The sequence below is a fragment of the Excalfactoria chinensis genome, chromosome 3 (assembly GCF_039878825.1).
Source record: "Excalfactoria chinensis isolate bCotChi1 chromosome 3, bCotChi1.hap2, whole genome shotgun sequence".
In the NCBI taxonomy this organism is placed as follows: Eukaryota; Metazoa; Chordata; class Aves; order Galliformes; family Phasianidae; genus Excalfactoria; species Excalfactoria chinensis.
In genome coordinates, this window is record NC_092827.1 from 41,212,509 (window position 1) to 41,327,740 (window position 115,232).

Consider the following 115,232-nt stretch of genomic DNA (forward strand, 5'->3'; position numbering starts at 1 on the left):
TGCTAGGGCACTTAGATAAGGGATTCATTTTTCATGCATCTTTTCTGTACCATCTATTACTTTCATATATCTAATTCCAAGGAAAACATTCATTTGGTAGGAGGTATTCCTTTCTCAGAATTTTCTGGACTTAATATGCCTTCCTTTCTATCTCCTGCATCTTAGGATGCAGCTGATATTTTCAGGGACCACAGCAATATTACTGTGCTTTGCTTTTTTTTGCTGCGTATTCTGCGCAATCTGTTTTCACTGAATAGAGACATGAGATGACCTCTTCTGAGCCCACTACAGTCTCACCCCTCCCCATCTCTCCCACTGTACAGAGAAACAGGAGGTTCTACAGCATGTCCTATAGGCTGGGTCAGGGAGCTAGTGGATGTCAATTGAATTGGGACCCTCCTATCCCCTCCTAAGAGGTGGTCTAGGCCAACAACCCTTGGATACTCTCAGTACTAAATATCCTGGCTTTGCCATACGCATTATGAGGAGTCACGTCTCCTCATACGCACCAGTGCCTCTCCAAGGAAATTTATGGCATTGCCTCCAAACAGAGAAAAGCACGTCATTCATAAAGCCAGACAATGTACAAAAATTGCAATGCTGACAGCATAGGTGCTCGGATGCTGAGCTCAGAACCCACTGCCCTGATGATGACTGGTAGGAAGAGCTGAAAATCCCCATAGAACAGGAGAAAAGCACTCTTCCAACCTGTCCTAGGACAGTTCCGTATGCCCACGGAGAGCAGGAGAAAGCCCATGCTGATAGGAGTTGTGCTGAAAAACATAGGCAAGTGCTCAGGTCAAGTGCAAGCTCTTGGAGGCAGGACTTCTCACTCTCCTTTCTCTTCCCTTTTGCCCTACAACACAGTGTATAGTGAGCCAACACCAAGCGACTGTCTATAGCGCATAGTCTTATTTCCAGACACCTTCTCTAAAAGCTATGAGAAGGGCTAACAAATTTGGTGGGGGAAAATACCATGACAGGCATTTAAAGCAGCTTTTAAAATAACAGAAATTTACATATTTAAATTGTTTGTAAATCTATAAATTATACACTATGTTATATTGTACATCTATTGTATGACAGCTGATGCTTTTGGAAGATGCTTGGAGAGAACTGTTTGTTCTAGGAATAGCACAATGGGCCATTCCAGTTGATGCTAACACTCTACTGGCTGTATCTGGTAAGAATTGCACAATTTAATGACTTTGTTACAAAAATTACCATAAAAATACATTACTGAAAAAAGAACAACATGTAAAGAATAACAAATTCCTACTGAACAATAGAGCATACCTGTCATTTATAAATCTATATTTAAATGCAAATAATGTTGTTTTGTTGTATTCATGACTGCTTGCATTGTCATTTAAATGCAAATTACTGTGTTTGTTATCATCCAAGAGAAGATTTTATATTAACTTTCATACAATATAGTCAGTTTACATGGAACCAGATAGACAAGTGTGACAATAGAATGGATATTGATACGCAGGATTTTGTCAGAAATCAATATAAATTAAAGCAAATGCATTTAATATTATTGATTTCATCTTTTTTTCTTTCTGTTTCAGGCATGAACGGCGACAACACAGATTCTCAGAAGCTGAATAAAATTATATCAGAAATACAGGCTTTACAGGAGGTTGTGGCTAGATTTAGACAACTCCGGCTAGATGCTACTGAATTTGCCTGTCTCAAATGCATCGTCACTTTCAAAGCTGGTAAGCAGAAGTCAGCTCACACCTACCTGGCCCGATAGCTTTGAAGCTGCCACGTAAAAGTGCAAATGATGTTTTAAACCACACGTAGCACCGCACCACCCAATTGTTTCCTGGTATGGAATTCCAATGATCAGTGCTGTGCTCTGAAAGGCTGGCTGTGGATCGCTGGGGTACTAATGAGACCGCTTCATGTCCGCGGGTAGCGTCAGCTGGTCTGTCCCGACCCCACTGAGCTGTAACTGTCTGCTTTCCAGTGCCGACACACAGCGGGTCTGAGCTGAGGAGCTTTCGGAATGCAGCTGCCATCGCCGCCCTCCAGGACGAGGCCCAGCTCACCCTGAACAGCTACATCCATACCAGGTCAGCTCCGTCTTGTCCCTGCCGCTGTGGCAGAGAGGACGTTACCACCCAGGTTTTTACAGCAGCTGGCCTCCTGGAATTAGGCATTTCCCAAGGAAATGAGGGGAATGGTGTTTATTCAGACAAGTGGAAAATGGTAAAAGGAGAGAATTTCCTCTGGGAAGAGATACTGCTGTGGGGCATTTTGCATTCTCAGAGGCCAGATTTCTTCCACCTTTTATTCTAATAAGTAATGCTAACAGGGACACTTAACATCATGCAGCCTCCTGTCATGGAACTGTACAGAGAGGAGGGGCAGAGGAGAAGCCAAAGGAGTACACCCAGCATCCTCTGCATCAGCCTCCCTGGCTGGGTCAGGATGCCCCGGGGAAAGCTGCAGCAGGTCCTGTGAAGTCCATATCGTAGCCCATACAGTAGAAATCCATGAGAGTGGGAGATGAAGCGGGAGAAGAGGCTCGTATATGCTGTTTTTGTTTCTGAAACCTTTATCTGCTTTAACAGCAGTTCTGCCTAGCAGAAGTCAACCCCATGTTAGAGAATAGTTGGCAGCAGCCTTTGAAGCACTTCTGTTTAGCCCGAAGGCAATGTCCTGCCCTGCAGATTGGAGCAAAAACACAAATTCTGTCCAGTTCTGGCTAGTTCAGTGCAAAAAGAATCACCCCTGCGGCAGCAACCTGTTCATGTCCTCACAGGAGGCTTTTCCCATGGCAGGTGCTCCCTGGAGACTCTGAGTGAGCCAGGGCTTGTTGGAGAGAAAAGTCAGGGAAAGATATTGTCACATGCCATGTTTTCCATTCCAGGCATGGTGACATCTCCATTCCATTTTTGCACTGTAGGAAATAATAAGCTAAAGAGAATCCTTTGTAAAATATTACTTTTCTCAAAGAAACGAATGCTACAAACAATGCAGTGAAAGGCTGCCTGTATTCTGAGTAATGCCTACTTGTGTAAATGACCGAAGCTCAACAACCTCATCCCCTTATATCAGGAAATCAAAGCTTCTGCAGCTTTTCTAGAAAGGGAAGAATCTTGGCTCTGCTATCAGAGCTGTCACACTGACTCCAATGGCTTTCACCTCACGCTTTACCCTCAGGCTTGAGTGTACCTTCCTGTCAGCGTTAGAGCATTGCTGCCCTTTGATCGCAGCGGGGTCTGCTGCACTCAGCGGGGTGCAAAGGAGGGCAATCTGGAGAAGTGGAATGTTTCTTCATGGATCTATTCCTGCTTACAGGGAAACCACTGTTACGCAGAGACCTGAGAATCACACTAGTATAAAGTCAGTGTAAGCGCAAGTAGAATACATATCCTGTGTTACATTGGCTTCAGAAGCTGTGAGAAAGAATGGAGAATATCCTAATATGCAAATACATTACCTGGGGACAAAACACGGGTTCTTTAATAAAAATAAATAAATAATTCTTTCCAAATGTCAATTGTTATTGTGCAAGGCAATCAGAAGGAGGCAAAATGATTACCATGACAATCTGGCTAAGTTTAAATTGCACTTTAAATGACAGGGTATTTATTATAGGTCAAGCTCGTCCCTGAACTGCATCAAGAACATAGTTGTTGTCTGAGGGACAAGCCAGAGCAGATCCTGTATCTATATTGCTGCTGCTCTAAGGGAATAAACAAGGGAGCTAATCAAAACTCAGGGACCTTGGTCTATATTCTTCTGACCTCCATTAAGAGAGTCTTCCTTGGGGTCAACCTTCTTGCTCACGTGAGTACAAACCAGGGGCTTAGCACAGGTAGCACCCATCTGTACAATTCACTGCATACTGGTCTTCTCCATAACGTAAAGGATTCTCATTGGAGAAATATCTATAAACATGGCTAATGTTTTTTTTTCCCACTCTCCTTCCCAGGTACCCTACACAACCCTGTCGTTTCGGAAAACTTTTATTGCTCCTACCAGCTTTACGTTCCATTAGTCCATCCACAATAGAAGAAGTGTTTTTCAAAAAGACCATTGGGAATGTACCAATCACAAGACTGCTTTCAGATATGTACAAATCCAGCGACATATAGATTCCCTTCAAACAAATGACCAGGATGGACAGTCTGAGAAGAACTTTTATCTACGGAGAATAAGCCTCAACTAACAAAATCTACAGGAAGCATAAGCCTGGGAATGTTTAGCCTTTAAACCCATTGACAAAAAAATAAATACCCCAGTAGATATGATTCTGCTGCTCTGAACAGAGCGATTTAGATCATGGAGAGAATGCTTTGTTCTACAGAAAAAGTGAAAGTGGTTGGAATTTGGCTGCTTTTCCTGTTACTACAGGATGGAGGCAATTCAGATGCCAGTCATAGTTAACAAAGACTGTGCTATTCTCTCATTGAACTGGCAGATCTGAGACGAAATGTGAAAGAAGGTACTTTAGTTTTGTTCAGTATTTGGAACTGGGTGACCAAACTTGGCTTCTGTTGTAACGTGAGATGTGGTGGCCTTCAGAACTGTTTTAAAAGTAGCCTATGTTGGTAAAATGTTTTAATACGGTAGGCAACATTTAAGACCAGGTTACCAAAACATTGCTTCTGCAGTAACACATCATGAAGTGGCCTTCAGAACTGATTAAAAAGTAGCTTATGACAGCAGTTCCATTCTTCCTGCAAAACAAACTGGTGATCTGTGATGCAGATGTCACCAGAATTAACATCTCACGACAGAAGAGCTTTATACAACTCCCCGACCCTTCTCTCCTCCTTACACACACGCACCAACCCACACAGCCCCCGGCCAAGAGTACAAGTCAAGGAAGGAAGACAAAAACAGCAAAACCAAATCCAATGGAGATGACTGCTTCAGTGACCTGCTGGCTGTCCCGTTGGCACACTGCTGAAACCAAAGGCAACGGCGGCCAAACTCTTTGTCAGTGAGATGTGCAGAGAAGTGAAATGACTGTAAAGACACCAACGGAAATCATTTTATTTCAAGGAAATAAAGTTGGTTGACTGAAACGATGCTAACAACTTTCAAAAGTCTCCAATGCCTTTTTAGAAAACTCCAGGTTCTAATTTTGAAGCCTTGTTCACCTACACCCTCTTACACACAAAAACGTTATAAGCTGCTTACTTGATGTATGAAACACGTAGAAAAAAAAAAAAGAATTAAAGATAGCTGCTGTACTTTTCAAAATTTGATTTGTTATTAGAAACTAGCACTGAGAAAAATCAGCACTTGGACTATCATAGAATGAGTAAAACTTTTCCTGTACAAAGTGGATTAACTGATTTGTGAAGTTAAAAAGTTGTACTCATTGTATTTACAAAGAATAAAAATATATTGAATTTACTTTCCACTGCCCTTTCAACACTTCTTCTTTTGTTTCGCGATTAGTGTCTTCCTCTATACCCTACTTATCAGGGAATAGAAATAATCTCTACTAAAATGTATTGCCGTAGGCACTGTGGGGTCTCAGTCACCAGATGCTTTAAAGGACAGGCGAGACAACCATTAAGGGAATAACTCAGCTACAGGTGATGCTACCCTCAGTCAAAGAGACTTCGAAGTCTTGCACAGAGCTGCTTTCTATGTTCCATATATATGCTTACTGCGAGGTATCTAAATAATAAAACTTCACATGCATTTAACCCTTCTTTCCCCATATTCAAGAGTAACTCAGCCTTTAAGTGTAATTCAACGATAGGAGAGAATTTTATAACAGACCACTTTGCATTAACTAGAACTACTTGAAAAGCTAGACTAAAAAGTTTGACACTCAAATAACTGATCTTTGCCCCCTTCATACATACTAAAGACTGTGCTGATTTAATCCCACAGTCCTCCCCATGGAATCAAGCATCAAAACTTATACAGCCCACTCGCGACTCAGAGCTGTACCACTAGCACTGATTATGTTTCCTTCCATTCCAAAATCCAAAAATAAAGACTGCACTTGGTTGAAAGCAACCAGATAATCTTTGTCGATAAAGTAAGAAATGAATTCTTGTTTTATTGCAGCCACAAAATAGGATGCTTAAAGCCAAGCGTTCAGTGATACTACACATAACCCAGTCAGCCCACTAATGTTTTGTCAGCTCAAGCTTTCACATCCAGAATTCTATACAAATAACAGAGAAGTAGTTTAAAATGAGATTAACAGTCTTTTTTAAAGAAAATGACTAACTTTGCATGTTTGTAGTATATTTTCTACATAGTGATAGAACAGAGTATATTTTACATATAAGAAGGAAAAAGCAGCAAAACCAACTCTAAGCCAACATGCACTCAAATTGTTCGGAACATGCACTGTTAAGAACACAAAACACTGGGTCAGACTGCTTCTAGTGTCCTTGAATTGGTTTTCAAGAGCATCTAGATAGGTGACTTCCACATCATGCTTCAGAGCACTAAGAAGGCTTTTCTAACCATAGAACCACTTAGGGAGAAAGACTATCTCAACAACATTGCTTACAAACTCAAATTCAGGAGTTCATACTCTGCATTTCACCATTGGTCATACAAGCACAATGCTACAGCCTTTCCTTCTCTTAATGTTCAGGGAAGTAATCACATTGCATAGCAGGCTTGCATGACTCCATATCCTAATGGCAGTCGCAGATCAGAGCCACCTTCATTTTTAGCTATGGGACCTAAAAGCCCTATCATGGGTTACATCAACATTTCTTTCTCTGCAGAATGGTACAGTTTTCATGTAATAGCTGAATCTAGATTGAAGCTTCTCATACCAAGTGAAGATGCATTCTTCTTCCAAGTTTAATGAAGCAAGACATTTGTTGACTACCTACCACAAACAAGGCTGCAGCATTAGGTCCACAACACTGAAACAACCTTTAATACTTTCCATGTTTCATAATGTGACAAAAAAAGATAACATCACTCCCATCTATAAGGGAGTGAGGATCCAGGGGACTACAGGCCAGTAAGCTACAGCTTTGTGCCTGAGAAGATCATAGATTAGATTTTCCTGGAAGGCATGTTAAGGCACACACAGGGCAAGCAGATTATCTGAGACAGCCAGCACAGCTTCAGCAAGGGAAGGTTATCCCTGACTAGCCTAATAGCCTTCTATAAGGGAAGACATCAGTAGACAAAGGGAAGGCAATTGATATTATCTACCTGGGCTTTTGCAAGGCCTTTGACATAGTTCCTCACTACATCCTCATCTCTAAAACTGAGATACAGATTTTAAGAGTAGACTATTTGATGGATAAGGAACTAGTTAGAAGATAACAGACAGAGGGTTATAGTCAACAGCTCTATGGCCAGCTGAAGGCTGGTGATGAGTGATTTCTTCCAGTGGTCTGTCTTGGAACTCTTTAACAACTTTATCAATAACAATTTTTCATTAAGAGGGTGGTGAAGTGCTGGAATGGGTTGCTGAGACAGGTTGTGGATGCCCCACCTCTGATGATCCTTGAGGCCATTCTGTGATAGCACTAAATACCCTTAGATATGGGCACTGACCAAATCCAGTGGGCAAAGGACTACCTTGCAGAAGAATATTATCAGTTCACTTAGTATACCAAAGTCTTTGCTTCCCAGAAATGAGATAGTCCACACTCAAGGTCAAGAGTGACAAACATCTGAAGTGCATTTTCACTTTTATTTCAAAACTTTAGACAAGTTATTTTAGTATATAAATTTGATTTTTTTTTTCCTCTTACAGAATATAAAGATAATTCCCTCATTACTTCGGTATAAAGTGTTTTACAAGCTTGGAGACAATTGCATAAGTGTATCTCACACAGGTTATCAGAAAGAAAGCAGTCTCAAAGAAGTTCAGACAAACAACTACCTCAGAAAGCATAGCAGTTCAGTCAAATACAAGTGAACATGTGACACTACAACTGTGCAAGTTCAAGTAAGGCCAAGTCAGTAAACATTGTTAAGTCATTGCAAGTGAGTAGAAAGATTTGTGAGACATCGCAAGGGGTGGATGGTATCATAATATAGTACTCTTGAATCAGAGGGATTTAGCTAAAAGACAAGTGAGTTTTTTAATGCTATAAAGTATATGCAAAGACCAAGCAGTGTACTGGTGTTAGTGGAGACTTTGTGCCTGTTTATCCTCAGCATGCTAAGACAAACTACAGCCTCTTAAAAATCAAGCATAAGAACCACTAATGTTTGGAAAGGATTTCAGAATTCAAGTATGTCTTATTTTGGACGGTGTGTAGTTTTTGTCTATTACTTCATCTTGTAAGAACATATGAAGACAGCGCTCATTCTGTGCCAGTGGGTGGCCTGCAACCCTAGAGAAGAAAAAAAGAAGAGTTAGTACTTGCAAATACAGCCTACTTGCAGCAGTCCAGTAGCAAGCATTTTTAATACCAACAGCCTATGTTTACTCTTCAGCACAGATCCACTTCCAGTTTACAGCTGGTGTCTACAATGACATCTTGTAGCAAGACTTGCCATCCTCCCCAGCACAAAATTAGTCTTTAGAAACTCGGAGTCACCTCAGATCAGTACGAAGCATATTATGTCACCCATTACCTTCAGTTGAGTATGTACAATCAAAGCACCCATTCTAACATGAGAAAGTTAAGCCAAGTTAAACTGATTTTATTGGTCTTGATGCCTTTGATACAGGATACTTCTCTAAAATACAGCTTAATGCATCACTCCTCAGTCTGATTTCACTTTGTTAGCCCAGACAGAGTAACAGTTAGTCCACCAGGGGGTGTGAAGGTCTTCTGCAGGCCCTGACACAATTTAAAGCAACACCTTACCACAGTCATATTTTCAGTACGCACAAGTAGCACTGATACTCAACCAAAGGGTATTACATATGGACACTCTTGTTAACTGAACATGTCTTTAGATATGAAACACAGCAGAGGGAGTGAACTTGTCTGTTCTAGAAGAGAATAACATCTCTATAATAGATTTTTGTTTCAGATGTGAATTATACCAGGCAACTTTTTACTAACAAAGGAGTGGAAATAGAATTACGTGTTCCCATCTAACTCCAATCTAAACTTGGAAAAGAACCACATCTACCTAATAGCCTCCTGAGCAAGCAAGAAATCAGAATCCCTGAAATCTGATAACTTACTGAGTTTAAAAACCTAGAAGTGTTCCAGGAAAAACTGGATCCATCTCAACCAACACAGGCATCTCTCTTTAAAGGAGACAATCCCTCTCTATCTACCATCTAATTTAGCTGTACCTACAAGTGCAGCATGCACCAACCCTATGGCTCCCAGAGCAGAAGTTCTAACAGATATAAGTGGAAGATCATTCATACAACTAAAATCACAGTCAACTGCAGGGGTTCAGCATCAGTACTCACATGCACCTTCTCCACATGTATCCAGTAGTGTTAATCAGTCCTGTGGAGGAGTGAACTTGTCACCACTGGCTACTGAGGGTACTCCTTGTCAAGCAAAGCTCTCCTACTCAGTAATGATAGATTGCATTGAGAATATTCAAAGCCTGTCAACCTTAACAGGTGTAAATAAAGTAAGGTGCAGTCTACAGCAAAACACACAACAGCCTGGAGTAGCTAGTTTGGGTTTCTTACTCATATCTGACTAAACTTTTTATTCTGAAGTTCAAAGAAAAAAAGGCAGGAAAAGAAAACCAGTATATTCTTCTGCCCTCATCTAAAGGGTGCAAATTGGTGGTTGGATTGCTAGACTAGATCTGATTTCACATCCAGCTCTTGGTTTCACATGAATACCTTACTTTGTACTGTACCCCCCCTCCCCTCAGTATTCTTCACTAAGGTGACATACTTGCAAAGTTTTCATGCCTCCTTAAGTAAAGGCTTCTGCAGCATAGCTACACCTGCATCTACTACTGTAAATAGTATTGATGGCTTTGCAAACAAGCTGACCCACTAGGGCTAACTCAAACAAGCTCAGTGTTGTCTAAGACTTCTCAACAACAGTCACCTGAACATTCCTTGATTATCAAAAACTGGCACTGGTGCACTAAGACCTTCCCTAGATGCAACAGTACCATCTTAGGCACTGAATAAAAACAAGCTTTGAAAATGCAGTAATGTAACCACATTGTGTGAGATCCACTCTAGGCAAGTTCACTAGCACAGAATACTTTGTAGAATCTCAAAAGCTGCTACATCATTTAAAACTTTAATTCGCATAGGCAACTCAAGGAAACACAACCATTAGTATAGACTGATGAGCTTGAATAGCTGAGTTCTGCCTGAAGAGTCTTTTTCCAGATGTACTCAAGTCTGCCACTACATCAATAACTGCATTAACAGCCTGCTTCTATCTTTCAAGACCAAGAAGTTTCATACTGCCACAAGATCAGTGCATCACTGGCTGTAAGACTTATAGTGATATCAGCAAATTGATCACTCCATTTCTATCAGCTATACTGAAATGTTCTTCTCCAAGATGTTCTTCAGCTATTTGAGTGAAGCTGTTTCACTATCAGCTGCTCTAGAATGGCAGCCACCTTCTTCTTGTGCATGCTGATAAACTCAGTGCTAGTACATTTCCTCCAAACTGGACAGTCCCATGCCTGCTTGAATGGAGTTGTACTCCACAGTTAGAACTGTATCATACAGCCTTAGAAAACACATTTTATCTTAGCACAAGCACATCTGCCTTCATGTACCATAAAAACAAAACTGAACAGAACAGATGAGAAATTCATTCCACTTGTCTTCAAACAGGGGAAATGACAGTCAGAAGCTTTTTATTTGCTCAGAAACATTAGAAATACCTCCAAACTGACTAGCAAGCAACAATGTGAAGACTTAAAACCACACTTGTGCAAGTTCTAGTTTCTAGTAAACTAATCACTCATGACTCCCCACGCCACAGGCCTGAACACATCAACAAGAACTGACTATAATCAGCTACATATGAGCAGATCAAGATCTTGTTCAACTGAAGGGTATCTCCTACTCCCCATTAAGCTGCATTATTATTGAACAATATTAAAATATTAGTGGAACGGACAAGCTCAAGCCTTTTATGATGAAAAGGTCCAGAACCAGATGGTATGAACGATGCTGGCTTTAGAGATCAGACAAACTAGGTAATGACAATACTCCCTCCTATCCAGCTATAGCACCTCCTCTATGAAAAAAGGCTGAGGGAGCTGGCTTTGTTCAGCTTGGAGTAGAGAAGGCACTGGAGAAGCATCATGGTGGCCCTCCAGTATTTAAATTGAATTTATTTTAAAAACCCACCTTTTACATTGTAATAGTAATAGGACAAAAGGTAATAGCTTTAAACTAAAAGAGAAGATATTTAGGTTAGATGTTAGGTGGAAATTCTTAACTCAAATGGGGGAAGAGCTGCAAGAGGTTGCCCAGAGAAGCTATGGATCTCTGAAAGCATACAAAGCCAGGCTGGTTGAAACCCTGGGCAGTCCAATCCTGTGGGATGCATATCTGCCCAGAGCAAGGAGGTTGGAATAAGATGGTCTTTAAGGTCTTTTCCAACCCAAAACATCCTGTGATTTGAACCTACAATGTAAGAAGTAGCTCCTCAAATCACTATATGTTGAGTAGTTAGTAGTGTCAGGTGGTAGAGCAAGAAACAGGTCTTTATTACTGATATCTACTTGCTGTTAGCAAGTTAGTGACACAGTTCAAAGTGCCTGTTTGAAACTATACATAGACATACCTCAAACACTTTATTTTTTTACATCTTCAGAAAGATTCTTATAATATTACAGAAAATATGCATAGTTATACATGCTGATAATACCTCATAATACCTCCAAATACCATATTTGCAATTAAAGTAAGCCACTGTAAGACTATTGTAAGTTTCATTGTTCACATAGCGCAGGATACATTTTCAAAGTGAAAAAGTAGAACTATTTTGAACGCTATAATTAGTAGTAATTTGCATAAATTAGCTATACACTAGCATTCACTTTAGCTGTTCAGGTAAACATAAAGATATTCAAACCTAACACTGGATGATCAACGTTAATGTGTCCTATTGTGAGATTATGGCGAAGTTTTAATTACTGAACCTAGTGTAGCTACCATAACCGATTAGCAGCCATAATTCATTTTACACAGCTCAGTTCTGAGTTTGTCTCCACATATCTAGACCCAATACTTACTTGTTTATGAACTGCTCAAGTGCTTGCTTCCTTTCCTCTATAAAGGAATCATCAAATATGCCATCATCTCCTCGGAAGGGGAGCTGACGAAGAAGAGCTTTTCCTGGTAAAGGTGGTACCACAACCTGAAACATTTAGAAATGTGTCCTAAGTGCAGCCTGGAAGCAAGTTTATACAACTCCTGTTCCACATTTTTCTCTTAGAGGACCCAATTCATCAATCAAATCTCCAGTAATAGAAAACAGGACTAGAGAAGAACAGCAATTGCCTACACTGACAAACTGAATTTAAGTTGACCAGCTCTAATGTAGAGCCATTAAACAACCTAATTGCACTGTGTTAGTCTTTCAGCAAACCTCAAGTATACTTTTAGCTCTGACAGTTTCAAACTGAAACATCAGTTTTATGACATATCTGTATGCTTCATAAGATACAGGTAACATTTCAATATTAGTATCAGTTCTCCCTGTATGTACATGAAAACTTAATTCATCTTTAAGTTTACCCACCTTGCTTTCTCTTTCTAGTTCATTCCTTAGCCACTCAAAGTCACTGTATCTTCTTCTGACTGTAGATTCTTTCAATTTGAAGATAGGAAGATTTGTCTGGAAATGAAATACAGCCCATTAGATGAGTATGAAGCTTTGATACATAGAAGCAACAAAAACAATCTTAAAGGTTAATGTTGCTTCAGCAACAGCACAACAGTATTGAGAAACACTCCATACAGAAATGCTGATAAAGCTCTTTGCATGCTACATAACTAAGCTATGTCTCAAACTGCTCAACTGTGGGCCTTTCAGATGTACAGCATTCTGTAACTAGTATTTTGTCATATTGCCTAGGAGTAGGTTTGCTCATCACTCGCGATGTTTCTAAGGTTGCACAGGTATCTGCCAGCCTTACTTTCTCAAAAGCTAAATTCCTAATGTTAATATGTACACACTGGAGAGAGGTAGTCAGAATAAAAAAAAGCCTTCTTTATCCACTCAGGCTCTTCTTAACGTGCTCAAGGGAGTGTTTCAGGTGCCAGCAATACTGAACTAGCCAAGTTTCCTAAGCTTTTCTGATACCTGAGGCAACAAGGTCTCCAACATCTTTAAAAGCATAGCAAGCAAGCCCTACAGTCTTCATCAAATCCATTCAGGACAGGTGAAGCTGAAGATCTGTCAGCACAAGCTGTCTAGTTTGAGTAGCTCTAGGGAAGCCTACGAGATTGAGATGCGACACAATATCCAACATAGCAAAACCACCTGATCTCAAAGTTAAACCAAGCAGCATTTCACGAGGCAGAGCTCTTAAACAAGTCATCTCTCAACTCTAGTATCCTTGAGAAACATCAAATGCAAGTCAGGCTGTAATATGAGGTGGTGAGCAGCATTAATTTGTATACATTAATCCCGTTAATTCCTGGGATGCACATTTATCCCACTGTTATCTAGGACTACACCTAGAGAACAGACATTAAGAACCCTCTTCTAATGATTTTCCCAGAAAGGAAAGTTCCAATACCTTAACATTTACACTTCAAATAGTGATGACAAACAGTCAACAGTGCTACAGAAAAGTTAATGTAGAAGTAACAATCTGCTATAAGCAAGACCAAGGGTCCATAAATGCCATGCATAACCAACAGGAACAGTAAAGACTGCTGACAGATTGCATATTCTCCAGCTTTGCCTCATACATCTAGAAAGGAAGCTTTCTAGCAATACTCTGATTCTAGGATTTAACTATGATTATGCAAAGTTTTCTTCTGTTGGGAATAGCACAGGAGTTACCCTCGGCTAGTAACTTAAAGTGGGATGGCTCAAATATCTCACTCAGTTTCTGGTCCCAGTTTGAGTAGATATCCCTGAACAATATAATTTGTGGGCTGTTACACTTAGCTATCCAGTGACATTTTTGGCTATTCATGATAGGCTTAACTGCCAAACTACTTTCTTGCACCAGGCAGGCCTATAACTACAGGCCATTGTACTATGGCCTGTCAACAACAACCTTTTGGCTGTGACAGTTCAAAAGTAATTGAGAAGTGAGGTACTTTCATATGACGCTATTTAATCCACAATTCACAGATGAAGTACAAAACAGTACTTTGTTATGAAATCTCATACTGTTGAATGTTTAGAAGTATTTAGGATCTCATTCTCCCAGGCAACTACTGTTCATTGTACTGATGGCTAATAATAGCCCTAAGAGCAATTTTATTATGTCAGAAGTCAGGCTTTATAAACACTCATCCCGATAAGAATAGTCTACTTAAAAGTGAATAAATCTAGGTCCCCAAGGGTGCGTGAAGGAGATTCACAGAAGTGAAGTAGTGGATTATTTTTCTCCAATTTCAGCTATTGGCTTTTTAACCAAGTTCAGCTGTACATATTACAACATCAACTCTTTGTTAGTGTCTTGGACAGAAAGTCCTTTATAATATTTAATTTCCAGGTTCTCATCTGAAGAAAATATTCCATCTTCCTATCAAATTACTTACGAGAAGGATTACAACTGAATAATAGCAGATAAACACAAGTTCCCAGGTCTTCAGGAAATCTTTTCATGCTTATAGGCATAAGGTCTAAAAAAGTTAATCTCTGAACAACATACCAGGCTTGAAGGTATAATGAGGGAACAGAAGGGCCAGTTAAGCTTATTTTACCTCCTGCATTCCCTTCTCAACTTTTAACACTCTAGTCAAGCTAGCAGGTTGGAAAAAGAAACAGTTATAGGACTTACTTCCCCTCCAAGTGGAATAAGCTTCCCCAGTTTTGATCATCACTGAGAACATTCAAAGGTGTATGCTAAAAGGATAGCATTATACTAAGTGGCTTACAAGCCACAACTTGAAACTGCACGCTAAAGGAAAGAGCACATCCACTGTTTTTCAGCCTGGATATGAACTCAGAACTGCTGAGATAAGCTTCTAAATATCATGTTTCTTGAAGTCCAAACTGCAGCAATTCTCCTTCCACTAGAAATTCCACTGTTCTTCAGTTATGCAGCTGTTGGAAAGGATCCATGTAAAAAAAAAAAAAAAGCAATTTGAGAGTTCTCTTCTACACTGCTTAGCCTACTTACATCTTAAGCACCTACTTTAACTCAGGGTGTATTCACACCTGAAGTACATTCCTTTCCTATCGCAGGATTATAACCCCATAGGAACGAACCACCTCTTCCTTCAGTAAGAAGGGGTTTCTGCATGCCTCCACCCAGCACCGGAGCCATATAGTGTACTAAAAAGTTATGCTCAGCTCTATAGTTCTTTGTCTAGCCACCGATGACCAGTGACTATTCAGAACATTGTATTAGCTGTTTGCCTGCTAGAACAAGGATGAGAATAATGTACAGAACTTCAAGTCAGTCTAATTTCATTTTTATAAACACCTCCCTCTACTTTCTGGCCTCCTGATCTGCACAGTCAGTCATGAAGCTCGTGACTCAGTTTGGCACAGCATTTGGATCATAGCTCATCCAGCACAGTTACTGCAACAATTGTTTCTTCTGCAGCATAATTGCCTCATTTTTTATCAAAAACATTTTAAACAAATTTTCCAGTCTTTTTCGTAGTTTGAATGCAAATTATTAACTCAAAAGGATTGGGTGCTATTAAACACACTAGACAAGCAAGTCACTGAAGATAAATCGCTACTCCAGGACCAATAAACCAGCACTGCAGAGGTTCTGCACAGCTCCAAATTCCAAGTATAGGAAGATACTAAGCAAATAGACTCTGTCTAGTACCCTTTCTTTATCAGAATATACGCACACACCCATTAGACTTTCTCTAATAATATTAAATAATATTAAATGGATAATAAAATTATCCATTTTATTCTGCTGTGTGAACTAAAGGCCAAGTCAGTACATTAGAACAAGCATTGTCAGAACTGTTGCCAAGTTAAGCTACTTTGTTAAAAAAATCTAAAGATAACAACCAAATCCTAAGTCACTCCTGCACTCCTCCACTCAGAAGCCAAGCAAGTTCCCACAGTCAAGTCTGTTGGCTGGTGTTTAACAAACTGACTAATACATTTTAGAGCAAAATCCGCATTTGCAGAGAAACTGTTTCAGCTATGTTTATAACATCCAAACTAAACAGTCTAATTCCAAGCTCAGGAGAATCACTTCAGAAGCAAATGACAATTCTAAGACTGCAGCTCGGATGACCACAGAATGGTCTTATATAGTTGCTACTATGGTTAATTCCCATGATATGCCCAGTTAGAAGTTTATTAAATGGTGTTCAAATGCAGCTGAAGAATCTTGTGCACACAGAGTGCAAGTAAATGAGTACAAGCCAACACTATACTTCAACTTCATATGCAACAGTACTCCAGTGTAGCCATTCTGGTATAGAAATTAATTTAAACGAAGGAAAACAACTGAGGTACTTTAGTATTATCAACTACTCAAATCATTTCAGTGTTCTGTTATCTGGATTAAATTAACTCACCCAGTTCGTAAACAGCCTCTCAAATAGCCAGACTTATCCCTATGAATTTATTGCCAGACATAAATTCAACTAAATTAGCATTTGGGCTCCTTCAAAGAGCATACTGACACTCCACAAGACTGACTCAGCACATCACCACAGCCTAGCCCACCTCTATGACTGCTGGAACTCCACAATCACAGCTAACTAGGACAGCTTGAGGCAGATTTGATTCATTTTCTCATATGCCAATATTGCACTAATCAGCAGCACAGCATTGCTCATGTCTCCTACTCTTAACAAACTGAGAATAAAGCGACGCTGTTGCCATAGCAGCTACTTTGATGTTGTGTTTTCAAGTAGCTTGTAGTAGCCTTGATACTATACTATTTCCATTAAAACAGAATGAAAGAAAGCACTCAGCTCACTTGTGATAGAAGTTTGTGGCCTTGACTCTCGGAAGCTAAATTCTAGCTTTCTATCATCTTGCCACACTAACTGCAATCTTTGTCAAGAAGCTACACCGCCAACTACATTTGCACGCAGCCAATGAAAACTCCGGGGTACTATAGCAAGCAGCATCCAAGGTGGAAAAAAAGTATTACAGTTTTCTTAATGCAAGAGCACCCCATTCTTTATTACAAACAAACAAAAAAGAAAAACAAGCCAGCTCCAGCAGTCCACTGTTATTGTAGACACCTTGTCAGTGGTTTGTTTCCTTCCAGACTAAATATAAGCAGCAACCTGCCCAGTTCCTACAATTATGAGAAAAACCAGAACAAAAGCAAGCAGGCTCTAAGCTTCAGGTCACTACAGGCTTAAACTTTTTGCTATGTATTTCACCAAATGCAGCAGAAGTGAATATTTTAGGACGTACATTCTTTCTAAGAATCAGTCATTTGATCAAAGGCAAATTCTACAACTCTACCTTACACCCACTTGGCATCCAGGCCTACTGTAGGTATCTTACACACCAAAAAGTAAGTAAAACGCTGAAACAAATCTGACCATATCTATAAGTCTGGATTTAAACCATTTCTGACTTCAGCTATATCAAGATCTGCAGGCCTTTCCATTCTACAATACTAAGACACAAAGCTACAATATTGTTCATTCTGAAGACTAAAGCAGTAGTATCCTAACAGTGCAGTAACCATGAATACCATCAATCTCAATGACAGACAGAAGTTAACTTTTGGTAACTGTCTTGAGCCCGGAACTGCTTTATGATAATTAACATATACATCTTAGAAGTTTTTGTGGGTTTTCTGCCAAACAGGTTTTGTCATTCCCTGGCAAGGTTCACCAGTATCCTGAGCAACTAAACTAGGCACGTCACAGTCAGCAGGCTCAAAGCAGTATAAACCTTAGGATTAGACTAGAAAAAACAGATTGCTTCATGATGTTTCAGGTTGCACCCCTAGCAGCCAAAACTAAAAAACAGGGGCTCATTTTAAAGAGAACACATTCAGGCAAAGAATTAGTAAATGTAGGTAGTTATTCCCAAGTTTTCAAGCCAGAGCCTCCTTTGAAATGTCAAGCATTTCTTTTGATAGTTCCTCCTCTTTTGCTTCACACAGCTGCAAGGTAAAACCACCATATGCTCTGGCATAGTGTACTGTAAGGTCAAATTATTATTTTCTCCATAAGAATGACTGAAAGAGGCATGAAATTAAGTTGATGCTTTAGCATCATTAGTTCATATCTACCAGTTAGGGCCAAACAGGCACAACCTCCCCCCAAACCCCACCTACAATTAGTTGCTACTGATGGTTTTACTAGGCAAATTTTAATATGCTTTGTGAGCTATTGACTGTAATATCCCTACACTACTTAAGACATACCGTCCTTTCCATGAATTTTAGAGCAAAGCTGCTATACGCTAGCTAATAGGCAGAAGAAGTCGATTCCCACCTCACCACAACCTCTTTTCAGGGAGTTGTAGAGAGCAATAAGGTCTCCCCTGAGCCTCCTCTCCTCCAGACTAAACAATCTGAACTCCCTCAGCTGCTCCTCATAAGACTTGTGCTCCAGTTCATTTCCCTTCCCCAAACATACACTGTGGCCTCAATGTCTTTCCTTTAGTGAAGGACTGAAAACTGAACACAGTACTCGAGGTGCAGCCTCAGAGCTGATTACAGAGGGATGATCACCTCCCCACTCCTGCTGGAAACACTATTTCTGATACAAGCTAGGATGCCATTGGCCTTGTCAGCCACACTGCTGGCTCATGATTAGCCAGACATCAACCAACACTCCCAGACTCATTTCCTCCACACAGTCTTTCAGCTGCTCTGCCCCAAGCCTGCAGCATTGCCTGTGGTTTTTGTGACCAAAGCACAGGACCCAGCATTTGGACTTGTTGAACCTCATACCATTGGCCTCAGCCCAGTTATCCAGCCTGTCCAGATCCTTCCTACCCCGGGCAGATCAACACTTCGCTTTCCATCCTGGTGCCATCTGCAAACTTACTAAGGATGCACTCAATACTCTCATCCAGGTCATCAAGAAAGTATTGAACAGCATAGGCCTCAATACTGACCACTGGGGAATACCACTTGTGACTGGTTGCCAGCTAGATTTAGCTCCATCCACCATCACCCTCCAAGCCTGGCCATCCAGCCAATTCTTTACCCGAAGAATGTACCCCACCTAAGCCATGGGCTGCCAACTTCCTCAGAATACTATGGGAGACAGCGTCAAAGGTTTTGCTGAAGTCTAGATAGATTACTTCAACAGCCTTTTCCTCATACAGCAGGCAGGTCAACTGATCATAGAAGGAGATCAGGCTGGTCAAGCAAGCTGGGCCTGATCCGCCAGCTGTCCCACACATGCCATGTGATCACACTCAAAATGATCTGCTCCATAAACTCTCCTGGTACAGGCTGATAGGCCTGTAGCTCTCAATATCCTCCTTATGGCCATTTTTGTAGGTGAGAATCACACTGGCAAGCCTCCAGTCCTTTGGAACTCTGCAGTTGAACAGGAACACCGATAGATGGTGGATAGTAGCCTGAGTCATGGAGGGTTTATTCTGCTCCCCATCCCAGACTTCCAGGTCAGGGGGTAGAGTACCCTGAGGATAACTGGCCTGACTCCTAAAGACATATAAAAAAGAGTTTAGAATCTCAGCCTTTTTCTTATCTTCAGTAGTTGTGTTCATCACATCCAGTAAAGTACAAAGATTCTCCTTAGCCCTACTCTTACTGATAATACATTTGCAGAAAAGTCTTTTATTCTCTTTTACCCCAATAGTCAAGTTGAGTTCAAGCTGGGTTTTTGCCTTTCTAATTTTCTCCCTGTATGTCCTACCAACTTCTTTGTACTCTCCCTGAGTTGCCTGTCCCTTCTTCAACAGGAGGTAGATTCTCTTTCTCCCAGAGCCTCAGGAAAAGCTCCCTGTTAATCCATGCCAGCCTTCCTCCCCACTGGCTCATCTTGGGGCACTGGGGGATAACCTGCTCCTGCACCTTACTTCTCGAGGAACAACCAGCCTTCCTAGACCCTTTTACCCTTTAGGACTGAATCCCAAGAGACCCTCCATATCACTATCTCAAGCAGTTCAAAATCCATCCTCCAGAAGTCCAAGGTGACAGTTTTGCTGCCCCCCTCCTGACTTCACCAAGAAGATGAGGGCTTCTCCATCCTCACATCAAAAAGTTGCAACAGTAACCTAACATGGTGTTGTACTTACTGAAATGGTCTTCAGCAGAGCAATTGGTACTGCAATACCAAAGGGGGGGGAAAAACAAAAACAAAACAAGAACATATTTCCTTTACAGCTCAACGCCACAATTTATACCATGCTATTTATTTCACCAGATGAAAAACAGAAGACCACTTACTGTTCTGAAGTTGACTTTTGCAAGCCAGCTAAAAATAAAGATGTATTAAAAACAAAACAAAACTCTGGCATCACATGCCTACCTGGATCACAGCCATCTGTACTACAAAGATTAGACACTGTTCTGTTTGATTTGGTCTGTTCAGCACTGTATTAGAGTGCACTCAATACATGACAATCAAGGCCTTCATTGTATGAGCAGAAAGAAAAAGCGTGTAAGTCACTAGTCAAACTAATAACACTAATAAGTACTATTCAAAGACTTGGTTATTTTATTTACACAGTAACAGACATCAACATCAAGCTAGTCCAGTACCCTTGGACTAGGTTCCCGAGTTTAGTTTAAATTAAAAAGCCCACAGAAAAATCAGCCGCTCAGAGCTAATGCATGGAATAGATCTGCAAATCCACTTTCCCTGCTTCAGAAGTTTTCAACAAACATGCCCGTTCTTGGTGCCCTCAGTTAGTATCCTGGGAATTTCTTGCTTTTTCAGCTAATGCTCTGAATCACTGCTCAAGAGAACAGTTAATGTTTGTAAATGTGCAGTATCTGGGCTATAGAACAAAGTTACCTGAATCGCTGCATTTTTATTCTCTGAGGTATAAAAATGTTCACAATTAATATCAGTATCTGGAACAGTATATTAAAAGAGTAATTAGCTAGCATTAAAGGAGTCTTGCAACGTGATACAAAATGTGCAGTGGCATAGAGAATTCATGCTGACTATGCATCCCTAAACATATCTGCACTGAGTCAGGGTTTAGTCATTACCCCACCACAAGCTTCACAAGCCATAATGCTAAATGACACTAAAGTGAATTACGAGCACCAGCAGACTCTCTTCTTCCCTTGGCAGGAGAGGCTTACAACTCTAACCCCTGCTGAATTCAAGGACTGGAAATTTGCTACGGTTCAAGGACAAAACACATCAAAAACACATTCGCTAGCTCAAGAGTGCCACATATGAGACACATGCTTTCTGTTCATTAATCATTCTGAATTGATTTGAGAATATAACTGCTCAACTCAGACTATTACCAGTAATCTGGAATACAAATATAGCATCCAAACAAACAAACAAAAAAAAAACAACAACACATTGGTTTAAGATGACAAGAAAACTTCTAAAGAAACTGAAGCTTAGCAGTACTTGATTTACTTCCCCAATCCTGAGACCAATACTATTCTTAACACCACACACACTTCACAGCCTGTATTCATTTCCTTCCCCACATTTGGTCTACACAGTCAAGTATGTGTGATGTTCTGACAGTAAAGCTATGGAAACTACAACAGAAGAAGAGCACAATAATGCTGTTTGATAGAGCATGTGCTCAGCTACAAAGCATCATTTGTCAATCATCATTACCTATGTGTTTTCATGAGCAATGAACAAAGCCTGAATGCCACCCTCAAAATTCTGCACTTGTGGATGTGGCCCACTGTCTCACAGCTGGGTATAATGGCATAATTGCTAGAAAAATTTCTCTACGCAATCCATCTGTCATTGGCCTGAACACATGGAAGTCAGAAGGCACCAAATGTAGACTATACAGTGGGTGTGGTAGGTCACTCCAGCCAAGACCGAAATCTCTGGGGCACATTGCCAAACAGGTATGTCACCTGGCATTATTGCACTGCAAGAGAAGGATAGTCTTTTTCTCTGACCTTACTCCAGAAAGTTCAAGCCTTCCCCTTCGAAAGCATCACAACAACCATCACAGCCAACGTCAGGAAATTCAGAAAGATCACCCCTTTCCTAACCCAAAAGACAGTTCACATCACACAGCCACTGAAGGCTGTGTCTTCAACCATTTATTTGGTCAGACAATTTGCACATTGCCACTTCAAGGGCTGCTGTTTCAACTCCAGCTCACAGTGGTAACACCATGTCTTGTTTCTCACAATGATGCATTCCAGGGAACTGTCACCTTTGGCTTTGTATTAGTTCAGTAGATCCTAACAAACCTGTATACAGTGTTCTTTCTGTTCCTGTGTGAACAGTTGTGAGACACACCTGACAAACTTTTTGATATTCCAACATCACCACCATCTCTTCCAACACACTGAAGCCAGTATTCAGCTCCTTACACAGTTCCCTGGTTGCAATCTGCTGATTCACACAAACGTGCTGATCAAGACTCTTCATTTTATGGTGCAACAGCTTCACATAGTCACACTGGAATAGAGCTCATTCACACTGCTGCCATCTGCGCTGAAAAGCACCACTCATCCCCACACCAAGCTTACATTCACTGTTCAGTTTCCATCAATGTTCAGCAGTGTCAATGAATGTCAAGAGCACCAATTTTTCTGCACAGGGGAACTCAATGACACACCTTTGCTTCATACATGCTTCCACATCAGATGCTATTGTCAAATTGCCCCTCTGCTGCTGTCTCACAGCAACAAAACTTAATGGAACACTGGCAGGAATATTCAGCCTCTACTGCCATACCCTCAACATCCACCTCTGACACTGCGGGCCAACACAATAAAATGGAAGGCATTACCTTCAGAGCAGCCATCGTACCTCTGCAGGCCCACAGATGCCTTTGTGCAAAATACATAGAAAAGGTGATGACTGCCTTATGGAGCATTAGTTCCACTCAAGTAATGTATGTCACATCTGGAAGCAAAGCAGTCACACAATACCCTTCTACAAGGAATTGTGTTAATACGCATTTTTCCAATTATAATAAGTTCCTGTGTATTTGTATGCTTTGTTGTCCTCCTAACCTGTGTTCTCACCTCCTGTGGCACTGCATTTATCATGGGAGCGTGGTTCTGAAGTGTCACCAATTCGTGAGATCAAAGTCAGCTTGTAAAGCTTATATCTTGTCTCCTTAAAGGATTTAGCTCCTGAGTTTGTTGCACAGAACCCACTCGAGCACGGATGCTCCTGCTGACCCACTTACCAGGAATACCATTGCTCCCAATTGCAGTATAAGTCAGGTAATACCCGGAACTGGATTAGACCGAAGATACACCTCTAAGAGGGTAATATGTCATTTGTTCTAGATTTGTTTCCTGCAACTCAGAAAAAGTTCTAGTTTGCAATCCATAAGTAGTAACATATGCTTTTGCTGAAGCACGCTGACATGTATAAGCCTGAAAAGGTAAAATAAACAAAAAAAATATGCCTAAGGATAGCTTTTTCCCTTCTGAGAGAAGGCACTCTTCCCCACAAAAAAAGGACCTGATTGAAAAGCCAGTAAAGACTACTGAAGAAACTGCACATGGCATGCAAGTGTATTTTCACTCAGAACTAAATCACATTTCTCCTAAAGGGGCAAGGGCAATAAACTAGCTTGCTGTATTGGTTTAACAGGCAATCTTGTTGCTTTCACCAGTTTTAAGCATTGCACAAGGTCTAAGTCATCTAGACTCCTTCAGATGACTAATTTACCAAGCTGTACTTATGTAGAAAACATACTTGGAGCTTCATGCCCTAACCACATTATTCTCCTTTTAGCTTACCCTAAGCCTGCACACAAAGGATACCTCAGAATAGTATGAACTCACTGCCTAATTCTGCTGACAGAAAGCAAATTCTCAAGTACCCTGTCAAGAACATTACCCTCTCAAATTTGCTATTTCAGTAATGCACTTAAGTGACAAGATGCTGTTTTCCATCATTCACCAATACTGAACAAGATATCTGACTTCAGTGTCATGAGGCTGCTGCAGTAGTACAGTTCCATATTGCCAGGTTGTGTGCCTTACTGGTTGCTGCAGTGAAAAGCTTCCCATCATCACCTAATCCAGTTTGCTGAGAAAAGAATATCACGTATTGCAAGCACAGGGTTAAGAAGGCAATACATCGGCTGATCCCTCCCAGCAGCTTTTACTGAAAGTTTCCAATATTTATGTGAGCATATCTTTAAATGCTAAGACAACAAAAACTACACAGGTAACTGATCACTTGTTAAGTAAGCAGCCCCACTGGAACCACTATATAATGCTTCCACTTGCAGTACACACAGGAAAGCTTAACTACCTGTCCACATAGCACAGATTTACCACAACACTAACCTGCACAGAGAGGTAAGCTACAAAAACCTTTTCTAAATACTGAAATACAACCAACTTGCTTTTCCAGTAGTATTTTGCTAAGCAGCATAAACGCATTTGGGTTCCCTATTAAGCTTTCCAAGCCTGATGTCCACAAGAAGCTGAAGACTACAGCAAAATGAAAAAACACATTAAATATCAGTTCAAAAGTCCACTAGCAAGCTCAGTCTTCCTAAAAGAAGTTAAATTTTGAGAACCAGACAAAGCAATAACACAAACCTCAAACCAGGTTTGAAGGCACCATAACAATAGCACAAGTCTAATAGCTTCTACACCAAAATAACTCTCAGCATCTTCTGTGACAATGTTTCTGCCTTAATGCAGTGGTGCATGATAAAGCTGTCCAATGGCTTCTACCAGAATTCTCTAGGTGTTTAGTCATTCATTTCTGCATCACTTCACATGTTAGTGTTGGTGACAGTCTAAAACGAAACCTTCCAGATATAACACAGGTAAGTCAATCCACCTTCTCAGGTTTGTTCTGCTGACACAACTAGCACTGCTGGGGGAAGCTGGGAATATCAGCTGCTATTTGCTGTGACCACAAGATGCCAAACCACAGAGACTAGTTAGTGGCTCCTGTCTGTAACGCTCAACAAGCACATTATAGTACAAGATCTACCTTTCAGAAAAGCAATACTAGAGGAATTCAAGTTCAAACTACTTTCATGCTGAAATTTTCATATTAGAAATACAGTTTGCGTCCATCTGAAGAAAATAAATAGAATACTGATGGACACAAGTTTAAACAGCAATCATCATTCTGCATGACTTGCAGTACCTGCTCTGTAGCCTTTCAACATTCAGAAACATAAAACTCACTTTTAAGTTCATGATAGCTATCAGAGTACACATCAAGGACACAATGTGTACAATAACACAGAAATGGAAAGGAAATAATCATGTACTACAAGAAAGTTTTGTATACATATGCACACAGATGCATGTAAGGGAGGTGAAGGAAGAAGTGTTTACACAGTTAGCAGGAAAAATAGAAGGTCACTGTATCATTACAGAGTACATTTCTTAAGGTCACTTCCAGCTCTTCACTACAACAGCAATCCAGGATGTTCTACCCCAAATAGGCTACTTTAACCCATCTACAATCCTAAAATCTGACCTCCTGTTTTCCTTTAACCTGAAGGACTTTAGTTGAATTCTTTATTTTTTTTAATCCCAGGCAACTCCATGTAATTTTCAAGGACATGCCAAGACTATAACTATTCTTTTGCATTATGTTCCTTAGATCCAGTAGCTCCAGATGCTCAGACTCATGGAAAAAAAAGACATAAGAAACTTAAGACACTAGAGCACCTTACCCATCAGCAAGGCGGAAAGTTGCATCCTTCTTTCTGCTAAGAGGGTAGCTGAGGTCCTGATAATAACAGCATAATGTTACATAAGGCAGCTAGTTCCAATTTGTCCTCACACAGAGTCCAAACCTACGTTACATTTCAATTTATTCCTCCAGCCATATAGATGGCTCCTGAAATTTTATAATAGCTACTAGAGCATGACAATCTAGCAGCACTAAAATTAAAGTAGCATCCTCTCTAGTAGCTTTAGATCTCAGTTGATTTTGTATTCCCAAGCAAAATTACACTAGGCTGAAAACATGGGCCTTTAGTACCTGAAGATACAGGGTTTTAATTTCATCTGAAGACTTTCAGTGACCAAGAAGGCAGATGCCAGCTTAAGCCTCCTAAGCCAGGAAGGCACATACACGTTGTGACATTCACTAAAAGCAGAACTTACACTGCATGTGCAAGAGATCAGTGAGGTCTCTACTGCCAGCAGTTATTATTGAGCAGCTTCAACGATGACTGCTACAAGGCAGAAGACTCAATCGCAAACTACAGAGAAAGGTCAAATTGCAGGAGGTTGTCTTTCCCAACCCAGCTTGTCCCCAACAGTACAGGCTGCAAGAGCATCCTACCTCAGTTCCCTGCTAGCCACAGGCAATCAGCGTGCTGCATATACTGTGTTTTTCTGTCCACTCCTCCAATGTTTGTTTATAAAAACAAACACCAGGAATGTGGAACACAGCAATAACTTCACACAGGTTTTTCCTCCCTTCTCAAGGAGAAAGGTAGGTTTAACCCAGCCTGCCTGCTAGGCTTGTTTAAACACACTCTACTGCATGTTGAGAGCACTAGAATCCTGAACGTGAACTTCTTTCTCTAGGTAGATCCACCCACATTGCACCTCCTCAGCTGAAAGCTCATCCTCTTCTAGTGACATTAAAACAGCCACACAAAGGCAGGTCCTAGAGGAGTATTTCAGCCCAGCAGCAGCGCACCTCACAGCGCTCGTTCCCGGTTATCTCGAGAGAGCCGTACTGCGGGAGCAGCCACCGCTTTATCAGCCCCCAACCCAGCGGCGAGGCCTCCCGCCCCGCCGAGGGAGGAGCCCACCGCCCCTGGGCTCCCAACCCAGGCCCCGGCGGCCGCCAGCAGCCCGGCCGAGCCCAGAAAGCAGCCCGAGGCCGCAGGTCGCCCCGCTTCGGCCTCACGCTGCCGTGCGAGGCGCCAGAGCCCCGGGAGGGCTGGGCCGCGCCCTCACCTTGACGCGGATCTCGTAAGTGGTGAAGCGGCCGCGGCCCACTCCCACAGTCTGCGGGTTGCCCACGTCGATCTCTAGGAAGTTGCTGGGAGGCCCGTAGGCGTCGTTCAGGTTCTGCGGTTTGCTAATCAGCCGCCGGGTGTCCGCGATCGTCTCAGCCATAGCGGAGCGGACGCCTTCCTCCCCCCCGATGACCGGCAGGACGCGACCAAGCACCCTATGCGGCCGCCCTCCGCCGCCCGCCCTCTTATCGCCCCGCGGCCAGCTGACTGCCCGGCAACGCGCGCCCACGCCGCCGCCAGCGGATGCGCCCGCCGCCCGCGCGCAAGGCAGCCTGGGAGCTGTAGTTCGCAGCCGCAGCTCCGCTCGCCGCGCCCTGCGCGGCTGCCCGCCTTCCGAACTACAATTCCCGGCGTGCGCAGGGCATGCGTGGTGGGGCTGCTAAGAGAGCTTGGGTCCTCGGGCCCGCCGGTGGCTGTGGGGTTTTAAAACCAGAGGGAGGTTAGCGATTACGGCAAAAATTATACGTTACTCTGAGCTGAAACTTCTCAGCAGCCAATCTTAGCACTGTGCATAGGGATGGGGGATCCAAGGTAGGTTATGTTAGCCAGGAGCATAGCCGAGGTGAAGCATCATGCCTGGCCAGCAGTCCTGCCTTGCTGTGGGGGCTGTGAGGAAGTTCTGGAGATGTTTATAAACGTGTGGGTAGCATTAAGAAATGGGCAGTGGGCCTGTGGTTACAGGCTGGTTTGAATTAGCAGATGACACCTCAGTAATGTGTGCGCAGTTGTTTTGTTTATCAGGTGGCAAGTGGAGGAATATAGAGACACTTGACAAGACAGTTTTCATAATTGAAGTATGAGAATAAGAAAGAATCCTTGTGACAGTATTGCCAATAGGTGTGGACAAAGCTGTCTGTACTAAGATGAAGGAAAAGCATTTGGATGTTGCCATTCCACAAGGCTGAATGTCAGCAACCAGGCTGGGAGGCCTGGGTGGGCCTTACCATGTGCTAGACATAGGCCAGAGGGACCCCAGCAAAGGCTCTGCCTTGAAAATGGAACGTGGAGGATGGACAAGGCCATAAGGAAAGTGGCAATGTTGTCTGCAGCAGCCTTAAGGCTTTTAGCAATGGCAAAGCCTTCAGTTTTCTCAAATGATATGCACTTAATAGCAGTAGCCAACTAGCTCAGATTTGTTAGCTTGCAAAGCTAAGAGTTTGTTAACATTTCATTTATAAAGGATAAGAGGGGAAATTTGTGTTCCCAGGAAATAAGTAAATGGGAGGCTAGGACCTTGAAGAAAGGTAAACAGGGGAGAAAAGAATGAGGGAGAAGTGTGGCCTTCTCTGCAAAGACACAAGACTATTGCTGCTTCTGTACCTAATTCAAACACCCAACTCAACCATTGGCAAAAGAAGTGGAAAGTTTGCCTTCTGCTTCATTGAGGACTTCAGTGAATGGTAATTCTATCACCCCATTGCTAATATTTCTAAATGATTCTATCATCTTAGAGATCTTTATAGTCTTCCATATTTTTTTTTATTTAATACCTGCTAACAGCATCCCTGCAATAAGAAAATGCATATTTCATTTTCCTTCATTATGAAAGAGTTCTGGTAACACTCAGCTACTAGCTAGGTAGAATAAGACTGTAGAAGAACTAGTTATTATTTATTTTCTAAGAATTTGTGTCCAGGCAATAGGCAAAATGTCAGGTTGCCCACAAATCACATTTGAGAGACTCAAATTTCACATCCAGCGAGTCTGGATAACAGTTGTCTAGAATAAAAAGGTAATTAAGAAGCTGAACTGAACCCAAGTTACAAAAATAGCCCATCCACAGAACAAGAATGCTGTAGGTGTTTTTGCTTGGTAACTTTTCTCTGAATTTCCTGCTCATCACTCCTCCAGTATAATTCTTGTCCTTACTACTGCACCTTCCTTATTCTTACTGCTAATAGCTGCTAACTACTCACTTTATAATTATAAACGGAAATTAAGCTGACAGAATTTTACAGTGTAACAGTGAAAGAAAACCTTATTTGAATTACATGAGTTATTGAACTGGTCTTGCAACCAAGGTAAGAAAATCTGATGTGTTCTACTGAGATTACTTGTATACACTTCTGCATATGCTTTTGTTTCTTATGCAACTTACGCAACCACATCTGACTGCAAACGTGAAAATAAGACAGAGCACTGCTATTATCTTAAGTATATATTAAGTAATATATTGCCTGACTGGTTTTATTCAAGACAATAAAGAAGTGCCTAATATTGCACGTTTGGGAAGATGGGGAGCATATGATGAATGATGAGTAGAATTTGTTCTTATGCTGAGTAAATACTAGTAACAGTGATCCTTAAGTTGACTGTTTTTTCTCACAGCATACCATCCTAGCAACACTATTCTCTCTGCTTTTCCTAATAGAGATAACTGGTGCTGGAGAGCCATAGAGAGAGGCAAGTAAAAGAGAGTGAATGTTTTAGTGCCCATGTGTCAATAGTATTGGTGAGTATGGAGGCTATAGCCATTTGGTAATGTCTCCCATCTCTGCTGTTGCTGTTTTTTTCCATTATCTCAGCTGGGAATCAGATCCTCTGTACTGGAAGACAAAGGGGAAGATGCCCTGCTTCGAATCTAGACCCTCCTTGCTTGTGTGAAAGCACATATGCCACACTGGCTGGCTGATGCTTTAGAGAGAAGGGAATGAAGGTGGGGGAAAATGAGAGGCCTTTGAGTCTGCTTATTTCCTTCCAATCCTCAGAAAATGTGTTTATTCTGAGTTATGGATCATATTTTTTGTGAACCATGGGACTCTGGAGTTACACTGTCTGTAGTTACACTACCTGCTTGCTGCAGTGGTTCATCTGTCAGGATGAAAAAGGTGAACCATACAATCAAAGAGAATGTTTTAATTCTATTTCTGGTGTGAACTTTGGGCCAAATTTCAAATCTAGAGGGAGAGAGGTCAGCTGTGTTTGTAGGTCCAAAGACTATATGCAAGAAACCAAGCATTTAGACAAACAACCAAGAGATTAGGAATTCATGGATTTGTTGCCACACTTATTTATTCAGCTACAATTTTCTTGCATAAGTTCAAGTTGTGTTATGAATCCTAGATTTTCCTGGCATGTACCTACAGAAATAGGTATTAATGTATGATTAATTCTTAAGTTTAGTGTAGTGATACCTCTCAAGTAGTTATTTGTTTTTAAAAGAAGAAAAAAAATTACATTTAACTGCATAGGAAACCAAATATCACCATTACCCAGCTGGGGTTCCCCAGCCTTATGACAGGCTCCCAAGTTAATACATTTTAGTCACCACAGGCATATTTGTCGAAACTTCTGAAGAATGCTGACCCAGGATAAGCCAAAGGAGAAAGACCAACATGAGGCATAGAACAATTGTGCAATGCTTTATGTGGAAAAGTGACTTCCTGATGCCAGTGTTAGTAGGTGGTTCTTTCAAGCACAATGTTTAGAGATCTACATTTGCTTCTTCCAGATATAAATGTTTTGTATATAAATATAACTTGTTATATCCATGTATATAAACTATTGTATTCAGTGCCTCATCTCTGATATTTTTCAACACAGATGATCCTCACATATACTTTCTTATCATTTAAAATGTCATCCACCAGTTCACAGGTATTTACTTTGTGAACCCCTTGCTTTAGAGAAGCTGAGTAGTGCCCATGTAGCTGGAAAGTTGTGCAATGAGCTTCTAACATACGGAGCTGAGTGAGCAATGCAAGCTGCAAACAGACGGATGTGTAAAAATAGCTCTAAGTCCATAAGTTTGGGAACGTTTTTGCAGCTTTAAGAATCTTACATTTGATAAGCAACATAAACTATCTATTGCATATTTGATTATTTCTGAATAGATACAGCTAAAATCAAGTTTGCCTCAGAGGGTTCTGTCATAACTCTAGGAAAATGGCATTTTATGCAAACTTGTCAATAAAAACAAACCACAAAATCAATTTTCCTAGAGTTGGGTGAATGACCACTCTTATGTCAAAAGTGCATGTATGTAGTGGATCCAAAGATGTTTCCCATCATGGAAACATCCTGGAGCCCTGCAGGTAGGCAGGTAGACCCTGCCCTCCTTCTGAAGAAACTCGGAGGAGGTTTGGAAAAGGTCCAGAGATCTTTGGACACAAACATTCCTGTGGGTTTGACACACTTGATTTTCCAGAGGAGTGAATTTTGTAACTCCAGAGGCTAGTGGGGGACTTTAGAGGGGTTTTATTATGCCCCTGTTTGCATTCCTATTTAAGACCAGCTATTATTTCAGTTACCTTGCAAACTAATAATGCTGATAAGTTAAGCAAGCATCAATCTAATTCCATCATCTTTATAACCTTATTTTTCTGGAGGAAAGAAAAGAGATGAATACAGTGAATGAAGTGTACGGTTGCCCTATAGAATGGATCTGTATCTGTTACAAGACATTAACCATGACAATCTACAGATTATCCAATTCTTGTTATTTTAGGTTAATGACAAAATGTGACTGTACTGAATGCAGATTCCGGTCCTGGGGTGTTCACTACAGTGGCACATATCATGGCATTTCAGAGTTTGCTGTGTACAGAAGCACTGCAAAAAGTTTTTCTTCACTTAGGTAGAGAATAACAGAACAAACCCAAATGGGAAGTTTTTCTATACATGTCTTGGATAACGAGGTTAAGCAGAGAATCTGTTAAGACAAAAAACCAGTGACAATTTAAATAAATCAGATGTTTTTGCTGAAGATTATGCTGTCATTTTCTCCAATTATTCTTGACATTTCACCCAATCGCATTGTGATCTGAGTTAATAATGGAAGAGAAAGAGCGTCTCTCGTTGCCTTGTTTATTCTTTGTTCTCAAGGAGATAAGCTGTTTATAAGGATATTTGTTATTTAAATCACTTTTACTGAAGTTGTTTGTTTCCTTGTTTGAGATTCTAAAAATATTGCAACAATTGCGATGCGTCTTTGAAACGCCTATTCACTTCGCTATGATTTGTGCTGAAATTCTTTCCTAAATGGGCACAGGTGTTGATGGCTAGAATGAGTCAAAACCAATAAGTGCTCAATAAAGGGAAGATGAAAGAAAATGCACTGAGTGCAGCTCTTTTAAGATGTGATAAAGTGGCATTTTAGTTCACCGCTTAATTAGATATGTAGTATTGAAGATGTGCCTGGTGCAACTGCGTATTTTAAAACAGTTGAACATAGAATTATGGACTCATAGAACCATAAAGGTTGGGAAAGAGTAGTAAGATCATCTAATCCAACTGTCAGCCCATCCCCACCGTGTCCAGAAACCATATCTCTCTGTGCCACATGTTCCTTGGATGCCTGTAGGGACGGTGGCTCCAACGTGCTAGAAAATAACTTCAAGTATTATTAATATTTTCAAGATCATAAATGTAATTAAAAAAATAGTAATACTGTTCAGTAGAATCTACTTTGGTAGATGATGTTTGCAATCAGTTCTACAGTGCCTCGATGTGATGTTTTGCTCCCTTCTTACATAAGAAGCCCTGTTGGACCAGTGTTCCATGATCATAATTTGTTCACTTGCTCATGTTGCACAGAAATTTAACTCTAGAATTTAACTCTCTACAGGAATTCCGACATTGAATAGCCAAAAATCAGAGCATTTCCTTCATGCTTTTAGTGTGAGCAACATCGAGGCCACATCCTGACCCGTGGGCGCATTTGTGACAGGAGCAGAGAGGTAGGGTTACTGGCTCCTGACTGCCAGCGCCCTTACATTGAAATCTACGCTTGTGTGTTTGCTTACTGCATGGTGCCTTTCTGTCAGATAGCCTGGCAGACTGAAGCCGATGTGTGCAGCGGTGGCACTCCTCGCCCAGCTCCGGGCTCCCCTGAGGCACCCAGCCGACGGCAGCCCCAGCGCCCTCACCCCGGGACTCCATTTCCCAGCACGCCCCGCGCCCTCCGCCGTGGAGGTCGCGCCGGAAAGATGGCGGCGCCCGTGTCGCCCTTGGTTACTGCGCGCTGCCTGCTGCGGGCACCGGCGCGATGTGTTGCCCGTCTGCTGCCGGCACGGGCCCTGCCGAGAGGTCAGTGCCGCCGATCCCGCGCCGTGCCCAAAGAAGGGCGAGTCCGGGAGCGCGGTGCCCTGGAGGGGGGAGCCCGGCTTTTCTGGAGAGGGGGCACGCTAGTGCCGGACTTCGCCTCGGGGCTGCCGGCGGAGCTCCGTGCCGGTCCTGTGTGGGGAGAGAAGGCGGCCGCTGCGCCTGGCTGGCCATGCAGGGCTTCACCGCGTCCTCCGGTTCTCTGTGGCCTGCCGCCTCTGCCCGTCCCGGGGCCTGCGGCAGGCTCAGCCGGCTCTGTGACTTCCCGGCTAGCCTGGACTGCGACTCTGCCTAAATGCTCCCTTGTCTGTTAACTCTTCCCCAGAAAGGTCCTCTCATCTGTTACAGCAGCCGAGCTTTGTAGCCTGATAAAGTCAGCATAGTACATAAATTCTTAGGAAAGCGGGTTTTGTTAGCTTGAGACTTAGGGTAGAAGCTGAGGTCATTTGTCTTTAGTGAGAGCTCTACTATAGAGCAGTGAACACGGGCACAAGCTGCTGGAGTTTAGGGAGTATTGGAACAGTGCCCTCAGGCATAGGGTTTGGATTTTGGGTGGTCCTGTGGAGCCCAGGCCCGGACTCAGTGATCTCTGTGGGTTGTCTGGGACAAATAAGCATTCACATACAAGTGTTGTATTGTGACAGTACAATACTTACATCCTAAGGCAAATAGACTGAAAAGAGATGTGCTGATTAAATGAGTGTTACGGTTAGTACAATGGTTGTGTTTTTATTTAATTGTGACATTGCTTCAGGTTTCTACATTTGTGTCCTTCTTGAAGTCAGCAAATTCAGTGATTTTATCAGCATTTTGTTTTGGCTTCCATGTTGAAAGGTGGTTGCTCTGCTCATTGTTTGAGGACATCCGCAGGGATACACAATGATCAGTGAATTGATTTATAATCCAGTTCTTATAATCAGTGCTTTCTTTCTTGCACGATCTGCCTGCTGCACCTCTTGAAAGACTTCAGAATTAATGCCTGTGAACAATTTCCCTGACAAACTTTCCTCTCATTCCTACTTTCACCTCTAGCTGAGGTTGTTTAAATGGGCTGTGTGTGGAAATAGGACAAGAACTCTGATTTTCCCCCTAGCGTCCTGGGCACCTATGGAAAAATCAGCATTCTACTGTAGCACTTATATTCTCTAGAAGTTTACATACAGAATATATATTTATTATAGGAATATTCATATAATGAATGGATTGTAAGAAGGCTAGAAATATAGTTTAAGTGATTCATGTAAGTTTCTCCTCCTCCAAGGAGACAAAGATGAACAGACAATCTAAGAGCTTGTATCTTAGCTGCAATTTTTTCTGATCTGAACGGTTTGTAAAAGTTACTTTCTGTTACACCTTGCTGTCACCCCCCAAATTCTGGTGTTTGTGGAAAGCTTTTAAGACGGAATGAAGTTTGCAATGCAGCAGTGAAATGGATCTGCTTCCTGCGTTGGCACTGGCTTAGCCAATGCTATTCAGCTTCTTGATGACAGCTGTCTGCAGCGGTGGCAGCTGGATGATCTCTGGGTCGTGGACTTTGATGCTCTTGTAGCCCCCGTGGTGAGTTTGGCTTAGGTGCAGTTCTCAACTGCTGGGAGTATTTTCTGACTTGAAGGTAAAGAGCGATTAACCACTGGAGGAAGTTATTATAGGAAGTGTTTGGTTCCCCATCTCTTATATGTTTGCAATGCACTTTCCTCAGAATATGTAGTCAATCACAATTCACAGGCATAGTTCAGAGGTATTTAGGTGAATACTGGTGTTCCTAGTACTTAAAACATTTGTTGTTGTCTTTAATCTCTGTGCAGAAAAAGTATTAGTGAGCATTCCTATGGTGGAGCGATTTGATGCTCACATACAGAACAAAGGTTAAATGCCTTTTAAATCCCTTTGAGGATTTGTTTCCTCTTTGATTAATTGTGAAAATTAATAATACGCATTTACACAAGTACTGTATATAGTTGACAATCTATGAAGTGAATGCTGTTATCTGAAGCTTGATTTGCCTTCTGCAGTAAAAGGAGCTAGGTTCCATTTTTTTAACCTTTGCTTCTTTAGCCGGATATTATGTATCTTTTTTATGTTTTTCCTTTATTCTTTAGATTTTTTCCGTATTTCTTTCCATTGAAGGTTGACAGTTTTAATCAGATGTTTTAAAGATGCTTTGTTCTGTAGTAGGAAAGGATTCTGCAGATCAAATCTGAATTAATCTCTGGAAGTACAACACCTTCTCAGTAATGAATAATCATTTCAAACATGAGATCTTCTCCGCATAACTTTGAATTTATTAATCTATGAGTTTTCAAGGAGTTGGTTTCTTTTCCATAGAAATGTGGAAAAAAATGGTATTCATGGCAGGGAAACCCACGTTCAAATTACATGATTACATACAACTAAGAGGGGGAAAAGATGGTTGCCGGGGTGAGTGGTGTTTTTCTCAGTTACCCTTCTGACCTGTCAGCCTCCTGGCTTCTGTCAAGATCGGTTTATGACAGGCCACAATCCAGCTTCCATTCCAGATTGTCTTCTTATATAAATAACTCTAGTGCCTGCCTCAGCTGTGAGCTTTGCTCTCGGAAGCGGCGTCATTGAAGCTTGCTTGCCTTTTTCCAGTGTCACCTCAGGCATGAGTTCTAAGTGGCAGAAGGAAAGCCTGACAATGTACTGATCAAGTTTTCAGTTTGTTGCTCTTTTCCAGAGCAGAATGTCTTTAAAGTTAAGAATGCTTTTTATTTTTAGATTTTGATGTTAGCACTTATCTTTGCAGTGATTAACCAATGCTAGTTTACTGAAGGTGTCTTAAGTAACTCGTAGAAGGGAATCTTTATACTTTCAGATTAGCATTTACGTTACGTAATTTTACATTAAAAAGTTTTTGTTGTCTTTGAGGTTTTTTTCCCCTCTTATTTCCCCAAGATTTCCTTCTCTCTCTCTTCTGTTTTGTTTTGTGTGTGTATCACAGTAGGTTTTTGTTGCAACTAGGTCTGTGATGCTTGGATAGGCAGGCAGAAAGGCAAATGCAAGCACCTAATTTTGTGGCTTGAAAGTAAATGAGATTGCCCTGATGCTTATGTTTCTGGAACTGGAATTTAATAGGAAGTTGCAACCTACCAGCAGTTCTTAAATAATAGTCAATGTTAGGCAGGACTTCCAGTGCTGTCATGCACACTGGGAGTGAGAAAGATTATGGATTGTGTCTCTAGTTTTACACTGGTTTAAGTAAAACTGAGTAATGCATGGACATTGGGCTTTTGTATAGTCTTACCTGGATACACAAAGTTCTTTTTCTCTGTGACACTTGAATGTTTCAGAAGGAATCCAATACAAGCAACAATTTGTATAACAGGAAGATGTGAATCAGTAAGAGAGATATAAAACTATGTAAGGAAATTGTCTGGTATTCCTCTGCTATGTATTATGATTCTAAAAATCCCTTTTCTTTATCTGTTGAGGAATAGATTACTCTAGAAGCTGTAGCATTCTGAATGATTTTTACAGTCTGCTCCACAGTGCAGGTGAGAATGGAAATCTCGCTTGTTAGTCTCTCAGTAAAGTTTATCACTTGAGTAGTTGTCTTTTGTTGACTTCTCTTTAAAACTCATACATGCTTTACGTTCTTTTTAGAGTCTATGACTTTGCTTTATAGCAGCACATTTGTATTTATCACTTACCAGTTACTGTGTGCTTCCTGGTACCCCTCACCATATTTAAATCTTGGCATTCAGTATTATTTTAGGAGAACAGTGAGCAATTTGTCCCACAACACCCTCCGTCATCACTTGAGCAGTCTTCATCTCTGTCATCTGTTGATGACATAGTGTTTTATTCCCACTTTATTTCCACTTATGGTCAGCTGTGGGTACGTGTAATCTGACACACAAGGCATACATGTGAGCAGCCCTGCTGGTGTCCCTTGTCCATGGCCAGAAAGTTAATGAGCCACAAACTCATTCTTATCCCTAAACCAGCTTTTATTTATTTTTTTTTTCTCCTAATCTCATGGTAAGCAGTGGGAACTATGGACTTTGTAGGTATAGCAGAGTGAGGCTGGACCTTCAAATCAGACCTCTCAGAGCCACTGAGCTGTATGTGTTGTGAAGGCGGTCAGTAGATCAGAGATGCAAACCACAGGACTGAGGCAGAGTTTATGCAGGAATAAATATTTGGAGAAAGTAAGATGAAGGTGAACTTTGAGAGATCACCTATCTGTTTCTCTTCCCATTATCTCCTTCTGTTTGAATGCAGATCAGGTATTACTGACCCGTTATTGATTTCATCAAGATTGATTATTGATTTCATCAAGATTACTCTTACAATTCTCTTTTCATCAGTTAACCCATTTCACTGCCTTAAGTAGATTTATAGTCTTTTCCTTCTCTCCCGATAGGTAAAGGGTGCTGAGAAAGCTATGTGATTTTCTTTAGCCTTCTGTAAAGATTTTACTGAAATTTTTGCAATAATGGACATTGAACTCAGCTCTCTAAGTGATCTTTTTTGCTGGGGACAAGCTAATTACTTTTAATTCATGACAGTAACTCAGTTCCTTCAGGGCAGCAGAATTTGGTATAATTATTGGCTACAGGTGTAAATGCTGGCTGCCTTGTTTTGGAGGTATTTTTTGGAGGTACTGAGGTGTTTTCAGTTCTTGTATAACCATATCTGTTTTTTTATATAAAAATTTAAGTTTTTCTTCTGCCTCTCTGAGCCCCCTTACAACGTCTCTGTGGTTTGTGACCCATGGTGTAACAAATGCTAACTCACACATTTTTCAAGGCTCTGTTGTGTTCATACCTTCTCTGAAATATGATATGAAAATCAAAGTGTATTCTAGGGCAGAGCATATTGCTATTGAGTAGACCAGGGTTATTTCATGTGTGCTTATGTTTTTGGTACTTCTGCATGCACACATGCATATATACATTCTATGATTCTGTGATTCCATGGTTCTAAACCTCAGAGTACTTTCTTCTTTCCTTACTCTCTCCCCAGTAGTGTTACAATGATGTTTCACTGCCACTCTGTAATCCAGCATAGTCTTAGATTGTTTTCTGCAGAGTTGCTCTTTAGATGGTCAATGTCCATCTCTGAAGTTCAGTTAGTTATTCCCCCTAAGAACAATGCCTTGTTGCATTACATTCTACTTAGTGTACCCTGCCATGCCTTCCAGAGTGTTGGCAGCCCCCTCCTTGCGATCTTACCTGCAAGCTCATTCCATGAAGTTCACTTTGCCCTACACAGATCATGGCTGGAAATTCCGAACTACACCAAGCTGAGCTTCTGAGCTCTCTATGAAGCTCTACTGGAAACATGCATGTAGCTTAACTGTAGTAGTTATTCATTACCTACAGTTTTTTCTAATTTATTTTGTACTTGCTCAAAAGTTATGTCACTTGCAACTAGCTTTCCTGCTATATATGTATAGAACACTGTGTGACACAATGACAAAATGGTTGCTGCAATTAAGAACATTTTCTCTCTTTCTGCCAAATGTATTACATTCTCATTAACTTTTGTCATTGTTACATTTTGTGTTACTTGTGATTGTACTTGAACTTTGAAATGATAACATAAGCAAAGAAGGTATTGAAGATTTTTTCAGTGTATTCTTTTATTAGATTTCTGATCTTACTGATTTAACAAGCCTTCTTTGTAAGACTTTATGTTCTTTAATTCCTAATTATAGTAGTTATATCTCATTTTGTGCCTGTCAGTTCTGACCTTTTTTCTTTTTAATCTAAACAGAATTCCTTGGCGTAGTCCTGTCTCTAGGTAGAAGATAAAGCCAGCAAAGTGAACTGTGGTGTTGCAGGGTTTCACAGTTACTGTGTTGCTTACTGTGGTCCTTCACTCTTTAAACTTGCTTTCAAAACTCCTGTTTTGGTCTCCTGTTTGCTGTCCTTTAAATTCTTTCTTCCAGCTTGCCTGTTTCTAAATGATTCATCCGTTCAGAAAATAAATGTTCTCTGTCAGGGATTTTAAATGATTTTACCTCACTTTGCAACAGATATGTCAACACTTTTCTTCCAACAGCTCGTTCAATCTTGACAACTTCCCAGCTGAGCAATGTATGTATGTGTTTTCTATTAATAAAAGTGTTAAAACATACTACTAAATGTATTTTGTAGTTAGTAGTGGATTAATGAAAAATAAAGGCATAACATACTTGTACAGCTGCCTAGGTAAGCAATGTGTATCAGTCTTTGCATGAACTGTTAGCGATGTGCTGTGTTTATGATTTTAAGAGAACACTTTCAAAACTTCTCTATTTATAGTCTGTTTTCTATTTTACAGCATTTGCAAGTCAGGCAGCAGATGAAAAAGTGGTTCTTCGTACTCTTACAGATGCTAATTCTAGAGCCTTACTGGTTTGCAATGGACCTTTAGAACATTATGACTTTCTGATCAAAGAAGAAGAGCTGAGGAACGATGAACAGCAGAGAAAAGTTGTTCAGCACCTGCAAAAATTGCACGAGAGTCTTAAAGGCTACAGCATCAGCTCAAAAAATTTTCTCTCAAAGGTGAGATTGATGATGATAAATATATTTTTAGAAATTATATTTTCTCATAAGAATGTGCTTAAAAATATATTAATTTCTATCATTAACCTAGTCTTATTTTTGCATCTGAGTCTTTACAGCTAAATCTTTCTCCGTCTTTGGATCTGCACCCTGATTGCATTTTGGAGGTTTCTTTTCAAAGCATTAATTACAACTCAGGCTCACACCTGTTGTACAGTACATAGCACAACGTTACTGACTTCTAAGGGCCTGCTGTTGCAGTTCAGTAACTGTTCCCTGAAGTTTTTGGCACAGTATTTTCCAGAGCTACTATGGCAGTACTTTTCATATCTTGTTCTCATGTTGTTATTTTCATGCTCTTGTGGCCTTGCACCTGCAAATTCTGATAGTGTTGTTCTCATGGGAAGTGGACAGAACTGGTGTGAGAATCTTATCTTCACCTGCTTTCCATGTCACTTTTTGTAGACTTTAGTTTATATATCAGAAAACCAAACATAGTGCAAAGCAAGGTATGCAAGTTCTTAAATCATAGATAAATAGTAGTCAATAATATCTGTGATCAGAAGTGGAATGACCAGTGAATGTGCAACTTTTGCAGCAGACCAGTGTATTTCAGTCAGTGCGAAGTCATAACTGCAGATGGGGCACACAATTAGGAATTTAAGTGAGTCTGATTTGGAAAAAAGTATCATATTGGGAAAAAGCATAGAAAAATGCTCATTGCCATTATCATAATCTTAACTTTCCAGGCCTCTTGCACTGGGGAGACATCTCCTATGTCAACAGCTCTACTGTTCTTTTTTTCTCAGTTGGTCACTGAGAGCTTTCCCTTTTCTTTCTCCCTACTGTACTACTTTTGCTTTTTATTTTTTAACTAGGAATACACTGAGTGTAACAGCTAAAGTTATGTCATCAGCAATAGACCCTGCTAATAAATCTGTCAGCCCCCCTCAGCATCTATTATACAACCTCATCTCATCTCATCTCATGAGCATAGAACGATATGACTAACTATTGGACTGCATGTAGGTAGTAAACTGTAGACTTGCCATTGCAACCCCAAATTCTCCAATTACATGGCACAATACTGCATTTTGTTTGCATGATAACCCTACCTGAGGTAGCATGAAACCAGAAGAGACAAAACCTACGTGGCACAAGTACCTGTAAATGGCATGCTGTCCTCTACCCTTTAGGTACCAAACCACAAATTACTACTCCAAGGCTCTTGCAAATTGTGTTAGCTTCAAAGAATGATAAAAAAGCAGCAAACAGAATATTGCAGTGAGAGCAAGTGCTATGCAAATGAAAGTATGTGTTTCAAATAGCAAGGTACAGAGCCATGGGCCTCAATATTCACTTACCAGTCTGCCTTCAGTTTGCCTTGAATGTTTTAAATTCATACTTGTAGCTGTATGTCACGTATCTGCTAATCATGCTTGACTGGGAATTCTACAAATGTCTTCCTGCCTCCTGACAAAAGGCAGCAGACTAGCACCTTGGAAGGAGCTCTTTTTTTATTGTTGATATACAGTGGGAAGAAACCTGAATGAGAGAAACTCTGGAAAGAAAAACAGGTGAATAGTGAAGAATAGGGAGCAAAGTGCTGAGGCAAGATTGATCCTATAGATGGATGCCTTGTCTCTGGTGACATTCAAGGTGACATTCTGGTGACATCAAGCTCTGAGCAACCTGATCTGGCTGTAGATGTTCCTGTTCATTGAAGGTGAGTTGGACTAGATGACCTTTATTGGTTCCTTTCCAACTCAAATGATTCTATGATTCTTTGAAAGGAATGTTTTTGGAAGTTCTGTTTTGAAAAAAAGTTAAAACTTTGAGCAGGGAGTTTGACCATACCATCTCCTGACTTTCTTCCAACATAGATCATTCTATAATTTTAACTTAGATATGGCAATTGGAGCCCAGCAATTGTTCGGAGAATAGTTTTGCCTTCTCCAACCAGTAGATTAGTTATTCTCACTACCCACCTTTTTACTTAGCTAACTGGTCAAAAGAAGTGATTCCCTCATTATATTTAGCATTGGTGCAGTCTCACCTTGAATATCGTGTGCAGTTCAGGGCCCCTCAATGTAAAAAGGAGGTTAAGGTTGACATAGGCAAACTATTTCCATGATCATAATCTAACAGGCTAGGGATTGGCATTTGAAGGGTACTTAATGTATAAAGGCGCTCTTTACCAACACTGTACAGCATGAACTGTAAAAGAGGAAATTGCTTAAGAGAAAAGCAGTTATTTGGCTTGCTCCTATGTAATCTTATGGGAATAAAGCCAAACTTTTATTCATTTTCATTTTGTAGAAAAAATGTGATGAAGGTTTTGATCTTGTTTTCTAACCTGAGGATCAGTAGGCTAGCATTCTTTTCTGGTGAACTGCTTTGGACATCTGGATATTCCTTTCTGAAAGATCTGCCTTTGAGAATAACTTTGAGAGCTGAATTGTGTTAACTGGAGTGCCCTGAATCATAGTGTAACCACTATGATTTGATGAAGAGCAGATGTCTTATAATGACTTTGTAGATCAACTGCTATGTGGATTTGTTGTTTACCATTTTTCTGATTGGGAATCATGAATAGTGAAGAAAGTGTCAACTGCAGACAACAAAGTAATGCCAATCTTATTTTAATTAGGAGATTGTAATGCTACTTTATCTCTGTCTAGCAGAGCTAATCACAATAAAGCCACCTAGCCAACTCTCTCCTAAAGGGAAAAATTCAAATACCATTGTTCTGGAGTGTGAATGTGGGCTTCCTCTAATTCTGACAGAATCTTTTGTTTCAGTTCCACTCTTTAATTTTAAACTTCTAAAGTTTAAAGCTCTCTGATATTGGCAACTAATGTCATCTTCAGTGAGATGCAGATGTAGAATTACTTGTAGATGTGACAAGTGGTAGTGTAGAGGTTTCTCTTCTAGAGCCTGATACCTGTGTGGAACACTTCAGAAGCCTGAGAACCAGATTAAGCAATGCAGTGCTGTAAAGCAGAACCGTAGGAAAGGTGGAGAACATTGAATTGTGTGTAATTCTGTTAAAGGCTTCTATCTTGCGTAAATACATTAAATCATAATTTGTGATAGAGAAGTAGTAATGTCCTTGTTTCTCTTCCGGTATTTTTGAGGATGTTAGTTGTCAATTGGAGCAGTTCCTTTTAAAATAAAGTATGAAGCCAAATAATGTGGTTTAAATTCTAGTTCAGGACAGGTTTTGCTTCAGTAAAGTTGTAATCAACATCCTTGATAAAAGTTTTCCCCAGAGTGAGTTACAACAGAATAGTGGGCAAAATCACAGACGACAAGCACTGTATCCATTGTAGGCAGTGATACCATGTGCTTTTCATATGTCTACATTTGTTGAAGAGTTTAAGTAAGCATTGGCACTCTTCTCTTGTGAAGACCTCACACATTGTAGCTTTGCATGTGACAATACACTACCCTTGATCTTAGCCAGAAGGAAAGCCAAGGCACAGATGGAAGTGAACTTGATGAGATGTGAAAAATAACAAGAAAGGATTCTACAAGTACATAGGTCAGAAGAGACAGGCAAAGGATAGCGTACCCACTCTGATAAACGAGAAGGGAAAACTGGCTTCAACAGACATAGGGAAAGCTGAGGTACTCAATGTGTTCTTTGTCTTCACTGGCTATCAGGCTTCCCATGTCCTTGAACTTCAAGGAGAGGGTTGGGGGAGCAAAATCCCTCTGTGAGAGCAGAGCAAGGCAGAGATCAGATCATGAGAATGTATGTGTATGAGTCTACAGGGTCAGATGATGTGCATCCCGCAGTCCTGAAGGCACTGGCTGATGTGGTTGTTTAGCCACTCTCCATTATACTTGAAAAGTCATGGCTGTCAGGTCAAGTCTCCAGTGACTGGAAATAGGGAGACATCACTCCCGTTTTTAAGAAAGGGAGAAAGGAAGACCAGTGGAACTACAGGTTGGTGAGCCTCACCTCTGTGCCTGAGAAGATCATGGAGCAGATCCTCTTAGAAACTGTTAAGATATATGTGAGACAGACAGTGTGGCTTCACCAAGGGCAGATAATGCATAACCAATCTGGTGGCCTTCTCTGATGAAGTGCTGGTATTGGTGGACAAAGGAAGGGCAACTGATGTTGTTTACCTGGACTTGTACAAGGCCTCTTACATGGTCCCATATCACATCCTCATCTTTAATTGGAGAAATACAGATTTAAAGGCTGGACTATTAGATGAATAAAGAATTGGTTGGATGATCACAACCGGAGAGTTCTGCCCAACAGCTCTGTGTCCAGATGGACACCAGTGATGAGTGATTTCCCCCTGGGGTCAGTCCTGGAACTGGTACTCTTCAACTTCTTTAACAGTGGTCTAGACAGTGGGATGAGTGCTGCAGTTGATATGGCAGAAGGAAAGGATGCCATCCAGAGGGACCTGGGCAGTTGTGAGAAATCAGTCCGTGTGAACCAAATGAGATTCAACAAGTCCAAATGCAAGGTGCTACACTTGGGTTGGGGCAATCTCAGATATATGTACTGACTGGAAGAACTGTCACGGGTTAACTGAAAATCTACCTGCGCCTGTGATAGGGGGGCAGCTGGCTCACAGGGCCGCTGGCCCAAAAAGGAAAGGGAAAAAGGGAAAAAGGGAAAATAAAACAGCAGCAAAGATCTAAGGAGGCACACTTATTTACTAAATACTATATCGAAATACAGGATAACACAATATAATACAATATAATTGAAATTAAGACTAATGAATCAAGCAAAATAGGAGAGAGAGTGACATGACATGACAAGAACTCATTGAGAGAAGCCCTGTAGAGAAGGACTTGGGAGTCCTGGTGGATGAAAAGTTGGACATGAGCTGGCAATGTGTGCTTGCAGCCTGGAAGGCCAACAGCATCCTGAGGTGCATCACAAGAGGGGTGTCCAGCAGGGAGAGGGAGGTGACTGTCCCTCTCTGCTCTGTCCTTGTGAGGCCCCGTCTGGAGTACTGCATTCAGGCCTGTGGCTCCTGACATAAGAAGGACATGAAAATGTTAGAGTGGATCCAGGGAAGGGTCGTGAGAATTATCAGAGGATTCCTCCTGCAAAGATAGATGGACTTGTTTAGCTTGAAGTAGATAAGACTCTAGTGAGACCAAGTTGCAGCTTCCCATTACTTGAAGGGATCTTGTAAACAGGAGGGAGACCAACTTTTAGATGGGCCTTAGTGATAAGGGGGGATGGCTTTAAACTTTTTAAAAAGAGATAAGATTCAGGTTAGATGATGGGAGGAAATTCTTCTCTCAGAGGGTGGCGAGGCACTGGTGCAGGTCCAGAGAAGCTATGGATGCCCCCCATCTGTGGAGGCATTGAAAGCCAGGTTGGATGGGGCCCTGGGCAGTCTAATTCAGAGGGTGGCAAACCTCCCTATGGCAAGGGGGTTCAAACTTGACGATCTTTAAGGTTTCTTTCAACCTAAGCCATTCTGTGCTATAGATGTTCAGTTTTTTAATAATACAAGGACTGGCGTTGTTTTTACTTAGTATTCTAATTTAATAGATTAATATATATATATAGATGTATTTTAAGTTGAAAAATTCTTGCAAATGAAAAAAACTCTTTAATCAGTCGCATATAGTAGCTTGAGTTCTTGATTTTTTTTATGTTTCTTGAAAGTGACCAACCTACTTTTAGTATGAAAATTTTAGTTGAAAAAATTGTAGTGGCAGCCTTTTAAAAGTAAAAAAAAAAAAAAAAAAAAAAAAAAAAGTGATGCACAGCATCTCAATCATTTTTCTTGGTTTTGGCATTGAAGAGAATGTGGTTAAGTGATGAACTTGAAGAAAAGGGGGAAAAGAAAGAAAAAAGAGAGGAAAAAGAGCGATGGTAGGAAAATAGTTATTTCTCTTCTTTGGTCTGATACTACTTATCTTATTGCCTGTTACAGAAATGCAGAAGACTCTTCAGAAATGAGTTATTCCAGAACTTGGAGCTTACTACATGTATAAATGGTTAAAATAATATCTGCTTTGATTGTAATTTGTTGTCACCTTTTATTTACTGAAAGCACAGTAAAAATGGGATTAAGGAACAAATACTGACATACAATAAAAGCATATCATTATTTACCTGAGGGACTTGCATCATGTGGTAGGCAAAACCGTTCTAAAATAAGCAGTTTTGGCAAAGAAAAAAGCCAACAGCCACTTCCTTTATGATAATTAAACTATATATAAATTACTGTACATTTTTGGGCATCAGCTTGGAATGAATCTGAGGGGGAAAAGCAATTAATCTGTAGCTGCAAATCAAGTATGCTTCTGTTTTTCAGAATTATTACTCAAATTTGAACAATGACTTTGATCTTCAACTTGGTGAAAGCATGGCCTTGTATGCTGAGATATTTTGAGATCCTCTGAATTGAAGTTCAAGGCCATAAGAGTTTCCATAGATGTTTCAGATCTCTAGCTTTTCAAAATAATACCAATTGGGGCATCTTAAGAGTTGTTGAGTTGCTGTGCTAATGACTTGAAATAAGCTCAATTATATGTGAGGTCATCTTTTGAAAAGAGGTATGAACAATAGTAAATGCCATCCAAGACCTTGAAAATGTCTTCAGCTACAACAGCAACCAAAAAAGAGGTCTGAAGGAGTAGGAGAAAGAGGCAGTTACTGTTTTGTCTTTGTTTTTTGTTTTTAAAGAAAGTGCTGTCTGGATACTTCTCTCTTGAATTTTGTGTATTTTAATTAACCACCTTAATACATGGGTTTTCACCTAAAAGTTTCCTAAATTGGTGCATGAATATTCCCAGGAAATGAGTTGATTTCTTTCAGTGTTTGAGGCAGGCTGTATGGGAGAAGATAGGATGATGTTGCAGTCTGTTATTTGCACTGAAGAAAGAATAGAATCTTTAGGGAGTAGAAGATATTTTAATGAATATAATTCCTGAGATGAGATAGGATACCAAGCGATAAAAGTGAAGTTTGAATGAGGCTAAATGTGACATGATAGAATCAAGGCAAGGGATTTCATTTTGAAACAGAAACTTATAACACATTTTGAAAGCAAAGAAGGAATTCCATAAATCTGGGAATACTGTCCTCTTTTTCTTCTGTAGCTGTAGATATTCTAGAGTATGAGTAATTAAAAAAAGAAAAAAGAAAGTCAAAGGTAACTGATCCTCAAAAGCAAGAAAGGATCCTACTGTAAGCACGTTCTAATGGTAATGAAGCTCAGTGAAGCAATGAAGTTATGATTTCTTAGGTTATGGGAAAGATTGTTACAGGAATTAAGAAAGCTGGAGGATTTGAGAATATTGGGATGTTTGTGGGGTACACTTATTTAAAAGGATGTGGCAGAGCATTTGAAACATACGTTTAGAGATATATAAATTCTCCCCTTGAGAGTCAAATTGTCTGCATTCCTTAAAGTCTTCAGTTTTGTACATTTTAAATGTAAGCATTGGCATTCTGATATCTTTTCAATCCCGCAGAAGCAAATTTGATGGTTGAACATGATTATAGTAAGATCCTTACAATACCTCACTCAGGACAATAGGGAAGTCTGAGGGGTGAGAAGCACGTGGACTTGCTCTGTCTTCTACATTACCCATCTTCTTTCTTCTCTCTCTGAAGTAGACAAATCTACTCTTAATTTAGGAGATCTGAGATCTCCCTCCTATTTGTTCTTTAGCAGTGTGTGCTTTGATGGAGCCAAGATCAATCTACTGCTTTCTTCATTCACACACGTTGCTTGCTTTCTTACCTTCTTACTGTGGTCTCAAGTGAGCCAACACTGGACTTCTTATTTTCTGGATTTTATCAGAAATCCTAGTAGAAGTTACTTTTCTGTGCTTGGGGAGGTGCATGAGAATCATTAACTGGAGGAGTGGGGAAAAAAACAGTAAATGATATGATCATATGGGATAAATTGAAACCTGTGGAAGTTTTGGTTTCAATATTGAAAATCTTCATAACAAGTTCACAAATATATGTATTGTATTTTTTAATAAGAAAACATAAAGATGATCATAAGTCTGGAGGATAAATATTTTATATACTTTACTCATATATATAAGATATGTTTATATATATATTTACAGTTCATATATATATATATAGAAATCCATATACCTAAATATGGTATAAGAAAATACCCTAGGTGGCAATAGTGTCACTTCTATCAGAATTGAACAAAAGACATTTTGCTTGAAAACAAAATACTTCTTACAGATGTCTTTAATTTGCTTGAAGAGGATTTACTTGTAGAGTTCATCAGCTTCAGCAAATTTATTCAGATCTGCCACAGAACCTCTCCTTCCTTTTATACTTCATTTTTTTAAGGACTGATAAGACTGAGGCACAACTTAGCGTCCACCATCTTCTCAGAGAACTAGTTCTATTTTTCTAAATCAATCAGGAGTTGATTTAGACACTATTGAGCCCAAGCCATTTTATTTACTTCCCTTAGTGAAACAAAACAAACAAAAAACATTTTCTAGAAGCGGTAAATATTGGAGAAAGAAGAAAATATACTTAAAAGTACAAATTTTACGATCATTAAATATCATTAATGAACATATTACAGTGTGCAAAAGGGCACAGAAAGAGGCCTTATTACCTGTTGTACTTGTATAATCTTTACGGAGACAAGTAAAGCACTGATGTATTTTCCCAGTTTTGTCATTCTTTGTAAAACTGCAAACCACGTTAATACCATCTTTTTAATTGTTAAAACCCATGTTATTAATCTCAAGAAAATATTTAAGAAATTCTTACAAATGTCTCTGACACAGGTTTTTTTTTTCTGTTTCTCCTTTCTTTGTTATATGACTTTGAGAATTAGTTTCAGTGAGTGCAAGCTCTTAAAAAGTGTACAAAGAAATATGCATGTCAATTAAATTGTCTTGGAGAGCTTTAAAGGCATTAGCAAGTGATTGCAGCCGTGTGTATTAATGGAACTGATTCAGAACATCTGAAACCCTGTTCAGCCACAGACTGATGATACACATTTTTTTTTCTATAATAATGCAGCTCTAAATTAAATCTGTAAGTGGATCTTATGTAAGAGCTATGCTTGTTTGTTTCTGAATAAATACTGTAGATCTGAGACATTATCTTTCTACTTCGTTCATACATTTTCTTCCACATTTAATTAGTGTTTTGCTACTGACTTCCTCATTTCTTTAAGATGGCGTTGTATTTTGTAAGGCACTTTAGATTGAAGTTCTTCAGCAATTACTCAGTTCCAAATGAGACCACAGGGTTGTAATTTTAATTTCCTCAGTTTTGGCTCAGCTCATACAGCACAGAAAGTGAAATACCTTCAAGTAGGACTGCTTAATTTTACGTCATTTTTTCTTGTTCTTTTTGATCAAATGGCTTGATAAGAGTTTGTTTTAATCATGATGCATTGGGACACATGTAATAATTTTCTATGTGTTCTGGTTTAAAAAAAACGAGAAGAAAAACACATGTACTATGACTTAGGATGGAAGTATTTTCATAGTGATTAAAAAGAAAAACAAGTATGGCTATTTGCCTGCCTTATTTATTTATTATTTTAATTCCCTCAAATGCAACATTAGATAGCGTACTCATTCAGAGTTAAGAATTTATTTAAGGTTATACTTTGTACTTTGCTGGCTGTTCCTATTCAGGTAGTTACATGTAGCCACTTGATTAATTGATATATGCTTGCTTTTATTATTCTCTGTGTTTGTATTTATTATTCTCCTCTTGATTTGCAGCTCTTTGCAAAAAACAAACCTCCGAAAGGTCTTTATGTCTATGGAGATGTTGGTAAGTCTCAGCTGCATTGATTTCAGTGAAATTTTGTCTAAATACATGTTTATTCACATTGTAAAGCATCTAAATGCCTGAAATTTATGTAGCATGATTACTTTAATGAATATTATGGGTTTATATTTCTTTTGTATTATGATGTTAGTTCACAGAATTGAATCATAGAATGACTTGGGTGGGAAGGGACCATGAAGTCCTCCAAACTGCAACTGCCTGTAGTGGGTAGGGTTGCAGGTCTGGTGGGGACCAGATCAGGCTTCAGCAACCTGGCCTTGAATCCCTCCGGGGTTGCAGTTAGTTAACACAATTAGATTTAAAAGTTTAGAAGCTGTTGAATTGGACTGCTTTACCATATATTTTTTTTCCAATGTTGACCACCCTTTAATATTTAAGAATGGGGATCCAGGGAGGGAATTTATATGTTATAACTGCAATACAAAATAAAACAGTACTCACTTTTCAGCTGAGATAATAAGGATACAAATGGAGGCATTTCTGCAACCTTTCTGCTAACCCTATATAGATCAAAATTTTAAATGGAAAAATAACAGTACAGTTGTTCTGAGTGTTTGAACATAAAACAGAACTTTTCTTTCCAGTCTGGCCTTGTACTTATTCGGTGTACTTATTCAGTGGTTATTCAAAAGTTTCATTAGTTAAGAGCTAATGAACAGTCATTATCGTAATCAGTATGTAACTGTTCTTAAATTAACTACCTGTTGGTTTGTTTTTTGTTTGTTACTTTTTTTTTTGAAGGCACAGGGAAGACAATGGTGATGGACATGTTCTATTCTCACTTGGAAGTAGAAAGGAAAAAGAGAGTCCATTTTCATGGCTTCATGCTGGATGTGCACCAGAGTAAGTGAAGATACTGATATTTACAAGAGTTGCTTGAAAAACTATTAACTATGAAAAAGCCTGACTCATTCTCATAGGTATATTATACATCATACAGTGTAATTTTCTTTAAGTTTTTAAACAAATGAAAAAACAAAAAAAGGAGTAAATCAGAAGATTTGGGCACTGTTTGTCATACCAGATTAGGTGCTAATTGTATACTATTTCTCAAGTATCTTTTCAAATACTCTAATGTTCTGCATGCCTGATTGTGTAGAAGACTTGATGTATATTTAGGATTAAATCCTTATCTAAATATTCTCTAGTTAACTATTTTGCTGTAATTTAAAGTTTCTTTAAAGTTTCAGCACCTGCTGAAATAGAATAATATTGTACAAAGCAACATGATGATGTCAGAAACAAAGGACAGACAGTGTAAATGTAATATCATGGTTTTCTTCACTGGATCATGATTTGGAGACAATAAAGTTAGTGCTTCAGAGATATGAACTAATTCTTCCAAGATCTGTGCAGTACTTGTCAAGGTGTCACATTCATTCATTACTCCAATTGCACTGGCTCCATGTTTCTTTTCACCTCAGTATGGGAAGAGTTCAGTTTTTATGAAAAACAAAATAGCTGTTGCTATCTTATGCTTTGGGTTAAAATAGCACTTAGCGTTTGTTGATTTGTCGCTAAGGAATAGGTTGTGGTCCTTACACATCAAAAGAAAGTTCAGTTGAGTGAAGAGAGCATGTGTGCATGGGGAATAAGAAGATAACTTATAGATAATCCAAAATTAGCCTTCTCATTCTCTCACTGTTTGAGATATCCTTTTTGATGGGAAGGGTCAACTCACAGTGATAAACGTCCTTCTGAAACTGGATTGTATGAATGCAAGACAAATGGCGCAAAAAGAATAGGAAAAGGTGAAGAAGTACAAAATATGGGATAAAACATCTTCTCACATTTGGTGCTTTAATTAAGGAGAAAAAAAAAAGCATAAGCTAATCTGTGGGAATAGGTTAATAAAGATTGTATCTATTAGATTGTATCTAATAACAGAAAATGATCACAAAAATAAATGGTAATGGAACTCTCTCATGACAGAGGGAAGAGAAAAACTAATGAATTTGGATAATAGCAGTGGCTATAATAGTAGCATACCATATAACACGTAGTAGTTTGTTTCCTAAGGCACTGTTACAGACAAATCTGTATCAATGAAGTGATTGTGCAATTCCTAAAAAAGAGCATTGTGTAAACTCTTTCTTAACAGTTGTGTGTAAAAATAAATTTGATCTGTGTAATTTAAATAAGCCGTAAGTAAACGAGGTATAAATGCCAACAAGAATGAGAGATGTTCTGGGTTGGTAAACTCAGCAATTCTGGGAAAATAGAAGGAAGGTGATCCTAAGTTTCAGCTTTATTTTCTGACAGAATGAACAAGGTGCTTTGTGCTGCATGGAATATAGGTATTTTAAAAGCTGCTTCTGTTTCTAAAACGTATGACTTTGAAATTCTGTGAAATTGGTTTTGTGCAATGCTAGAATTTACAAATATTGTGACAGCAGCATTTTTCTTGGAAAGCTGTCACTGGCGTAGAGAAGCTCGGCCCTTTTGACTGCCCTTTTTCCTGTCGTCACTGGGTCACTGTTGAGATTTTATGTTTCCGTTTCTTGTTGTTGGTACTCCAGTATATTTTTAACAAAGCCAGCTTCTTGCTGTAGGACCTTGGTTTGCCAAATGTCTTTGCCTAGGCAGATGGAATGCAGCCCATGACATTTTAAAGTATGTATTTAATAACCTTATTTGATATCTCAGCGTTATCTTATTTACATTGTAAAATATGATTGTATTGCTTTGTCTGATTTCTTGTAACTAAGTGCATTCAAAGTATATCTCCAGACCAGGCAATGCACAGAGCCGTGCCATGGATTTGGAAACTGTGAGGGTTTTTCATATTCAGAAGATTAAGTCACAAAATGCCAAATCGTGAAGTGAAACTGCAGCTTAAGCTCATGAATTGGAGCAAGATAAAACTGTAATTTTATCAGCTTTTAAAACAAAATATAAGTGTTTGGTATGAGTGTTCAAGGGTTCATAGTTCTTTATTTTACTTATTTCTAAGCGAGAAAATATAAATCACGGAGTCTCTGTGGTTTTACTAGTTGCCTGGATGTGGTCGCAAACTTAGTAGTTCTGCCCTCTTGGATTTAGATGAAATTTGAAGTGCATTTGTTTGTTTTTCCTGATAGCTAAATCATTTTGTTTTCTGTATTTTAGAAAAAGACATAGGAAATACTTTATTCACTTACTTTTTATCTACTCAGGAATACATCGCCTTAAACAGAGCTTGCCTAAGAGAAAGCCAGGATTAATGGCCAAGTCATACGACCCAATTGCACCAGTAGCAGAGGAAATCAGTGAAGAAGCGTGTCTCTTGTGTTTTGATGAATTTCAGGTAAGAAATCAGAGATTACTCCTTGGTTTCAAGGGAAACTTCACAAAATTATTTTTAATCTGCAACTGTGATACTTGTTCTTCCTAAGATGTTATCTGAATTACTGGCTAGAATTGAACTGGGCAAGTTCAAAAGTAGAAGACATTTTTCACAATTTTGTAGGCGATTATTTTGTTGGTTTTTTTTTTCAGGAATCAGCTACTTAAGTGTCCCTTACAGTCCTTTCACTTTCCCATATAGTTACTGTTCATGCTAGGGGGTGATTCAGAGTGTGGAGAGAGGCTTGTGGATGCTTTAGGGCAGGAGCTGTCAGCTTAAAACAAGTCTGTGCAGCACCCAGACCAGCAGTGACATGATACAAGCTTTGTGTGCCTGTCTTTTCTGTGTCTCACAGAGTGGAACAAAATGGTTTCACTGTCCTTAAGCATATGGAAATAATATTTCAATTTTAATCTGCATTCCTTCCTAGAGTTACTGGAGCCTTTGGCATGTCAGTGTCAGGTTATGTTGGCATAATCTACTTCAGAGAAAATTGTATCGAATTAAATATGAAATGTAAAAAATGAAGTGATAAAGTGCATCTTTGCACAAACTACTTGGTTGTTTCATTTGTTTTATGTGCCTTGTGAATTCTGTTCTAAGGACATGTCACAAATTTAAGCATAGAGTTGCTTTACAATTTTTCTAGAGAAGAGGTATATTTAGCAGCTCAATTCTCTCAATTCAGAAATCTCAGCTTAAAGCTACAGGGGAAGAAGAGAATAGGCCCATGTTGCTCAAGTCACCACCAGTAAAAGAATAATCAATTAACTGTAAATTTTGTGTATTACACTCTTAATATGTGACTGAAATGGACAGAACAATTTTGATCTCCTGGGTAGAACATGCAGCTTGTGCACTAAGAAAGATTTATGATTGGTTCCCGTTATGGGGATTTTTGCAGCCATTCTGGTAGGTGTTTTTGTTTTGTTACTTCTGCATTTTGCAGGAAGGGATAACCCTGTGGTTTCAGCATGTGTGGAGTCACTGCAATCTCAGTTGAAAATGCTTGATAAAAAGTTGTTTTTGAGTTATATTTTTGCAGGGTTTCAGCATGTTAAAAGAACACTTCTCAGTTATTAGATGTATTTTGTTACAGTACCTTCTCTAAGATGTGCTATCTTTATCAGGAACTGATTCAAATCATTATGCCAAAGTTCATTGCCTGGCTTTCAGCTAAAGAGCAGCAGACAGTAGTTTTGTTTTGTTCTTTGCTTTTGACTTTGCAGTAAAACTTATAACAACCAAGTTTAAGAGGAAATGTAAATTCTAGCTGCAATTTTCATGGATTTCTCTTAAAAAAGAAAAGAAATAATGTGAATTCTGAACAGTTCATTGGCATACGTGCAGTTGGGCTTGTCTGCCTATACCCATCAATACGTGCGATATCTGGTGCTACCAGTTCAAGGAGGAAACAGGTGAGGAGAGATGTATAGTGAACACACCCTTCTTTCCTCTTGTCAGAGACTCACTCGTCTTTTCAAGTTGTGTGCTTGCACATGAGGACAACTTGTGAACTCATTCGTAGACTAAGTAGAGCATGGTTTCAGTTTGAATTTTGATGGTGTATGTTTTCATCTTCAGCTTTTTAATATAGTGTGTTTTTTCCTTATTTCAAATGCTGCTATTTGATCATTTAAGAATTTTATTTTATTTTATTTTATTTTATTTTATTTTATTTTATTTTATTTTATTTTATTTTATTTTATTTTATTTTATTTTATTTTATTTTATTTTATTTTATTTTATTTTTTAATCTAGTGGAGCTAGGACACTGGGCTTCCAAAGCTCACAAAATGAAATAAAATACAGAGACAGTTGTGTTTACACTATGCAGAAGTGGGAAGACTTGGAGTGGGGTAGGCAGAAGTGAGGTACCCTTGTGACGTATCATTTGGAAGGTTTCACAGAGGCATCTTTGCTAACAGTAGCACCACGTATTATGTTCAAATGTCTGCTTTTCTTTATAAATGCCCACTGCTTTCACATACTGTTATTCTGCATTTACATATTGTCTGTCATCTCACCCTATTTCAAGAAGAGACTGGTGATTTTGTTTTCAAATTGTTTGTCTGCTCCCCCTGCTGACTTGGTCGAGGTACAGCAGCCGCTTCAGCTGTGGATCGCAGTTGGGAAAACGATAAAGAAATATATTTCAAAGTATATCTCTTGGACTCTGCATTTTTATGTGATATTTTTAATGAAATTATTTGTTTTTGATGCACCAATGGTCAGAATCCAAAGATTTCTTGGCAGATCTTCTGTAGCATGAGATGCTACTCAGGCTCTGCCTACTGAAGAGGAGTCACAGCTTTCTGGAAGTGTGTAGAAGAATTGGAGTTAATTTAGAATGAGAAACCTTCTGCTTAAAAACTCCTCAAGTAGTGCAGTGGCTGGGAGAGCAGTTCATGTAGTGGCAGAATTAACATTGGTAGTCTAACTCAGGACTTCCTCTGCTGATTCCTCCAGTGAAATCTGTCCGTTATTTCCACAATAACTGAGTCATTCATATCTAAAGAATTGCTACATTAAAAAAAAGAACAAAACACTTCAAGTTTCTTTTCTGTGGGTTGGGTGGAAGGCAAATAAGCTGGGTTGATTTTATAAAACTAAGGCTGCAGGTTCCCCCTTAACGAGAGGATAAAGTAAACCGGAAGTACTCCTGAAGCACATCGTTGTTGCTTAGAGAAACCTCAAACAGTTGATTGACTAATTCACTTCAAAAGTATTTCAGTACTCCTTGAGGTTGATTTATGTCTTAAATCTTATATCTTTCAGTACTCCTTGAGGTTGATGTATGTCTGGTTCTTTTTTTCTTTTCTTTTTTGTTTTTTTAACGTTAATTTTTGCAAACTCACTGTGATAGAGCCAGGCCAGTAGAGATGGCATCAAGCTTCTGACCATTCTGAAGCTGGTGTAGCATCAGCATCCACCTGAGATACAGGCTCTCAGGTTGTTGAAATAGTGCTGCTACTTACTGATCTTTATCTGTGTGCTGGAAATGCTAGAGCCTTTTCTTTTAGCCATTCTAAAAACATGTCCTCACGTGAAAAACAACAACAGAAAATAAACCTCAGAGAATTAATCCATTTGTAGCCATAATTTTTATGTTTCAAAATGCAGACATTGCCCAGTATAACGAGGCTAGTCACTGTTTAGTGATCAGGCAACTGTACACCAGTAATCAGAAGCTCTGATTTTGCTGTGGGACTGTAACCTGTGGCATTTAGTATTGATAATAAAAACAGAATCCATTCTTCTTGTGCTGAGTGGTCACAGTGTTAGTATTTATATACTATCAGTACCACTTGGACTTAAACCAAGCTACAGTTTAGGGAGTTTGTACTAACATAACCTGCATGCTATTAAAAGCCTCTAATAAAAATTAGTCTCTTATTTTTGTGCTAATACTAATTACTGGTAATGCATGCTTATGTTTATCATTCATTACATGGAACTATACCAATCAGTGGATGACTGAGTCTTGAGCACTTACACATGTAAATTAACTCCTAGTGATGTGCTCTTTATATGTTTTTTAATTCATGTACGTGAGCCATAGTGGAAAGCAGCAATGGGTCATAACATTTATTTCTCCTAAATGTTAATGAAATGTCTTCATTCTCTCCATTACCGGGCACTTCTTAGTGATCATTTGTAGCCTTTGCTTCTGTTCCATGTTGTAAGGAATGATGGATAAGGGAAAAAAACGTGAGAAATTATAGTGCTTTAGTTATTGTCAGCTGGTTCCTTTGCCTGGTAGAATTCTTCCCTTAACAAAGCTCTATTAGTTCAAAAGAATTTAAATTTGCATTCCAGTTCTCAAAATGGCTCTGACTTTTTGACAGAGCTGAAGGAGTTTGGTTTTCTTTTGTAGTAAAGTGAGAACACTGGAATTTAGCATCAAACAACAGTTCTCATTAATAAGAGAATTGTAGTCACTGTTTTCTGTCATGCAAGCACTAACATCCTTCCAGTTTTGTTTCCTAAAGGTAGCATGCCTTGGAGTGTTTTTTGAACCCAAGTTTGTTAAAAAAAAAATTGATAACATGCATTTTTTAAACTTGCACCACAAAGCAAACCTAATAGCCAACAAATTCATTTACCCCTAAAATGCATTTGTTAATTTCTTACATGCATTCTTTTTAAAGTCAAAAATTTGTGTATTTAGGAAAAGTACAGTACTGATCAGTCTTTCTATATCTTGCATTACCACTGCAATGTTCATATCTAAACTGGCAAAAGCATCGCAGTGCATCGATCTGTAATGAGTACGTATGACTGCCACCTTCTTATTTCCCCTGAACTGGGGTCTGTGATAAGTCAAAATGCAACAAGTGTGTATATAATAGTGAAGGGGAAGGCGGAATTGACAAGAGCTTAACGATAGTCAAGGTGATTTACTTCCTAGGACCACTGATTTCAGCTGCTGAACACCTGCAAAATATAAATTGCTGTTGTAACAATGTTAGGTGTTTTTTTTTTTCTCTCATTTGTGCTGAGTGGTTGCTGTTTGGCATTCCTTGTATTTCTTGATACTGTAAAACAAGTTAGTTGAGCTAAACTTGGATATTTAAGGAAATTTTACTTTATTGCTTATCGTTTAGGCTTTTTTTATTTTTATTTTTTAATGATTTCAGTATATCCTGTCCCACCCCTTTTTATTTTTTGTTGGTATTTTCTGCCTGAAGGTTAGAAGAGGCTGACTGTGCTGGAAGTGACTGCCGTGCCTTTTGATTATTCATGGACAGTAATAGAAGGCACTTAAAAAGAACAATGAAATTGCTTATTTTTGTGATGGGCCATCTGTTGAATTGTTTTTTGCAACAATCACACAATAGTATCTATGTCATATCATTCTATTTTCAACAGCAGCTGATTATGTATAGTTGGCTACTTGTCTTTTATTTCTGAAGTCTCATGACCATTTAAATTCACCTCTGCAAACCTTTGCCTCAAAGGTAATAGAAATGTAAAACAGCCGGTGTGTATTGTCTTTGTTTTCTGGTTTTTCTTTTTTTCATGTTGTTTCCAATTGATTAGGCCTCTTAAATGTTTAGATCTGTTTTTCTGTGTTTCCCACCTGTAGTTTTATAATACAAGTTAACATGGAATCATTTAGCAATTGGTAAAGATGTGGTGGAGTTCTGTAATAAAAAGCAGGCAAGTTTTGAAAGGCTGTGGTACATTCACTGCTTATTAATTATCCCTTTTATTTTTTCTCACCAAGCAATAATTAGAATCTTTTTCCATGGCTTTCACTAACAAGCATTTTTCCTAGCTATAAAGCCACTTGCAATTCTATTGCGGCAGAAGCTGAAAGCAAGACAAAACAAATGTGTTGTCTTCCGCAGGTCACTGACATTGCTGATGCCATGATTCTGAAGCAGCTTTTTGAAAACTTGTTCCAAAATGGGGTTGTCGTTGTGGCAACATCTAACAGGCCGCCAGAAGGTAAAAACAAACATGCTACTACTGTTAACCAGGTACAATTAATCTCAGCATCTTGTAAACAATCTTGTAAGAATGATACAATGTTTACTACTGATGAACTCACTAACATTCAAAAATCTGAGATACTCCAATTTGTTTCATGTTTTTTGGGTTGTTTTGGTGTGTGTTCTTAAGAAAGGAAGGTTTTTCACTAAATCTTACTCCTTTCCTTTCTCATGCTGAACTTCTTACCTCCTCTTTCCCTTGTCCTTATGTTGTTTTTGATTTTCTATATTTTATCCAAACCAGTGGGGGGAGGGAGGGTATTTAGGAATGGAGATGGGTGAAATATTGTTTCTGTTTGGGAGTTTACAGGGCAGGAAACAATAATACCCAGTAGAAGAGGGATGAATTGAGACAGTTTCTCTACTAGTTTGTAGCTAGCAAACTGGGGACCTTCTACACCAGCTCAGGGTTTCCACAGCCTAGTGTGATGGTATTCCTTAGGAAGTACTTAGATGGACAGTTGTTTCCATTTCTAACAGTATTTTTAGAGTGTGACTAGATACATCCTTCTAAAAGCCCTCAAATCTGCATGGGTTTTAATAAGCAATAATTGTCTTTTTTTTTTTTTTTTTTTTTTTTTTTTACATCATAGTGTAGCATATATATAATATTTTGTTATAGCACAGCATTAGCAGATAGCATAATGCATGATTTCTTTGCAACTTTTATGACAGTAAACAATACAGATTAATAGCAAATATTTGCAAAGCATACTAAAAGGTTACAGCATTAACTAAGTGCCAGTTACTTTTTCTACCCAAATAAATTAGGTAAAAGAGAATCATTGCAATTTTTTTTTGTCTTTAAAAAGACAAGAAAACAATCAAATACTGAAAGGCAAAATAATTTATCAGGTTATCAGGTTATTTTCCTTTTTTTTTTTTTTTTTTTAAGCAAACAGAATAAAATCAGTACTAAGATAGCTAAGTGTACTACAGATTAACACAACAGTGGGCCTCGCTCACTTGGGATCCATCCTTGTGTTTGTTGAATCACTACTCTCTGAAGTACAGGAGAAATTCTTATAATTTAGGTATTCCACCTTGCATCTGGATTTATCAATCTGTGGCCATTATTGGCATGTGTCTGTTTTTTAGTACATATTTAGTGTACCGTGTCAACCTGAATAGCATCGATTTCTACTACCTACTCAGCAGAGAACATCATAGAATCATAGAATAGCTTTGGTTGGAAGGCACCTTAAGGATTACCCAGTTATGTTGTATCAAGGTTTAAGATTGAATTAAGAAATTCTCCTATTGTAGATAGAAAAGTAAAAGGTGGCTTTTTCATTGGCAAGCAGATGCACCCAGCAGCTGACCATTAGTGATGCGCTTAACCATGTTAGCATTCTGTCCCAATGGAATATGAGGGGAAATATTGAGGTATATAGTATATCACATAACAAATCCTGGTTTATTTTCACCACCAAAATTACTGTTTTTTTCCTAATCATCGCAAAACAGACATAATAATTCTTTTATGATTATGTTAAACAGCTGAATAGTTTCTCTAAGCACAGACCTTCATTCCATTGCACAAAAAGCATACTAATATTTTTTTGTATTCAGTTGTATTTTGAGCAACTATGCATAAGGGTGTTTTTTGTTTATTTGTTTTTGCCTTAGAGAGGACTGCTCTTGTCCCTTTGGAAAAAAGAGTGTACCTGGTAGAATTGCTAAAGGTTAAGTTTACCAAAGTACACTGAAAAAGAATTATGCTAACTTTTAAAATACAAATTGCTTATTTTTAGTTTAATCTGAACCTTTCTACCCAATAATTTATATTTAGCACTTGTGTAGTGACAGCTTTATAACAGTTTATTTTTAGCATTAAAAATAATTTTTGTATCTTTATTTTTAACAGATAGAGACCTTATTTCTTCTGCTAAAAACAGTTATCTCATTAGAGATGTCTCATCTTTTACTCTGTACCTTTTCCAGATTTCTAAGGATGTTCCTTTCTTACTTGAGAATGTCATGAATTTTCATTATAGTAAGAGAACAGAAATCAATTTCAGCTTTCCTTTTTCCACTTTTGTTCCTTATCGCTCTAGCAACACAGTTTTATTTGCAAGTCTAAAAGACAAGCTCACATTGTTATTAAGACTAAGTAGCAAAACTGGTACTGATTTCCTTTCTTTCAGATCTCTATAAAAACGGTCTTCAGAGAGCTAATTTTGTACCATTCATTGCTGTGCTGAAGGTAAGGAGAATCACTTTATAAATGCTTTTCAATTTTGCCTGCTGTATTAATCAATTTGATTTGGATGGGATTGCTTTGATACTACTTAGGCTGCTCTGAAAGTAGTGCCTCCTGCTTATTTCCATGGAAAATATAACAGATACAAAGAGTACGATAGATAGCGCTATTTGATAGAGCAAATTCTCAAATACAAAACACTATTTTTCAACATAGTTGCCATCACTAGCTGTGCATTTTTGCCATCAATGAACAAAAGCCTGCATGCCGCACTCATAAAAAATCTGCACCAGTGGAGGTGACCCACTGTTTCACAACTACAGTGATGGCATTGTTGTTAGGAAAATGTTGCCCACACAGTCCATCTGTCATCATCCTGAACAGATGGAAGTCAGAAAACACCAAATCTGGTCTATACAATGGGTGCAGTAGGACAGTCCAGCCAAGACTAACAGTGTTCTCTGTGGTCTTCATAGTGGTGCAGGGCCTCGTATTATCGTGTTGCAAGAAAAAGTTTGTATTCTCTGGTTGGGTTCTGTAAGTTCAAGACTTCAGCTTAGTTAGCACTGTGACACAGTGGTCAGAGTTGATGGTTTGTTCAGGTTTCAGGAATCATACAATCATAGAATCACTCAGGTTGGAAATGACCTTAAAGATCATCAAGTCCAACCATGATCTAACTAACAACCCTCCTCTAAATCATGTCCCTGAGCATTGCATCCAAACGGCTCTTAAACACATCCAGGGATGGTGACTCAACCACCTCTTTGGGGAACCCATTCCAGTGCTTAAGAACACTTTCTGTGAAGAAATTTTTCCTGATATCTAACCTAAAGTTACCCTGGTGCAACTTGAGGCCATTTCCCCTCATCCTTTCACCAGTAAGAAGAGACCAAGCCTGCTCTCACTGTAAGCATCTTTCAGGTATTGAAGAGAGCAATAGGATCTTCCCTCAGCCTCCTTTTTCACAGATTAAACAGTGCCAGTTCCCTCAGTTGCTCCTCATAATGCATATTCTCCAAGCCTTTCACAAGCATTGCCCTTCTTTGGACCTGCTCCAATACCTCCATGTCCTTTCTGTACTGAGGTACCCAAAACTGAACACAGTATTCAATGTGATGCCTCACCAATGCCGCGTACAGGGGCAGGATGACATCCCTAGTCCCCTTCAGTGCACCATTCCTGATACAAGCCAGGATGCCATTGGCCTTCTTGGCCACCTAGGTACACTGCTGGCTCGTATTCAGTTGACTGTCCATCAGGACCTTCTCCCAAAGAATAATCCCAAAGAATAATCTTTTTCCTATCTCAGCAGACATTACACTTTACCCACTGAGAGCTGCATCTTGAACTTTGGTAGAGAAGTCATATGTCACTACTCCATGAACTGCTGTTTTCACTCTGGCTTGTAATGATGACACCATGTCTTGTCACTGCTAATGATATACTCCAGGAAACTGTCACCTTCAGCCTCATATTGGTTCAGTAGATCCTGACAAACTTGCATACAGTGTTCTTTCCATTCCTGTGTGAGCATTTGTGGGACCCACCTGGCACAAACTTTACAATATTCCAGCATCGGAACTGATGTCCTTTCCAGTGCATTGAAACCAGTATTCAGTCTGTACACAGTTCTCTGGTCATAATCTGCTGATTTGCATGGATGAGCTGATCAAGATGCTCTTCATTTTGTGGTGTGATAGTTGTGCATAGTCATTTGGAGCATGGCTTGTATTTCACATCACTGTTGCCACAACTGAAACGCACCACCTGCCACCTCACTGTGCTCATACTGTTCAGTCTCCATTAGTGTTCAGCAAGCATCAATGAATGTCAGTAAGTGCCATCTTTTCTGCATGGAGGAATTCAGTGTTACACCTTTGCTTCATCTGCTTTTCCATGTCAGACACCATTCTGTCATCCTGCCTCTCTGCTGCCATCTCTCATGTGGCAACAATGTGTAATGGGATATTGATGGGAGTATTCAACCTCTACTGCCATATCTTCAACATCTATCTCTGATATCATGGGCCGATGTAATGAAATAGGAAGCATTACTTTTGGAGCAGCCCCTGTAGTTTCCAGATCAAATGTATATGCTTGGATTAAAAATAATTGAACATAATGCAAAAAGGAACTCTTCCTTTCAAGAACAGACACAGTTCTAGAACAGGACATTTAGTACAAGAAAAAGTGCCTTTTTGGCTGAAGCAGCAGAATTTGTTTGGATGGGACTTACTGTCGTGTGACATAGTAATTCCTGTAACAGTGACATAGTATTATTCTTGTGGTCATTTTACGTTTATTATACCAAAAAAACTTGATATTCCTATGGTTTAAAGAAACTAGTGTTGTGCACGTACCTTTGAATTACCTTGCTTCTGGGTCTGTGTATTTTTGTCCCCTCATGTGGAAGTGGACTTCTGAGTCTGTATTTGCAAGGCTCTGTGTGATGCCCAACAAGGAGAAGTTCCAGAGCACACTCTCTGAGAGTGACAGGTGTGAACTGCTTCATTTAGGGAAAAAAAATGGAGCATGCTTCTTAAATGTGAATAATACAATCATTCACTTTGCTTTTAAAAGAAAATATGCTGAATCTGCATTTTAAGTTCTGGACAAATCTTTCTAATTCCCAAAGTGTGACTGTACTGCTATTATTGTGGGCTAGCCTGCAGCTGGTGGGGTTAGCATACAGCCCCTGTATTTGGGTCTGTCTGGACTGACATGACATGCAAAGTGCAAATAACAGCACTTCCTTTCTTCACAGTAGCATTGCCAGTTTCAACACATAAATAAGGTGAACTATACTGATATCTAAGAAGAAAGGGAAGGTAGAAATTGAGGTCGGGTTTGGATTAATAAGGAATTTGGAATTGCAGAATAGATCGATTGGTTGTGTATCTCTGCTAAGGTGGTCAGCAGTGTGGTAGTTAAGTGCCTTGGACTTTCAGTGGGGCATGCTGGAATCATGAGATTACTTAATTGCCTAAGCACCTTTGAAAACCCTGTCTGATGTTGACACTTGAACAATTACCATGTTCCAAAGTTGGTATGTCATTGACATACACAACCCTACATATCTCAGAATGGCTGTGTATAAACCAAGGGAGGTTACTGCTGAAAGCGGTTCTTAACAGGATGGCTTTAAAATAGTAAGAAATGTAAAAACAAGAGAACAACTGTGTAACCACTTTAGATTCTTGAAAAGGGCTTATTCTGTAGCTGACTAATAGATGCACAATAGGTTGTAGTTGTAGAACATTTTCAAGAAGAGTAATAATTTTACATACATTTGGTTTTTGAAATGCAGCATCATTCTCAGTCAACATCTATGATAAATCTTTCTTTTCCTAGCTGTTAACCCATCTTTTCTATGTATTTTTCCTGGTTAGCTCTTAGTTTTCTACCTTGATGAATGTAAAGCTCTTTTATTTCAGTTATGATCAGGCTTAATGAATATCTACTGTGCATACTTATCTGTAGTTTGCTTTTGCTTGTCCTTTGGCTAGCAGAAGAAAAAGAGTAGAATACAGAATGTCTCATTAGGACTGGGAGAATAAATGTTTTGAAAGGACTTTGTGGATACGGTGCTGACAGAAACCCTAATGATTGGTGCACTGGTTTAAAGCTGCAATTGGGGATGGAGTAACGTGAAAAGAAATAAGTTTCACAACATAAACGAGAGATGTTCAGGCATTACCATAATAATGAGTGAAGGGAGAAATGAAGTTTCAATATTCTACTCAGAAGGTTGTTTCTAAAATTCGGGGTTGCTTGTTTTTTCCTCCCTCCATCTTTGTGTTTTAATACAATTCTAAATATACCTGCCTTTAACATAAGTGTTCAGTGTTACCAAAATAGTATGATTCTTTCCCAAAACATAATGCTTGAAAAGCAGATCAGGTGAAGCTTATCAACAGATGTTTCTCTGACCTTAGCTGGAAATCAGAAGGGTAATGACAAGTCATTAAAATCAATAATAAAATTTCTGAGTCTTTCAGAATTCAGCGCATTAGATGCTGGCATTAGAAAACACATGAATTGAATGTATTTTAAAGTAAGTTTTTAACCTGTGACCATTATGTTACAAGGGCCTGGATATAAAGAAACCCATCTTCTGGTTTTGGTGGCCCAAGAAGTGCAGATTTAGGACTCCTCCAGATGCACACAATCTGCATCATGTTAATGCATGAAAGAGCTTCCTCAGCTGTTCAGAATTCCATGTGTGTCTTTAGGAAGTAGAAAAATTGTACTTTTTAGTGTTCTGAATGAAAATACAGTGGAAAAATACTATAATGGCTACTGGCAAATCTTTGATTTACTAGTTTCTGTACCTTCAGCTCGTTCCAAGCCATACATGTCTGTGTTATTTTTATTGTTATCTTACCTATTTCCTGCAAGCGGCTTTGACAACTTGGGACTAACTTCTGTCTCACTTTTCTTGGGATTCAGAGCCTCCTGCTCTGCCTTTGCTTGGGATTTGGCAATGGTCTCTTTCTTTCTTTCCTGTCTTTTGTGACCATAAATCTTAAGATAAGGTCTTAGTATTGGAAGTAGTTCAACATCTGAGTCTATCTATAATTCCTTCAAATCATCTTAGGAAGATAGAATGAATGGAAGATATCAACAGTGTTTCTGTGAGGAGATATTTCACTTACTTACAGATTTCAGGGTGTTTCTATTCTACAAAAGTGGAGTGAGTAGCTCCTAGATACCCTGATAGCTGTAGCAAAGCTCTTTTTTTCCCTGTCTTCACATGATGGTGAAATGGTGTCCATCTTAAATCTAGAATTGTCTATTTTTATCTTTGATTGTTTTGTTTGTTTGTTTGGATTCCATTATATTCAGATTACATAGTTCTTGTATCTGTATTTGGGTTCCTGTTCCTCGTAAGCCAATTTCAGTATGATAAACACAAAGGAGAAACAGTGGTTCATGGAAAATGTATCTTGCAAAGGTTCTTCATGTTGTTTTTCTAGAAGGTAGACTGCTGGAGGCATGTAATTGCTGCATGCCTACAGTGGGGATTGCAATTGGGAACTCATTTGTAGGCCCACGTGAAAGGTGCAGGTCCTATAGCCTGCGTCTGCAGTTCAACACATGGTCACCTCTGCAGTCAGCATTTATCCCTATGTCCTGATCCTTTAAAATCTTATATAGCTTGGGATCTAAATTTTCACTGATTATTTCATGCTGTAGCTTAGAGTTGTAGTTTTCTTAGATAGGGAAATACTCCCAGTTGATTGGTTTGTTGTGGCTGAAATTCTTTGGGATGGAACATTCTTTGTAGAGGGGCTTAGATCAGCAGCAGATAGGAGTGCTTCTCCAGTCTATGCAATTTTGTTAAAAATACAGCTTTTCAAAGATAAGTATTAGGATGGAAAAATCTTTTAATTCTATAATTGCAATTAGATTCAGTCCCTTCTGATTGAGCTTTTAATCTTGCGGCATCTCTTACTGAGAATTCTGAAGTGCATGGAAGTCCTTAGTGATTTTTTATAAAGGCAGTTCTTGACAAGAAAACCTTGTGTACTGGTTACTTGGAGTAAGTGCTTGGAGCAGAAATGCTTCTGACATTATTAGTTTAAAGCAATATGAAAATCTGAGCACTTTCTCAACATGTTAACTTTGGTTTACAAATAAAGCCGTGCACCCTTAACAGCTTGATGGAAAAACAGACAGGAGGCTTTCAGAAGAGAAAAAGTGAAATTTAATTTACTGGTTTGGCAGTAATTTGGCGAGTTTAGTTTTTATAGACATTTAATGAAGATATTTACATCAACCATTCACTGCTCTGGGATCCTACTTCTAATTCAGTTGCTTCTTCAAGCAAACACTTTTCCTCAAATAGTTATCTGCATATCAACTAAGATTTTAAACTGGTGGTTCTTGTATTTGCAGAGATTTCATGGAGCTGTAGTAAAAAGTTCTAAAACATCAGGCCAAGTCAAAATACTGAATACATACCACACTGTCAGATTTTCTTCCTGGAATAGAACTGAAACTGCACAAAGTCCCAACTCAAAGTCAGGAGGCTTTAGGAGCTTTAATAGCCTGAGTATACTTTTTAAAAGTACAGATTTAATATAATAGTTACAATAAAAGCAAGTTGGCTTTGGTTACCTGTATTGCTTGAACTAAAGGTAAAGAAGCAAAGAAGTCTGGTTTTAGTAGGATAGGAAATTACTGTTAGCTTCCTATGGTTCATTTCATGATTTCTTTCCAACTGTTTGGTTAAAATGGCTGTTAACAGCAAGCATGGTAAACACCTTTCAAATAGAAGGCAGCATCTGTATGTGCTATGTTGTGTTTATTATTTGTCTCAGATCGGGTTGGTGATTACTTGTTGACATTTTTATCTACTCCGGTGAGTTTTAGTTAAAATGCACTCTCTCTTCCAAAGCAATAAAATGGAGAGACGGAAAACTGTTTTCACTTTCCAGTAACTTACATGAAACAGGTGAAAATATGTGAAACATTTTGAGCTGTCCCTAGGGGAACTGGTGCGAGTTAGCTTTGTACAAAGGCGTTTGGTAGATATAAAATTTCTTTGATTGTGCATTCAGCTTTTGTCCAACCACCTGTGCTGGAAATACAGGGATTTGTTGAGTGGCGGATCCGCTCATTTAAAAAAAAAAAAAAAAGTCACCTCATTGATGAAATTGATTTGTCAGTTTGTTCCATTCTAATGGTGTGATAGCCCAGCGGCTTTCAGTATGTTGAATAGTTAAAACCTGCTTTTGAGGTCAGTGTCAGCCACTCTGACCCCTGTGAACTGTCACCTGAGTCAGGATTGCTGGGATTAATCCTTTGATATTGTGATGGCTTCGCCTATCAATTGACTTTTTCATTACTGAAGATGTTAGGCCTTTTGTTTCCCTTCTTAGTATGTAACCAAGCAAACTCCTAAGTAGAAGGAGCATTTGTTCTTGTTCTCTCTCCCTCAGCGAGTAATAGAAGCATTCATCTTTTGTGAAGTGTACCTAATTAAACATGTAAAAATAGAAAATATAGCATGATTGCAAGTACTTCTCTGCTGAACATCAGAGTCATTTATGGGTAATTTGTGTGGTAAATTTGTGAGACTGAACTGAAAAAGCGTTGTGTTTAGAAAGCAAGGTGTGTCGAATTAGAGGTTATCAGCCTCCGATAAAGTCTGTTTTAAATTTAAACTCAAGGGTTACTTGAATTCTGAAGCTTAAAGCACTTCTGCTTTTTATGAAGTACCGATTGCCTTGGCGCTTTCTCCCTATTACTAAGCAGTTGTTTGTTTACTTTCCATGACTGCCTTATACACACATGCCTGGGCTCGCTCCTAGATGGCTTATGCAGAGGCAGACCAAAACTTTATCTGAGGATAAAGTATTTCCTGTCGTAGCTCCATGCAGGGCCCTCTTCTTATTTTCTTTACTTCTTATTTCCCAAATTCTTCCTTGGTTTGTTTGCTCTTTGAATAAAATGAGTAAACCGAAGCCTATCGTAGATATGGAATCACTGATTCCTGCTGTATCAGGGTAAATTAGTCTAATTACACGTGGCAGTTTTATTTGCTTGTGATGTAATGTGAAATGAGGTCCTGCCTCCCCCTCAAAAGCCCGAGCCAATTAATAAAGCTTTTAAGCTCTTTGTCACAGGCCACCGTGGAGGTCTGCAGAGAAGAACTTTAATCCAATAAACATTTCATTTAGATCATGAAAAGAAAGCATGAGGAGAAGCTCCTACAAGAGGGTGTTACCAGCGATTCTAGCCACGAAGAGATGTGAGGAATTTGCCAAATTAACTGAGAGGCCTTCATATTTAACACATAAATGTGTCAAAACTAATAATAGAATAATTTAATTTGAGTCGAACCTTATATTGTTAAAATTCTAAGAAGCCAAGACTGTTTTCTTCAAAGACTTTACTGTTGAGCTGGATGGACAGGGCAAGGGGAGGTTGTGAGAAACCCAGATAGCAAATAACACTGGCCGAAGCTGGTGGAAAAAAAAAAAAAAGAAGGAAAAAAAAAAAAAGGAATAGATAATTAGGTGTAATTAGCGTGTATGAATTGTTGTCTCCCTGCCCTTGGCTTGAATAAATTTCGGAGAAAAAAACCCCTAGTGGTGAAAATGCTTTGATGTAAGAAGAGTCATTGTGGTTTGGCAGCATAAAGGCAGTGTTTTATACTTCTCGCATAATGGTCGTGATACAGAAAGAGTGAATGGACTCCGCACCCCCCAGCCTGCTTTACAGCAAGGACTTTTGGATTCTCTTGAAACAAAATGCATCAGAAGTTTTCAGTTGTTGGTAATGAGGTAGTGGACCTCATCAGAGCTAAGCGTAAGCCATCTTTAGCCTTTGTTTAGATCTTAATCGCGTTTTTTTTTCTTATTCGGAGAGATCCAGTTTCGCAAATCAGTACTTTATTTTTTTCCCCCTGCCTGCCAACAGCTCTGGCAGGAGCAAAGGCTAATACTGGGAAAAGAAATACGAATCAAACGTTAGAAAGAAAAACAACAGCAAAAATAAAAAGAAATGGAGACAAATAACTTGGGGGCGTCATTCGAGTGAAATACATGTAGTAGGGGTGAATTTGACCCTTAGCTTGTGAAACATTGTGCTAGAAATCCGGAGTGAACTCCTGGCAATTTGCTTTTCACAGGACAGCACGGCTCGTTTATTAGAAGATTGAAAGTTACAGTCGTGGTGGCTTTTTAGCAGAACCGCATTTTACACAATCTTTCTTGTTTTTTAATTTACACTTAGTCTGCAAGGGCACTTTTTTTCCTAAGCAATGTGAAATGAGGAATGCCGTTCAGGGTAACACTGCGCTGGAAGTTTGCTGTTTGCCATTATTCTCTTCCTTGCCTGGAAAAAGGAGAGACTACTTGTCTCCTACTCAGAGCTGCCACATCTGTACCGCCTGAATTCTTTCACTTTTGTCTGAATATCTGAAATACTATTCATGTAACAGTACATTTTTAAGGTCTCTGTCTTTATTCATGCGCCATTATTTTACAAGTTAATTGTCTATTTTCCCTCTTCTTAGGGGGTAGCTGATTTATAGATAGATGTTAAAATAAGTTATTGAAAAGTCCTACAATGGATCTTATGTTCCTCGAGGTAGCAAGAATAGCGGGCTTTCTTGGTTGTTAAAAGTTTTGAGGACTGTAATGTAAACTTGCACAACTTCCACTGAATTGATTTTAACTCTAAATATTATCTATGCTGAGCTCTTCAGCTTAATGCATTCTTGTCACAGATATAAGGCAAAGATTCATTTAAAAAATTCTGTTAGTCAATATTTGACTTCCCAGATCTTTGTGCTTTAAATCCATTTAAAAACAATTCACAAATAAAATGTAAAATCATCCGAAGTATTACTTTTATTGACATCATGCAGTATACTTAGCCGCATTTTGAAATTATTCTTTTTTTTTTTTCTTCAGAGTTTAAAATTGAATCAAGCAGCGCTGTCCACGGCTATTGCAGCAATTCCCTGTATTTCCTTATTGCAGGTAGTGAAGAACAGGGCAAAAAGGAGTAAAAAAAATCAGTTAACTCCTTACAGCGCTGCACTATTTTTATAGATCAGGTAGGCTTTTGTACTTGAAGTTGATTTGGTCTGTGAAAGGCAACACCTGAATATCATGCTAAGTAATTATGTCTGATTGTAGGATTAATTTTTTTTTCAGGTGTAGGTCACAGCAAATTCAGTTAGGGTACAGTATGTACAAAGCTAAGAAATATGCAGATTTTCTGTTGTAAGATTGTGTAAAAATTATTTACAGTTAATACTTGCATAAAGGTTAGAAAGGTTGATGAAGTGATATTTAGTTTTGCTTTACTATTCACTGCATGTCAGAATGTAATTATGACTGATTCATGAAACTGTCTTAGCAATGAACCATCTTTATTAAAATGCTGATCAAGACAAGAGCTGACAGTAATAAAGAATAGAACATTTTAGTGTTGTTGCTTTTGAATGATTGCTAATTACCCCAGAGGTCACATATAGTGCTTATGAGGATTCATTGACATTTTCTTTGAAGTCTACTGTTTCAGCAACATGTGAACAGGAAAACTAAAAACTGTATGCACACCCAACAATGCTTGGACCAAGTTTTTATCCATCACAAAATACCTGATGATTCTTTCTCCTCCCCATCCCCACAAGTACATCTGCAGTCTCGTGAATAGGAGAAAGTCAGGCATGTTACAAGCTCTGTTTTTAACAGGGCCAATTTTAAGCGTGAATGAAGTGAGGAGCTCTTTGAAGGTCCTGCATCCGTGCCATGCTTGCCTGCATTTGTCGGGGTGGTTTCCTAGTGGAGCTGAGGAAGCATGGCATGTATTTCTCATGCTTCTCTCAGTACAAGTCCCGGTCAGACCAGTTTCATGTTTTGAAGCATGCTGGTGATTGCTGCTTGCTGATAAATTGGAGAGTAGGCTAAAAGTAAATCCTGCAGTATGCCTTGCAGGTCAGAAAACACGTTTTTAGTGGCACGCTGCAATTGACTTGAGAGGATTCTTGTTCTACCAGAGTTGTGAAACACTTGGAAAACACCCATTGTAATGATATCGTTTGGATGAAGAAACTCTTAATTGAAATCACTCGGAAAAAAAAAAAAAAAGAGAACAAATAAATAAATTTCTAGCGGATAACTTGGGGCTAAATGAGTCATTCTGGTGAGTTTTATTTACCCGAGGAATTTTTCCTCTGTTGCAGACTAAGGTTCTTATGGTGTATTTATGCATTGTGTATTCTGGGGCAATATTTCTCTCCTTGGCTCCTTGGCTGGATGTGTGTGTATGAGGAGAACTGTTGCCAATGAACAGTCTTGTTGCTTTCTGATTTGATAGATGAAAGAAGTATCAGAGTGGTTAGAAGTTGAACTTCTCACTTAGCTATGACCTGAGCGTGACAAGCTGAGGAAGTTCATCAGGTGTGGAAATTAGGGTAATCATCACCCCAAGTTTAGTCACTTCTGTCTTTGTCACTTTACACCTTCTCTGGGGCACTCAGGTAGGGTTTGTCTGTCTCTGTGAGCCAGCAGGACATATTGTATGCCTTTGTGTGTGTGTGTGTATATATATATATTTTAATGCCATTAAAGTTTGGAGCAGAGAATGACGATTGAGTTGACCTACAGTGGTCTTGGATAGAATTAAGGCATAGTTGCTCATCAGCATTGTCAAACTGATCATAGTATCTGAGTTAACAGGGACATCCTGCACTTAGTACGGTGTCCTTTGTGGACTCCAAGGCCGTTGGAATTTCAGATATCTTTTTGTGATACATGGGACACAAACGCGGTGTGAAATTGCAGGTTGTCCAGCTCATTTGGACCATCGTGAAATTTTCTAAAACCTTTGTTCCTCTGCTTAAGAAACTACCACATCATGTATTTTAAGTAGCTCAAGCGTTTTAACAGCTACCATTCGGGAGCGCAGCAGCAGAGGAATGTTAGAGGTGCTTACAAGAAGAAAAGCATATTAATCTATGTTTAATAACTTTCTACTCAGAATCTTATTTTAACTATTCTGTTTGAAGATTGTCATTTCTGGTGTTCTGTCTTGAGCTGAGCCTTGAGGCTTTGTTTCTTTTCCTTCTGGAATAGGAGGTTTATCAGTTCCTTCACTGGAAATGACTGCATGATCAAGCTGTATTTTTGACTTACTAATTGCATTTTCAATATTGTAATTGTATTTGTTCTTTGTATACATAAATACATAAATGACTCCAAAATAAATTGTATGACTGATTAATTTTGTGCATTTAAATTGAATAGGGGAAGTCAGACTTGAAATATCTCTGTAGAATAGAAAATCTCCTGGAAACAGAAAGTAGTTGTGTGGGAAAAGACCAGGTGAGCTGTAGCTTCAGTTTTACGTGTTTACATCAAAAGGGAAGTAGAAGTGTAGCCCGAGCAAGTGAAATTTGTAATTGTAATTTGTAATTGTAAATCTGTATCTTTAAAAAAAAAATAAATAAGAAAAAGAAATATATATAAAAACTGTATAAACCAATAGTGACAAGTGCGGCTTTGACAATTAAGTACTAACAGTCTGAAGCCGCCACTGGTTAGTTCTTTGACTGTTGATTAGAATTCCGTGGTGGTGATTAGTGACTGTGAGGACGCAATCACGTCTGCAGGGTTTAATCAGTTCGGTGGTGGTGAAGTTAGTCTGAAGACGGAGGGGGAAACTAGAACTTCTCTACGTAATTCTGCTAGGTTTTTGGTTGGGTTGTTTTTTTTTCCATGCTATAGAAAAAAATAAGGGGAAAAAGTAGAGGCGTGCCATTCTTTTTTTTTATTTATTTTTCTTTTTTCTTTTTGTATTTTCAATTAAGAGTTTGTGGAATTTGTGAGTGATAATATTGTTTTCTTTTTCTGGTTCTGTAGTAGAGGAATATAATGTTGCTGCCAGCTCTGTAGAAGTGAGAACGTACACTCACTGTACGTAACTTCTATGGCATTCGGCATTTAATTCTATATTATGCAACCATGGATCCATTTTTATTTTTGTAATTCTAATATTTTGAGTTTTTAGCCTGGAAATGCGTGTTTTAGTGTCCTTTATTTTATTTTTTCTCTTACACGTTTAGATTGCATGCTGTCTTTTTTACCATTTAAGGCATTTACAAATATGAACGTTTTGCCCCATGTGCTCCTGTGAAGCAGATAAGTGAATGTTTACATGTATAGACACAAAGAGCCTGGGTGGCTACCCTTGCCTACAAAGGAAACCCCAAAAGGAAAATCCTTCTGATCTCTGCTCTGTGCGTAGCTTCCTTGTGACCTTTTTGACTCTGGCTTTGAATGAAGGTGACCAAGTGCTGAGCCCCCCTCCCCTTTAGAACAGTCTCCACCAGCACATTCTCAACGTGGATGAGAAACGCTGTTGTTACTGCCTGCTGGTGCAAGCAGTCCTCCCACAGCAGCCCTGAGTTCACTGGTGCTGCTGTCGGACCCTTTCTCCTCAGTGTGGAATCTGAGCTGAGTTAGTGGAAATAGCAGTGCCTGCAACAGTGCTTGGTTGTGTGGTGTTTTGTTGGCAGACACTTCTTCCACCACATCATTTAATCGTTGCTTGTTTAATTTGTGCTTCTGTTTTATTGTTGTTGTTATTTTCCAGTAGTACCTACAGATCTTTGCTGTACGTTCACATAAGGAGAAAGCCATTCCTGCCTTCTAAGCTTACAACATAACAACAACAATCATGTTGGAATGGAATGCTTCCTGAAAACACGTTGCTCTACAGATTATAACGTTTCCTTTTAATGGTGGGGGCCATCTATTTTATATATATATTTATACAATGCCTGAATGTTTTCCATTTTTCAGAATTTCCAGTTAGCTGTCCCCTGTGTTTCTGTCATGTGCTACAGAAAACTGCTGTGTATCAGAGTTGTGTTTTTCCATCTTGTTTGTATTTTGTTTGGCCTTGGCTTTCTAAGGCAGCAAAAAATCAATAGGACTGTAAGAACTGTATTGGATATATCTCTGAACTGCTCTTTTCTGGATGAAAGGCACTATAGCCCATGATTTCTAACAGGTATTTTCCAAATAAGCTACATAATGGTACAACACCTTGGATTCTAATGTAGTGTGATGTGTGTCTACGATTATACACTATAAGGCTTATAGGAAAAAGGAGTATCTTTCCCTCAGGCAACTGTTCATAGCTGTAAAAGGACCCCAAACCATAAATTAGCTTTTTGTAAACCAGTTCTTCTTAACCGGGGTTGTTAACAATAGTGATTTATCCTGAATATTGATAACACTAATTATTGTCAAGAATGAGAAAAAGGAGGGAAGTTGGAAGAAGGGACACACTTCATATCTATGTCGATAATATTTACATCTCCAGTTCTTATCTCCAAAACTCATTCACTGTAATGTTATATCACGAGTCAGAACAGACTGTGGTTGTGTTTAAGGAGCACTAAGCTTGGAAGCAGAATGCAAACAGACTGAAGTGTTGCATCCCCAAGTGCTGACACGTATCTCTGCACGCCTCACTGACCTGTGTCGTTTTCCCCACTGCTGGTCTGTATTTGAGCACGCACGGTGCCTGCTTTTCACAGCAGTCATTAGCAGCCTAGCTGCTAGTGCTGCTGTAAATATCAGCACAGCTGATACAGCATGCTGTAAACACGGCTACAGTGTTTCAGGTGCATTTTGGTAAGGCAAAAGAACATGCCACGCTCCTGAGTACGTGCAGTTCTGTGTTTGCTGTTCTGTCTGTCTTGCAGCACAGCACTCTGGAAGAGTGGTACGGTTTCGCATCCTGTCTTGAAGGCCAAAGGGATGAGGCTGAATTCATGCTAAATTTGCCATCTGTTGTTTCCAGAAGGAAGAAAAAAAAAACAGAAGTGTTAAATAGTTTTGCTAAATATCAGAGTATCTAAAATCTAAATAAACTTTAATATCCACGCATCCACCATCCTGATAGCAGGGTTTTATTCCTGCTAACATGAAGAAAATAGTACTTGAGCTAATCTACTACTTTGGAAAAATACAGCTTTAGGCAGAAAGATGCCCTGCATCGCTGCATGTCAAGGAACAACCAAGTGCACAGCTTTGCAGTGAGACTTCAGCAACCTCCCTTCTAGCCCTGCCTGTCTGCCTGATGCTGAAGAAAACACACACACCCTCCTTTCCTCCTGCATGTTATCGCACATCTCTGCAACTTTTTTCTTCCGCTTCATTACTCTTTTCCTTTGCAAGCTTTCACCAAGAGAAAGGGAATAGATTGTAATAATATTGTAGCACCAATGCTATTGTGTTTGCAGTAGCCTTAGACCGGCATAATGATTTGATTAGCATGGCTTTCTCACTTACCGCAATTAAAAATACATGCGTTTCCCCGGGATTCTGTGCTCTCGGAATCATTTCTTCATCATCTTTCTTTCTCTGTATATCTCTGCAGAGAAGTTGGAGGTTTAAAATAAGTGTAGAACCTTCAGTAATTGTCAGGGGCAAAAATGAGTGCCGTGAATCGACGCAGTCACTCTGGCAGATATTTGTATTCACTGAGTCCTGTGCAACGTGGTTTGCTCAAAAGGGCCGTTGTCCCTTAAATCACAGGGGACAGTCCTTCAGAAATCTGAGGATGTTTATTTTTGTAGCGTAGTTGCTGTAAGTGAGATTTGATGTTTCCAATCTGAACGGCCTCACGTGGGCTTCAAAAGAAGTTTGATAGAGAATATGAAATGCTAAGCAAGAATATTAAACTAGTAGCTCATAGTGCAGCCGCAGTGCAGAATCGTTCAGTGGATCCTACCAACCCAAAGAACAGGGCTGAGTTACCTACAAAAATAAACTGACTTGCTTTAATTAAATTGCTATCAGAGATGTATCTTCTAAAATATTAAAACTTGCCCTCCTTTTCTTTAGCTTCTTTTGCTTGGGGTTGTGTAACAGCCGGCAGTTGTGTATGTTGGCAGCAGTACTGATAGGTAAACAGAGATATTCCCTTTGCTAGAGGCTGTAAAATCTTAATCCCACTGGGGTTAGATAGAACATTGCTCTCAACCTTAAGGTCTCGGGTAAATAATAATAATAAATCACTGTTTAGTACAGCTGGTATGAATGCTCAGAAGCTTGATTTTTTTTCTTTTAAAGTTCCTTGTCTGAATGGATGGTACATTATCAGAAAGGGTTTGGGTTTTGTAGCTTCCTTTACTCCCCTTTATGCTTCAGTGCATTTTGTAGCAAGACTTTGTATTAAGGCTTTTGTAAGACAGCTTACATACATGATGTTTGACTTACAGCACCGTTGATCTTAGTAGAAGGTAAAAAACCCAACTCTCTTCAGCTGGGAGAGTAGTAGGTTTAGTCATCTCTGTTGCTCGAAGTTGGTTGTGATCTGTTAAACGTTTATTGCTCCTCATTTCCCATTTTTAAATTTATATTCTTGAATGTCATAATAATTATTTCTAATCCCTACCAGCACCGAACAAAGCTCTATCAATCAGAGTTATTATGGAATACCCACTTTGTTCATTGCTCTTTCAATCTGCATAAATTTTCTAACTGATGCATTTTTGGAAACAGTCACTTTGTTTTTGTTTTGAATGCGTGTGTAGCTTTCAGTTTATTTCTTTGCTTCAGTAGTGATAAAGGAGACTTCGGTCTTATATCTCAAATGTGGGTTGCAGGTGATATTCGTGCTGATAGTTTGCCACAGCAGTGTGCCTTCTATCTAATGCAGGCAGTAATAACTACAGCTTTGGCTTGAGGAAAGCTTCTTTCTTTTTTCCCTCTCTGTAGAAATACTGCAGCACAGTCCAGCTGGATTCTGGAATAGACTACAGGAAACGAGTGCTTCCTGCTGCTGGAAAACTGTACTACCTGTAAGTTGATCTACAGTACGGTATTTGCCCTCTTTTTCCTTATTAGCCAATAATTTCTTAGTGAATGGGAGATGAAAAATGTGTAGTAGAATTAGCAGGGTGTGACTTTTCCTTTCTTTGCTTTCTGGTCCATTTTGTTCAGCAAACCGCCTTCCATTATGCCTCGATATTAACTTCATTAAACTACATTTTCAGTACCCACACTAGCATCGTTTATAATGTGTGGCTGAATAAAAACTAATTAGATTTTTTGGGGAGGTGTGGTGTTTGGAGAACTGAAGTGACAGATGGCTAGAAAGTAATGAATATCCTCTTGTAAGAGATTGCACAATTCTCTTATAATAGAAGAACATCCTTATTGTATTTAAGTAATTAAGTATTTGTGGAAATCTAATGACAAGGATTCATTTAATGTTGGGTGTTTCCAATGACAAGGATTCATCTCGTGTTGGGTGTTTCCAGTGCTGTGGATTGGAAGAAAAACAGCAAACTCATATTTTGACATTTTCTGTTTATTGTGACAAAATTTCTTCAGCACTTTATTCTGTGTTTGCAAATAAATGTCTTTAAAGAACACGTGCACAGTTGCAGCATTATCTGCCTACTAGAAATGTCCTTTCTTTTTGAAAACTACTTTGAAACCTTTACATCGCAGGCATTTTCCTGTCTCTTATTTAGTTATAGTATTATTCAATTGGTGACAACACGAGTAAGGCAGACAATAGCTTAAAATGAGATTTTTAACCATGGTATCTTTCAACCCTGTATGCAATATTGATTTAAAATCACGTTTGCCTGAAGAAGGGTGCAGTGTTTGCATTCCACCTCTGTCATGAATATATGAAATCAAGCCTGCCCCTGTTGCTACACTACAAGATAGAAGTTTTGCTTTTTTGCCTGAAAAAAGTCCTGCTTAGCACAGTTGCAGCAGGTAAATTGCTTCTGGAAAATGTAAACGAAATACCAGATTTCTTCCTCCACTTCATTCCAAACCTGTGTTTGAATGTTTTCCTTCATTGCTTCCTTCGTTCCAGGATTGTTAGGGCCTGGCCTCACTGTTAACTTGTTCACGCGCAAAAAAGGAATCTACTCATCTCCAGCTAATTCTGGGAAGAAATTACAACATCCTGAGTATGGAAATTTCAGCTTAAAAAATCTCTCGTTCTGTATTCTTGTATTGCTCCATTTTATTTTTTACTTTTAAGTTTCATGCTGTCTTCTTGGAGGTACTGCTGGAAATAGGCGCTGTTATCTCAGAGTTGGTTCCCGTGGCTCTTGCTCTGTTCCCCACACAGCTGTCCTTGCTTCAAGCTGTGCTTAGTGTGCCTGGTGCACTCTGTGACCTTCTGTTTGATAGCTGTGGAAAGCCCTTATCATGTTCTTTTCTTCACTCTCCGTACTCTAAATAAATGAAGACTACACACGTGGCTTTTCATAGGTAACAGGGTAAAGTGACATCGCTTCTCAATGAAGAAGGGCTGTGTGAATAAGGCCCAGGGGCAGTGCCCTGTCCATGCATTTCATGGTGTTCTGCTGAGAAACTTGTGACCAAATGAATGACAGACATTGGCGATAAATCTTTTCCATGCTCTGACATTGGAAGGGTGTTCACTACCTCTAGAATTTAGGTAATTCATTTAGAAGCAATGAAAAACAGGAGAAGTCCTGTGGCTGCCATTGGGGATAAGATGCTTAGCCTCATTGTCAGCCCTTTCTCTGAGGGAATTGCATTTGTTCTTCTATTCAGATTTGTTCATTGGTACTTTCAGCCCTACAGAATCACTTAGTGGGGTTTTGTGTGTGTGGCTTTTCTTTTCTTTCTTAATTATTAGGTACTGTATAGTATTTTGCTTCACATTGTCAAAATTCATCTAGTCTTGTCCCCCAAAGAAAATCTTTTTGTTCAGCATATATATATTCCACTACTAATGGTTGTAATACCATCATCAGAATTTTAACTTCTCACATTGCTTCATAATCTGTGTACTCTTTTCTTCATTTCGAATAAGGGTTGCATCCAGGAGTTGACTTAAGTTGCTTTTACTCATCTGAAAGCAATCAGTGTAACGTAATTACAAGATGACTGATCAAAGCAACTTCCTTGATCTCAGTCCCGGGAGTCTATTTTCAAAACAAACTTTCTTGGCAATTAGGTACAAATATGCACCTTGGTATCATGTTTGTGTGTTTCTTGTAGTCTTTACCTCACCTTCATGCCCAGGTGCGTCTTCTCTGATACGCAAGTGCTCTCCTCCCTGCGTTTTGGCTTTGTTCTGGGTTTGTCTGTTCCTTTTTGTTTGTCACTTTTTTATTCAGAAATCTAATTCTTTTGGAAGGTATTTTATCTGGCATAACCACCTACTTAGAAGAGTTTTATTCTGAGGGCTTCAAATACAACTTGCAAAAGTCTTTTTCCCCCAGATTTCTCTCTGTCTACGAGATTTGGTATCACTAATTTTGAACTACTAAAGTAGACATTTCAGTTTTGCTTTTAACACATTTAAGATGCGTAAGGTTTAATGACAAGGAAAACATTTGTGTCATATGCTGACCATCACTTGTCGCTTTATGGGCGTCTGTGCACAGCAACACAACTTAGGTGCATCTGCTATCTGTAAAGGTAGACTTTTTGCACCAAGTACTGTAAAAGCCTTGATGAAGCATTGTGTATTTGAGCACAGGTTTGTTGCCTGCTGTAGCCTTAATTTACTGTTCTCTGCTTTTGAACTCAGCTAGACATGTTATCTGTCTTCTTTAAGGAGGACGGACACAAGGAGTTTGGCCTTGTAAACCATTTTGGAATATAAAAACAATTCTCTGATTGCACTGATTTACCATCCTCATGGTACCAGAAGTAGAACTTAAACTTCAGCTGTGTGTACAGATACTGTACATTTTCCTTACCCATGGCTGACCTTTTCCGAAACAGTGTTTTATGGGGTGGGAGGAAAACACGAAACAGATACAATTACTAATGCTGGCATTATGAATCTCACTTTAATTTTACAAGCTGTGTACAATTCATTCAATGCAATCAGTTGACTTGATTTTTTTTCTTCTTTCTTTTCCTCCATAAAGCCGCTCTAATATTTAATTTCAATAAGTCCCTTCAGACATTTCAAAGGATACTTCTTTAGGTGCTTGACTGCCTTGCCTTGTCTATTTGCTCTTATTTTGCATGCTAGATAGAGCCAGAAGCCTTTTTTCTCATTGTGTACACATAGTGTTAATGGATCTGCTCTGCCTGTATTGCCTCATTACTGGAAACGGCTCAAAACACAGAAGTCTTTCAGTGTATGCAAATAAGGCAGAATCATCTACCTGAGAGTTAATATTCTCTACTTTTAAGTGTATTCTAAATCTAATGTTTGTATTTAGAGCATAACATCCTGTTCTCTTTTTTATGGGCAAAAAGCTAAGCAGGCTCAGGCAGCTGTTTGATGTTGGCTTCAAGTGTTATTAATTTCATATTCTATTATTCTTTTCACTGTAGCACAAGTGAAGCTGATGTGGAGGCTGTCATGGATAAGTTGTTTGATGAGCTGGCTCAGAAACAAAATGATTGTACGTAAGTTAATTTCTCTTGAAAGAGAATACATTTAGAACACAATGCCCAATCTCCACTGACCAATTAATAAGTTCCATTGCTGTATATGGGTTGATGCCACACTCAAGTGGCAGTCATTGTATCAGCATTTTGTCTAATTTATGTGTTGAATCATGTGCTATTATTCATCAAGCTATGCATTTCCTATCTGTAAGAGATGAATTTTATAGTAATTATCCAGAGAAGATTGAGTCTTTGTTCATGTTCCCATAGTAACTAGACCAAGGATTCTAAAAGTGCAAGGCAGAGAGCTGAGGCTGAATAAAGCGTGTGGAACCATTGCAGACTTCACGTTTGAAGAGCTGTGCGACAGAGTGAGTACCCAGTCAAATCTAGATCAGTTAACGCTCAGGCTTTTCACAGTTTAAAAAAACAACACAATACAAACTTACTGTTTTTCCCAGTCTTACGGAATTAAAATTAAATAAAAAGCTTTTTTAACCTGCAGAAAGATTTTGAATTTAAAAGGAAAAAAAAAAAAACCCAACCAACCAACTTCCCAAAAGAACAGGAATCATTTTCTTTTTAATAATACGGTAAATTCACTTTTAATTGCATTGCCTTCAAAAATCCTACTGCAGTATTTGCCTGGGCTGGGATCATTGTTGGAATATTAATAGACAAAACATATTCACATATAAAAAGCATCCGAACACTGTTGTTAAAATTTGGGTTTTAAGTTGGTACTTGAGCAAAGGAAGAGTAATCCTGCTGCCATTAGAGTAATGCTTTGCTGCTGTTCTAATCTGTTGTTGCTTCCCTTAGTTGTGACTCGCTGTATGAGGCCTGTTCAGCCACAGGCTTTCTCAAAAACTTGTATTTCTTTAAATACTGCCAAATTCTGTTAGGTGTGTTTTATGATTGTGTGTGGGTGTGATTCCTGAAATGCATTCTATGTATGACCTCATGGACTATCCTACCCCTGGACTTACTGCGATGTGATCACAACCCTTAACTGGGCTGATAGCACCTGTCTTCTTTTTTCCAGTATGTTCACCAATCCTTTGATTGTAGCATTGCTTTCACTTCCTTGTGGGCACTGCTTTCACTTCCCTGTAGCTACTGAGGTGATAACCAGCAAAAGTTCTTTTCAAATAATTACATTGCAGGCTGTATGTAGGTTTTGGACTTCACAGGTTTTCAGTTTCAAACAGAACCAGTTTTTGTTTTTATCAAGCAGGACGGGAATTTTGGTACGGTTTATACCACCTGGACATTTCTGGCTTCTTCTCAGAGAATACTGATCCTTTAATAATGATCTGGAAAAAAGGAAAAGGTTTTTTGGGGAAAACTCGGCTCTAGATGAAGCAGGGTAAAATATGCATTTCACTAAAGAGTAGTGAAATAACTTTCAATCTGTTAATAATTTGAGAATGTGTTATAAACAGCCTGCAAGTGCATCTCAGTGCTGGAAAACTGGGCTGAGATCTTTGACAAGGTTTTTATTTAAAGTGAATGTTCAGACTGCAAGTGAAATTCTAGAGCACTAAAGAGTGCTACTGTGTGCCAGTGGTAACAAACAACGGGCAAAAACCACGAGCGGGACCTGTATAACTTCAGTCTATCAGTCAGCTTTTAGTCCAGAAGTGTTCTTAGGAAAGCTGCTTCTGGTTTCATACTGAAGATAATGAACAAATGGAAATGAAATGAATTCCAGTCTCCCTGATTTTGCGGAGAAGGTTGACTTCCGTACATGGCGTTCTTACTAAGAAATTGGCATTATCTGTTAAATGGATCGAAAAGTTAGTTAACTAACGTATAAGAATATTTATTGCAGAAGGCTTGTTACCAAATGGGGTGCCAGAGTACTGAGACCTGATTTCTCCTGGGCTGATGCCATAGACAGGGGGGTAGAAAGAATACTTTAGCTTTGGTGGCAGCTCCGTGAGATTGATGACAGAACATTAGTTGTGGTTTTGACATCAGGATTTTCGAGAAGGTACCAAAAATTCTGAAGAGGCTGTTGAAAAAGGCACAAATTGTTGGAGCTGGAGAATTTGTGCCCTCATGTGACAGATTTACAGTTCGTTTTGTGCAGTTTGTCAAAAAGAGGACTGGAAGATAGTTTTGTAACGCACAGCTGCCTTACTTGGGAAAAACAGAGGTATGAACGGGCTCCTAAATCTAACAGAAGAAACATGATGAAAGCCAGAGAATACAGAGAAATTCAGGTTAGAGAGAGGAAAAAAAAGAAAAAAGCGGCAGCATACTTTCCCCAAGTACTGAAGGAAATGGCAGAGCCTACCTGTCCTATGTTTTGTGTCCAAACTGCGTATCATCTTAGGAAGAGCTGTTTGAGCTAAAGTAGTAGTTGTTTGTAGGCTGACTGTCTCTAACATTTAGGGAAGTGGGTGATCTCAAGGTCTCTTCTGGTCTTAAAGTGTCTGCAGCCAGAGAAGTGTGGGTGTTGGGATCTCTGCTGTCACTACCCCTGTGTATGCTGTACCTGAGTTCAGCAGCTCACAGGAGAACGTCAGGAGGGGGAGCTGCCTGTGCTCAACCCATTTGTGCTTCAGGGAGATGGGCAGTACTTCCTCTACCGTCAGTCTGTGATTGCAGAATGTATTTTGCCACGGATGGTCACTTCCTGCGGTCTGAATGGCGCTGCCCTGATCGTGTTTAAGGCATCGCACCGACACCAAAGCAGCTTTCTTCCAAATTTGACATTCTTGATCCACAACACAGAAGAACAATTTCTCAGCAAGTGAAGGAAAGTTTAACTTGAGAGCAAATAGTAGTCTCAGATATGCAGTAAATAACTGATTTTTTTACATTTGTTTACACATATGGATGCATATTCACATGAAGTCAGTTTGAAGCACTCATCTAGAATGGGAAAGGTGTATGATTAGAAGGGAGTTTCATAATAGAATGTATCAGCTCTGTTTGGACTTCTATTTACAATGGCTGCTCCAAAAGTAATGCTTCCTATTTCACTATGTTGGCCTCCAACATCAGTGGCAGATGGTGGTGGTACAGCAGCAGAGGGTGAATTTTTCCACCAGTACCCCATTTCATGTTGTTGCTGTGTGACAGATGGCAGCAGAGGAGCAGCCTGACAGAATGGTGTCTGAGATGGAAGTATGAAGCAAAGGTGTGTCACTGAGTTCCTCCATGTGGAAAAACTGGCACCCACTGACATTCATTAATGCTTGCTGAAGACTGGTGGAGACCAAACAGTGGATGTGAGCACAGTAAGGTGATGGGTGGTGTGTTTTAGCTGTGGCAATGGCAACAGTGGGTCAGATCAGCTGGTGCAGATTATTGCAAGTGTGGCATGCAGGATCTTGTTCATCACTGGCAAAAAATGCATAGCTATTTATATATGGTGGTGACAGTGTTGAAATGTTGTCTTTTGTAGCTACAGAATTTAGATAGAATTGATAGAATTTGCTCTATCAAACACTGTTATTGTGCTCTCTGTGTCTGTTGTAGTTTCCATGGGAATAAATAGGAGGCATTACTTTCAGAGTGACCTACATAGTATCCCAGTTTATTTTCTTTCTTCACATCTTATTATGTATTTTTTTCCATATCAACAATGTAAGTAGGTCTAAAATATGGCAGCAGGTATTAGTAACTAACAGTTGCCCGTTAATCTGTATAGAAGTAAAGCACAGGTGTGTGACATGCAGTTGATTTGATAGCATTAATTTTTACATCAGTTTCCTCACTGAGGAAAGGTCTATTTTTTAGCTAATTCAGTTAAAATCAAATGTTAACTTCTTGTTTCTTTTTAATTTTACCAGATTATAGGAACGTGTGGGAAATTGTAAGATATGGGGTGATAGAATATCGATCCATTTCAATTGCTTTAAAGCAAAATAAAAAGTAGTTTTTCAGGTCTGTGCCACATCTGGGGCTTATATGGCAGTACGGTGAGTGGTGGCATGAAAGTAGTTTTCTGCTTAAAATGGCTCCCTGTAAATGTGCTTCTCTGGGGTAATCTTTCAGAACTGTGTTTTTGTTCCTTTTTAATCATACCCCATCAAAGCGAAGTTTCATTTCTATTTACGCACATTAAGGCCAGTATCCATTAAGCCTTAAAAAAATCCCCCTCTGCCAATTCTCTTTCTTCACTTTTCTTTTAACATTTTGTTTAAAACCTGGTTGTTGTGACAGCTTGGCTTGACTCCTGAGCTGGTCTAAATAATTGAGACGACAGCGTACCTTGTATTTAATCCTCCAAGGTCCTAAGGGAGTGAGTAGGTACTGTTCAGCTCCCAGGGCCGTCTTTCAGTTTTCCTCTCGCTTGAGCGTAGCAACTGCTGCCCTCTGCTGGCAGTACCGACTTCTTAATGCAGTCGAGAGCATTGTAGCCTTTTTTATTTTTTACGAGGATCGAGCAATTGTTTCACATATCCTGTAGGATTTTCTTTATTAAAAATATCCTGTCATCCAACTGCCAAGGACTGATGAACGCACTGTCTTAATAGGGTAGGAAAATATATCTATAAAACTGATTTTATCGATGGGTGACCTAAAGAATGGTGACGTTAATTGCCAAAATGCCGTTCCTCCAAGAAAACAAAATGAAAACAAAATACCTTTTCTACTGCTGGCAATCCTAACTTTCACCTTTCTAGGCTTTCTCGTGTCTCTGTAGTGTAACTCGCAATAGTTGTGGCTGTAGCTGAAGTCAGCAGGAATTCTGCTTTGAACTGATGTCATCCCTGAAACCTAGAAGACTTGAGTGTCAGAGGGCATTTAGTCTAGTACCCAAAGCTTACATGTGCTTCTAGCTAGATTTTCTCTGTCCTCTGTTTGTACTTTCTTGATTCACAGCCGTAGTTGTGGAGATAAATTCATTACAAGTGAAGTACCAAGTTGTTGTGGTATCAAAAGCCAAAGAAGAAGTGCACAATTTGTCTTCAACGCGAGACCGTGTGACACAACAGCAAAGAGGACAAAACTAATGCTGATGAATGTGCGTTATGTGAGAATCTCTGTTCTGGACACTGCATGGGTCAAGAACCCGATAGGGTGGGAGGAAGCGTTTGATCACTCTGCTTATATTCAAGAGATTTAAGTTAAGGCTGCACAGGTTAGCATCTGTCTGAACAGTCCATTTTTTCAATGTTCCTTCTGTTTGTGCAATTAACAGTGAAGAGGGGTAGGTTGTTTTGGGGTGTTTTTGGGGGTGTTTTCATACTGAGAGTAGCTAAATTGTACTTCAAAGCACATTTGAAAGAAAGAATAACAGATCCATCAGTTTATATTTCAGCAAGCAGGTTATATAGCCCCCTATCAAGCAATATTGAGGCAAGTTAAATGCTTTAAAGTTGCAGACTGACTCAAGATGCCTAGTTAGGAAACACCAAATCAAAGCTATCATTTGGAACTTTCCTTGCTGTGCCCTCTGATGTGAACTTTAATCACACAATGCCATGCTTCCTTTTTCTTTTGAATTTCCCACAAGGTTCCTTGAGTAAAACCTGCTAAGAAATTGCCTTCTTCCTTAAATTCCCAGGTTGTTCATAAGGCTTCAGTGTGCTCCTCTTTGCCTTTGGCTAACCAAATCTTGTAAAAGGTGCACACTGCCATACGCCTCTTCAAATTTCTTCACCAAGTTACCTGCACCCTAAATGCTCTGTTTTTGCTTAGACTTTGATGTAGATGCATCACAGGTCAATCCTTCAGTGTTTGCTGTTCCTTGCTTGAATCGTGATCTTGAAATGTTACATTGGTGCTCTGATTGGCTGTAGTAGTGGCTCCTTAGGAAGCAGCAGAAAGAGCTTTGTACTTTTTTTGTTGTTGTCTGATATCTAAGTTGTAAATGTTATGTGGTCTTAAACTGTATTTTGTTTTTAGGCAGTTCTGAAGTGTTGGTGTTTCTGCATTAAATTATAGTTACTGTTCAGTCACAACTCTTTGGTGTTTTATTGGATGTAGCCCTGGAACATCTTCCAATGTCAACAAGCAAATTTTCTCCAAAGATGAAATATCTTTTCCTAACACATGTAAAGTGTTTTGTATTCTTCAGGCGACCTCTACAAGATGAGCTGCTTTGTAATTGATGAGCCACCAAAGATGGGTGCTTTCTACTTTAATTAATGGGATATATAATAGAAACAGATGACGACTAACTCTTAAAACAGTCCACAGAGAGCTCCAAATAATAAACATCCTACTCAAACTGAGATGATGATAGCTGAAAATGCATTAAGTAGACAGAAAAACAAAAACAAATGAAGGCGAGAACTCAGGCTCCAGCAGGCTGAAGTGGGGTAAGCACTTTGTAAGGAGGCTAGCCCATGCTAGTGCTAATGCGTTTTGCATTAGTACAATGCCTAGAAAATAGTGACTCCTGGTATCAGAGTTAATGACAAAAATCTACAGCAGTTTTACGGATGTGTCCAGGAAGAGCAGTACCGTAAGGAAAATTCATATCTATTGATGTTTTGTGCAAGAAAACAAAAATCTCATCAGGTGAAAGAGTGGGTAACAAATGGCTATTGACAAATATGACATTATTTTGCTGTGGTTCTGAAGCTCAGTTTTGATCAATATCCAGTAGAACAGAAGGAAGAACAGACAGTACCAGAAACACATTCCAAATTAAGTGGTTATTTGCAGGATGCTGTCAGAGGACCAGCCTAACCGTACTTAACTTTTAGTAAGAAGATCACACATCTGTGTTAATATTAGGAGGAATTTTAGCTTCATTAGCCACTTCAGAGAAAGTAATACCTTTGTGTACTCCTTTGAATAAAAAACCAAAGCCTTTCTGTCGCTGGGTAATGTTCATAAGATAAACTTCAGCACTGCAGACTTACACAGGGGACACTGGTAAGTGTCTGAAACTGTTTCCCACTAATATCATCCTCTTTTACAAACCTCAATTGCTGGAAGTCGGAACCCAGCTATACTGAGGATCTTACTGCAACAGAAGCAGACAACTTGGGTGGCAGGCTGTCAGCTGTTCTAGCAGTGGAAATCCTATCCTAGGTGGAGCCTGTGTGTGTAGGGTACACAGTCTGCATCTCTAGCAGTGGTGTCAGCTGGCCTTGAACCCATTAGTCTGGCTTTGTTTCCTTTGCTGCACCAGTTAGTTGGTTAGGGCAGTGCAAAGAGAGCTTTAAACTGTCCCCAGAGCATTAGTGAGTTTGGTGATCGCTCCTTCTTTTTAAAGAAGTAGAATAGGGCAGAAGGGAATTTGAAGGACTTGTTCAAAGTGAGAACAAGTTATGCTGAGATCAAGATTAAAAGCTTCACCTCCATCTGCAGGGCCGTGTATTTCTCAACTCCGGAAGTAGAAGGTTGGAGAACTTTTCTGTGTGGAGAACTACACAGCTAAACTGTGTACAACAGCTGGTGCTTCAGGGGTTTTGTTGTGTCTCACCAGACTCGAGCCTTGGCATGGAGGTACAATCTTATTCTGCTAAAACAGTCATGGCTACTTGGCTCAGATCGTTCTGATAAGATCCAGGAGCCTCCAGAGGCACATTTCTGTCCACACTTACAGAGTATCAGCACTCAGTGCTGCTGGAGGTGTTGGAGAAATTCTTGTTAAAACACTTGGAATCATCTGCCCTGTGTGTGTGTAATTAGAACAGTTTCAAACTGCTTGCTTCTTGAGCTGCTGAAGGAGGTTGAATTCTTGTTTGGCTGTTATAAGGATGCCTGTTGTAGCCATCTATAAACAGTGCTTTTATGGCAGTAGAAAGAAGCAAAAGTATTATACTGACTCCCTTTCTTCACAAGGTGTGTCATGCTTTTACTATTTGCCTTGTTTTCCTTTGCGCTCAATACAATTGTTTTCCAGCTAGTGTTGACCTTTATCCAGAGGTGAGATGCTGGGTGGGCTGGCTCTGCTGTGTTTGTCCACTGGTTCCTTTGACTTTCTTTGACATTTTCACACCATAATAATGGCAGAGGGCACTGAAACCAGAGAGAAAGTAAATAGTATGTGCAACTTTGAGTGGAAGATGTGATACATACTGCTCTTTAACACCCTAGAAGTACTTGAAAGTATCGTCATTCTTTCCCATAGATGTCGCAAGGAAGTTGGATTGTTGTGAATAGGGAGGCAGGTGATTCACCACACTGCGCTTGGGGGAACTGGCTGGGTCTTTGAACGCTGCCTGCAAGGTTTGTTGGTGAGAAGCTCACCTTGTTCTTATTTGCCACCAGAAGAATTTCTGGAGCGCCACCAAAGCTTCGCTGTCCTCTACTTGTGTGCTGACAGTTTCTGTGGGGTTTGTTTCCATGCTCAAAATAAAACCCAAAGTCCTCTTCATGGATGGTCATTAATAATTGCCCATGATTTCTTGAGGAAAAATTCTAGTGAAGCGGCTATGCTTGGCCTACAGTAAATTTGTTTAGTAATTTGTTAGGTACAATATGTCTGTTTTCCTGGTTTTAAGTTGTTAGCAATATGGCCCTGCATTATTGCCATACTGTCCTGTTGAGGCAGTGCATTGCGTTACGACGGGAGTTGTAACGTTGTGCAGGATGCTGCTGATCTTACTTTATGGAATGGTCATGTCAATGTACTCATGTTCCCACACAAGTAAAACTAACGAGATGGATTTCAGGTGTGTGATGCTCTTTTCCTGAGTACAGTGACTTAAAAGCTCAAGATAAAATACTGCCCGCAGTACTAATAGGGTAGACCTCGCAGTAAAAAAAAAAAGACATTCCATGTAATGAAAGTCGTTTTAAATGAATACGTTTGAATGCGTACTTGAATGAGGTACCACTTCTTGTCTGTATCTTCTGTTGATGGTTTAGGTACACAAATAGAAACAAAAGTTCTTATTAAAGCGCTTTATTGCACCATTACAAGTGAAACTGCAAACAAGAGAACTGCTACAAATAGTCTCTTTATGTGTTTCCTCTTGCTTTTGGTACTTAAAACAGAAGTGTTTTTTGTCCGAGTTATTAATAGGCAAAGCACATGCGGCTGTACTTATGATTTAGTAACTAGTGTGTGCTTTCAGGGGTCTTGCTGCTGGATGGCATCCTATTCATTGTGCAAATTATTTAGGCTTTAGGTTGATGTTGTCGCTTAACTATTTTTATTCTCCTATGTGTTACTGTTTACAGCTTGTGTTTCATTTCTGTTTGAAGCTGTCAAGACATGAGGTGGTCAGGGTACAGAAGAGCCAAGTTTTTAACAAACTGTGTTTGGGTGAAGCCATCGGTATGAGTGAGCACGCGTTTACCTGTGTCAGGAAGGGCAAACTGAACTATATATCTTATAAATAAGAATGTGATGAGGACTTTTCGCCCTTTCTTCTGTAGGCGTAATAGTTCAGGGTATGGTGTGACAGATCTTTCTCTCATGGGTTTCCATTTCCTGTGGTTTGTTTTGTTTCAGCCTCTTGGGGCCAGTGACTACTTGGAAATATCAAAGCATTTTGACACAGTCTTTGTTCGCGACATCCCACCTCTTACCATGGCAAAAAGGACTCAAGCTCGGCGTTTCATTACTCTGATTGATACCTTTTACGAGCATAAGGTGAGAGCTGAGCCTTTCCAATGTGAGTAGGAATAACAACGAGAGCCCCCAGACCTGCCTGTCACCTCCAGCCAATTAAATATCAGTACTCTGCAGAACATAAGCAGCAAAGGCTGCAAGGAAGCAACCTTCTGGTGTCACAAATTGCCCCGGTGTGAATAAGGCAAATGAGTAGGTATTGTATGTCTGTGAGTGATAAGCGTGACCACATTTTAGTAATGAAAGACTGTGATGAAGCCAACCTGAGAGTAAATGGTTTCGGGCTGTATGGACACTGGTCAGGAATCCTTCCTGCACTGAGCTCTGAGGAGTTAATAGCATCGTTACGTTATTAATTTTAACGGAAACAATCGCTTTGGGCTTTACGTTGGGTTGTTGAACTGCTAGTGATAAATACAGCACCTCACTTGGGTTTACAAAGGTTTCAATCATGGAAGCAAAATCAGCACTATTAAAGCAACCAAAAAAGAGAAGTTCATGTTTTATATATATATATGTATATATTAAGGTAATGAAAGAAAGGATTTTACATGTTTTGTTTGATTATATGCGCATACACTTCAATGTTTCTGCAATCAGGAAATATAAATGGAAATGTTTTTTTCAAGTCTGTCCTGGCAAGATGTCCCAGCAAGGCTCTGAGCTAAGCATACCTGCAGCCAGGTTCCTGGTGCTCACTGGCTTGCCTGCATGCGATGTGAAGGCCTGGCCACAGTGCTAGGACAACAAGGCTGCGGTCAGCCTGTGTCCCACTGCACCTGGCATCTCCTCCCAGCAGACACAGACCAGCCTTCGTCATGCTATCAGCAAGCAGTGTGCATCTGAGTGTCCTAGGTGCAAGAGGAGTGGCACAGCTCAGCCTGCTGGGACATCTCGAGCATAGGCATTGTCCAGGTAAAAATACATGGGCAGAGCACCAAGTTGTTCTGTTCTCTGAGTAAAAGTTACTGTTTGAGGTGCTATTAAGGAAAAGATCCTGTGAGGTCAATATTCCAAATGAAGAAGGGAGGTTAATATGTCAGCAGTGTTAGAGAAAGGAGAAACGCATGGAAAAAGAACCTACAAGATCCTACCTGAGGTTTGCATCTCAATGTAATCCCTTTTCCATGCAGCACGGGTGCTGAATGTGGTTGCATGGTTCCTTTCAGGTGCGCATTATCTGCTCTGCAGCGACTCCTCTCCAAAGCTTGTTTATGGTGGAAGCCGGCAGTGGGGAGCTGGAGGACAGCAGAGTGTTGATGGACGATTTGGACTTGAGCCAGGTACATGATACTGACATCCTCTCCCTTTTGTAACAGAATTGGTTGTGCTCTCATAATCACTGGTCCACACTTAAAGAAAATCTTAAAGAAAATATCACAGTATATAGAACCATTTTGCATAAGTTTTAAGGTAATTTTGACTGTTAGTCATTAGATCATAGAATCATAGAATGGCCTGGGTTGAAAAGGACCACAATGATCATACAGTTTCAACCCCCTGCTATGTGCAGGATCACCAACCACCAGACCAGGCTGCCCAGAGCCACATCCAGCCTGGCCTTGAATGCCTGCAGGGATGGGGCATCCACAGCCTCCTTGGGCAACCTGTTCAAGCGCATCACCCTCTGTAAAAAACTGTCTCCTAATCTCTAACCTAAACCTCCCCTGTCTCAGTTTAAAACCATTCCCCCTTGTCCTATCACTATCCACCCTTGTAAACAGCCATTCCCCCTCCTGTTTAAACGCTCCCTTCAAGTACTGGAAGGCCACAATGAGGTCTTCCTGATGCCTCCTCTTCTCTAAGCTAAACAAACCCAGTTCCCTCAACCTTTCCTTACTGATGTATTCAATGATGTCTGAAAATAAGTTTAGCTACCACATCTAAAATCCAGCAATTGGTCTCTTCTGCCTCCTCCTAGGTTGCCCAGGGCTGCCTCACTCATCTTCACAGACAGTTCTCTGTGTTGCTCATTCTGTTTTTCCTTTTTCTTAGAGATGGTGTTAATGATTTTTATATTTGTGTAAATCTGCATACAACATGAGATCGTTGCATACAATGGAGAAGTGCTCTTGGTGCCGTGCTGCTGTTTTTGTTGTCCGAGCCCGTAAAGCACTCAGCATATAAAGGCTGAGGTCGGATCCCTTCTGTACGGCTCTGTGTCTCACCTATTGCGGCGCTGTTTTTGTGTACTGATACAGGATTCTGCCAAAGGTCTCTCCATGTTCACGGGAGAAGAGGAGATCTTTGCATTTCAGCGTACCGTCTCACGGCTTACAGAAATGCAGACTGAACAGTACTGGAAAGAGGGGGACAGAAACAAGGAGCAGTTGTAATTAAAAGTTGAATAAAAGCACCAAGAAGTGTGCAAAGAAGGAAGACTACAGAGCCAGAAGGCCTCTTAGCACAGCTGAAATAATAATGGCACTTTATCTAATCTGGACCCTGTTTCTTTCATCGGACTGTTTTCATGCTTAGGACATGCAGGCTTATTCTTCTGTACCCTCAGTGTGTGGGAGTATCAAATTGTACCTTCATTTTGTTCTCTGTGAAATGTAATTTGATGTCGAGGAAGTGTGACTGGATTAGAATTAGCCTGGACATGCTGGGACTGCAAGGATTCACGGCAGGTCGGGAATGCTGTTACCCAAAGGGGGCACTCTGTGGTTCACGCACTGCGTCTGTCCCGTGTTGCACAGCTTGCACAAGAGACGGGTGGAAGGCTTTCCTGATGGAACGCCTGATGTTCTGTAGCTCTCTGCTAGAATCCCATAGCTCCTTTGTAACGTGTTCTTTGGTTTCTTTTCCCCTCTGTTTCCTGTGTGTAACCATCTGCTGACTTTCAGACTCTGAGAGTTTCGTGTACTCAGCCTGTTGCTCAGTTTGGTTAATAGTAAACTAACAGTTTGATCCCAGAGCAAGCTGAGGAGGAGCTAGAGGGTACTGGAAACCTCAGAGCACTAAACCCAAGTAATCACATAAGGGAAAAGAAGCTACAAGCTACAAGGCAGTGTATACCATAACTTGTAAGTGCAACTTAATACTTCCCCTGTATTCTCCATTTCTTGCGAGCTGGGCGTGCTCCTTTCACACTGGTGATGTACCCCTGAACTTTCATCTCTGCAGCACCTTCCATCACAGGTAGCACATCTGCCTTGAGCTGGGGATGGCAGGACAGTGCTACTGAGGCGTATAGTAGGAGGAAGTGGAGAGGTCCTGCACACTTGGAGTTGTTACAGCAGTGCAGATGCTTTGGGAGTCACGTGCTGGATTCCTGTTCTGACCACTCCTTTGGCCTGGGAGTTACTGGTACAGGTTATGCCTGTTTTTAGAGCCTACGCTTATAGTTTACAATTGATGCCACTGGGTTATGCCCACAAGAGTGACTACACCTGAGAATTTTCATGTCTATTTATGCAAAATCCAATGAGAATATATTAGGTTTACTTAGGAACTGCTAATCCATACAAAGAATGGATTTATGCTTTCAGACATATTCTTTTAGGCTTTTCTAAAGAGAGACTGCTGAGATTCGTGCATGTCTGTGTGCATACACAGACTCATAGCTGTATACTTCATTCATACATGCCTAGATATGGATAAAGCTAACATATATAATTTAAGTTGTACATAGCAGTCTCTGCTCATCAGCCTGGCCTAAGCTAACAGCTGTGCTGAAGTTTCAGCTTAGACTTGACTTTTCTTTTTTTCCTAATTGCTGGAAATGCCCCAGGCCTTGTCCAAGCCAGAATTTATTGTGGTAGATGGGGTTTTTTTTGGTGTTATTTAAAAAACAGTGTGTGTGTTTAGCTCATATGTTCTCCTCTATCAGTGGTAGAGAGGAAATGCAGAGTCTTGCAGAAATACAGGTGAGACGCAGGGCATGTGAGAGAGGAGCTCTGGCAGGCTGTGTTCCCACAGAACTTAGGCTGTGGAAGCAGAGTGCTCTCTCCCAGTGTCAGTGTGCCAACCTCATTAAGCCATGGCTTCCCAGAAGCCCCAGGGCTGATGTGTTTGTGCTCCGATGGGCACAGCTTTACCTGGTGGCTTTTGAGGCTTTCCTGCATTCTGTGTGCTGGCCCCAAATTCAGGAAAAGCTGCTATAATCTGTGCAGCATTTGTGGTTGCACTGAGGTGAAGGTGTGGGTTGCTGCATTGAGGTCAAGAACGTGAGGAGAAGTTGCTGGGACCAATCTGTCTGCCAGCCTGGATGCCAGAGCAAAGATTGCTGCAGTACCTGTAGAAGAAGCATATTTACATGTATCCACTTCCTTAAAGAATGTAAAGCCCTATGAGCTTCTTGTAGGGTGCCATTTATGATTGTGTGGCATGCATAAATTCTCTTTCCAGTGGCAGGTTTGGGGTGGGAGGGACCTGAGGCCAAATAGCTGCCAGGCGATTGAGCAGTGACTGAGATGTGTCCCTGTGGCATGAATTAATTAAAACATTAAGATGTTTTAGTTGCCAAAGTGCAAACAATGAAATGCCAATGAATAAATTGCCCCTTAATGGCCTTGAAATTGCTGGATTTATGCTATCCCAAGTTCCAATGTGGGCTTCTTGGGCTTTTCTTACCTTGCAAACTCACATCAGCTTAGATCCACAACCCATTTCTCGTTAACCTTTAGTTACTCAGTGAGCATCAATGTCATTTTTGAAACATTTACAGCAACCTTACTGGTGTGGTGTGATGTTTTTCTGTCACAGAGAGTAAAATCCATGTGATTATGGACCATGTGAAGCGCTTCATATTGGTTTGTAAAGGCCTCATCCTGGCTGAGAATCTCTTGGCCAACATGTGGCAAAATACCTGACTGAGAAAGGAATCATAGAGTCAGTGAGGTTGGAAAAGACCTCAAACTATTTCTCAGTGTCCAGCCATTCAAGATGCAATCTCTGTGAGTGCTGTTACTTGATCCCTGTAGACAACCTATCTGCAAAGCTTTATTTGCTTTTCACGTTGTTGTTCAGTAGCTCTTTTATTATTATTGTTTTAACAAATAACGTAACTCTGTCGTTCTAAGCTACTGATTTTCATTGTTTGCCTTTGCACACATTGAGGGAACAATTGCAGTACTCTGGGCATAATGAGCACAGCCTACCCGAGGTCTTCATATTGGAGGTACGCTTCTTATGGTGTTATTTTGATCTACAAGGGAAAACCACAAGTGGCATTTTGTGAGTAAATGTGACCGTAGTGACACTGCAGCTGGGTGGACGCCACCAGTTTTTCAGCAGTTTAACCATGAACAGAATTGTCCAGGTTTCAACCGGTGCTCAGCATGGCCACCAGCATCTGCCAAGGAGGAAGAAGAGTTTCTCCATTAGGACCTGTCCTGGAGGACGCAGATCCAGGAGGTCACTTTCTGCAGCTGTCTGGATCCAAACTACCTCGCCTCAGTTTCCTTGTTGATAAAGTGAGAATGTTACTGTCCTATTCAGTAGCACTGGAGTGCTGCTGGCCTTAGTTCATAATTATTTGGGTATACCGAGGTTGTGGGACAGAAGTGTGTAAACAGTGCAAAATATAATTAGCTACTCCATGAGGAGTTTGGGATTTGGGTTACAGAATGAATGCCTTCAATTGAATACCATGTGCCTCTTTGCTATTTTAAAGACAAAATAGCAGTGTGATTAAAACCGTAAGTAATTCAGGCTGTTTTTCTGCTACCTGTAATGACAGATTGTCTTTGTGCTTCATGGCAGCGTTAGCCATGTACAGCTGTTCCTGTACCTGTGAACTACAGCAGCTTTGTACATTTGGGTGGGGTTTTCATTTTGATGGGTACTGAGAATTTGTAAAACGATGTATGTCATTTTGAGTCTAATATATAAATGAGCCCCGTTAAACCCTTCTGCTATTAGAAAATAAGTTATGTTGTAATACAGAAGAAGGAATACGTCCAGATTTTATAAGCATTTCACTTACTGTTCCCAGTATTTCTTGGCACATGTTCTGAACAGATTCGGGTTTGTCCTCCTGTTACTGCTGTTGGCAGCCTGGCACTGGCGGGCTCTCATTTCTGTCTTGAAAACCATTTTTGCACATCTCTCTCTCTTCTCCAGCAGCCCGAGGGTTGGGTGCTCCATCTCAGTGCAAACCACAATTAAAATGCTCTCCTTCTTCTGCTAGATTGGGGTTCTTCTTGCTCAAGAGCTGTTTCACTATCAGCCAGTTAGTTCTGTGGTTGGCAGTGGGTTTTGCACAGCTTGGAACATCTGATGAAGGAGGAAGAGCATAAGCCTGATGTGTCTGTTGACATCGGTTGAAATACTCTTCGCCTTTCAAATCACAACTTGTGCAAATCAGTTGGTCTCTACTTTTTAAACTATTAAGATGGACTTCAAAGCATCCTGCTTGGGCAAGCACCACTGGAAAGCAGAATGTTTTAGTTGAGAAAAGGTCACAGCTTACACCTCCCTGTCTCTGTCCTCTGCAGCACAGGAGGGGCTGGCAGGACTCTGTCGATACCTGGTGATAAAGATCTGGAAATTCTCTGTAGCATGTTAGAGATTGACCAAGGGGTGTGAAGCGGGAGGCTGCATCCTTCCCATGTTTCATCTCACATAACATCACATCCTTTGGAGGTTCTGCTGTGACGCACATCACTGCTCCTCACGATGCAGGGAGCGAAGCAGCAGAACAGTGGGAGCTGCCGTGGCCCTGCAAAGTGGGAGATGTTTCTGACCCTTTGGCTACAGCAGCGCCTGTGTTTTCCCTCCTGTTTGCTAAGAAGCAGGACTTGCGGTGGCAGCTCAACGTGTGAGAACAGAGGGAGGACAGAGCAAATGGGGGATGCAGGCCACTCACTCCCTCTCCAGCCTTCTGCATTCTCCTCATATTTGTAAAACAACTTTTGTTTCAAATTGAATTGAATTCTAAGAGCGTCATTAAAACACAGAAATGCTTCTCGCTGACCTATTACTCCGCATTCATGTTGGTAAAATTTTGGATGAGTTTCTATAGTTCTCCCGCCAGTGCTTTGTCAGGGTGAAGGGTTTAGTTGGCTCCGTTAATCCACTCTCTAGCTGAAATTGTTCATTTAAATCGTTATAAAAATCCGCTCTTTTCCAATGCGAATTCTATATTCCCGGATTCGAGTGCCGCTGCCAGTGCAAAGATTTCAAATTCTTTCAGTGCCATCGCACTGTGTTAGTCCAAAGCCAAATTACAAACACTTATCCGCTATTCCCCTTACTCAGCTTTATGCTCAGTTTTTTTTCCAGTGGGCAACAATAGCCGTAAAAGCATAGGAAAAGATTGTTAGATAGAAGAGCTTAGGAAACGGCCAGTCGGTTCCTTAGAAGCCATGGTGCAATCCTGGTGCATCCTCTCGGGGCAGAAAGCAATGCTTCAGTTCTGCTGCTTAATATATTTTTAGTGCACGGTTTGTGAACGTCACAGTAATTAAGAGAGATCACAGCCACTGGAAGATGAAGCGCGCAACAAAAGATCAAGCGATTGTTTAAGCTGAAGTTAAATGAACCAGGGAAAGTAAGCTCGCTGACACGGAGAGAAAGCTCCCTTTGTATCCTCTGTTCTTTTTCAATTAGTAAAGCCAAACGCACTTGTGTAACTTGTTTGTTCTACCTCCAGTGATGGATGACGTTCGGGTCACACGATGACGTGTCAGCGGGTTGTTTCTTTCCTGCCGCCTTGTTAAGAACATCGCTCACGTAAGGCCTGTCCTGGAGCAGAGGGAACAAGCACCCGCCCCAGGTCCTGCTGGCCGATATTCAGGCGCTACACACAGCTAACGCAGTCATTCAGGGTGCCGGGGGACAAAGCTCGTTGCAGGCATGGGCTGAAGGCTGGTCTCCTCCAGTTGTGATATGTCACAAAAAGGGACATTTCAGAGGCCGGCGGAGAGAGGAACAACTGCTGTCCAGCAAAATTACAATCTGAATGGTTCGCCATTTTCAGTCCTTCGCTGCGACGGCACTGATTGCTATAGAAACTTCTGAGAGTGAGACGGAAAGGTTTTCCAGCACTGCAAATAGCAAACGGAGAAGGTTAGACTGGGTGCAAAGCCCATTCATTGAGACAGCTGCCAGTTGAGCTTCTTTGCCAAGTAAATTGTAGGCAATGCTGATTAGAATGTCCCCTGAACACACCAGGCAAATTAAATTTCAGTCAGAGCCGGCTGGCCGCTTTGGGTGGGAGATGGTTCCAGCACATGATGCACCTGTGCTCGCTCAGCCCCTGCTCGTGGCACACGGCGCTGTGCGGCCCTGAGGGCACAGGTGAGGGGTGTCTGTGGGGAAAACGGCAGCCAGCTGTGTACCCAGGTGCCCAAATGGGATGCTGGACAAGTGCCTTGACCCAGCTTAGCCACCTCTCCGCAGACACAAAGTTGCCGCATTCACCGCCCTCTGCTTGGTGCAGCACTACTGGGGGATGGCGTCCTCTTTCTGTCCCAGCTGTCCCCGATTCCTGTGCTGGCATAAAGATGGGCACGTTGCTTGCCAGCTCCTTCCTCTCCAAAAAAGCCCTGCATCAGACCCCTAAAGCTGTTCCCTCAGGGCAGAACAACTCTGAACCTGAGGACAGGACTGAACCAGGGGACACGGCCAAGCCTGCATGAGGGCTTGGGTGTCCCCACCTGTCACCTCCCCAAAAGCTCAGATTTTCCCTCCGTAGCCCATCAGTCTGTATACATCCAGCCATATCTGCAGTTCTAGTAATGTTTCTCCTTTCTAGGCTGCTCTCACCTCCTTTCTGCATTCCGGGCCTCTCATCTGTGCTGGAGGAGGGTTCGGTAAGTTTTCATGTCCACCACCAGCCTTGGACAAACAGCCTGGCACCGTTCTGGCAGGGACCGGCGGGGCCTTTTCCAGGACCTTGCTCCCCACTGATCTCCTGAAGGCCTGATGTTATCACTAGGCCTCAGCGCTGCCATCATTCATTTCTCCTGTCTCTCTTCAGCTTCCTTCAGTTTAACTCCCAGCAGCCAGCCAGGAGAGCACCAGGCAGGTACACTGAGACACGCACTACTCTTCTACCTCATGAACTGCACCACCAGCTCAAGCAGCACAGCTTGCAGCACTCATGACAGCTGCTTTTCTGGTCCATGCCTGGATTCCACATGAAACAGTGGGATCCCCTCTCTTTCTATCTTGCAGTTTCCAGATACATTGGTTCTTCACAGACGCTTGCACTGAAGTACAAACAACTACATGGCATGTATTAACAGGAGCAGTTAAGGACAGGATTTGTCCTGCAGAGTAAAGGTGAGAAATGCAGTAAATCATAGCTTATCAAATCCATAAACTGTTCATTGTAGATAATTTCTGCAGACACAAATAGTACACTACTAGTATGAAGCGCTACATCTTGAGTACTGTGTTCAGTTTGGGGTCCCTCACTGCAGGAAAGACATTGAGGCCCTGGAGCATGTCCAGAGAAGGGCAATAAAGCTGGTAAGGGGTCTGGAGCACAAGACTTAGGAGGAGTGGCTCAGGAAGCTGGGAATGTTCAGTCTGGCAATGAGGAGGCTCAGGGGAGACCTCATTGCACTCTACTACTCCCTGAAGGGAGGTTGTGGTGAGGTGAAGGTTGGCATGTCCTGGATAACATCGAGAGGATGAGAGAGAATGGCCTCGAGTTGCACCAGAGGAGGTTCAGGTTGCTTATTACCAAAAGCTCAGTGAGAGTGGTGAGGCACTGGAACGGACTGCCAGGGAGGTGGTAGAGTCACTGTCCCTGGAGGTGTTCAAGATGTGTGTGATTTCCTTGGTTAGTGGGCACGGTGGGGATGGGCTGACAGACAGACTAGGTGAGCTTAGAGGTCTTTTCCAACCTTAACGATTCCACACTTTAGTGTTTCTAAGCATAACCACCTCTTTGGTCTGACTCTATCAATTACAATTTCTAAATACACCGTTCTTTAAATAACAGACAGCCACCCCCCTCTGATGTCTGAACATCTGAAGGCTGTGCTTGCTCTGCTTAAGCCAGTGTCTGTCATTGCCCACTCAGGCTTTTTATGGGCATCGATTATTTGTTTTACTAATGGCTGTGACATAGCATGTATATATGCTCTCACACACATATATTTGTACTCAAGGACATATTAATGGGTTTTGCAGTCCTTGTGGACTGTAACTGCTCCCACAGCCATGAGTTAAGGCTTGGTTAATGGACTCTAATCTGTAAATTCTTAAACAATTTAGGAAATTAGTTATTGACATAATGGAGAAATTATCTGAGTGTATCACAGCAACCCATACTTGAGGACACCTCCATCTGCTGAGGTTGACCCCGATAATTAACAGCCTTACCCAGTGCCCCAGAGGTGCTTTATAAGGCACAAGGCTGAAGGTTAAATAGCTCCTGTGCATCAGATGTGCTCAATTACACTAGTATGTCTGTAATCTCCTTTCTGAAGCCACAGCAGCTTGCTCATTGATTGCTCTCATTTTACCCTCCATCCGCAGCAGATCATTACAAAGCTTTGCCTTGTCCTTGCTCAATTGCCTTCTGCCCCTCAGACCAAGTCTCAGTGTGGCAGACAGGACCTGCCTGCACCCAGACACCCCTTGGCATGGCTGTGCCCACACACAGTTTTAGTGCTGCTGAGGCTAAACTACTACAGCTGCTAATGCCTCGCTTCTGCCTGTGCCCCAGGTGAAAAGTGAGAGGCAAAAGCCTCAGCCCTTGGGTCAAAGTCTTCCGATGTACTAGGATACCTCTCTGGAATAGATGTAGGTTCCTGCATAAGAGCCGGATGCAGCACCTGCTGTCTTGTAAACACAGAGATGACTGAGCTCATGTGCCTTGCATGTAGCAGTTCAAGCAGATGCCTAAAACCAGAGCTTGCAGCACAGCTTCCCAGCTCTTGGCTGTAAAACAGACAGGAGCTCCCCTCTTCCCATCACCTTTGCCCTGTAGCATTTCTCATGCTCATACAGGGGGATGCACAAAGACTCTCTGGGAGGTTTTGCTGTCTCACCAGAGCCGAGACGCTGCCGATTCACCAGAGGGAGCAGCTGGACAACAAGCCAGGAGCTGGGTCTAGCTCTACTAGCTTTGGTACGGTTACAATCAGCAGCAATAGATAAGGTCACTGCTGTATTTATGATGGTAGGCACCTTAAGCAAAAACGTTCCATCACTTAGGCACAGGTGTAGAATGCAGGCTACAGCAGGATAAGCAGTAAATGAGAACAGAAAGCGAGTCCCTAACCCTGTAGGGGTGCCTTTGTACTATGGAGTCTGCCTACGGAGGCCGGACACCTCATATGCCATCATCGAGCTCCACCATGCGTCGGATTCTCTCCTCTTCCCATGCCAACTTGCAAGCAACAGCAACGCTCTCTCCTAAATGCTGCGTTTCAACGAAACCAAGCGGAGAGGCTGATATGAATCACACCTTTTTTCCCCTGAAGTTCAATTCCTCTTCCTACTGAAACGCATCCCGTGAGTAATAAAAAGCCTCACGAGCGCATGGAACGACGCTGAGAGCTCGGCGGGAGTCTGCCTGCAAGGAAGATGAGGACCACGAGATGGCAGCGTTGCACCGCGGCATGGGGCATCCATCGGAACCGCAACGAGAGCGGGGAGGGACTCCCGCTGCTGCCGCCGCGCTGCTGGGCCAGGTGACCCGGCAGCCTCTGGGCGGGTCAGAGCTGTTCCTGTAAGGAACTTTGACTTGCATAAAGTTAAGAAGTGGATAAAGGATGCTGATGGCGTTCACGTGTCTGTCATCTGGAGAACAAAGTGAAAGAAATATACAGGCCTGCTTTGGACAAAGATTGTTTTTGGAAAGTGCTGGGGAAAAAAAAAAACCAAGCTCCAAAGCCCTCTGCTGCTGGCGCAGAACAAATCGGCAGGCTCCTCTGCAGTGCCCTGTGGCAGCAGATCCAGCTTCTGTTGCAGCCTCCAAGGCTTGGCTTGGCGACTTGCCCTGAGCTGCAGGTGGAATCACAGCCTCAAACAGCATGGCAAGGCTGCATAGGGGCTAGTAGGAAGGAGGTGAGTAAGCAACTATGATTCTTTCAAAGAGAGAGACCTGCATCTACCTAGAGCTGCACACAGAATCATAGAGTTATAGAATCATTAGGATCTCTAAGACCAACTAGCCCAACCACTGGTGGGATGCCCTGCAGGGAGGTTCTGCAGCACTGAAGCCTGCAGCGGGCTGCGGACAGAAACACTGAGTGCAGCCACACAGGGGCCTGTATCCGCTGTTGGATGAGATACAAGCAGGTGATCACAAAGAAAGGGAGGCAGAGGAGTAGCACAGGGTGACAGGGAAGCTGCTGCATGGGGCAGGTGGGCAGCAGAGCCTTGTGTAGGATAAGGATGACACGACACGAGTTCTTTTTAGTACGTACCCAGTCAATTATCAGTCAGTCTTGTGAGCACCTGGGGCTGCTCCAGCGTGCCCAAAGCACAAGGGTAAGACTTTGTCCACCTGTGCTGTTGAGCTTCTGAAATAGAGAACCTAGAACCTGTAAGGGGAGTAAGAAGGAAGCATTAGTGATTGGTTTGGTTACCTGTGCAGCGTAACTGATGTGCTCCATGATCACATATTCAGCTTTTCAGACCAATCTTGGTGGTTTCACTTTGGAGTCCAGTCAGCAAAGGCAACAGGAAGAACAAGGAGATGAGTGAAGAGAGGCAATGAAGTAGATACAGACCAGGCCTAGAGAGTGTGGAAGAAAAGTGGTATCAGAGAAAGCAGAGCGCATACTGATGTAAGGAAGATGACCACCAAAAGCTGCCAGGTGTCACTACCTTTGCATAGCGACATCAATAGGGTTGCAGATCCCTGTGTTGTAATCAGCCTTTGCTGAGAGGAACAGCCTGGGAAGGAAGCCGGGGCTTGATTTAAAGTGGAGAGAAGTGGAGAAAGTGACAAGCAAAGAGTTGGACCTAGAGGGGTGATCGTGGTGACCATTCCTCTAGCTGGGGAGCCAAGTCCATGAGGTCCTTCACCCCCCACAGCCCTCTGGCTTCCCTGAAGGACTGGCACATTCCTGGCTGGTCTGCACCTCCAAGCTGTTCTCTCTGGTGACTGAGCTCATTGGTGCTGGGGGGCCCTCTCCTCCCCACAGCATGGAACCTCTTTGGAGAGGGTCACTGCTGCCCCAGCATGTGGGTGGTGAGTAGTGTCATCCATGGCTAGGATTGTATTTAATTCAAGGATACTCAGTGCATACACAAGTAGCCTCGGGACAAAGGGAGAATTACCCAGTTTCAGGTGTAAGTGTGAATTACCCAACTTCAAGTGCAGCTGTGATGACAAGATACTCTGTATCTCAGTGAGGAAATCTCCTTAGAGCAATATATTCTTCCTCTGCTGGGATTCTGGCACTGTTCTCAAAAAATCACACCACCTGGAACAGATTTGGAGTTAATACAACCTCATTTCTCCCCTAATAGCAGGCTTTTCTGGCCTGGAGAAGCCTGAAACTCTGCTGCTCTGAGATCCAGAACATTCCTATTATTAGTCTTACAGTAGAATCCTCTTAAAGAAAAACCCATGATTATGCCTCTACAAAAAGAGATGGTTCTTCATAGAATCATAGAATGGCCTGGGTTAAAAAGGACCACAATGATCATCCACTTTCAACCCCCTGCTATGTGCAGGGTCACCAACCACCAGACCAGGCTGCCCAGAGCCACATCCAGCCTGGCCTTGATTCCCCCAGGGATGGGGAACCCACAGCCTCCTTGGGCAACCTGTTCCAGTGCGTCACCACCCCATGTGACATTCCATGAGCCAGACATTTGAATCTCCATATTGTGGCATATTTGAGTTACTTTTTCTGCTGCGTATCTTAATCCTCGAGCTCTAAAAATGCTAAATCTAGGAGGAAAACCAATATAGACAAACATACTATTTACTGGTCTCCCATGGCTTGCCTAGTCAAACTGCTGCTCTTTGAAAGGTGGCACAGAAGAAGAGACTTTTACTGTAGCAAGTCAACTAACTTTGGTGGAACACACTTATCTGGGAAATTAGCTGGAGTGCCAGGGTAATGAAATCACGAAAGCATCCAGGACACGGCACACAAAGGGATGCAGACATTAGCTGAGAAGTTCTACGGGCACAACAACATTAAATTGAAACTGGATGCCCTAGAAAACAGTTTTCACTTTCATCATGTCTCTTGGCTGGATTCCGTGCCATCACAGAAACATTTCTACAAGAATTGATTACTTCTCTCCTTCTGTGCCCTGCAGAGCTTCCTGTGCCACTCAGAACAGGTAGGTCTTTTTAAGCTTAGAGGTGAGATCTCGGCCGGCTGGGCAAAGCTGCCACCCTTCCATTGCACGCTACTTTGCATAGGACTGAATCCTGTGATCAACAAGCTAAAATGAAGCAGAGTGAAAGGGCTACCCACTAATTTCACTCACATGTAACAGCAGGATGTACATTTAAAAACAGATGAACCACGAAAAGCATGGAGAGAGGACAGTAAGCTAAATCTAAGCCAGAGAACAAAGGTGGATAATCTTCACATGGCTAGTGATCAAGCTAATGGAGCCAAGCTATGGAGTAAAGTCAAAAGCAACGTCTCCCCTGAGTTTTGAGAAAGTTTTATATTCATGGGTTCAGTTCAGCCTAAACCATGGGTTATTTGACCCCAATATTCCCCTAGAAGTTGGGAATATTCTGGATCAGCTTTTGCCTTGATCTGCTTTCAACCGCAGCCTTTGCAGATAAGACCAGCCGTTGCAAGACTCCACATGGTGCCCTGACTAAACCACCATCCTCTCTCAAGCCATAGCCTGATTCTTCCTATGTCTTCTATCTTCTCCCAGGTTGGAGCTCTTTGCTCATGCAGATACTCCTGCTACTTTCCTGAGGCATGAGGGCCTCTGACATTTCGACAGCTGCATGGAACACTACTTGTATTTCCTCCAAATAAATAAATAAACAAATAAAAATTAAATGATTTCTTATCCCTAAAAAGATTTTTCCATGCCAAAATAAACTCAAGACTCTCACTTAATGTTTGGAGATCTTAATTCAAATTCCTTGTCATGCCTCTTATTTTCCATGTTTCAAACATAGACTCCACACACCAGGTTAATGGCTTGTGGGTACTGATGATGACTGGATCTCTCCCCGTCCCCCTACTTGCCTCATTTCAGCTCTGACTTTGTACAGAATTGCCCTCTGGCACAGGGAAAAGGCAGCAGACTTTACTCAGGGCTCGAGAGAACAGCAAATTCTTACATCACTCAGAGCAGATGGGGAGAAAGTGGGAGAGCACTGGGACCCTGGAAAAGGCAACGCAGAATGAGAAAATCTTGTTTTTCACAACCAACTGGTTTTCCAGGAAAGAACTCTCGTTTTTAAAATTAGATTAGAGCACTTTTCTAGCTACAGATTGCAGGAGGAGTTATTTTGCAAGGCCACCTTGGAGCATCGGTGGCTGCAGTAACTACAAATTTATACTTCTGAATGAAGGGCGCTGTATCACAAATTGCTCTCGTCTAAACAGCACATAGCCCTCCCATGCAAAATCTGTGCAACAGAGGGTTCACTTTGTTACATTTATCCCTGAATGAGTTAGAAGAAGCCTGCAAGATGGACTGCACCAGAGACTACTGGCGCTGTACAGAACCTGGTGGCGAAGGAAATGAAAGGAAATGGGCAGTAAGGGAACTAGGAGGTATGGAGGACAGGCGACCATGAAGCTCAAGTAGATGAAGTAACAACAAACAAAAAAGGAAAGTACTTTTCCAAGCTATCGTATGAGCAGCTGGGCATCACAGCTTCTTACTCACATCCCAGTAAGGTGACAGACGCTGACACCGATCAGCACAGAGGGCTGGTGGTGGACTGGAGAAAAAGTAGTGTCGAAATTAGTGTTGAAAATATATTGATGAAGACCTCGGAAGGCGAAGGGTACAATCCTCCTAGATACAGAGGGTACATTAGTGTGCCCGTGACAGGGCTGTCATTTCAATCCTTCCCTTCCGCTCTCTGCTAAGTGCTATTTTCTCAGGCTCTTAGAGGTTAAGGACAGATGGGAACCATTAGATCTCTGCGGATCCTCTGGGAACTGTTAGTCAGACCTCTTGTATATCACAGCCCTTCAAACCTCGCCTGCTTACCTTGACTACAGCGTCATTCATGCTTTTAAATGCAGTTAGAGCACATCCATGAGAAACGTGCCTGTCTTGGCTTGGGCACATCTGTAAAATGTGCCAACTGCCCTGACAGCTTGTTACAGTGATTAATCACCTTCATTCTCATACATTTGCTCTCAGTTTTTCATATGAATTTATCTGGTTTCAGCTTTCTGATACGTATTCTCATAATTTACTAGATTAAAGAGCCTTTCAGTACCTGATATATTTCTCCCAATGAAGTTCCTTAGCTATCGTAATCAATTCCCAGCTCAGCCTTTTTTTTGATAAGCTAGAGTGAGTGAGTGCTGCAGATCTCTAATTGCAAAGCATTTTCTTCAGGCTCTGACTCATTTTGTGTGGCTCTAATGTTCCACTGCCAATTTTTCAGCATCAATTTAAAAACACGAGCCATCCCAGTGCTGGTCTTGCTAATACAGTATGTGCTCGTACCCAGTTGCTTCTCCCTTAGGACTCTTAACATCTATTCAAAAATCTCATGCAGATGCAAGCGATCTTCCTTCTGCCTGGCATTCGGAGCAATTGAAAAGCAGCCATCAGTTACCCTCACTGACACTGCCATCTCAGCAGGTACAGAGAAAGTATGACAAGGCTGTCTCCCTGCTTGTTCACTGAGATGTGATTTGATATGGGAAACCGATGCTGTCGCTACAAAGGGTACCACCCTGAGCACACATCACCTGAGGCATGCCAAGACCGCATCTGCGGGAGCAAATTATCTAACTGGCACAGAGCAGCCACTGAACCTTCTTGCCCTTCAAAGCATGAACGGCTGCATCCGTACTTTTGCATCCTTTTCCTTGCACAAGGATGGTCTGAGGGCTCACACTGGCTCCAGAGATGCAAGATGTCTGCTGATTCCCCGGCAGGTGTATCTGGCCTCGATGCAGCCTCATGCATCTCAGCATGAAAAGAGACTAAGAAAGAAGTTGGTGGAAAATCCTCACATTTAAAGGAGAACTTATAGGAAGAGGAGGCATTTTGCAATCATACCACTGCTTCAGAAGCAGAGGGCTGTGAAGCCAGGGCTTCAGTTACAAAACTGCCATTGACTGTAAAGGCATTTTTGCATAAGCTCAGAGAGAAGGGCTTGTGTCTGAGATTGCACATCATCATCACACAGTAGAGACTGAAGCCAAAGGGCATGCCATGCTAGCAGCCTCACAAGGCTGGTACTCCAACTCCAACTCAGAATATCCCCAGGCCAGCCATCCTGAATCAGATATTTGCACAGTACCAGTACCTCAACAGAGCTGGCCTGTCACACTGTCACTAAGTTCGGAAGACTTTTTGCCAGAGCCAAAACAGGAGCCGCCTGGTCATCTAACTCCAACAAAGCCCACAGCATTTCACTTTCATTATCAGTAGCTGAGCAGTTCAGTACCCAGGCTGTGCCTAAATGCTGCTTTTTTCTGTGTTCATTTCCAGGGTTCTCGGATCATGAAATTGAGGGAAGAATGGTTTGGGGAAAAGATAATCCCCTCCACACTTCTATAGAAGGGAACACAAAATGCTTGATGGCAAACACTCTATAAAACAGATTTTGACTAGAACAAAAATGGCCGTGCGTGGTGGTAGGACAGGGGGAAACGGCCACAAACTGGAGCATAGGAAGTTTCTCACAAACGTACATAAGAACTTCTTCACAGCGAGGGTGACGGAGCACTGGAACAGGCTGCCCAGAAGGTATCTTCTCTGGAGATATTCAAGACCTGCCTGGACGCCTACCTGTGTAGCCTGCTGTAGGGAGCCTGCTTTGGCAGGGGGGTTGGACTTGATGATCTCTGGAGGTCCCTTCACTTTTTCTGCAGAGTTTTCCCCTTCATATTCTGACAGTGGCAGAAAATGACGAATCACAAACTTGGAGTTTAAAAAAATAAAAAAATAAAGTACTTCATAAGCAGAAGAAACAGGTGTTACATCATTTCATACTTCCTGCTCTGCCCTCTGGTACCACGTTCCTCATTTTCAGGGTGTCGTAAGGGTCAGTTTTACAGAACAAATGCTGACATCGAGCATGGGAAATATGCTGCCTCATCACCTCGGGATCTCTTCTCACACTATGAGTTCCAAGTCCCATTCCAGCAAGTAAAGTAGTTCCCAACACCACTGTCACAGTGAAAAAAAAGCAGGTATTTTTTTTCTCCTCGTTGCTGCCATAGTCTCAATTCCTAGGCTGGGGGCTCCTTTAGCTGTGTACTGCTAGTGCCATCTATGGGCAAACAGCAGCGCTACCACCCATACCGAACACAGTGAAGGAGAAATATACACCGGCATGGAGAACTGCTCTCAGGGAAGTTGGAAAGAACTTTAAAGACGATTTTCTACGGTTTTCCAACAGCAGTGATGTAGAATCTGGATCAAAGTTATTCATGAGCAGTAATTATTTCTTCTGGTATCTGTCTTAACCGAATTATGTATTCATTGCACCAGATTCATTTAGGTCATGGTGTCAGGCCAGAAGTATGCGTACTCTATTAAAAAAGAGAGAAAAAAAGTTATTTGAAGTGGCTACTATCAGTTATCAAATGTGTGATAAACAAGCTTTGGTGCTGAGGGATAGTTGCAGATATAAGCAGATATATATACTGCCAGATATATACTGCCAGCCAGCTACTCTGCTCCCAGCTCCGCAACTGAGGCATAGAGATCTCCTCCAGCGCCTGCAGTGAGCTGCACCTGCTGGAAGGAACTACACGTGGCCAACTCATTGGGCTCAACCCCTTGGTATCTGTGCCTACAGAACTGGAGAGAGGATAATGCCCAGACCCTGAGAGCAAAGGCTGCCACACAGTTTGCCGCTCAGCAACAAGCACATGGCTGAGGCTTCAGCCCTTGCTCAGCCCCCCGAAAGAAGAAGATCTGTGAGACTCTGTGAGACAGAACCTCAAGAGCAGAACTGCAGTAGTTGCATGAAAAGAACTAAGGCCAAAAGTCCTCTGCTAATGGGGTCACAACAAAAGTGTTTGGATAGGATTTCTGCAAGAAAGAGGCAGAAGTGTTTGTGAATAAGCTCAAGAATAGGCACTTCCAGTTACTGCAGCACTGTAAACAAAAGTACTTTTGTGTGCTCCTGGATTACTTGCTCTTGTTTTCCCTTGCAGTCACACACCTATGTGAGCCTGGACTACTCGAAAACGCAATTCATTAGGACATTGTAAGCTGCAACCAGGTATCGTGCTCTTAATATGACTTCAATTCAAAGTTTCTTAGTTCAGCTTTCTTCCTAACTGTACGCCCAACTCCCCAGTGGTTTTCAAGAAGTGTTGTTTGATGAGTGTTGTATATTGCCAAAGTGTTTTAGATTGATGGGCTTCCCTCCAACTGCCCTGTCACTGTTCCGTTGGTTCAGGGACATCCCCTTCTTTTCAGCAGATTGAAACATCCAGTAATGCAAAACAGATTTGGCGACCCCGTGGCATTAAATCACGCTTTGTGGTGCTTTATTCTTGCTCCAGAAGATTTTATGCATTAGTGGGTACATAAAATTGCACCAGAGACTGAATACATATTGAAAAGCAATAAATGATTCCATATGGTCTTAATTTTTTCAAAGCGGTGCACCACTGTTTTAAAGCAACAGCGTTTAATTTTCCAATTAGGAAGAATTTTCAATAGCTCCTCCAACCCACAGAAATTTCTCACTTCACAAATCATCCCCAGCTGAGAAATTTGGGTGCACCAACAACTTTCACAGTGAAATGGCGTCCTGGCGAGGGTGCAATTAGCCACAGCAGTTCATTTCTTCTTGTGTCCTACAAGGACACAGGTCGCAAAGCCTCTGTGAGCAAACTGAACAGTCTGCGTTCCTCTTTAGGCTTCTTGTATTTGGACATGTCAGACTTCAGCTGCAGTTTTGTCCCAGCTTTCCATGTTTGTTCCGAGGGAGAAAAAAATAAATAAATCCATTTTGGTAAAACAAGGTTTATAATAGCTCTACCTTGATACATTTTATGTTTAATATGCCTATTACGAAGAGTAGCTGCCGCATTTAGAAACAGCAGGCTCTTGAGCAGATCATTTCTCAGTGTGTATTCAATTACGTGTGCTCACAAAAATGGTACATGAAAAAAAGAAAACAAAAACAACCAAACAGGTTTCCCCCAATGTCATCAGCTCTCCAAGGTACAACGACAGCGAGTGATTTAAACCACGCGTCTCTCACACAGAGGTTTGCCAGACTGAAGGAGAGGATTCTGCAGGGCAGGGGAGGGTGCATGTGGACAAGAGAATTCAGTTTCTCAGATGCCGGGAGGAGTTTTCAGGGCAGTTAGCTGCAATTGCATGCCCTGAGTGTGCCTAAGTGACACTCACGTGAACCACAAGGAACATGAGGCTTTTCACACGCAGAGCAGGACTTGGGCTCAGCTGAGGCATTCAAGCTCAAATCTACCACCCCAAAAGTTCCTACTGCTGCTGATCAATCCTGGGGTCACCTATTTTTAGGCTGTCTGCATGTGAAGATGCGGGACATTTGGGCATACCCAGAGCCACCCCGTGCTTGGCAGCCCCACACCTCTCCTCCCCCTCTTCCCTGCTCAGAACGGAGCGCTTAAACACGTTCCTGTGCAAGATGAGCTCTTCTGAGCAAACCCAACACATGCCAGCAGGCTACGGTGGCACATTCCTACTGCCACTGCTCTGCCCAGGTGGGGCAGGAGGTGCCCAGAACTCAGTTCAGCACAGCCGGGATGCTTGGAAAATGTCACCCCCCAGCCCAACTGGAGGCAGCTCCTGAGCAAGCAGCCTCTGAGATCCTCTGGAGGGTGGAGAGAGGGCCAGCTGCAACCTTATCAGCCACTTCCCCCACCGCATACAGATAGACAGCTGCTTTCGCTTAGCACTTCACCAGCTCCTTTGTAACCTTCCTCTGCTTCCTGGTGATCTTCCTCCTGCCACACCACGCACCAGGAGACGCGGGGTCACCTCAGGGAGGTGGTGGAATCACAGTCCCTGAAAGCAATCAAGGGTCGATGCGGCACTGAGAGGTGTGGCTTAGCGGGCACGGTGGTGATGAGCTGATGGCCGGACTAGATGATACTACAGGTCTTTTCCAACCTTAATGCTTCTATGATCTCTGGCCCAGTGCGGTTCAAACGCATCTCCCCAGCCCAGCAACGGAGCACCTCACCGGGCGGGAGGCGGCTTGCCTCAGGCAGCCCGCAGCCCCCTCAGCCATCCCTGACCGACGCCACCGCGGTTCGAGCCCAGAAGATGGCAGTTAGTTGGCGCTGCTCAGTGAACGGGCACCCAGGTGGCACCCGCTGTGCGGCAGCGCTTGGAGACAGCCGCCTCAGGAGCACCTGTCAGCCCCCAGCCGTTTAACGGCCGTCCAGCTGAGGCACGAACCCAGCAACAGCCCCGCTCCCGCGCGATCCCCCCGCCCGCCCCGCTGCTTACTCGATTGTTTATTATTTTCCAGGGGGCGGTGGCGGGGCGGAGGCGCCAGCCAATGGGGAGCACCGCTGTCCTGACGGCAGCACGCTGTCGACCAATAGGAGGCGAGGGCGGGCCCCGGCGGTCACGCGCGGCTCTAGAGCATGACATCATCTGTTTGCACGCCGCAGCCTAGCTTGGTGCGGGCGGGGCGCGGAGGGGGGCGTGGCTATGCCAGGGGGCGTGGCCTGGGGGCGGGAGCGGCCGCGGGCTGCGGGCCTGCAGTGTGGCGGCCGCTGAGGTAACCGCGCTGCGGGCTCCTCGGGTGGGGCCGGCGGCCGTGCTCCGCTGTGTGGGCAAAGGACGGCGTTAAATTATAGGGACGGGATAATTAAGTAGTAAGTGGGTGTCATTAACTCCATATGGGGTAAGAGGCGGTATGCCCGGCTTGCACAAGGGGTCGGCTACGGGGCAATTCCATTGGCCGTATGGAGGTGTCCTGGATGTGTGTTTGTACGTGAGGGTGTCCTGGGGGAGGGAGAATTGAGTGCTGTCTTCTGCCTTGAGCTGGAACTGCTGCTGCTGCAACTCAATCCATTCATACCGCCGAAGCTGAGTGTGTCACAAAGAAGGAAGAGAAAAGGAACCCGGACCTCAGCACTTTGATTTGTCTCATCACACCAACACGAACTCAGTAATTGCTTCTGCTCTCAAGCGTTCCAAAATTACGATGTGAATTTTTGAGGATCAGCTTTAAATCAGGTTTAAAAGGTTTTTAAAAAAGACCTTTTTTTTTATCTTGTGTTCCTCTTGGCCCTGATAGCGTACTTGGGCTGCGTCCACAGAGCGATAGGAACTTGGCTGTGGGTTTAAAATGGCAGCTGGGACGCTCCTTTAATGGGCTTTCAGGATTGCAGGAAGGCACCAAGAATGCAGGACCTGAACATATAAAGCTGTGGGAGCTGGCAGTGCAGCTGTGTGTGCTTACCTGTGGTTGTTACTGAAAGTATGGCACCCAGTTAGAAGCTCTCCATGAGAAGTGTGGAGTCTGCTGGCATACGAGGCACAGCTCTTTGGTGGGCCCTGGCAATGCAGCGGGTGTGAGGCTGCTTTAATAACAGTGTGAAGTGATCGGGTTGAATTCTCCCACTTCCAGCTTGTTTTTCTTTGGTGGTTTAAGTTATAAACCCAGTTTCTTCTAAAAGGTGTTCCTGTTTTTTAATGTGAACAACTCCGGTCACTGTACACATGCAGAAATGGATCAAGAATTCCTTGGCAGTGGGTGTGCAAGTTTTGGTGCCAAACCTGTCTTAGGTCTGGTCCCCAGGTCATCAAGATCACCTGAGGAAAGAGCACTAATGTCACCATTTCCTTCTTCTGCTGTGTTTCTCTTCCTCTCCCTCCCCTCTCACTGGTCAGCAAGTCCACAGGCTGAAGTCCAACCTCGGCTGATCCTTCAACTGCTGTTCATCCATTTGAGGAAAAATTGATAGTTGGAACTCTGCAAACCATCTTTGGCAAACCTCGTGTGTCTCCACTGCGTGATACGGACCCTTGTTCTGCCTCTCTGTGCCAGTCAGCCAATCTCCCCATAATAACTTTGGAACCCAATGGTCGATTTTAGCCAGATTGGGCAGAAAGGTTAAAGTCTCAAAATAGGATGTTGGCTGGCTTCTAGGTGACATTTCTTTCTCATCAGCACACAAGGTGCTCTCAATTGCGCACAAAACCTGCTGCCCTTTGCCCAGCTTGTGTTTAAAGGACATTAGGGAACCGAGGGAAGAAAAAAAGAATAGGGCAGATGGGAGGGGCAGGCAGGGTTATTGCAGTGGGTGCAAACCCTTTGGAAACCTGGCTTCAAAGCCAGGTAGCTTACAAAGGAACCTGCTATATACTTGCTTGTGTGAAGTCAATGTAGACAATGTGGCCATTGTTTTAAGGTAACTGCAACAACATTGTCGTACTGAACAGCAGTTACGCTTTACAGTAGATGTTGATAACGATAAGTTCCAGGACCAACCCCCCTCCTCAGTGCACCTTTAGCTCTACCTCCAACTGTACACCTGCGCTGCTGCATCAGCAAGCCTTTGTAAAGAGGTAAAGCCAGAAAAGTGACCTGCACTTCTCCAACTACCAGCCCAGGGAGAATGTAGGTTATGGCAGAAGGAAGGAGTGATCAGATCTGGGTTACTGCTAGAAACTGGTACACCGTCACCTTAGGAGAAGCTGGCTTTCTGTGTCAACAACATAGAAGACTCAAAAGAAAAACCGAGCTGACGTAGCAGAATGTAAAAGCTTAAAAGAGTTAATCTCAACAAAATAATCACTTGTAAGGATTCCCCTCCAGAGCTCTGTCATATGACTGCTACCTTCCCCTAGGCAGTGTGCCATAGGCCCTGTGTCTCATGGGTGGTGAATGTGTGTGACCGAGATAACCCGCAGAAATGACTCAGCTGCAAAGGAATCATGACCCCACTGGATCCATATCAGGTACAGCCTATGGCACGGAGAAGAACAGCTTCTGAAGGAATTCAGGAATAAACCATTTAAAAAATGTGTAGAATAGTTTGCCCACGCGTACGTTTTTATGTAGATCCTCTGAATCAGATCATCCCTTGGAGTACGAGCACTTAATAGTCATAAAATGTTTGAGTTTTTCTTTCTTTCATCTCCACCATTCCTCTTATTTCCTCTACCTTTTTTCCCACCCTTCTATGAACCCTGAAGAACACCCGACTTCAGTTTCACGCGTGACAACGGCCTCTCTCTAGCAGTCCTGCACTTTGTGGAGGAAAAATTAACCCAGACGTACCTCTTCATCAGCAAGTCCTTCTGTGGCTCAAGGAAAGGAGATGGCTGTGCAGAAGTCAGTGAACTCCATCTTCTGTCCAAGGAAGCAAATGGCATGCAGACCTCCCAGTAAGAAGGTGGCTGTCCCATCCGCCATACGAGATACGTGTGTGTCTACCGTCCTCACTCAAGGTGTTGCAGAGGAAGACACAGTACTTTCAGCCTAAGTAGGCACAGTAAGTGAGTGAGACTGTCGGATGGCCTCGGGGCTGGCCTAACTTTATTCCTGTTGAAGTCAGCGATAAAACTCCCATAAACCGAGCTTTTTGAAAATCCCACCCTCAGGGCATTAAGGTACTTAAAGGAAGAGGCTGGAAATCGTGCAGGCTTTAGATTCAATTTGGATCACTTTTTATACCTCTTGCAGCCTTCCCAGCCACAGAACAGGGATGATAACGGGTTCCTCATTCTATTTCACTGTGTGGAAGCATGGAGAATGGATACTGTAACTTATGCAGTAAAAGGCTGTCTGGCTGAAGCACCGGTGCATTTTGAAGAGGAAAGAGAATCTTGCAGCAAAGGGCCAGGGCTGGCACCCAGGAGATCTGGTTTTATTTCTCAGTTCTGACACGGGCTTCCTGTATGACCTCAGCAGAGTCATGTAATTGCTTGGTGCCTCAGTCCATCATCTCCTTAATAGGGTTACTACTTACTTATTTCCTTTCTCCCGCCCTGGCCTGTCTTACTTAGGCTGCAATTCTGGCAGGGAGTAGAGCATTTCTGACCACGTGCAGGGCCTTCACCTAGCACAATGAGACGTAATGGCAGTGCCTGTGCAGCAATGCAGCGCCAATTAAATAAATAAATGAAGACGATAATATCATTTAGGACTAGAACTTCAGCTTGAAACCCAGCCCAAGGTCAAAGCATTGGTATGGAACTGTGCGACGTGGAACCTTGGGGACTGAGGAAATGCTGCCCCCAAGCATGGACAGGTTTGGGGCAGGCTTTGGTGTTGGTGACAGCCAGCAGCTGGCCTGCTTGGGCTCCTTGTGGTGCTTGAGGAAGCCTCATCACTCACAGCCTCGCGT

General features: G+C 41.1%; 3 protein-coding genes across 3 annotated transcripts in view; 2 read left to right on the forward strand and 1 right to left on the reverse strand.

Annotated features, from left to right (window-relative positions):
• NR2E1 (nuclear receptor subfamily 2 group E member 1) overlaps positions 1–5,390 on the forward strand; it is a 27,018-nt gene extending 21,628 nt beyond the window's left edge. Inside the window, exons 5-8 of the mRNA XM_072332189.1 lie at positions 1,087–1,183; positions 1,575–1,724; positions 1,979–2,084; positions 3,953–5,390. Of these exons, the coding sequence (XP_072188290.1) occupies positions 1,087–1,183; positions 1,575–1,724; positions 1,979–2,084; positions 3,953–4,115 (516 nt within the window). The 3' untranslated portion in view covers positions 4,116–5,390. The remainder of the gene's footprint in view (positions 1–1,086; positions 1,184–1,574; positions 1,725–1,978; positions 2,085–3,952) is intronic.
• Positions 5,391–7,641: 2,251 nt separating this feature from the next.
• Positions 7,642–27,353, reverse strand: SNX3 (sorting nexin 3). Its single transcript, XM_072332385.1, has 4 exons — positions 27,031–27,353; positions 12,630–12,725; positions 12,121–12,245; positions 7,642–8,309 (listed from the first exon to the last, which is right to left on the reverse strand). Exons 1-4 carry the CDS (start codon positions 27,190–27,192, stop codon positions 8,204–8,206), a joined length of 489 nt encoding a protein of 162 aa, XP_072188486.1. The 5' UTR covers positions 27,193–27,353; the 3' UTR covers positions 7,642–8,203.
• A 5,649-nt stretch (positions 27,354–33,002) lies between these two features.
• AFG1L (AFG1 like ATPase) lies at positions 33,003–94,597 on the forward strand. Its single transcript, XM_072333469.1, has 13 exons — positions 33,003–33,119; positions 39,423–39,649; positions 49,379–49,430; positions 50,190–50,291; positions 52,604–52,734; positions 58,128–58,227; positions 60,419–60,477; positions 76,734–76,816; positions 80,310–80,380; positions 80,637–80,737; positions 89,746–89,886; positions 91,035–91,148; positions 92,067–94,597. Exons 1-13 carry the CDS (start codon positions 33,020–33,022, stop codon positions 92,199–92,201), a joined length of 1,416 nt encoding a protein of 471 aa, XP_072189570.1. The 5' UTR covers positions 33,003–33,019; the 3' UTR covers positions 92,202–94,597.
• Positions 94,598–115,232: the final 20,635 nt, after the last annotated feature.

What these genes read in the sequence shown, in the direction of transcription:
- AFG1L (XM_072333469.1), top strand. Translation starts at nt 33,020, where the DNA reads ATGGCGGCGCCCGTGTCGCCCTTGGTTACTGCGCGCTGCCTGCTGCGG. An exon ending in TGTGTTTTGATGAATTTCAG is followed by an intron (nt 52,735 to 58,127) that starts GTAAGAAATCAG and finishes TGTCTTCCGCAG; the next exon opens with GTCACTGACATTGCTGATGC. An exon ending in ACGATTTGGACTTGAGCCAG is followed by an intron (nt 91,149 to 92,066) that starts GTACATGATACT and finishes GTACTGATACAG; the next exon opens with GATTCTGCCAAAGGTCTCTC.
- SNX3 (XM_072332385.1), bottom strand. Translation starts at nt 27,192, where the DNA reads ATGGCTGAGACGATCGCGGACACCCGGCGGCTGATTAGCAAACCGCAG. An exon ending in AACTAGAAAGAGAAAGCAAG is followed by an intron (nt 12,246 to 12,629) that starts GTGGGTAAACTT and finishes TAAATGTTTCAG; the next exon opens with GTTGTGGTACCACCTTTACC. An exon ending in CTTGAGCAGTTCATAAACAA is followed by an intron (nt 8,310 to 12,120) that starts GTAAGTATTGGG and finishes TTTCTTCTCTAG; the next exon opens with GGTTGCAGGCCACCCACTGG.